Here is a 141,838-nt window from a genome sequence, read left to right as displayed (position 1 = left end):
TTTAATAACAGAGTGCGGATTTCTTTGTTGTTCGTTTTTATTTATTTATTTTTGGTTCAATTGGGTCTTCGTTGCTGTGCTCAGGCTCTCTCCAGTTGCGGCAAGCAGGGGCTACTCTTCGTTGCGCTGTGTGAGCTTCTCATTGTGGTGGCTTCTCTTGTTGCGGAGCACGGGCTCTAGGCACGTGGGCTTCAGTAGTTGTGGCACGTGGGCTCAGTAGTTTTGGTTCACCAGCTCTAGAGCACAGGCTTAATAGTTGTGGCACACTGGCTTAGTTGCTCCGCGGCATGTGGGATCTTCCCGGACCAGGGCTCGAACCCATGTCCCCTGCATTGGCAGGCAGATTCTTAACCACTGCGCCACCAGGGAAGTCCTCTACTGTTATTTTTTAAATGAATTAATAAATAATTTTTAAATTCTCAGCTTTAATTTCTAATCTGGTAAAATCAATTGATGTAACACATAAACAAAAGCTCGTTAAGAGTCCTCAATTTTTAACAGTCCTGAGAACTGCTGGTTTAAACCCAATCAGGATTCACCCTCTGGGATCCAAGGGTTGTCCATCCTTCCCAGAGGCACATGGCTGCCTTGATGTGAAGGGGGCCTGAAAACCCTCGAGGTTCCCTGAGGAAGGAGGAGTGAATGTGGGTAAGTGACCACTTGGTCTGCTACAGTGGCTGCAGAGTGAATGATGACCTGTACCAGGGACTCCTGAGACACCTCTGGCCAGCAGGGCTGCATTAAGGCCAGTACATGCTGTGGCAGACGGTTGGAGTGAGAGACAGGGGACCTTTCTCCTGTAGAACAAGAAGGCTTTGTGAGGCACGAGGCATCTGCTCTGCAGTGCTGCATGACCTCTTCTGTGAATGGGCAACCCCCTGGCTGTGGAGGCCCTTCTCTATGGAGTGTAACTATGTATTTTGACTTTCCATACAACACCCCCTCAATCCCATCTTTTCACCATATTTGCAAAGTGAAAAGCCGCAGCCAACAATTTAGTTCTCCTGCCTAAACATACAATCCTATCACTTACCCATTCAAAATTCTGAAAAATCCAGTGTGTACAGAATAAAGCCCAAATTTTTACCATGCACTTAAAAGATTTCCACATTGTGGCCCCAGACCATCTTTCCAGACTTTCAGAATAAGTTTAACCTAGTGGTTAAGAGCATGCACTTAGGAGCCAGGCTGTCAGGGTTCAAGACCCAGGCCTACCAACCACTTACCAACCGAGTGCCCTGAGTGCTATGCCGGTGAATGTTTAACAACTGGCTCTCGGGGTGGGCTTGACACCCTGATTTGTGGCATTTGCCAGTTTCCATGGTGTTAATACTTCCACTATGGCCAGTTTCAAACTACCAATATGACATCACTAAACTTAGAGTTGGGAAGACATGCTTATAATTTGCTCTCAAGAGCCAGTGCAAGCCGGCTCCAGCACCCCTCTGGACCTTGGTAAGTTACCTTCTCACTCTGAGACGGCTTCCCCATCTGTACAATGGGGATAATGAGTGCCCAGCTATGGCGTTGTTGTAAGCATGAAATTGGATGGGGTAATGTTTCTCAATCATTAGCATGCATCAGTACCATCTAGAGGGCTTGTTAAAACACAGATTGCTGGGTCCCGCTCCCAGAGTTTTTGATTCCATGAGTCTGAGTGGGGCTCAAGAATTTTCATTTCTAACAAATTCCCAGGTGATAACATTTTGAGAACTACTAGTTTGGTGCCTATAAAAGACTGAACCCAGTCCTAGCACAGAGATGCCCAAGCACAGAATTAGCTCTCCTTTGTCTGATGCATCCCCACGCATCCCCCATCATAGCCACACCAGGCCTCCCATCTTTCCCTGAACCCACAGTACACTTTCCAATCTCTGTACATTTGCTTCCTCCTTTTCCCTGCACCTAAATGTCATTCTCTCTGCACCACTAACCTTTCCCGTTGAAATCTTAATTCAGCTTAAATACCCCCTCCCTGCTAAAGCCTTCCCTGAATCTTCTACTTAGAAATAATTGTTCCTAACCTGTCCTCTCTCAAATTTGCAGTTGCTCTTATTCTTCTCATCAAAGTTTGCCTCAAACTGGAATGACTGCCTCGATACCATCTCTCTTACTCAAGTGTAAGTACCTGGTGTGCAAAATACTGTCACATCCATCCCTGTCACCCTAGCCCAGCACCTCATATATAGAAGGAAACTCCAATCGCCTCTCAGTGGACAAGCCTCTTGCTAGCAAAGGAAGGTGTCCTGTTCACGGATATATGACCCATCCCCAAATTACAGGCTTCCTCATGTTCAGCAGAGTTTTGCTAAGGGAGCTCCCAGGCACCCTCTGGGGTTGAATGAATGATACATACATAGAAAATGTAGCAAACATAAAAATATTCTTAAGTCAAGGGAAAACAGGAAGTTCTGTAAGAAATGAAAATATATGACAGTATTCTACATGGCTGGGCTGTGAAGCACATTTACACTCTCATAGTAATGCTCTTACTGATTTGTCCAAAATTATGATTTAACTCTACCAGGAGGATGATGGGGACAGAAAATGTGCACAATTTGGGAGATGGTGGTGAAAGAGAGCTAAATCTTCATTTCCAACACAATGAGAAGTCAATAGATAATGCCTAGAACCTAAAAACCAAGAAGTATTACTATGTTCATATTACTTAAGGATATAGAGATGAATTCCAAATGAAAAAGATAAAAGAATTGAAGTGGTTGCCTCCAGGGAGCAGAAAACAAAGAGAGGCAGGGTCTGATTTGAGAGGTAGAGTAATAAGCCTTAAAGTATAATTGACTCTTTAAGCTGTATTCACACACAGACACACACATACATCTGTGAAAAAACAAAAACTAAATGTTTTTTAAAGTGACAAAGAGGAACCTATGACACAGCTATAATAAGCAAAACGGTGTGGCACTGTCATAAAGATGGAATGGACTAGAGACCCCAGAAATAAGCCCTTGAATATATATATGGTCAAATGATTTTCAACAAGAGTGCCATGCAGTGGAGGCCATTCAATGAAAACAGGACAGTCGCTTCAACAAATGGTACTAGGAAAGCTGGACATCCACATGCAAAAGAATGAATTTTGGACAGTTTGTAACTGGCTTTGAACAGAAGGATAACGGCACCTAGGACCCAGCTTGGGGAATGTCTACATTTAATGGCTTGTGAGAAAAGAATGAGTCTACAAAGAAGACTGAGGAGGAGTGAGCAGAGAGGTAGAAGGAAGTCAGGAGAGAGCAGGGAGGGGGGGACCTGAAGAAGGGAGGGGTCATCTGTGCCTCCTGCTGTTGACAGGTCAGGAGGTCAGTCAAACAGAGAGTAAAAAATCCAACAGATTTGGTTACATGGGAGTTCAAAGGTAACATCAGCCAAAGCTGTTTCAGTAGACTGATGGAGGTGAAAGCCAGTGGTTGAAAATACAAAAGAGAGAAGGGATCACCAATGGGAGGTCCTGAGAAGATAGTGGGGTTGGGGGATGCATGGGGTCTCTGAGGTGAGCTGGAGGGCAGGCCTCAGAGAGGGGGAAGGAGGTTCCACTATGGCAACAGGAAGGTTGGAGGAAGAATGAGTGAGGACACTGCTGGTTTGGAAGTTGCAGAATCTTAATCTACAGCTTCAATTTTCTCTATAAAATACAGGATGGGTGCAGGAGTGTAGGGGGCTGGCAAAAGAGTTACTGAAATGATAGGTTGAGTAAGAGAGAAGGAGAGGGTGAAGACTAGAAGAAAGGCGAGATCCCACTGAGGATGTAGCAGGATGTGGCCAGAAGGAGAAGCCATTGTGGTAGGAAAGCAGGATGCTTGGATTGGGGGTTTGTGGGGATAACAAGCCCAAGATGAGAATCAGGGCTGAGTCGTGAGGTGGGACAGGAGAAGCCTAAAGAATGAACCTAAAGCCCCTAGACCAACCAGCTCTCCTGAGTCACTGCCCTGCTCTGCCACTAATCACCAATCCGTGGTATCATGGCAGCGTGCAAAGGACTGAAAACACAGAGCCAAACAAAGCCTATGCCCTTTGCAGCCTGTTCCCCAGCCTGAGGGAGTATGTTTTGCACCCAAAAGGTGATCTTAGGGTGGACACTGGAAGAGCATCAGTTATAGCTGAAATAGAAATTTAAAGGAAGTGGGGTGAGGGACTTCCCTGGTGGTCCAGTGGTAAAGAATCCGCCTTCCAATGCAGGGGACGCGGGTTCGATCCCTGGTCAGGGAACTAAGATCCCACATGCCACGGGGCAACTAGGCCAGTGCGCCACAACTACAGAGCCCACATGCCCTGGAGCCCGCACACCACAACTAGAGAGAAGCCCTCGAGCCACAACGAAAGATCCTGCATGCCGCAAGGAAGATCCCACATGTCGCAACTAAGACCCAACACAGCCAAAAATAAATAAAATACTTTTAAAAAAAATAAAGTGGGGTGATACCCCTATAATTTTAATCAAAAACAAAATAGACTGTGCCATATTTCATCCAGGGAGGCATGTCGACTAAGGTGGGCTCCAGACCCCCCAACTCTGCCTCACCTCTCTCAATGGTGTTGTCCTTTTAGATAGAGCAGCTGCTCTCACACTTAGCAGTGTGTTGGAATCACCTGGGGAACTTTACAGATACTGTAACCCCCGATCCCACCTACAGAGATCCTGGCTGAGTTGCTCTGGGATAGAGCCTGGGCTTCAGGAGCTTTCAAAGTTCTCCAGGTGATACTCGTGTACAACCAGGGCTGAGAACCACTGCTTCTGACCAATTTCAGAGCTAAAGCAGCTGTACCCCAGCGCCCAGGCTACCTCCACTTCCAGGGCAACAGCCAGTTGCTGGAGTTTCTGGACCATCCTATGGAACAGCAAACAGGCTCCCCTCTCCTTACAGAACTGCAGGGCTCTAGCCCAGACCAGAAAGAAAACCATGTAAAGCTGAGCTTGGTTAATGCCTCCAGGGCCTGGATGCCCTGTCTATTGAGCTGGGTTTGCACATTTTGAGCAATCAGGCTGGACAACGTGCCCAGAAGCACTGATCAGGTGAAGGAGCGGGGGAAGAAAGGCCAAATGGCTTCAGGTCTGGTGTGAAATTGGGCAAGAGGGACAGTCAACCCTACTAGAAGAAGCGACCCAGACGGCAAACAAACAGGGCAGTGTGGACCGAGACCAAGTTATGTGGACAGCTCAGCAGTCACAGAATCCACCAGACCCAACAGAGCTGCCTTCTCTCAGCACCTCCAGAGACCAAAACTTTCCACTAGGGACAGAGCACTTGGAGACAGCGTGACGTAGCCGTCCCAAGACAAAGCCAGAAAGTTCACAAGTGTAGGGAACATGACATGCAGTCTTAACCTCAAGAAGGAATTCACGCTCAGACTCTAACCAGCACGGGGGTATAGCTAGGCCTCGTGGGGGTCTTTGCAGGACAAAGAGTGGCTCCCTGTATCCCCAAACTGCAGCATCCACAGTGGCACCCAGGACCACCAGATTCACCCACTCTTCCCACAAGGCTCTGTCGGACCCATCTGCACACAAGGGGCTGCACTGGCCTGTTTGCTTGTTCAAACAAACCTTGTTCACTGAGGCACCTCAGAGCCCAGCAGAAGAGCCAGTCGTTATGTGTCTAAGGAACACATGAATGAAAAGGAGAGGATGTATCCATTGTTCTTAAACAAAGAATCAATAGCTCTTAGTTGGGGAAGTTTTCTTCTGGGGGCTTACTCTAGACGTGCTAAATTAGGCCCTTTGAAGGTGGAGCCCTGGCATTGGGTGATTATCATTTCTATTCCTGATTAGGAACCAATGCCCTATGACCCAAGGGTCTCATACTTTAGCCAGTACAAGAATCACCAAAGGTGCTCGGTAAAAATGCAGATTTGAACCACAAACCATTTGGGAAAAGAAATCTAAAAAGTAATATCATCAAGTAGCTTCAAAAACACATGATCCGTCCATGGATGAATGGGTAAACAACCTACAAGCTGATTTTCAACAAAAGGGCCAAAGTAATTCAACAGGGATAAACTAGTCTTTTCAACAAATGGTGCTGAAAAATCTGAATATCTGTAAGAAAAACAGTTAATCTTAGCTGTTACCTCACATCACACAAAAAATAACTCCAGATGTATCACAGACCTAAACATAAAAGTTAAAACTATAAAACTTCTGGAAGAAAACAGGAGAATATCTTTCTGACCTTGGTAGGCAAAGATTTCTTAGGTGGGACGCAAAAAACACTAACTATACAGGGAAAAAACTGGAAATCTGAACTTTATCAAAATTAAAGACTTCCACTCTTTGAAATTCACTGTCAAAGAAATGAAAAGGAAAGCCACAGACTGGGAGAAAATATTTGCAATGTTTATATTCAACAAAGGACTTGTAAAGTTCAGTAAGAACTCTTAAAGTTCACTAAGAAATTAAACAACACCTCCTACACACACAATGGGCAAAAGATTTGCACAGGCATTTCAGAAAAATATACAAATGACCAATAAGCACACCAAAAAATGCTTATTTGAGGAGATGCAAATTGAAACCACAGTGAAGTACCTCTATACATTCATTTAAATAACTAAAATTTAAAAGACTGATGTACTAAAATTGGAATGATACAGAGATTAGCACAGCCCCTGTGAAAGGATGGCATGCAAGTTTGGGAAGCGTTCCATATTTTTTGACCATAACATTTGTGAAATAACATTTGAAGAATTATGTTGGTTTTTAACACAAAATTTAAGAAAATAAAAATGAAAGATCTCAAGTCTACAATTTTACATTCACTAAATATCTACACTTTACACTAAATATCATTTGGTTCATATTTAGATATTTCTATAGCTAAAACTACTAGTATTTTCAATCTTCCGGCAATATTAAAGTATCACCTTTGTACATCACTTATCATGAACTTTTTAACTTTTTTTTTTTTGGAAAAAAAGAAGCATTTTTTTAACAAGTAAGTGTTTTTCGGAATTTATGTGTGTACTACATATATTCAGTATATTTATTATATATAGTACATATATATTTATTAAAATAACCTATAACTAACTCTAGAATAAATATGTATATTTATTATAGATTATATATAATATATAGATCATAACTTTTTAATTAAAGTTGAATTATATATTTTTATTTATTACATATACAAATATAATAAATAAAAGACTGACAAAATCAAGCGTTGGTGGGAACGTGAAGTAACTGGAACTCTTGTACATTGTTCATGGGAATCCAAAATAGTACAACCACTTTGGGAAAGAACTTGATAGTTTCCTATTAAGTTAAACATATACTTATAGTCTAACCCAACAATTCCACCCCTTGATATTTACCCAAGAGAAATAAAATACATGTATACACACATACACACACACACACAGAAACTTGTTCATAACAGCTTTATTCATAATACTCTGAATCTAGAAACAATTCAAATATTCATCAATAGGTAAAATGAATAAACAAATTGTGGAATATCCATACAGTGAAATACTACTAGAAATAAGAAAAATGAACTATGAACACAAATATCATGGAGGAATATTAAAATCAAACTGAACAAAAGAAATCAGACACAAAAAATTGCGTACTACATGCATTAATTTCCTAGAGCTGCTGTGAAAAATTACCACAACCTTGGTGGCTTAAAACAACAGAAATTTATTCTCTCAGAGTTCTGAATGCCAGAAGACTGAAATCGAGATGTCGGCATGGCTGCACTCCCTTCGGAGGCTCTGGGAGAGATTCCATTCCTTGCTTCTTCCAGCTTCTGGTGGCTGCCAGTATTCCTTGGCTTATGGCCACATCACTCTAATCTTTGCCTCCATCTTCACACTGATTTCCCCCAGGGTGTGTGTGGTATTCAATCTCTCTCTACTTCTCTCTTATAAAAACATTTGTGATGGCACTTAGGACCCACCCAGATAATCCAGAAATATTTCCTCATCTCAAAATCATTAACTTAATCCCATCTGCAGAGGCACTTTTTCCAAATAAGGTAACATTTATAGGTTCCAAGGATTAGGATGCATCTTTGGGACTACCATTCAACCTACCACATCACAAGTTTCCATTTATATGAAATTCTGGAACAAATCTCTAGAAACAAATAGAAGTGGTCATCTGGAGCCAAGTGGGGTAGTTGATTGACTGCAAAGGAGCAAAAGAGAACTTTCTGGTGTGAAATAAATGCTCTATATCATGATGGAAATGATGGTTACATGACTGTGTAAATTTACCAAAACTCATCAAACTTTATTACAATGGGTACATTTTGTTATGCATAAATTATGCTTCATTAACATTACTTTTTTTTTGATGTGGACCATTTTTAAAGTCTTCATTGAATTTATTACAATACTGCTTCTGTTTTGTGTTTTGGTTTTTTGGCCACGAGGCATGTGGGATCTTAGCTCCCTGACCAGGGATCGAACCTGCCCTCCCTGCACTGGAAGGCAAAGTCTTAACCACTAGACAACGAGGGAAGTCCCAACAGTAATTTTAAAAGAAAGCAAAAAAGTGAAGATTTGGGGGGTCAACCTCGGAAAGTCAGATTTGGCAAGTCTGGGGTGAATTCTAAACAAACAGCCCAAGTACCTGGAAGGCAGGTGGTCCTGGCTCGTCCCTGGAGAAGCAGCACTCTGGAAGATGGGGAAAGGACCCACCACGTCCTGCTGCCTTCCCCTTGGCTTCTCAGATACCTGAGAGCCAGGTGCTGAGCTGGGAGTCCCCTGCGGTGGGGTCCTGTCCACAGAGAGATCAGGCTGTTGGGAGAGACAGCCGTAACTAACTCAAGTACAAGGCACCTATGACAAGAACTGACAGATATAGAATCATAGAAGAAGGTATATTTTGACCCTAGATTATGGTAGAACTCTCTAGATGGGGTAGCATTTGAGCTGGGCCCTGACAATGGGGCACGGTTTTTACATGCAGAAATATCAGTGCCAGTTTCCTCTTGCTCAGAACCCCTTAGTGTGTCCTGAGTCTTCTTGGCCCCTTCCCCATTTGAGTCAAGCTTACTCAAGGTGGCCTCTCCAGGCATTCTATTCTGCCTCTTGTCTTTTGCCCACGCTATGCCATGTGCCAGTCATGCCAGTGCCTTCTCTAGATTCGTCACCAACAAAGCCCCAACAACAAGACATGACCTTCAATAAGGCCCCTGCTGTAGACAAGCTGCCTGGTTGTCCCTTCTCTTGACTCCTCCACCCCAGGTTCCAATCCACAGCTCCAGCCAGGCATTCATGTTCCCAGGGTTCTACTTCTTTGACTTGAATCATTGGTCCCTTCCTGCATCTTCTCTAGCTCTGGTTCCTCATGAAGCCTTTACCTGCCTCCAGGTGAGCCCTATCTTATATAGCGCAGGGGTGCTGTGGATGGTTAGGCCTTCTCCTATGACCTGGCTCTTGATCCCCACCTCCACTACCCAGTCCTGGCTCTTCCTAGGCCACAGTATTTCAACTCCTAGATTCTCATGGATGGACCCAGGCCAAGGTCCCATGGCTTCCCTGGACCAAAAATGAAGCAATTTGAGGCTTCTCAGGCCTTAGTCCCAGCACAAACCCTTGGATTTTGTTCTGTGTGCCTTGCCTAAGGAGACAGCTTGGAATCTCTTAGCCTATATCCTCCCCTTGTCCCAATAAGCCAGGAAGCTTCTCCCTCCTTTGCTGAGTGAGGAAGGGCAGGCTTCCTGGAGCCAGGGCCAAGCCGCGACTAGGAAAGCGGAGCCCTGTGGTTCCAGGTATGCCTCCCTGCATCCTTGCTGTCATTGCACAAGATGCTCCATTCTTTTCTTATAATCATTCCTTGTTTGTATCATTTTTAGGTGTCATCAGAGCTCCTCACTGACCAGCTGAGCAGGTAAGCCTGCAAGAGGTCCCCAAATGGGAATAGCCGGCAAGACCACAACCAACTCCAGTGATGCCTCCACCTTTTGGAGAGCCCAGTGGCCTCCAAGATCTGGTCCCAGAAGAAAAGGAAGAAAGCCATGGGGAAGGAAAGGGGCCTTCTGCAGAGCTAACAATTCTAGAGTGAAGAGGAGCCCTCACCCTGGCAAGCACACTGAACCCACCACCTTGTGTCAAAGACTTGAACACATCTTAAGTGGGGCCTCCAGGTCCCAAATGCCCAGGTAAGGAACACAAGGAGGAGGCTGCCCTCCTTTCTTTCCAGAAGAGTGGGTCTAGACCACAGGCAAATGGGCACTAAATGGGGTTCCACCAAATGTCCAAGACCCTTGTCAGAGTATGAAGGCTGTTCTGGCAACAAGGATCCAATAATGGAGCCATCCAGGCTGCACCCCCAGCCCCCCATGCATCATATCACCCTTACCTACTCTGGGAGATATTCTGACCCCTAAAGAAGGGATCCCAGGGACCAAAATAGCCATGTGGAACCCAAACCTTATTCGACCACTGAGATACTGACTAGAGACAGTAATCATGCCTTTCACAATATTCCAGCTTTTCATCCACCTGGCACATAGGATTACACTTCCTCTCCCACAGTAGCTGGATGGGACCACCTGACTAGTTCTAGCCAGTAAGTTGTAACCAGAAGTGACGTGTGCCAGTTCTGGGCTGGAGCATTTAACTACTGATATACAACATTCCAGGGCTCTCTTCCCCCCTCTGCCATGGAAACCTGCAATGTTCCAGTTGGTGGCTGCTCCATCAGCCTGACCTGGAGGATAATGACCTGGTGCAAAGCTCCCAGCTATCCACAGTGGACGTGGGCAAGAACTAAATCTTTGTTATTTCAACTCACTGAGATTTGGGGACTGTTGTTACTGAAGCATAACCCAGCCTATCCTGACTGAAACATGGGCCAAAGGCCAACCAGCACAGAACAAGTTCAATATCACTATTCCCAGTGACCCATGCCGCTTTGCTTCCCCATCATCCACTTTTAATTTGGGGTCCAAGTCAACACCTCAGTCCTAATACAATGAAAGAGTAGGGATTCCACATAATCCTGCCCAGCTTGAAGACTCCAAATCTATAATCTTCTCTGAGTCAAAGATGCCAACTCTTCCGGATTTGGTAGATTCTGGTTCAGTGTTAGAGTGAGGGTTAGGCAGCTACAGGTGGCAAACTTTAGGCTGCCAAGCAAATGCCAGAAGTCGAACCATGACATATGAACTGATGTCTGACGTCAGACTACGGAGCTCGAACACTTCTTGCCAGGTTTGACTAAAGAAAAACTAACTTTACATCTTCTGTGGTTTCATCTTGGAAAAGGAGAACTCCCATCTGTGGGTCCTGACTTGACGGCCCTGCTGGGTCATCATCTTCAGCTTCACGTCCTAATGCATCTTAGCGGTACTCCTCTTCTCCCATCAATTGTCTAACTTACTATCTCATGCGATTTGTAGCTTCTAGTCATTTTTGCTCCCCACTCTTGCCAGCTCAAGCCTCAGCCCATGGCCTTGGCCTGTCATCACCCTTCTCTCCTGTCATTTAGACTTCTCCTAACCCCACCATGCCCAGGAAATTCTCCTGGCTGATAGAGGCTGGCTCATCGGTACAGAGGCCTCACACTACACACCCTTAGAGATTTTATACCTTACACATGTTTACTGTCTTATATAGCTCTAATTTGACCCTTTCAACCAAGTGGACAGGGAGGGGGAAAGGATAAATGAATGTTTATGAGCCCCTGCAATGAGCTAGTTGCTCTCCTTCACTCACTTCTCATTCAAGCAGGATGGTGAGAGGCTAAAGGCACAATCTCTGAGACCTAATTGTCTGGCATTGAATCTCTGCTCTGCCGTTCACTAGCAAGGGGCTTGACCTCTCCGGGCCTCAGTTTCTTTTTTTTGTAAAAGAGGAATAAGTTGTGAGGACCATTAACAAACAGTAAGATTACTATGGTTACTAAATGAGTTACTAGACACAAAATGCTTAGAACAGTGCCTAACACAGAGTGCTCAACGCATGTGAGTTATTATGATTCACTTCTAGATTCTCTAAATGTGCCAGACACAGCAGATACAAAGGACAGCAAACTAGACCTACTCATTCATTCAACAAATATCAATTGGGAGGCTGCAATGCCCCACACTGAGATGGGAGCTGACGATATTTGTCCCTACCCTCCTGAAGCTCAGAGTCTGGTGAGAGAGGGCGGTGGACACTACACAAGTAAACAGCTCAAAATACACACCAGCAAGGCGTGGTCTAGCCCAAGAAGGGAAGGAATGAGATGCCATAATAGGAACTGGGGGAGGCAGAGAAGTTGGGTGGTCAGGCAAGGCCTCTCTGATATTTAAAGTACAATCTGAGGGACTTCCTTGGTGGCGCAGTAGTTAAGAACCCGCCTACCAATGCAGGGGACGTGGGTTCGAGCCCTGGTCTGGGAAGATCCCACATGCCGTGGAGCAACTAAACCATGCGCCACAACTACTGAGCCCACGCGCCACAACTACTGAGCCCACGCGCCACAACTACTGAAGCCCGCGTGCCTAGAGCCTGTGCTTGGCAACGAGAGAAGCCACTGCAATGAGAAGACCGCACACGGCAACGACGAGGAGCCCCTGCTCACCGCAACTAGAGAAAGCTCACGTGCAGCAACGAAGACCCAACGTAGCCAAAAATAAATCTATAAAAAAAAATAATAAAGTACAATCTGAAGATGAAATGGAGCCAAAACACAGAGGGGAAGAGTAAGGTGACTCGTGGGGAGATGAGGTGAGAGAGGCAGGGCCAGGTTGCTCAAGCTCTGTTGGCCGTGGTGTCCTGAATGCAACCAGAAACCACTGGATAGTTGTAAGCAGAGAAGCAGCAGGATCCCATCTGCATCTTTCTATGGGAATATTGAAATTCCTCTTTTACTAAGGAGGAAACTGAGGTTCAAAGTCACGTCGTTGGTAAACGGTACAGTTGGACCTAGAACAGTTCACATAAGGCCAATCTCATGGAACTTGCCAGTTCGCCCTACACTGCTCATTCACCCCTGTCCCATACAGAAGAACCAAGTGTACAAGGTAAGAGCTTATTACCTCTAAAAGCCCTTCACCTGCTCGTGGGGTCATGGTGCCTGCCTTGGGGGCCTGGTGACAGTTTTCACACCAGTGGCTTCTGCAAATGAGCTGCTTCCCCGCACTTCTTGCCACCACTTTTTCCATCCCCCACAGTCACCGGAGTTGACACCCAAGCCAATAACCACAGGTAAAGGTGTTTCTCCCTGGGACACAGAGTTAAACACACAACCACAGAGATGCATCTTGGGCCCAGAATGGAAGGGGCCAAGGTGCCAGGGATGACAAATCCCCCAAGAATCCAGCTCCAAGCTTCCCCGAGAGAAACCCCTTCCCAAAATAGGCAGAGGGGTCAGGAACACTCGTGCAAACAGCTGATCCACAAAACCCCACTGTGCCCACGGCTTTCCCCACCTCAGCCCCTTCTATTTTTATCAGGAGGGTGAGAGGGGGTTGCCAGGTGGGGCTACACAGCTGTTTATGTCTGAAATTTGAAAAGATGCACAGTGTACTTGGGAGAAGGCGTTTGCAGTTAAAGGAATTTCGGAGGAGAATTTCAAACCCAGCGGGGTGAATAGGGGCCTTGTGCTCTGGCTTTTGACTCTGGAAAAGCCACGTTTCCAACTATGGCATGCAGAGGGGCCAGTGATGGGGAGAAAATTTACGGGTGTGAGATTTGGACAGGCAGTGGGACCCAGCTCACCTGGGCACAGGCAACAACTGATCTGCAGACTGAGGGTACTTGGGGAGGAAGCCCTCTGCCCCTCCACTGTAATTTCTATTTATTTATCCCCCAGATATTCATAGACTTTCCTTGCCCTCTTAGTCTTCTCTGATTCACCCCACTCAATGCTAACCATTCTCTCCTCTGCCTCTGTCATTTATCTGAGTATTTACTGAGTATTAATTTTCTTATATATACATATTTGCTTGTTATGGCTTTAAGTCACTCTCATTTGTCAATTTTCTGTTTTTGAATTCAACTGTAAGTGTCCCTTTGGTAGCTGTATGGCTACTATTCCTTTGACACACACACACATACACACACACACATACACACACACACACACACACACACACACACACACACACACACACACACAACTTAGGACCTGGTCGACCATTTTACTCTGTAGGCACAATAGTGGGACTCAATGGTCCTATTCCTTCAATTGTGGAAGATGGGAGGCAAGAAAGAACAACAATTAAACGACACCACCCCCTAAGCTGAATGAATTTTACCATGTCTCTTTTCTTCATCTCTCAAAGGTTAAACTGGCTCTGACACAACTCTGTGGAGAACTTCTAGCCTGAGCTATACATGCCCTTATTAAGCCAGGGATCCTCAGGAAGGCTGGGGTGACTTCTGCAGGGCTGGACTTCTGACTTGATCTGGGACCTAAGGTGGACTTGATGCCATGGTTCCATGGTGAGATCTGGCCAGTGTATATAAGAAGGTCATAGCTGTTGATCTCATTTATTTGGGCCTAGGAGCAAGTGCCACGAAGCATCAGATTCATATTGTATTTGTGCTTATAGCTGCAAATATGCAATAGTCATTCAAAAAATGAATTTAAAAATTCATTAGCTACAAGGTCCTAAGAGCCACAAGATGCAGCTGTCATGCAATCAAACCCTAGTTTTGTCTACGGCCGATGGAAGCTCAACGCTTGATACTTGTCCACATTTCTTTTTCTCTAGAACCCCCTTACATGTATCGCTTTTCCTTGGTGCGTCAGGGTCTCTGGCATTCCTTTCCTGTTTCTGCGCATCCTTGCACTTCTCTCCAGCAGCCTCTCTTCCTCCCCCTTTTCTGCCCTTCTACTCTCTCCCTTAATTAGTTACAGTATGAAATTAAAGTATATTTTAGCATTTGTCAACTGGAATTTAATGTTCCCTGATCTTATATTAAAAGCAGACGTGTGGAATCTCAGGCCGAGCATTTCCCCAAGCCCGAGCCCCACATTCCTCTCCGCCTGCTGGCCACCTCCTTCTGGATGTCCCTCCACCTCGGAAAACCCAACTTGGCTACAGAGGGGACTCCCTGTCTTTTCTCCCCAAGACAGCTGCCCTTCCAGACTGCCCGGCTCTTGACAGGGACTCCCCATTCCCAGTCATTCAGCTTCAGAAGTTTGAGGCCATTCCTTTTTTTTTTTTTCTTTTTTTTTTTTTAAGTTCCCCATGGAGTCTTAACCACTGGACCACCAGGGAAGTCCCGAGGCCATTCTTCATTCTCGCTTCTCTCTCTCTCCCTCAAGATCCAGTGTCTCTGATTCTTCCTTTAAGATGTCCTTTCCTGTCCATTCTCACTGCCATCACCATAGTATTCATCCAACCACTCATAGATGAATTTTGCTTATCCTTCAGTGTTTTGACATGTACTATAACTTCTCAAATTAATCATAATTTGATATTCCATAAAAATCTAGATATTTGGCTTTTCAAGGAAAACAACAATAATAACTACTATTACTACTACTACTACTACTACATGACCCAGAAACATTGAGCTTGAACTCCTGAATGGCAACATTTAGTTGGAGCTGGCTAGTGGTTCTTCCTTTGGGTGGGCCACACCCTCTCCAGTTTGCCTCTGGTTTGAGTGAAAGAAGCCTGACAAAAAAGAGTACTCGGGCTTCCCTGGTGGCGTAGTGGTTGAGGGTCCGCCTGCCGATGCAGGGGACGCGGATTCATGCCCCAGTCCGGGAAGATCCCACATGCCACAGAGCGGCTGGGCCCATGAGCCGTGGCCACTGGGCTTGCGCGTCTGGAGCCTGTGCTCTGCAACAGGAAAGGCCACAGCGGTGAGAGGCCCGCGTACCGCAAAAAAAAAAAAAGAGTACTCATGTGAAGATCACATTTCTATCAAGTAAAAAATAGACAAAACTGGTCTGTCAGTGAGGTTAGAACAGTGATCTTCCTGGGGTGGGGGCCGAGGGGGGAAGCGGGCAGGAGACGGTGTACTCACTAGAACACGCACAAGGGAACCTTCTAAAGAGCTGAAAATGTTCTACATCCTGATTTGGTTGTGATTAGAGTGGTGTTTGTCGATGTAAAAAAATTACATAGAATAAAGTGCATACTTAAGATGTACTTTATTCTATGTAAATTATATATCAAAAGAAAGGGGGGGGGGAATGGTACAATGCCTAGCCTAGTACCAAGCACATAGGTGCTCAATAAATGACTGATATTGACATTTTCTTTAAGTATGAGAGCTCTGAAGCCAGGTGGCCCTGATTAGATGCCTGGTTCTACCATTTAGCAACTACATGAACTTGAGCAGCTTACTAAACTTCCCTGTCCTCAGTTTCTTCATCAGTGAAATGCAGGCAACAAGACCTCACAGGATCATTGTGAGGTTTAACAAAGCACTTAGCACAGGGCCTAGCATAGGGTAAGTACCCAGTAAATATTACTGGGAAATAAAGAAAATTCTGATGCCTGCTACAACATGGATGAACCTTAAAGACATTAGGCTAAATGAACAAGCTGTCAATAAAGGACTAATACTGTGTGATTACAGTTATACGAGGTACCTAGAGTAGTTAAACTCAGAGACAGAAAGTAGAGTGGTGGTTGCCAGGCGCTGGAAGGAGAGAGGGCATGGGGAGTTTACTATTTAATGGGTACAGAGTTTCAGTTTGTGAAGATGAAAGAGTTCTGGAGATGGAGGGTGGGGACGGATGCACAACAATGTGCATGTACTTAATACCACTGAACTAAACCCTTAAAACTGTTAAAATGATGAATTTTATGTTACTTATATTTTACCACAATAATAAATATTAAATATTATAAATAACAAATAAACAAACCAATAAATATTATCATGATGATGAGGCTGCACTAGCCCATGAAGAAACTGAAATCGCATTTTTTTAAACTTGGGATTTTTGAGACCAGTCAGAGAACCCGCCAGCATTTTTAATGCCTATTTTTATGACTCTTTCAAGATTAAAATGTTAACAAGTAAATGTCCTAAGAATAAAAGATAATCTACTTAAATAAGACTTCTTCTCATATTCTGAGTTTTCTTATATATTCTGGTTTTCTCCTCTTGAAGGCATACACATTAAAAAACCAAATAGATCAGGAGAAACAACCAAAATGTCAAGATGACTATTCTCCAGCACCGTATATCAAATGAGTACCAAGTTTTGTGGTGAAAAGTCATGCCTGTGTCTTAGCAGATCATTTCCAAACTATGGAGTTGCTGTCTGTTCCTCTTATATTTCATTTCTAGCAAGCATTTGTTTGTGGGGTACCATATTTGTTCATTTTATACATATTTTGTATCTGTACTATTATGTGTAAAAATCTAGGAAAAATTTTCCAGAATGACACAATGTTTACCAGTGAAAGGAAATGAAAACATCAAGCCCAGTGTGACAAGGGCTGGGCGGTCAGTCCCCAAAGACTCTGATGGCTGGAATAAAGGGAAAAGCAGAGAAGAGCCAGCTCAGCTCAGGCCTGGTTGTAGGAGGTGCCCCATAGGATGCAGGGTGGGGAAAAGGAAAGATGGGGAGGCTTTCAGGAGCTTTGGGGCCTGGAGTTACCTAGGGAAGCATCCTTCTACACCTCTTCTTACCCCAGACCTGCTTGAAAAGTGTTTTTGTAATTGGTGACGATGATGATGAAGATGATGATGACAACTATGACGGTAGAAACCAACACGGTAACACCCCACTTCCCTCTGAGTTTGTCACTCGCACGGTGTTAAAGAAATAAAACGGCACTTTTCAAATGTTCCATTAGTTCTCAGAAGACTCCACTCCCCGGCCCAGTTCTGCAATAAGAACGCTTTTCTCTATCATGTTTCTATGGCCCTTTGCTTCCAGAAAGGATCACAGCGTTTTCTACACACATTACATATAGTATTAATCATTGCCACACTCCTATGAGGTAAGTATTTTTAGCTTCTTTTACAAACCCAGAAACCAGCATACAGAAGAGAATGCACTTATTCAGGGACATCAAACTGCAAAGAAGGGCAGCAGGGAAGAAAACTAACCACCTTGCACCTTGAGCCAGATCATTTGCTAGGTGCTGACATCCTAGCTCATTCTAATTCTCACAACAATTCCATAAGGTAGCTCCATTTTTCAGATGATAACACCAAGACCCAGGGAGCTTACAAAACTTGCCCAAGATCTCTGTGCCAGACATGGGATTCACATCCAATGCTCTCGAACGTACAGGGAACCTTCCCCTCGTCAACCCTGCTTTGTTGCTTGAGATACACAGGAAGCCCTTTCGTGGTGGTCAGCATGAAAACAGTTTGATGGTTTCAACTGTCCACAAGTTTCAATATCAACCAAAAGCATAAGCTCAAAGACTCACCAATCTTTGGTGGTGCCAGTAGGAGCAGAATGCCCAAACGGTGAGAGGGAAAGGTTGTCTTGGCTCTGCCCTGGTCAGTCCACAGCTGAGCTTGGGCATCCAATGCTGGGAATTACACATTTGAGGGGCATCCACAAACAGGAGTTTCCAGAGAGTGAGGAAGCCAGAGGAAACTCCTTTGGGAAATAGTTGAAGGACCTGAGGGCATTCTGCTGTGAGGAGAGACATAGAGGGATGATATGAAAATGCCCTTGGGCTAAATGAAGCCTGTCCTGCAGAAATTGAGACAGATGTGTTGTCCCAGAGAGCAGGCTAGACCCCTTACTCATACAGGGGTATTGAAAAGATGCTTCAGAGGAATTCTGAAAACACCTTACACTTGGACTTAGTGAGGCATTTACATGGTATCACCATGTAAGGGACAATAACATGATGATACAGTTAGATGGACTGGGAGACTGGCCATCTTCTAACAGTCAGTTTAATGGAGGGTAGAAACCAGCCTCCAAGATGCCTCTCGGCGATCCCCATGCCCTGGTATTCACACCCTTGTGTGTCCCTTCCCACACTAATACAGGGTTGGCCTTATGTGACCAATAGACTACAGTGGACATGACCATGTGTGACTTCCAAAGCTAGGACAAAAAAGCATTGTGGCTTCCCCTTGTGCTCTTGTATCACTCACTGTGATGGAAGCCAGGTGTCATGCCATGAGGCAGCTCCACCAGCAGGCCCTGTATGGGGAAGATCTGAAGCCTCCAGCCAACAGCAAACACCGACTCACCAGCCATGTGAGTAAGCCACCTTTGACCCGGATCCTCAAGCCTCGGTCTAGCCTTCAGATGATGGGCCTGCAGCGGACATCTGACTGCAACCCCATGAGACAGCCCAAGCCGGAACTGCCTGGGCGAGCTTCTCCCAAATTCCTGACCCATAGAAACCATGAGGGATAGTAAATGAGTCTTAAGCCAGTAAGTTTTGGGGTGATGTGACACACAGCCATAATTACTGGGTTATGGAGCCATGGCATCCTAGGAGGGATGTCTCCAGTGCCCTGCCCTAGAACTCAGTCCCAGGCTGAGTGAAGACCCAGAAAAAGTTGTCCTCAACCTTCTCTAAGAGCCCTTCCTAGCTCAGAGATTCTCTTGTTCTGTAATGAGTAAACCTGCTGAACAATGCCAGCACAGTGCCTCTCAAACATCAGCAGGTATAGGAAACACCTGGGGGGTCTCATTAAAATTCAGATTCTGAGTCTGGGGTGGGCATGAGTGTCTGCATTTCCAACAAGCTCCCAGCTGACTGTGCTAGTCTGTAGACTACTCTGAGCAGTGAGAGGTTAGAACCTGCCTATGACAGCAGACCAGGTCAGGCAGCCTGGAAAAGGCAGTGGGCAGCTACAAAGTATTTGAGCAGAGGAGAGATAACCAGGATCAGAAATACTACACAAGGAGTTCCCTTGTGTAGACTCCTGCATTGAATAGGGGAACGTCCATATGCCACCAAGGGCTTTCAGACACTCATGTCCTTTGATTCTCTCAACACGGTCTTTAAAGTATCCAAATGCTTTCCCATCATGCTGGGTTTTCTGCAGCCTGTAAAGGTAGGCAGTGTGGAGTCATGCCAACCTGCACTCATTCACTACCTGGGTGGCCTCTTAGTCTCAGCTTCTTAGTGTGTAAAATGGTAATAAGAGTCACCTGCCAGGCCGTGGTATCAAGCAGTGTCTGGCACACAAAAGGTGCCTATTATATGCTTCTTAGTTTCGTTACAAACTAGATGATCAATAAACATTCATTCCCTTCATTACAAAGATTAATTACCTAATTAATATTTTCCTTGAATTGAATTGTCCTTCACTAACCCCATGTGTCCTGGGATATATGTCAGATATGGCCCCATTTCACAGATGAGGGTGCGGTTTGTTCTCACCAAGAGCATCTGATGAATGAATACTGACATGAGAATTCATGACCCTCCTGTTGGAATTTTAAAGTTTTTTTTTTCTAGAAGGGTCATTTCCCCTGGTCCCGACATTAGGGCCAGTAACTAATAAGATTTCATCCCATTTCTTTGAAAGTTGCTGTTTCCACCTAAGGGGTTCTGGTCACTGTCCTGTCAGCAGTGCCCAAAGTGCTCTGCAACTTAGAGACCTGACTCGGAGAAGCCAACGGACTCAGGTAGAACACTGGTGAAGCCAGAATCGCCAACCAGTGGAACACCTTAACCCCAGCTCCCCGGACCAGCGGGTGGAGTGGGCACCACGCCCTCCCTAGGCTTCACTGTCCTGTGCAGGGAAGGGTTGGGGGCCAGCTCCAGAGAATGTGCTGGGCCAGGGCCAGTCCTGCCCCGCAGAAGAGATGGCCAGTAAAATACCCACACAATTCCAGAGGACTCACGCTGGGGAAAGTGAGGCACTCCGACTCCTTTTAGCCAAGGAAAAGCTGGGTCTGTTATCTCTGTAATGGGCAGCCCGCAAAGATCCCACTTCTTGTCTTTCTCCATTCAGTCCCTGCCCAATCAGGGGTCTAGCGGCTTCTACCACACTGACCAAGGCCACTAAATCTTAGTGTCAGTCACCAGCAGCTTCCTCCATAAGGACCCTGAAGGCCACCAGCCAGCCTGGGTCCCCCAAAGTGCTAAGGCTGAACCAGCAGCTTGTGTAGCAGCAGAGAGTATGACCTTGGGTTTGAATTCAAACCCCACCTTGACTGGTAACTCCATTACCCTCTGAGCCTCAGTTTTCACATCTTTTTTTTTTTTTCTTTGCAAGGGGAGATTAGTTGTAATATTTACGTGTATTTACCGCATTGGGCTCTTTGAGAAAATTAAATGAGACATTAATGTGTATTAAACAACCAGCTCAGAAGGTCTTCAAAATCTGTCAGTTCTTTTATTCTTTTGCGTGGAAACAAAATTAAGGAGGGTGGTCTCTGCAGCTACTGGAGAATTCCTGCTTCATTTGAGATGTCCTTGGTCTCTCCTAGATTTTGAAAACCCTCAGCGTTTGGTCTTGAGGCTCCCAGCCCCAGCACGCCTCCCAGCTGTCCCCTAACTTCCTCCCCACCGCCACCACCAGCCCCGCTCCGCACTCCCCTGCCATCTCGCCGCACCCCATCCCCAAAAACTTTCAGCCAGCTCTTCAGGAGGGTCCTTCCTAATTGTGGCCTGGGAGCAGGGGGCCACGCCCCTCCCTATCGCATCTTGAGGGGCGTCAGCTGCAGACCCCCGCGCGGGCGCCGGGGAGCCCTGTCCGGCCGCGGCGGCTGCAGAGCCGGGCCCGCAGGGGCTGCCAGTGCGGGTACAGCCCTCCCGGGCCCCTCCGACTGAGGAACGGCCGACCGCATTGCAGACGCGGGCGCTCCAGCCCTTCCCGCGCCGCCGTCCTCCGGCGGGCGCCGGGGCCGCCGGGGCCGCGCCGCGGCGGGGAGCGCTCCTCTCGCGCCCTGCGCGCCCGGCGGCTTCCCTAGCCGCGCGCCGGTCCGCGCCTCTGCCTTCCCCTCCCTTTGTCGGCCGCCCCTCGGGTCCCCCGGGGGTGGGGTTTCCCTTCGCGCTCGCCCCCTCCCGCCCCGCTCCTGGGCCTTCCCCTCCCCCGCCCGCCCCTATGTATGTGTCACCGCGCGCCGTGCCCGCCCGCCCACCTACCTTCCCGCTGCTCCAGAGGGGGCTCTCAGAGCTGAGGACGCGCGCGGCGCTGCTCAAGTCTCTCTCTCAGCACCCTCGCCGGCCGGCATCTGACACGGGTGCCAGGGGGCTCCGGGCGCCTTTCAGTGTCCCTTCCCTAGGCCGGCCGGGACTCCGCAACCCAGACGCTGCCGCTGCGGCCACCGCCCGAGGGGACCTGCGGACAGGACGCCGGCAGGAGGAGGAGTGCGCAGCGCCCTCCCAGAGCGTCTCCGCCTGTGCGCGGCGAGACCCGGGCTTCCTGGCCCCAGGAGACCCCGCTGCCTCGCCAAGTGTATGGGACTGAAGTTCTTGGAGAAGGGAGCCCAACTCTTCAAGGTAACCGTCTCCTGCCCTCCAGAGAGAGGCTCTCCCAGGGCGCCTGGCGAGTCGGGAGCGGTGCTGTGGCTGCCCCCTCTGTGCTGGAGGCTGTGCTGCCTCCGTCTCCCCCACCCCCCTGGGAGGTGTGTGCTGGGGGCCCCGACATCCACCGGCTGCGTCCGCAGTGGACTTGAGCAAACTTTCTGGCTGTTGCAGACTCAGAGTGAATGGGGCGAAGGGACACGTGAGGAGGGGCTCTTGTCTCCTGGTCCCCAGAATTAAGGGACCCACTTTTCAAGCCCCAGGGTCTGGGAGGAGCCATAGTGGACAGAGTAGCAGCTCCAGAGTCAGGAAACTGTGGGTCCAAATCCCGCTGTGCTATTTTTGAGCTGGGGGAGTTGCTTCATCTTCCTGAGCCTTGGCCTGCCCTCTGTCAGTGGGGAAGGAGGAGGCCTCTTCAGCAGCAGAGTGGCTGAGGAATAAACGAAATGACACGGCAGTGTGTCAGATACCCAGCAGGTGCCTAAGTAGAGGCTGAGAGAACCCTTTGGTCCCACTTCCTTGGCCACTGGGCACCCGGAGGGGTGCGGGAAAGCCAGGAGGAATTGGCAGAGCCTGGGACAGGGCTCCCGAGCTGCCAGCAAGGGAGACAAGAGCAGCGCTCTGAACATGCCACCAAGAAGGGGCATTTCTCAAGGAAAAGGAGGGGAGGGGAGGACACATGGCCATGGGTTGCCTTTCCATCTCTGGATCCCTCTGCAGAAGAAGCCAGTGATGGTGGAGCAGGAACCCTTTCTACCCCTGGGGTTGGGTAGGCAGTTGTCAATGCCAATGGAAGCCACATTCTAGGCTACAGCAAACTGTAGGGGTGGGAGTCATCTCCTATTGGGGGACAAGATCCAACCCAAATTTCTTCATCATTCTCCTCCTTGCAGTCATAGCGGGGTTCTGATGGGGTTTTTCTAGGGTTTCACCACTAAGGAATCCAGGTCTCTGCATTTTGATTGATGTGTAAATTCCAGTTCTGCTGGGTGGGGGGGGGGGGGGTGGCTGGCTACCAGGAGGGAAGGGAGGAAGATGCAAAGCTGAATTGGGTTAGTGTGGCATTTTGGTTCCTGGATGCTGTGGTGGGCGGGTAGCTGACAGTCTGAAACACACTCATCTCATCTCATGATAAGTGAAAGTGAACCTAGAAAGGTGTGATCATTCACTAAATGTTGTACTGTGACTTAGGGGTAGGGGTAGGACTAGAATCTAGGTTTTCTGAGGCCATAGTTGATCACGAGTACTGATTGAAGGGTCCGGAGGTCTGGGATCAAATCCTCCTCTCTCTTCCTTGTCTTCTGGGCTGCCAGAGAGAAGGGGCAAAGGGGCTTAGGAGGCTCTGTGAAGATCCATGTTGGCGTGTTGGCCTGTCAGTCACTGAGCCAGGAAGAGACTACTCAGGAATGGAAAAGCAATGGGGGAGAAAACCCAAAAGCTCGTTAGGGGTGGGAGTGTGGGGTTGGGGAGACGCTTCTAACCTGAAAGAAAAAATTACAGAACAAAAGATCTCTCCAGTTTAAGAAGTTTTGGATGGAGGAATTATCAAAAGGAAGAAAATCTCTCTCAGAGAAATGCTGCAATTCCTCAGGTTACATCAAGTTGTGTTTAAATTCGATGTATTTCTGTGCAGTTTCTAGCTAAATGCCTGGTATATTCATTCATTCATTCTCTGACATCTACTAAGCACCACCTAGGTGCCAGGCTCTGTGCTCAGTGCTGGCCCATAGCGGGTCCTCAATAAACAGAAGCTGTGATGTGACCCAAGCAAAGCTCTTAGCACAGTGCCTGCCACTGGACAAGTACTCAAAGCTGTTCGATATTATTATTATTACTGATTTTAATCTTAAGTAGAAGTTTTTCCTTCCTAGAATTTTCAGTGAAAATCATACTTAAATTGGCATTCTTCCTTTATTATTTGAAAGCCCTCTGATCAACACAAGAGCAAAGAAGCCAGAGGGGAAAACAACATATATTATTACTTGTTTGGAGGAAGTCTGTGCGCTTGAGGGGTGAGCTCCTGCGCTGTCTGGTGTGAGCCACACCTGTCCCCATGCCTTTCCTCACACCCAGGCACACATTTTGCCCCTGTCACCCTCTCACACACACACTCCTATCCCAGGCAGCCTGTACCCCCTCCTGCCAAGATGGGGCACTCTCCATCCTCACAGACCCAGAATGGCCTGTCAGACTCCCCAGTCTGAGAGGGAGTCCAAGAGAGAGCTCGCCTGCTGAGCTGGTGGGAAAGAGCCATGTGGGTGGGCAGGCAGCCTGCCGGCCAAGGCAGACCCGGGTTCAAATCCCGGCTCGGCCAACTACTAGCTACATGACTTTGTCAAGCAAGGTTTCCTTGACAAAGGAAACTCAGTTTCCTCTTCTCTAAAAAGGGGATGAAAACCTCCAATTGGGGATTTTTATGAGAATTAAAAGACCCAGTGTGGGTGTCTTGTTTGGCTCTCAGCAGGTACCACAAACCTGAATTCCTCTCCTCTAGTGGTTTCTAGGCCCCTTTGGGGTCCCAGTTCTGTCTTAGTAAAAGACCGTGTGTCCAACTTTTGGTGTGGATTTTTTTAATGATCCCTGCTAGAACCTGGTCCCCCCAAGGCCCTTCTTGTTGGATACTAGGAAGACCTCAGCTGAGCCAGGGGAAGCCCGCAGGACCCTGTTCGGAGTGTCATTTTTAGTCCGCTCCCACATGAACATCTAGAACAGGAGTGGTCCAACTGCTGGTTTTGAAACCAATTTCGTGGAGGTTTAATGAAATAGGAAAGAATAATCTCATAGTGCCTCCCGTGTCATAAAGGTAAGTATTGCTTCTGGAAACTTTTCTTTCTGATATATACTTATGCAGGTCTACATAAGTGTATATATGTTGATAATATATATGTATACACACAAATAGACACAAATTTGATATTTGTATAATGTATTTCTTACTGCGGGTTGTGATCAAAAGAATTTGGAAGACTCTGATCCTGATGATATTTCTGTCTCTGAGAAATTCCTACCTTGTGGCTCCAGCTGGCAGGCGCTGGGGCATCCTTGCTGCCCCTATAGGAACAAAACCCTTAAGTATCATGGGAGTAGAGGCAGCGAGGGATGGAAGCTGGAGGTGGGAGTGAAGGGCAAGTTCAAGGAAGAGGACAAGCCTGCTTACAAGTGGAGCAGAAGAAGGGACAGGGCTAATGGACTGCCCTGGTAAAGGGGGTCTGTGGATGGGAACACATCTTGAAATGGGAGCCGGGAGCCATCCTCTCCTGCTGTCACCAGGCTGCCTGTGGGCCATGCTTTGGGTCCTGATGGGAGCTTTACTACCACCCTCCTTCCTTAAGAAAGCCCTGTTCCAGGGGGCAAAGGTTGGGCTGTCCGTGTGGCATCTCCCCTGGGGAGGCTGCTCTCCTTCCCCTGACCTAACAGAACAGCCCCGTCCCTGTCAGGGGGTCTGGGCCCCTGGGCACGGTGGGAGCTGGAGTGGTGACTGAAGAGGATGGGTTGCTGGGGGTGGGCAAGGGTAGGGGTAGAGGGAGGGAGCGGGATTGAGGCAAAGGGAGGACCAGAGAGACGGGAATTTGTAGGGAAAACGGTAAAACGGTTCCTTTTTTAAAAAGTTGAATCCAGGGCAAGAACGGAAACGGTAGAGTTTACTTTTAAAAACTCAGAGCCTTCTTGTAAGCGGCCGAGTATGTGTGTGTGTGTGAGTGTGTGTATGTGTGTGCTGGGAGGGCGGCCCTGTGGGCTGGCCTGGGCGTGTAAGAGGCGACTTTTCTCCCTCTCAATGGCCTTACAGTGTATCCTAAAGAAGCTTTTTGTTAAACTCATGAATAGGTGGATTTGGGGTGTGTGATGCTGGGCACCGTGATTTGGATATTTGGTTACCTTTGAGGTTACATGTTTTTCCTTTTAAGACACACACCCAAAAAGGGAGCCACCTCTGCTGCATATGGTCTTGGGGCGGGGGGTGGGGGGGGGTACTTCCCGTCTCTCTGTAATTGATTTGACTTGGGGAGCAAGAGTAGGAAGGAGAAACTCAAGACTGGGCAGATCTTAATGTCCAGCCTGGGAGACAGCCCCTCTCCTCAACCCCTGGACTCTGGGCCTCTGAGGTGGAACATGGCAGTTCCCAGGCCACAGACGTCCAGGGCTTCAGGGCCAGTGAGGACCCTTATTTAAGAGATGGCAAAGGGGACCAAGGCCTAGCGAGGAAAAGGTATTGTGCTCCAGGCCAGCCCAGTACAGGTCAGTGAGGATCTGGAAGGGAACCTAGGCCTTCAGGCCCTCATCCTGAAACATACCATGCCCGTGGAAACTACTCGTTCATTCATTCATTCATTCATTCATTCTTCTTTCAGCAGCACTTGTCACATGCTAGGCACAGCACTAGGTGTGGGTAACACAGCAGTGAATAAAACAATTCACTCTTCCTGCCCTCCAGCCACTCATGGTCTAAAGGGGAAGACAGGTTATAATCAACTTGACCCTGACCCCTCATTTCTATAAAGCAGTGGTTCTCAACTGGGGAGCTGTTTTGCCCCCCAGGGAACATTTGGTCATGTCTGTAGACAATTTTTGTTGTCACGGTGGGAGAGGAGCGATACTACTGGCATCTAGTGGGTAGAGACCAGGGATGCTGCTAAACATTTACAATGCACAGGACAGTGCCTTCTCCTCAACAAGAGAGAATTATAGAGCCCCAAATGTCCCTAGTGCCAAGATTAAGAAACTCTGCTCCAGATCTTCATTTAGTCATTGGGTCAGGCCATGCCCAACTGTGTGTAACAGCAAGAAGGTAAGCTGGGGGTAGGAGGGCAAGAAGGGAGAGTTTGGCAGGCAATAAAGAGGAGACAACAAATGAAAAAAGAGCCAGGGGCACAGAGGTAAAGTAGAGAGAACTTGGACTCTGGTGGCCCAGATACAGGTTGAAATCCGAACTATGAGCACTTAGACAAGTCATCTTCTCTGAGCCTCAGTTTCTGCACCTGTGAAATTGGGCTTGTGAGACAGCTGAGAGAATTCAAGATAAAGCAAATAAAGGACTTGACACAGAGTAGACCTACAATAAAATAGCAGCTGTTATGATTATCTGAGGTTTTTAAAGGTCCCACTATGGAAAGTTACAGTATCAGCAGGTACGGACATGTGATCATGAGGTCAAAGAAGGTTGCTGTTTGGGACACGGTTGCCACAATAATGCCTTCTGCTTCTGAGGGTGCAGGGTCAACACCTCTTCACACACACAGCTCCCAGCAAGGGGTGAGAAGATGGGAGAATGGTTAGCTGCAGCAAGAAGCCCAATGTGTGCATCCTCCAGTGTGTGCAGGGGGAAGAGCACTGACTTGGAGTCACGTGAACTGGGCACTGACTGGCTGTGTGATGTGGGGAAATTGTTTCACCTCTCTGAGCCTCAGGTTCCTTATCTGTAAAATGGATATACTAAGCCCTGCCCTCATAGGTCGAGATCCAGTGAGAAATTACTGTCCAGGAAGGGGTGCCTGTGAAGCCCAAGCAGGACTCTTTTGTATCTGGTGTGCATTGTGCCCAAACCAGTGCTGGGCACAGTCTGAATGAACGAATGAACAAACCAGTGGACCACTGCACTATAAACTCCTCTCAATTCTTGACGAGGAAAGTGCCAGCAACACCCAAACAGGCATCCTCCACTTTGCCACTCTATCCCAAGAAAGCCAGAAGCCAGGACCTCTGGTTCCCGCCAGGTCAGGTTACCGCCCAGGCAGCAGCGCCCTCTAGAGGGAACTTCAGGTACAGCCTTTGAGCCATTGAGTTGTGACAGTCCCAAGAGCAGGATCCCCATGGGGGGAGGGAGGTAGGAATGGGACATCAGAACTGAGGAAGCTGCTGAATAGAGGACCAAATCAGGATCAGGAACTTGGAGACTTATCTCAGTGCAGGCACGTCATTGAATACCTCCATTTTCCTTTCTTTAAAATGGAACCATTACTCAACCACATGGAGTTGAAATCACAACAAATTAAGGCCTAACTGAAAGCCACTAGCCAAATGGGTGGATTTGGGAAATCAGCAAACTTCCCTGAGGCTTCTCAGAATCATGAAGCATTAGAGCACAGGGGGACTAAGGAGACATTTAAATCACCTGGCTCCTTCATCATGCAGGTGAAGAGACCGAGTCCCAGAGAGGGGAGGGCCTTGGACTGGGAGGGCACAGGCTGCTCTTGGCAGAGCCACGGCTTTAACCAGGCTTCTGAGGCTCCTCCCTCCACATCATATGTCACGTCCAAACCAGTAATAGCAGGTGCTAGGTCACATAAACACTGTGCCATCCCATCCAACTGTGGACACATTTTGTCCTGGGACCACCCATTGCCCACCCTTGGGCCACCTTCTGACTCTGTCCTTCCAGGGTCCTTCCTGGCCCCAGGGTTGCTTTGGGGAAGAAAACCCTTTAGAAGAGAAATGTCCAAGGCAAGGGGGGAGCCCAGACTCCCATCTCTCTCAAGAAACCTGGGCTTCCTTGTCCTGGCCACCACCCTGGGTCATATGTAGGGGTATTTTCCCCAACAAACCCTAGATCTTCCCTGACCTTCCCTCCACTACTTCCCTTCCCCATCAAGGGTGCTCCTTCCGCCTCCCGACCAAACCCCCTCACTTTGACATGCTTATTCAGATGGTTCAGGGGAACACCTGGATTTTAGGATGACTCAGGGATGTAGCAGATGTTTGCCAGTTTTACGAGGCACTGAAAAAGGGGTCTGGAAGGCTGTCACCAGAGGTAACCTCTGTCCCTAGAATCAGAAACATTTAAGGAGCTTTTGAGAAACAAGGGTTCCCAGGCCTCATGTGCCCCCAGAGATTGTTGATAGTGGGGGGCAGGTTAGTAATCTGCATTTTTCAAAATCTCCACAGGTGATTCTAATGCAGTCCTGATTCTGAACCCCTAGTTTAAAGCCCAAAACAGTTCCTCCTGTTGTGTTTGGTTCTAAGCCCCTCCCTCTAGCCCTGCCTCTCAAGGTGACTTGTCCTCCCTTCCCTGCAGACAGAACTACAGCCTCTGGCCTCACCTTTGTCCTTTAGGGGAGTGAGAAAGTGGAAGCCTGCCTCCCCTCTCCTGCCTGAGACAGGGGCCCTTCTTCCTTAACACAATTGTCCTTGACCCTGGATTAAAGTACCTTTGTCCCAAGGGGCAGAAAAAGCTAGGCCAGGGTTCCCCAAAGTAGAACATTCCTTCCAGGGATGTCAGTAGCATTGCATGTAAAAAGGATCTCATCCCTAAGGGTTAAACAGAATAAAAAGTGCCCTTTCTTGCAGGACTGCTCAATATGCTAAGGGGCATTGGAAATCTCCATCAAGTTCCTCACATTGAATGTGACCAGAGGACTCTTCTTCCCTAGAGCAGAGTGAGGGACTCAGTCTAGAGATGCTGATCTAGGCAGTCAGCCAGGTCTGATGCTGCAGCAGGAATGAGGCTGCTGCACCAGGGCCCCAGGGCCAACCCGGGACATGGGAGACCCCACCAAGTAGAGCTTAAAACCCTAAACTTCAAATGCAGTCACTGACCCAACAAGCCCTCTCCACCCCCAGGGCAAGGCTGGACCCAACCTCTCCTTTTTCACCTCCTACCTGCTACCTTCCGTTTAAAGGGTGGTCATGTTGGAAGCTCATTTTAGTTCCTTTTTTTCCCTGGATTTAAAAGAAAAATGGGGAGAGAGGTAGAACATTCAGTGTGGTTTTCCGGAGGGTGGGGCCCTGGCTCCTTGACTGAGTCCTGCATCTGAACACTTTCTCTCTCCAGACCTGACTGCCCTTGCCTCCTACCCCATCGGCTGCAGGCCTAACCCTGTGTGCTCTACTGGCTGTCCGACTCCAGGGGGCACCAGTCTCCCAGAAGTCTCAGTGAGTAGCGTCCCCAGGGGGGAATGGCAGCCCCAGAGCTGAGCAAAGAGGTGCCCTGTCTACCTACCTGTCTCTGTCTCCTGTCCTCACCACTCCATCGGTGGGCTTCACCCCCACCCAGGCCCACACAGCCCAGCCAGGGGGCTTCTCCAGCCCTTTCCTCAGCCCTTAATTCCCCTTAGGGCAACCTCATTCTGGGATTCCTACTTGCTTCCTAAGCCCAGCCTGCAGTGGCTTCTGCTGTAACTCGCTTTGGTGATGTTTTAAGAGACAGGGTCCCCCTGGTGTGAGGGAACCTGATTGCTTAGATTGTCTTCAAATCCATCCCTGAGGGAGAGGACTGCTATGTAGCCGGGTTGGGGATTGGAGTGGCTTTGTTAGTCAAGGAAGCTCCTAGCACTGACTCAGAGCCTTGGCCTCCTACTGCCCCCTCGACCCACCTCGGCCTCCATTGCTCGTCTCTCAGGAGCTCCCTCTGCCCTCTCAGTGCCTGGGAGCACCCGGGCTTTACCCACGGGGGTCAGCAAGACTCTTATATACACCAGATAAGGCTCAGGCAACTTCAATGGCTGGAAACTGGCAACTAGTCTGGACTACTCCTCAGTCACTGCAAGTACCCTGTGGGATGACCTACCCTTAGATGCAGGCAGCAATCACGCCTGCCTCAGCCCTCTGGGGATTGCAGAGGCCCTTAGAAGGCCGTAGAGATGTGGTCCTCTCACACTAAGAATAAAGCCCAATCCCCTTCTTTGGCCCAAGGCCCTCAGGAGCTGTCTCCCTGCCATCTCAGCATCCACGATTCACTCTCCCCTCATCCACCACCCTCCAGCCACTGGCCTCCCACTTCGTTCCCACCTCAGGGCCTTTGCCCACATGGTCTCCCCTGCCAGGATGCCCTTCCCACATCACTTTGCATAGCTGGTTCATTCTGGTCATTCAGGTCCAAATGTCACCTCCTTGGTGAAGCCTTTAAGTTGGCCACCCAATTTCAAGAAGTTGAACACCTCTACCCCAACGCCCCAGCAATCCTTTGTTGCATTTTCTCTGTAGCTTATCACTATCTAAAAGTTGCTGCTTGGTTGTTTTCCTTGGTGGTTGTCTGCCCCCTTCCCAGCCCCTCCAACAACAAAAGCTGCATGGGAGAGGAGCCCTGTCTGTCTTGATCATCTTCTGTCTCCAACACCTAGAAAATGCTTAGCATTCAGTAGGTGCTCAGTCAAAGTCTGCTGAGTGACTTCAATCCAGTAATTTTCAAACCATGCTCCACAAGGAGTCGGCATGGGGGCGGGTGTCTCTGACACCCCTCAGGGGCCACGGAAGTGAGTTGAGAGGGGCAGTGATTGTGAGGGTCTGTGTCAGGTTCTATGAGAACAACTCTGATTTTATGTCTTTTGAAAGCCATCGTGTGGTGCATCTTTCTCTTGTCATAGATATGAAAGCTGGGACCTAGAAAAGAGTATGTCCTGGCTAGAGGTGTGGCTGTCAGAGCTGGAACAAGGGCCCAGTCTCCCAGCTCCCAATGCTCTATCTCCAGAACATGGTGGCTGTCTAAGAACAGTCCCCACTGTCCCAGCCACCTTAGTAGCCCCATCCCACCCTGGCCAGGGCCCAGGGACTTTGCATAGTCACCTGGGCCAGCTGATGTTCTGCCATCAGCGGGACCCAGCTGAGGAGAGGAATGGCCACTCCCCTTCCAAGCTTTCCTTAGCAGTTCATGATGAATCGAATGTCTTGGGGAGCAGCTACTTCTAGAAATAAATTTACATTTTTAGGTTCTACCACCTTTGGAGCTTCAAATTCTATCATTGGGCCACCCAACATGGACCATGGGCTATCTTTCATCTCATTTCCTGTACATCTTTCAAGCTGCAGGGTCCCAGCACTACCCATGACATGGTAGGAGGTAGGCCAGGCACCGGGGAGAGCATAGAGAACAAGACGAGGTTTCCTTGGCCTCAGAGCTCAGCGTCTTCATGATTCTGAAGACCTCAGTGGGCAGCTCTTCTGCACCTTCACTGTCCACACTGAGCAACATTACCCCCGACCAGCTCTGCACCTGTCCTCTCAGGCCCCGCCCACTCTGGGCCTGCCTTGAACTCCAGCTCCACCTTGTCTTTCTTTTGTGGTGGAGAGTCCAGCACATTGTCAGCTACATTTTATTCCCAGTTCCCTTCCTGATGACATCTAGCACTTGGACTCACCAAGAAATCCATCAGGCCACTGTCTTCCAGGGGTGGAGTCAGGTCAAAGGGCTCCAGGCCCAGTTTGGCCAATTCGCCAGCAGTGTGACCTTGCCAGAGTTGATTAGTCTTGCATACCTCAGTTTCCTTATCTGCAAATTGGGTATAATGACTCTCCCCTCATAAGTTTATTGGGAAGATAAAGCAAGATAACATAGCTAAACCAAGGCACGTAGCACAGAGCAAGTGCTCTCGAAACACTCTCAAAGCTGTTCATCATGAATATCCCCGGACCCGTTCCTGGTGTCTCAGAACCTGACGTTTTGTAGCAGTGGGTTGGCTGATCATGTGACTGCCTCCTCTTGCCCAAACGGAAGTTCCTCAGTTGCTTTCCTGCCCACTTATGCTCTTAAGGTAGTCATACAAGCTTGGAGCAGGAAGGGACCTGAGGGATGCAACAAGAGCCTTATGTTCCCTGCCACCTTGAAGCTAGCACAAGTCTCCCGACACACCTGGAAACTGCAGCAAGCCTACTGTTCCATTGTAATGACCTCATCTTAACGATTATATCTGCAAAGATTCTATTTCCAGATAAGGTCACATTCACAGGTACTGGGGGTTAGAGCTTCAACATATCTTTTGGGGTGGGGGAGAGACAAAATTCAGCCTGTGGCATCCTTTATTGACTTGCTGTTATATTTTAGATCTATGCTTCATTTGTAAGATATAAAGGAAGTTCTATCAGGGAAGGCAGATTAAATAAATGATATATCTTCCAATAGGTCAGTGCGTGTAAGCTAACCAGAGACTGGTCAAGTTGAGTACAAAGGATATAAATGCCTTCCCATGACCTGAACCAAACTCTCCACGTACGCACACTTCGTGCTGCGTCAGCAGGAAGCTCTTTGTGGTAGGTCTAATTATCCCTATTTTATAGATAGTGAAACTGAGGCAAAGTTGTTAAGTGGTAGGGCCAGGACTTGCACTCATGACTCTCTGATTATAAAGTTCATGGTTTCCTGGCTATTCTGTGCACTGTGCCTCGAGAGAAGATGAATTTCCCAGACCAGACCCTGACATCTAGCATAAGAAAGAGAAGCACCAGGGCTTGTTACCCAGTCTGGGGCCTGTCCTTCAGGGGGTGTGTGTAAAGCCCTGTTTATTCCTGCACACCATGCCCTTGAACTTCATGGGGATTCCTTGGCTCAGAGTCAGGGCCACCTTCAGGAGAGGGAGCCATGAGCTGGAAAGACCTTGGGCCCAAAGTCTGTTGAACACTCACTGTGACGGAAGAAAATTCTGTTTCCCAGCAGGTTTCCAAGACTTCTAACACATAGACAACTGTCTCCCTCCTCCCTTCCTCCCTGAGACACTCCTCCCCACCTCCCCACACCAACCCTAATTGGCTGTCACCTTGGTCACTGGGGAGTCCATTGGCTTTCACCCACAAACTCCAGTTCTCCTAACGGCCTGGCAGGACTGGAGCTTATTTTCTACTGCGATTGTCCTGAATGTAGATTCTTTTTTTTTTTTTAAGAAGGACATAAGCTCAGCTTTTTATTTATTTATTTATTTTTTTGGCTGTGTTGGGTCTTCGTTTCTGTGCGAGGGCTTTCTCTAGTTGTGGCAAGTGGGGGCCACTCTTCATCGTGGTGCACAGGCCTCTCACTATCAGGGCCTCTCTTGTTGCGGAGCACAGGCTCCAGACGTGCAGGTTCAGTAGTTGTGGCTCACGGGCCTAGTTGCTCCGCGGCATGTGGGATCTTCCCATACCAGGGCTCAAACCCATGTCCTCTGCATTGGCAGGCAGATTCTCAACCACTGCCCCACCAGGGAAGCCCCTAGATTTTTTTAAAGGATATAAAATTTCATTTTATTTTTAGAAACATTTTTCCTTTAAAAAATAATAGAGAACAACATAGAAAGTTTAGGAAATAAAAATGCTCAAAATGGAAAAAATTAAAATCTACTGTAAACTCTCCCCCAACAATGACCAGAGTTAAATTTCTATTTATTTTTCTGGTCTTTTTTCTGTGAATAGGTATACATAAGTACAGAATGGAATTGCATTCTACATATTATTTTGCAACTTGATTTTTGAGCTTTATGATATAGTGTGAACATGATTCCAAGTCAGTAAACAGTTTTCCATAATTGGACTATTCTACATGCCAGGCTCTCTACTGGACACAGTAGGGAATACAAAAGGAGAAATTAAAAGTTTTCCCTGACTTTCCGGAAAGCCCACAAGCTAGGTCGGAGAAAGTGATGTGTGCTCATCATGTGATGCAGAGAGCCCTAGTTCCTTGCCCTCGTACAGCTGATTGTGCAGCTGTGAGTGAATTTTTCCATCAAGGGAAATTGGCATCAGGCTATCCTGGGTTGGAGGCTCAGCTACAGTGCAGTGGTGGTCACTGGGAGAGAGCATGCTTTAGTAAGAAACTCTGCAGGCATTCCGCTGATGGGTCTGTGTTCCCAGTGAGCCAGAGACAAGGAGCTCAAATTTGCTGCTCCCAGAGTTGGCCTCCGTTCCCTCATTTCTCTGAGTGAGAGCATTTTGAGGCACCACACGTGTATCTAGTGTTTCATGACATGTATTTCTCATACAACATGGCCCTCCTAACAAGCAATTCATCTGCTGCTCAGATAAACAAACAACAGCCCCACCCAGTAATGAAAGAAAGATGATTGTGTTCAACTCTTTAGGAGAGAATGTGGGGGGCTCCGCCATGACACCTTCCTAAGAGATTTTCAAGGTGAGTTTTGATCGTACCTGGTTTCCATCTTGTGTGTGGTTTTAGAGCCCAACCCCATGAAGGTGCAGCTCCTCTCTGGGGTATGTGAAGGCGTCCCAGGATGCTGGAGACCAGGTGGTACCCGGGAGAGCCCTGAGTATGTGAAGGCCTCCTTGGATATAAAAAACAGTCCAGAAAAACATGGAACCTGTCCAATAGAAATAGCATGCAAAGATCTCTAGATGGTTCCAGTTACGGATATATATTTGCCTCCTCAAAAGGAAAGACAGTAGTCCAGTTCATAGAGACAGAAAGTAGAATGGTGGTTGCCAGGGGCTGGGCGAGAGGGGAGGAGGGGAAATGGGAGTTGTTGTTTAATGGGTACAGAATTTCAGTTTTGCAGGATGAAAGGTGTTCTAAAGATGGATAGTGGTGATGGTTAAGAAACAGGGCTTCCCTGGCGGCGCAGTGGTTGGGAGTCCGCCTGCTGATGCAGGGGACACGGGTTCGTGCCCCGGTCTGGGAAGATCCCACATGCTGCGGAGCGGCTGGGCCGTGAGCCATGGCCGCTGAGCCTGCGCGTCCGGAGTCTGTGCTCCGCAATGGGAGAGGCCACAACAGTGAGAGGCCCGCAAAAAAAAAAAAAAAAAAAAAAAAAGAAACAATGTGAATGCACTTAATGCCACTGAACTATAAAATATATGAACTTGAGTGCTCGCTTCGGCAGCACATATACTAAAATATATGAACTTGAAAATAGTTAAGATGGTAAATGTTATGTTATGTGTATTTTATCACAGCTTTTTTAAAAAGGAGGTCAATTTGTTAAAAAGGGAAAGGTAACTTTCTTGTGAGGACAATGTTGTTGAAGAAACCCCGACTGGGAGGCAGCAGATGGCATGAATCCCTAGAAGGTGCTTTCATGAAGCTCGCTGCTCTGGCATCCTGTCGGGAGGCTGTTGGGCACCATAATCCTGACAGCCTTGCAGGGCACAGTTACACAGCCAGGAACAGCTGGCAGAGAACTGGGGACACGCCAGGGACAGCTGGAAAGGGAGGAAACGGGAACGGGGTGGGGGCAACATCATCTCATGTCGATGTTTGCACCTCTTCGCCGACTATTCTTGAACAAGTCAAGAGTCAGAGAGGTCTGTGAGGGGCTCAGAGAGCAAGCTCTCTGCCTCTCGTGAGGTCTTATTCTACAGCACCGAGGCGCCTTGGTGCTTCGAGTCAAAATGCGAAGCCTCCCCGTGTAGGAGGCACACAACTAATGTCCGTTCTTTGAATCGTGCCTTTAAGCTGAGGCCACAGATTGTCAAAGGTCTTTGGGTGATAAGAACAGACTCGTGACAGGCTGCATCCTCAGCACCTGCCCCCATCCCTGGCACGGGCATGGGAAGCAGAGAATTGGCTAGGAGCACTGGTTTTGGAGTCAGACTAATCTGGGTTTGAATTCTGGCTCGGCCACTTCTTGGCTGTGGGATTTACGGTAAGTCATTTACCCACGCTGAGCCTCGGTATCCTCCTTTCTAAAAATGGGACTAGTAACGGTGCCCCTCCCAGGATGACTGTGAGCCTTGAATGACATTATTTGTTTGTTCACGCTGCTGCTGCGCACCGTGCCCGGCCTGGGCTCAACCTTCAACAGACAGCCATTTTTAGAGGAAGTAGTTATGGTAGGTGCTCGTGGGTGAGGGAGGCCCAAGGACGGGCAAGCCCAGTGGGTGAAATCTCCCTGCAGAGGCAGACAAATGCTCTAGGAGCATGTGCTCCTGCTGTAATGGAGGAGGTGAACCTGATCACCATGGGAACTTTACAGAGCAAGGATCAGCCAGCAGAGATAGTGGGGGCTGTGATTTCCTCCTGACACACACCTTAGATCAGGTCATTCCCCAAACCCCCAAGAGCCCCCCATCACCTACAGAATAAAGCCAAAGTCATTAGCCCAATCATGGAGGCTCCTCAGAATCTGGCCCAACTTTGTTTCTAACTTTATTTGATCCTTCACCAGTTGGATCCACTCCTTTCGCCATGCCTTTGTTCATGTGGTCCCTTCCTCCTAGAATGCCCTCTCCCTACCTCCACATGCCCGGAGTGTCCTCATCTTTCAAGGCTCAGCTCAAAAACCACCTCTTCTTCAAAGCTCTCTCACGTCCTCCCAACAGGAGTGATTTCTGTATTGCAGCTTCTGGAGTCCTCTCATTGAGAGAGGCTCCCCTCTTGTATTGTAGGATTTATTCCCATATCTTATCTCCAATCTCCCACAGTGAGCCCCAGGGGTGGATTCACACTGGTCCTTCCTTAAATCCCCCTCATCACCTGCTGCAGAGTTTTCCACATGGTGGGTGTTTGACAGAGGAAACGAGAGAGGAAGGAGGGCCAAGAAGTCCTTGGAACTTTTCCAGATGAAAGGCAATTATTCCTTCCACATGAGGGCCAAAAAAAGAATGCTCGGCTCTTCAGAGCACATGCACCAAGAAGGGAAAGCAGTGTCACTGACGGACGGCTGTGGGAAGAAGAGGGCTTGTCCACTGTCTTGTCCACTCAACCCACACTGAACCACCCTGGGCAGGACAAACTAACCGGATGTAGCAGAAAGGTGCAGTTTCAGGAGGTCTCCAAGACCTCCTCTTGGTCCAGTAATTCACTAGAAGGACTCAAAGAACTCAGCAAAGCTGCTATGCTCACAAGTTAGGGTTTATTACAGCAGACGAATACAGATCAAAATCAGCAAAGGGAAGAGACACGCAGGACAGGGTCCCAGAGAGACCGGGCATGAGCATCCACATGTGCTCGCCCAGGGCATTTTGTGGACAATGCTTACTTCTCCCAGCAACAATGGGTTACAGCATGCATAGAGTGTTGCCAGCCAGGAAAGATCACTTGAGCCTGGCTGTCCAGGGTTTTCACTGGAGGTTGGTCATATAGACATGGCTGACCACCCACATGGCTGACCTTAGTCTCCAGCCCCTCCAGAGGTCAAGTTGATATCACATGACCCAAGACCCCCACCGTAAATCACACTGTTAGTATAGACTATCCAGCATGGCCCAAGGCCCCCAGCTAAATAAGGGCTTAGAGATTACCTTCTGGGAGCCAGGTCTGCAGCTCCCATTGGCTCTCAAAGAGAAGCATGACCCAAAAGGAGCTAAGTGGATGTTCTCTATGAAGTCTTCCCAGTCCTGGAATCAGGGCATGCAAACTAGAGTCAGAAGAATGAGGTTTGATTCCAAATGACTAGACCCTAGGACTAAACTCCAAGAACGTGCATCCGCCCCTAGAGTTTAAGAGGTTGGGCTAGTTGCCCCTTGTTTCCTTTCAGCTGCATCTCAGGCACCTGGCCCTCGGCTTTGTTCAGGAATTTGGCTGTAACCCCAAATGCCTGGTGGCCCTTTCTGGCAAGGACCCTTGGCTTCTAGAAACCATTACTGAAGATCATTTTTGAAACCTGGGCTCAGTTTCTACCCAGCAAGGCCACCAAGGAGTCATGCTTGGTCCCCTAGCCCCTTCCCAAACTCCTGCAGGAAGGAGCATTCTGTCCTGCCAGGTTGGTGGTCAGCGCCAAGTTGAGGGAACTCAGTTCTTGGCCCAAGATTCCTGCCCCAAGAAAGATGCTTGTGCCTGATGGAAGGTTTGGGCTGAAGGATACTCTTCCAAACTCCCAGGCCTGATATTTACACAACGTCTGAAATTAATGCAGAGAAAACCTCCAAAGTGCCCGGGCTGGAACGGAAGGCTGAGAACAGGAAGGGGCATGTCCCAAGTACCAGGTTTTTTTCCACAAAGAGAGCAGGGCAAAGCACAGTGTCCCCGGGTGAGTGAATCAGGATCCATTAATCTTGCCGTGTACCACTCTCCACTTTAAACTGATTTTACAAGGAAATTGCAACTGGGAGTGGGGAGAGGTGGGAATAACGGGGAAAGGTTGGTGGTGTTGAGCTGAATTCTTCCCTCTGGTGCCCACCCTGGTCCAGTCATAGGCTTCGGGGCCAGGTTTGGCTGCTTCCATCCCACCCTAGGAAGTTCCATCATGGCTGGCCTTCCTTCCCAGCCCTGGACTTGGCTCACTCCCGGCACCTTAGAAAAGCAGCCTTCATCAGGCTGCCAGCATGACTCTGAGTTCTGTTTTGTCCCTGGATGCTATCTCCTGGGTCACCCACCACTCCCTGCTTGGTGGTCCCTGGGCCCATCCTGACCACTCCTGGTCCTCTCTTAACAGGAGAGGAGGGTGGATGAATCTTTCCAGGGGCCATGGCATGCTCTAGGCTACCCCTGTTCGCCACATTTGGAGTTACCCTTCCTCCTAGAGCTTCCAACATATTCCAGGACTGCAGAGGCAAGAATGCTTTGAAATCACTTGCAACAGTTATGATCAGTCTTAAGCTTAACACTCCTTCCATTCCAGAACTTAATCCAGAAAGAACATTGCCCATTCATGAAGCACCATTCATTCATTTATTCAGCAAATATTTGTTGAACACCTGCTATGTGACAGGCACTGTTCCAGGCACCTGAAGTGTGTAGAGTAGTAAGCGAAGCAGACAAAAGTCCCTGCCCTCATGGAGTGTATATTCTAGGAGGGGAAACAAACAATAAACAAACAGAAAATGGCAATAATTTCTAATAATGATAATGATATAAATAAACAGTAATAGGGTGACATGATAGGGAGGCACTGGGTAGGGGTGAGGGAACAAGGTGGTCAGGGAAGGGACCTTTGAACTAAGGCTGAAATGATGAAGAGTGGCCAACTAGGGAAAGATCCAGAAAAGTGTACCAGGAAGAAGGAAGTGCAGGTACAAAAGCCCTTAGAGGGAAACAAGTTTTTATGTTGAAGAAACAGCTAGGGGCTTCCCTGGTGGCGCAGTGGTTGAGAGTCCGCCTGCCGATGCAGGGGACATGGGTTCGTGCCCCGATCCGAGAAAATCCCACATGCGCTGGGCCCGTGAGCCATGGCCGCTGAGCCTGCGCGTCCGGAGTCTGTGCTCCGCAACAGGAGAGGCCACAACAGTGAGAGGCCCGCGTACGGCAAAAAAAAAAAGAAAAAATAAGAAACAGCTAGAATGTGGCTGGGAATAGAGGTAGGATGAGGTGTGTGCAGGAGCGAGGGCATATCATGTAGGATACTTACAGGCCATGGGGACAGGCTGGACTTCATTCTAAGGACATTCGTCCTGTTCTGCCATGAAATATAGGACAAGATCCCTTTTTTTTTTTTTTTTTTGCGGTACGCGGGCCTCTCACCGTTGTGGCCTCTCCCATTGCGGAGCACAGGCTCCGGACGCACAGGCTCAGCAGCCATGGCTCACGGGTCCAGCCGCTCCGCAGCATGTGGGATCTTCCCTGGCTGGGGCACGAACCCGTGTCCCCTGCGTCGGCAGGCAGACTCTCAACCACTGCGCCACCAGGGAAGCCCAGGCCAAGATCCCTTTTGCTTTAGCTGTCCCTCCTGACCTGAGCTCAGCATCCCTGACTCATTCAAGGTTCCAGTGTGATACAAGCTCCCTTCCTCTATCTCCTCCTGCCACACCACCCGACAGGACCAGACTACTCAGGGGACGTAAAGGCTTCTGTTTGATAATTTAAAGGAAATTAGATGTTTAGAGCAATTTGTCATGGGAATCATCATTCCCTGCCTCTCCTCCTAATTGGAAATTAGCCATTTCCAGAGGCCTCATTCATGGATATTCTGGCCAGGGCTGCCAAGAGACTTCCCCAAGCTCACCCAGATAGCAAGTGATGAGTCAACGGTATGAATTCAGGTTGTATTTTTAAGGTACCCACCTTCTCCCAAACCATATTGTCTCCCTGGAAACTGAGAAGAGGCCATTTGAGGAAATTGCATGGGGTTTAAAGTAGACCCCAGAGAGAAGATGAAGAACAGAATATATCTTGTCACAATAGATCCAGGTCAGTTATTACTAGCAAGGACCTTTATTGGTGGGTGAAGGGAATCACGACAGAAAGGCCAGAGAGAGGAGAAATTGATGTTTTCTAAAGTCTTTTATGTGCTCTGTGCCCTGAACCAGGGTCTACTCCTTCCACTTTCCCATTGTGCACATCACCCACCTCCGCAGGGAGGACCTTTACCTTCAAACCTACATAGACCTTCAGCAAACCAAGGCCAGTGCTGTTTTTGTTGTGGGACCAGCATCCTCCTGGCCCCTGGTAAGGACAGGGAGTTTGGCCACAGATTGACGTTGGCAGAAATAGCTCATTGGGCTGATGTCTGAAGCTGAAATTCAGAAAGGGCTTCCTTCCCTTGAGTCGCCTCTCCCTGCAAGGAGTTGGCCAGTTCTTCTAGCTGGTGGAGGCAAGGGTCCTCACGTGGCAGGGTGGGACATTAGAAAGGTCCAGAACACCCAGATCAAGGGAGGGCTCTACTGACTTTTCTGGTGAGTTGGCTGATAGGAGGCCAATTATTCACAAGCAAGTGATGTTCATGCCTTTGCAGACACTGGCTGAGACATGGCGCGTTCAATCAAGAATGACTTGATTGGAGCTCTTTTAAAAACCAGCCCTGAAGACCCCTGGAAAGAAGTTAACAAGGGCTGCCTGCAGCCCAGCAGAGCAGAATTGGATTTGTGCAGTGGCCATCTTTTTTTGGACCCCCTCAGGCAATTTGCCTGAAGGACTTTGGAGAAGAGCTGCCATGTTGGGCTGCAGGGGCCATTCCTCCATTGGACTTCTAGGCACAGAGGGAAAGACAGGACTCGGAGCTCTGGCTGGGGACCTCCCTGCTGTTGGAAGGTCCAAGAGTAGGTCAGGACTCTCACTTGGGAATTCACCTTCTCCAGATTGGACCCTGTGTTAATCTTTGTCAAGATCCCCCCAGCCCTGCCCATATTCCAGGTGCTCTGTAGTCCTGGGCAGAGCTGGAGTAAATGTGGATTTCCCTCTGATGAACTAATTAGGGACTCATTTTACGCTCTACCAATCCCTAAAACCCTCTGGATCTGAAATTTAATGAGAACATCCCCTATCTTCCCCTTAATTTAAATATGTTTGTTGACTGAAGAGTGGAATGAATGAGTAAAACTAATGAATGTAGAGGGGCTGGGAACGTTGAGAAGAAACATGGAATTTATAGCCATAAGACATGGGTTCCAAGCCAAGTTCAGCCACTTACTATCTGTGTGACTTTTGGCAAGTTGCTTAACCTCTCTGAGCAGTCATCTCACAATCTGTAAAGTGAGGATAACAAAACCAACCTTTGAAAGGTTTTTTTAAGCATGGCGTTATGTACCATTATGATCAGAGTATAGTTCCTGGCACATAGTAAGCCCTTCATAAAGGTAGCCTTCAGATGGTCCCTGAAACCACTGTATAAGCTGATTCTGACTGTAAGATACTCACTGTTGCTGGAGGGTGGAACCGGGAGGACTGCCCTCAGTCAGTGAACACGGAGAAGCTCTGAGAGTGACAGGTCTTGTGTCACTGGATACGACCCCAACACCATTAGGATCTTACTTACAGTCCAGAATTTTACTTGAACCCACATCCTGTGCCCAGGCTTGGTGCGAATGCAGGAATGAGCCTAGGTTAACCTAGTTGGTGGGGAGGGGGTCCCATGGTTTGTTATCATTGCGGATCAAAATACCATCCTCATGGGGCATCATTTAAATTAGATCGAGGCATAAACTGTATTTGGGTGTAACTTCTTATCAAGTCAGCACGTGTTGGTTGTGGAGCTACTACATGCAGAACCCTGTCCTCGGCAACCACGGCAGGTGCTCAGTGCGTCTATGCTAGACTGAATGCCGTGATGGGTGTACATGATGCAGCTGTTCTCTTCTCCCTCCTCAGTGAGGGAGGATTCAGTTGGACAAGACTTAGGAAAGGACACAAAATTTACTGAGAGCCACACAGTGTCTCTCATTTAATCCCCACGAAAGCCCTATGCGATAGATCCTATTTGATCAGCACTTTAGAAGTAAGGAAACCGATGCTTCAAGAGGTTAAATAATTGGGCCAAGATTTTATGTTCCCATATAAGTATCAGGACTGCGAGTTAACAGCATCTCTGTGACTCCACAGCCATCTTCTCACTACACAGCCCTGCCTTCCACCCAAGCCATTCCACCCAGCCACCCAGCCACCCACACACCCCCATAAGTGCTTGGCCTGGTAGTTTAAGCCAGCGGTGGGAAAGAAGTCACAGGCTGGGATGTATTTGTTAATTAATTGGTGGTAACAACAAGGAATGACAAGAACATGGGTGGAAAGGAGATGGTTTCAGGCCAGGGTACCTGGAAGTTCCCAGGAGGCAGTGTTTGCACTGCGTTCAGAGAAGGCTATGATTAGGTCAGATGTAGAGCTGTTCTACAGATGTAGAGTCTTCTGGAAAGAACAAACTGTGTGAGCAAAAGGAAGGATGGGAAAGTGCAGGGCCAGACCCAAGCCAAGGGCACTGCTGGGAGATAAGCCCATGGCCACATTTGCAGAGATACCAGGTATGGACCTGTGTCATTTCTTGATTTCTTTATTTTTTCTCCCAATTCCACCACTTGAGCCTTGCTCCTCTCCTTAGAGCCTCCCCTAATTCCCCTGAGACTTAGGCAGGACCCCCACAACCTCACAGCTCCCCTCTTTGCATCCTGCTGCCCCTCACTTCTTCCCCAGCACATTGAGGGCACAAGGGACATCTTTCCAAGTGGGCTTGAACTTTCCCAGATAATGCTGTTCTTGGTGCAGGGGCAAGTAACAGATGATCTGGTTCTTAACCATGGGGGAGGCTGTGATGTGACTGTGAGATGTGACTCACTCTGACCCCATATCAAATGAGTCTCTCTTCTGAACTGTGTGGAGCTGGCATTTAGAATCTCAGAGAACTCCAGGGCCAATTTTCCCACTCTGCCCCATGTCAAAGATGGAAAAACTGACGCTCGGGGTCATACAGTCATTCTAGGCAGGGTCAAGGTTAGGATCCAGCGTCCAGTCACTGATGTCTGCTATCTCTGGGTATAGGTTTGTCTCCATCCGCTAGGCTATAAGCAACTCAGAGGAAAACCCTTCCTCCCCACCTCATTGTGCCCTTCTGTCTAAGCACAGTGCTGCTTGAGGCCAATCCTAGACAAAACTATGGGCTTGAAAGGTCGATCTACAGCCCCCCACCCACTGCCAGCAGCCTTTTTCAGAGGACCCACTTAATTGCCCAGAAAGCAGGAAAACATTTGCAGAATTTACTATGCTTTGGTGATGACCAAGCAAGTAACACAATAGGAATAAGGAAATCAACTATATGGAAAAAGATATAGATGGAGAGAGAATACGGAATAGGGAGAGAAAAGAAAGAGAAGGGAATACAAAAACAGTATTAGCATCCATGAAAATTACCTTCACAGTGTTCCTGGGGTGAAGCTTGCATTCTGATTCCAGTTTGCAGTTAGGAAAACTGAGGGCTTGTATATGTTCTCCTGGAATCAGTTTCCTGGCTCCCCTTTTGCACACCACCCCCCACCATGTCTATTTAGAATATGTGGAAAATTAGCAGCTGCAGTTGGGGTCACTCTGGCCAGATGTGTCCTTGGTGTGGGAGCCCTACCACTTCCCCTATGCTGGGTTTAAAACTCCAATTTCAAGTGCATACACAACCACTTGTATGCATGGATCCATGAATGGTAAGAGAAGAGGCACCACTGGGAAGTTAGCCTGCAAATAAATGATGTGCTGGAGGCTGGTGGCTACGGGAATGGCTGACCTTGGTCCTCTTGAATCTCTCCTCAGGACTTAAGTCACAGACACAGAGCTTCTTGGGTACTGACAAATCTTACTGGTCAACTAGTCTACTAAATTCCAGCATCCACCCATTCATTTAACAAGTAGGTGTCAAATACCATTTTTTGTTGTTCCCGACCCCCAACCCACTCCCCACCCGACCTGCACTGTGTGAATTAACACAGGAGGACTTTTTTTTTTTTTCAGTTAAGGCTTGATTTTAACTTTAAGGAGGTCACAGTCTGCATGATGAGGCCAAGCTAACGTATGTAAAACAATAGAGAAAAATAAGTGCCAAAGTGGCTGTACAAGCAGTCACAGTTGGGAGAGCAGAACTGAGGGGCAGGGCCTGATGAGGCTTCACGGAGGACACAGGGGCCCTGCAGGGTCAGGGAAGGGGGAGTGAATACATTCACTTAACCAGCAAACATTTGCTGAGTCCACACTAATGTGGCTGTCAGGCTGGGCCTGGATAATGACATGGAGATGACTGTGACCCCACCCTGCCCTCAGGCTGGCAAACTGGGCTTGGTTTCAGGGTCAGCTTCAGAACTCATGCAGGACAGCAAAACGAAGGACGAATAAGGCTTCATTAGAAAAGGAGAAGTGCTCATGACCCTTCTGCCGGCTGCCTTCTTTATTTAGTGTTAGTAACTTCCAGGAGTGTGCTGGTAAGCCCACTCTCAGAAAAGGAAAGAAGAAAAAGAAAAGCCCTTGTTTGTAGTGTTTCCTGATTTCCATGGTGTAAATACTCCCATCGTGACCAATTTCAAGCATTGGCTCTCCCTGGAGCCCTGGGAAGGGAAGATCCTGGGGGGGTCACACTCCTGGGCTGCACCTGGACTATGACCTTCCCAAAGTCACACACTGTCACACACTGTACTGATGCACTAGCATTAATCATTACTGCTGTGCGCATCACAAGCAAGCAATATATGTCTCTAGCTGAGATTTATTGACTGCAAAATAGTCTGCCTCAAAGGGCTGTGTCCCTCATGGGTGCTCAACAAATGTGGGCCTCCAGCCCAAGCCTCCTCCCTCAGAGGCCTGGGGTTGAAGGAGGTGACTTCTAAGGTTCTTGGGCCTCCATTTGTTCATTCATTCATTCATTCATTTGGTAGATATTTCCTAATTGCCCTCTCTCTTTGCTGGATATTCTGCTGGGGGCCAGGGAGACAGTGAGGAACAAGCAGACACAGTCGCCGCCTTGTGGAGCTCACAAACCTGGCATTAAGACAGCCAGTCCTGAGAACTCGGGACCAGAACGCTGGTCCTGGCTCCATCTCCAACTTACTGTGTGGCCTTGAGCAAATCACTTACCTCCTTTGGCCTCGGTTTCTTCACCTGTAAAATGGAAGAGTTGGACTTGATGTTCACTAAAGTCTATCCCAGCTTTGACCTTCTGTGGCTCCAGGGAGGGAGGAGAAGCCACATGAGGAACATTTGAAGGGACTAGGAATGTCTCCATAGGAGAACAGCAGATGGGAGAGCAGATTAGACCCCTGAAGATCTGGCATGAGTCCCATAAAAGAGGAGTGGCCTTGTTTAGTGTGGTCCCTGAGGGGAGAACTCATGGGTGGAAATTGTAATAGGGGTGGGTCACCTTGACTCCGTCTTGAAATATATTGAGCACAATTGGAGCTGTCCAGCCATGGGTGGGTCACCCCGTGAAGGAATGAGCACTTCCTGTTCGATTAGAGGCTGAAGACCACCTGTCCCGGCCACATAGAAAGGATTTCCGGCAGTGAGGTCATGATTGTAAAACCCCAAAGCCATCAGTTCTGAAGGAACCAAAAGCAGTCATTTGGTCCATCGTGCTATGTGGAAGAAGCAAATAGGATGCAAAAAGATTACAACTCCATGAAAAGCAAGTAGATGCCTAAGGAAAAAGACCAGAAGGAAAACTATCAAAACACGAATAATGGTTGGATTAGGATCGAGGATTATGGTGATTTATTTTCTCTAGTTTCTTATTTTCCAAAGTTTGGTAGGGTGGTGATGTTGTTTTTGAAGCAAACGCAGTTTTATTCTTTATAGAAAGTCATCTAGTCCAACCCTCATCCCAGGGCAAGAAGCCACCCTGTAACCGCTAAACGCTCTCCAGTCCCCACGTTCTGAGGGGCTCACCCGGGCCTGACGCCAGGGAGGTGGGAAGAGAGTGGCGCTGGTGGATGCCTGCTGAGTGCCAGACCCTGGGCTGGGTACCAAGCCAGAGACACAGCCCCCGCCCTCCAGAAGCAGGGCCTGCCTGGCACCTTATCCTACTCGGTCTCTGAAACAGCGGTGGAGGTGGGTCCTGTGTTATTAGAGCAGGAGGTGGCCGAGCCAGGACTGGGACCCAGGTCTGGGGGTCTCCACTGCACGTTGCTGGAATAGGAATTCAGGGCAAGCAGGCAAGCTGCCCATTCAATCCCATAATCTGATGGAATAAAGGTCAAAGGCCCAACAGGGTTGGCAACCATGGGACAGAGTCTAGCTGAAGAGGAGGTGGGTTTTCCTGTGTTCAGCTATGGGTCTCTCTCTCTCTCTCTCTCTCTCTCACACACACACACACACATGCACACACGCAGCCTCAGCTCAGGTTCAAAGCACTAGCAAGCTTATTTTCTCCCATCAAGCCTCCTAATAATTCTCTCCTAAAAAAGCCGAGTCCTTGATGATGAACCCAACCTCACACACATGGCTCCCACAGAAGCTCCACTCACACACCCCTGCCTTCACCCAGCATCCACTTCCCACTCTCCAGGCTCCTCTTTCCCTCCATTTCAGATGCCCCCTTACCCCTTCCTCAGTCCCAGCTACCCAATCCCCTCGCCACAACTAACTCTGCCTCCCATGGAGAAAGGCCTCCCTGTTGAAGGACTGGCAAAGTCCATCTCATCACATAAAGGCTCAGTGAGTCCTGGAGACACTTGGAACCCAGACAGAATGGAATTTCTCCCTATTTTCTTTACAGCTGAGAAAACACACGCAAACACAAGAGCATATTTATTGCGATATTTCTATCCCAAAGTTTGTCTTAAAAAAAAAGAAGAAGAAATAAAATTAGTTTCTCTGCCCACACTCTGCCTCCCCCATGCCCACTCCCTGCCCTTTTCATTCCTGGCCGAGGCCAGGGAGAAAAACAGAGCGGGCCCAAGCCCCACAGAGAACCATTGCCTCCCGGACAATGTCAGGCTTGTTCAGAGAGTGAGAAAAGAAGCACAACTCCGAAAACATACACAGAACTTCTCCGTGAAGGGTGTTCCTGAGGGAAGAAGAACAGGCGGCCTTGTGTCTGGACACGGTTTCCCTGAGGCTCTGGGAAGAGGGGGGCCTGCAAGTCTAGCCCCCTCCTCACAGTGGAGGAGACACCTGACCGTTTTAGCCTCCGGGGAAATATTTCTTGGCCATGACGGATCACACTGGACCTGAGAGAGCCAGAACCTGGAGCCCCAGAGATTTTTCTTTTTGAAGACAGCCTCTAAGGAGAAACATCCCTGAGGAGAAGCAAGGGGCTGCTTCTTAAGCCTTTGGGATTTCCCAGACTTCCCACTCATTTTGTGCCTCATGGCTCCATCTCTGGGGCCCCAGCAGCACCTGTACAGACGGCCCTTCATCCCTCAGGTGCCCAATGTATGTGGAATGAATGAAGGATAGCAGTGGAAAGATCACTCAAGTGACAGACTGGGGTCACCCAAGAGGGTCCCTAGAGTCCTGGGCCCTGCCCGCCCCTCCCGCACAGATTCCAGAGATGGGGACCACGGGAGGCCCTCATCCTCACATCCATCCGGCCCCAGCTGATGGTGACTGAGCCAATAGCGACGCCTGCTGGGCCATCAGACGCTGACAGAGTCAAGGTCAGGGACACTGGCCGCAGCCTCAGTTGGGCATTACTCTCAGGCTCTGAAAGCTCCCTTCTTGTCTTTAGTTCCAGGCTTCCTCCCTCCTTCCGGCGGAGCATGCAAACACTCATTAAACCAAGACTAAACGCTCACAGACTGAGAGGAGGGTAGGGAAGGTGCCAATGCAGGTCCATCCAACAGAACAGCTCAGTAAACATCCTCGGGCACGTGTCATGGGGTGCGAGTCACAGGTGTCAGCAGTGTGACTGCCCACATCCTGGCTGCACGTTAGAACCTTCTGGGGAGATTTTAAAACGTCTGAGGACCAGGCTGAAGCCCAGGTGATCTCAACGTGCAGCCAAAGCTGAGAAGCACTGCTCTGGTTGATCTCTTGGAACTTCAGATGGGTTTTCTTGGGGTCTAACTGCACTCGCCCACTTGGAGTCAGGATCCCAGTAATGCAGGGGTTGGGTTGCCCTTCAAAGATTAGTATACTTAGCATGACCGTTTTCCAGCAGATGGCAATAAGGAAAGTTTGTTTCTCTAATTCACATGAAATCATTGTTTGGGCCAGCAAGAGGGCTCCAGGGATCCTGGGCTCTCATTTCTCTCCTAAATTATTAACCTGTCCATCCCACAGAGCTCTCTGGGTGAGCATCCTTCCCCTGACTTGAACCAGGCGCCTGAATTGTGCCCCAAATCTTGGAGCATCCTCCATCCTAAAACGCACAAGATTCCTGAATTTGAAATTGGTGGCAGGTCCAGATTTCATCAGGGAGGTTGGGTAACTCATGTCACTTTTCTGGGCCTGGGGAATTGTGTTAGTCAGGGTTCTCCAGAGAGATAGAACCATTTGGATGTGTGTATACATATAGAAAGAGATTTATTCTAAGGAATTGGCTCACATGATTACTGAGGTTTTTGGCAAGCTAGAGACCCAGGAGAGCTAGGGTGTTGTTCCAGCCTGAGTCTGAAGCCTTGAGACCCAGGAAGAACCAATGTTTCAGTTCGAGTCTGAAGGCAGTTTGAAGGTCATCAGGCAGGAGAAATTATCTCTTATTCGGGGGAGGTTCAGCCGTTTTGTTTGACTCAGGCCTTCAACTGATTGGGCGAGGCTCACCCCCATTAGCTGGGCAATCTGCTCTACTCAGTCTGCCAATTTAAAAGTTAATCTCATCCTTGAGACTTCCCTCGCAGTCCAGTGGTTAAGACTTCGCCTTCCAATGCAGGGGGTGTGGGTTCAATCCCCGGTTGGGGAGCTAAGATCCCACATGCCTCACAGCCAAAAAACCAAAACATAAAAAGCAGAAGCAATATTGTAACAAATTCAGTAAAGACTAAAAAATGGTCCACATCAAAAAAAACGAAAAATCTTTTTAAAAAAATGTTAATCTCATCCCAAAACACCCTCATAAACCCACCCAGAATAACGTTTGACCAAGTCAAGCCCAGTCAAGTTGACATAAAATCAACCATTGCAGGGATCCTTTAGGATGAGCCTTTGTTGGTCAGAAGATGAGAGGTTCCCTAGAAAAGGTAGGAGGAGGTTTCCAGCCTCACACCGGTAATTAAACTGAGAAATCCGTGAAGGTTTTGTGAGGAGGGGATTCTTGGAGAAGATATCTCTCGAGTCACAGGCAGCTTCCTTACCTTTTTTTTTTTTTTCATTTTTATTGGAGTATAGTTGATTTACAATGTTGCGTTAGTTTCTGCTGTACAGCAAAGTGAATCAGTTATACGTATACATATATCCACTCTTTTTTTAGATTCTTTTCCCATATAGGTCATTACAGAGTACTGAGCAGAGTTCCCTGTGCTTATACAGTATAGCCTCCTTATCCCTATGCAATTTCAGATCCACAGGCCAGGACTTTATCACACTTGTCATGTGACACATGACCCTCAACCTCACTGTATCTGAACCTCCGAATAACTCCTCTCTTCCAGGTGAACTATGACCACTTTACTCTTCGTGTTTCTGACTCTGAGAGTCATCGCAGCAGCCATCTCAGTAGAAGTTTCAGGTGAGGACATTCCCACTCATGTCTCATCTCCCCAGCAGGCACTGAGGACTGGACCCTGGGGAGGGGGAACCGAACCTAGTCCTGCCAGTCCTGGTGCTTACTCTGGGCCATCACCCTAGAGGCCCCTCTTATCCTCCTCCAGCCCCAAAGCTCCCTAAAGAATGAGGAATCTGTAGGGCCAGTGAGATGTGTCCGCTCAGATCTGTGCTCCCTCTGGGTACCCAGAACGCCCAGAATCCCCTGTCCAGCTGGACCCAAGTCACTTCCAGGGCTGCATGGTTCGTTCCTCTGGGTCCATCCTCCCATGGAGGAACCACGCCTCCAGTCTGAGAGGTGAAGGGGTGGCTGTTTGAGTGTAGACAGGGCTGGGATGTGAGGACTGGGGTACACACAGACCCCTCAAAGTGCAGAGCTGTGGTGGGAAGAGAAGGGGCCCTGATTTCCCCTCCTCCAGCTTAGCCAACACATCTCAATGCAAAACTCTAAGGAATCCAAGAATTCTAAATTTGAATCCGGCTTTTCATTTTGAAAAGTATCACTGTCAAATAAGAAGATAGAACATGTTTTACTTAACAATCTGTTGGCTTGATTTATAGCTTTTAAATATTTAGACATATGGTCCATGGGTCTCCATCTGTACTCTTGCTCTGGGACCCCTGGCTATAACCTGGGGTGGTTTGCCCACACAGCCCACCCAGTTCACGAGGGTTGGTTGAGAGCTTTCAAAACTGTAGAGCCAGGCGCCGCTGTCACTTCCAGCTGTCCCCAGACAACCACCACCACTAAAACCACACTGTGTCACGTGCTAGGGTTGAGTATCAGAGGGAGGTTTCTGTGAAGGGCCTGGTGGTGACCGGCCAGGACATCAAAAGGTTAGAGTTCACCCCAAACATTCCTGGCTCCCCTTTCCCTGCCTTGTTATGTATCTGCCACCCACAAATACCTGAAACATTTTTATTTTCAACCTCTAGGTTCCTGGAAAAAAAAGATTCAATAAGTGTATGAATCTCCATGAAAGGTGCTATTTTTTCAAAGGCACCTTCTTGCCAATTCCAGGAAGATCTTTGACTTCTAACAGGATTTGGCAGACACGCTGCATCTTCTCCATCAATGCTCTCCATGTGTTTTTGTGGAGTCTAATCATATCCCACCCCACCCCAGTCTGACCCTTTGCAGACTTAAATGTCCGATCCTCTCTGATGCTTCTCCAGCTAGGCTCCTGATCCCCCAACAGCAGAAGGGAATGATTCATCCTTCTGCAAGGTCAGGATGGAGCCTGAAGCAGACCTCCTTATAGCAGGCCTCGCTATACTCCTTAAGTATTTGATATTTTTATATCTTAGCTTAAAAAGTTGTATGGATATTTTTTCCTCCCTATAATAATTTTTTCTATCTCCAGATAATTTTTTGCCAATTTTTGAGTCAAGCTGTCACTCCAGGAAGATGGGTTCTGTTTATCCTATGGCTTGGCATCGCTTTGGGTACCCCAGTTTCAGAAACAGAGAGGTGGTCTCCCCTCTGAAGCTTCCCCTGCCCTCCTCTGCAGCCCTTTCTGGCTCCATAGTTCCTGTCTTGAGGCACAGAGACCAGAGGTCTTGAGAAAGCTGCTCTGGAAAGGGAATTCCATATGGCGCAGGATAGACACCAGCACACTCGTGGGACTTTGTCATTTCCAGAAGCACTGACAGGGAGGCTGGGTGGTCCGCTCTGGGCACTAACAGGTCTGTCTCCCACCCCCGTGTCTCCCGCACAGACCCTGACAACTCGCTGAGTGTCAGCATCCCTGAACCGTCCCCGCTGCGGGTCCTCCTGGGGAGCTCCCTCACCATCCCCTGCTACTTCATCGACCCCATGCACCCCGTGACCACCGCCCCCTCCACCGCCCCCCTCGCCCCAAGAATCAAGTGGAGCTGCATTTCCAAGGAGAAGGAGCTGGTGCTGCTGGTGGCGACTGAAGGGCAGGTGCGGGTTAACAGTGCCTACCGAGACAGGGTCACGCTGCCCAACTACCCGGCCATCCCCAGCGACGCCACCCTGGAAATCCAGAACCTGCGCTCCAATGACTCTGGGATCTATCGCTGCGAGGTGATGCATGGCATCGAGGACAGCAAGGCCACCGTGGAGGTCGTGGTGAAAGGTGAGAGCCTCCTCCCACAGGGGCCCTGCTTCACCTGCAGGAATGGCATCCTCTCTCGGGCCAGGCTGTCTGGCTTTCAAATCCCGGCTCCTCCCCCTGACGGTTTGCATCTCATAACACAGAGCTGGTAACATCACTCTCTCTGGAATTTAAATGAATTAAATTCTTCAGGGCCACAGTCGCATGAAAATGACAGTCTATTCTTCCCATCAATCCTGTGATTCGGTTGCCTTGTGATCATCCCCATTTTACAGACAAGCAAACTGAGGTTAAGTGACTTGCCTGAATGAAGTTTCCCTGGAAGTGAGCCAGAGCAGTCTCCTGACTCTCTACCCAGGTGTCTTTTCCCTCCTCCATCTCCAGTTCCAGAAGCCAAAGAAAGGGATGAGGACACCTTGGTTCCCTTGCTCTCGATGGACCAGGGAATATGGTTGTCCTTGGTTGGCTCTAGGACTTCAGTCAGCACCAGATTTTTTCCGCTGGGTGACTCTGCCAAAGACGGTCCACTCCTGCCTGTGCCTTAAACAGGATTCCCACTAGGATGCCCCTGGGCTGAGGGTGCATGGAGCTCTAAGTGTCTCTTTCTGCAAAGCAAATATAGGGACCTGGAATGACAAGAAAAAATTATAGGGAGGCAGATTTTAGTTCAAGTCAAAGAACTTTCTGATTATCAGAATTATCACAGGTTTCCAAAAAGATGCCTTGTGAGGTAGTGAGCTCCCCATTACCGGAGGTGTTCCAGGAAAGGCAGAAGGACCACATGCAAATGTGGAGACAGGAGCCACCCATCAGCTAGGGGCCCGACCAGATGTCTCTACATCCCCTTGACTCCTGCCCTAATTCTGCAAGGGCCTGGGTGGCGGGAGGCTGTGCCTGACCTGCTCTCTTGCCGTCTCGTGTCTTGCAGGCATCGTGTTCCATTACAGAGCCATCTCCACACGCTACACCCTGGACTTCGACAGGGCGCAGCGAGCCTGCCTGCAGAACAGCGCCATCATCGCCACGCCCGAGCAGCTGCAGGCCGCCTATGAGGACGGCTTCCACCAGTGCGACGCCGGCTGGCTGGCAGACCAGACTGTCAGGTGAGCCCCAGGCTACCATAGGAGTAGGGTGGGTGATGGGCTGGAACGTTGAACAGTACTGAGCTGGTGCCGGCCAGACACAGAGCCCAACCTCAGTTGGGGCTGAAGGGATGCCTTGACCAGTTCTAGGTCAGGCCCCGATGACCTGTCCCAAATCCTTGGTCTTCTGTCCTGCGGTGGAGTGAGTGGCCACTAGCAACTTTGCGCTACACGAGCATTTTCTCCATGCAAATTACACATGATTATTTTTCCTACTCATTTTTCCCTTTGCCATGATTTCTTCACTTATATCTTTTTAAAACTTTGTTGTTTATACATTTTTGTAAACCACTTTACATTCAGTTTGTCTTTAATAAGGCAAGGCATATGTAAATTAAGCCTCTTGATGCATTTTTCCCTGAGCACAGCTGCTGAGGAATAGGTTGCGCAGCAGGACAGTCAGAGCCCTGCCTTCAAGGGACTGCAATTGTGTGATCAAGCCTGTAAAAGCAAGATGAGACAATTCTTTGGGGATGGATCAGAGCTCTGAATGCAAAAGCCAGAGCCACAAAGCCACAAGAAGAAAACAAAGGGAAATACCTTTGTAATCTTGGGGTAGGCAAAAGATCTTAGGACACAAAACCCATTAGCCATTTTTTTTTAAAGCAAGATAAGACAACAGCCTAGCATAGTGCAAGAGCCCACACCTCAGCCTCAGAAAGAGCTGGGCTCAAATCCCAACTCTGACACTTGGAAGCTGTGTGACCGGGAACAAATTGCTTAACATCTCTGGGCCCCAGTTTCTTCCAGTTTAAAATAGAGTTGTAATAGCACCTTATTTGGTTGATGTGAGACTCAAATGTTACAGAGCAAGGGTCAGCAAACTACGGCTCATGGGCCAAATCCAACCCACCCCTTGTTTCTGTAAACAAAGTTTTATGGGAACACAGCCACTCCTGTTATTTTGTCTGTGGTTGCTTCATTCACACTACAATGGCAAGGTCACAATGAAGGCCCTATGGCCTGTAAGACCTAAAATATTTACTATGTGCCCTTTTACAGAAAAGATTTGCAAGCTCCTGATAGAACATGTTTGGTACCAATAAATATTCAGTAAAGGGGTCCGCCTTTAATCACCAGTAACGGTGAAAACATATCTTAATAAAGCTGGGGAAAAAGCTGTAGAAACAAGTAGCCCACAGATCTAGGCAGATCTCAGCAAACACATCAGTAAGTCACCGTTTCCTCCCACAAGGGAGGAGGATACAAGGGCACGGGCCACTGGCCCCCTCCATCCCCTGACTGTCACATCCCTACTTTGGGTTCCTGGTAGGTACCCCATCCACACTCCAAGGGAAGCCTGCTATGGGGACAAGGATGAGTTTCCCGGTGTAAGAACCTACGGCATCCGTGACACCAATGAAACCTATGACGTGTACTGCTTCGCAGAGGAGATGGAGGGTGAGGCCACCCCCCCCCCCCGACCTCCCAAGAGCCGGCTCCCCAGTCCCTTCATCCTGCTGACCCTCAGGATCACAGGGGCCTCCTCCTGGGCAGGGCATTGACCCAGGACATCACACCCTCAACACCCCCTTCCTCCCCGCCCCTGCCCCGCCCCCCTCCCTGGCCCCCAGCCTCATCATGCCCAGCGTGGGTGGGGGAGGGAAGAGTTAAGGAAGGGAGGGTCTGGCCCCCTCACTCTCCACATTGGGGGAGGGCCTCAGTGGCCCGAGGTACCTGCAGACTGGGCCATCACTGGGCCCAAGAATATTTATAGCTGGTCTCTCACCTGTGACTGTTCCTCCCAGCCAGGACCCCCGCTGCTTGACCAGCCCATCGCTGTCCCAAGCTCCACTGCACAATTAAAGCCCAGCTCAGCCTTGTCACCCTCACAAAGGACCCCCTCCCACCCAGGCCACTCCAGGGAGAGCCTATCAGAAATGTCATTCCCAGGAGAGCTGGCCTCCCAGCCACCCTCTCTCAGCTTTTGTGCTGCCAGCCCCCAGCCCTATCCAGGCCACCCCAATGGGCTAGTTCTGGAGAGCACCAGGGGCAGCGAGAAGGAACCTATAGTCTTCCTCTTGTTTGTAAGGGGAGTTAGGTTTGGTCACAGTCAGAGCTGAGCAAGTTACCCAGGCAAGTGGATGACACCCCTTCCCCCATCAGCACTCATTCACACATTTTGACATTGCAAACTCTGCACCTCCACCCCTACCCCGAGATCACGGCTGCGCCCAGGCAGGAGAAGGGCTGACAACCTGGCCCACTGTGAGGCAGGGAACGTCCCCAGCTTCCTCACCACCGTGACCCCTTTCCTCATTCTCACCCCAGGGCCCAAGCTGGTAGATTAAGTAACGAATATTTGTGTTCCCACTTTGGGCTAATTAAAGACACTGATTAGGGCCAACCAGAGCTGCCACTGAGCAGGGACAGACAGAACAACCCCCGGGAGCGATGCCCACCACCCTATCCCTCCCTGCAGCACAACCTTGTTAGGTTTTCAAAAACAGTAAAAAGAGCCCACAGGCCCCCACCATTGACCTTATGGACACTTTGGGGCCTAGAGACCCCAATTTGGGAAACACTGCTATTAGGGTCAAAGTCTGATGCCTGCTTTTCCCATCAGAATGTGGAATTGTAAAAAGGAGTGCTCCAGCAACTTCCCTGGTGGCCCAGTGGTTAAGACTCTGCACTCCAATGCAGGAGCTGTGGGTTCGGTCCCCGGTCAGGGAACTAGATCCCACATGCCTCAACAAAGATCCCATGTGCCGCAACTAAACCTGACGCAGCCGAATAAATAAATATTTTTTTAAAAATCAGTTTAAAAAAAGGATTGTTCCAGTGGGCAATGCTTGACTCATAGGAGAGATGCCCCGGTGGTAGGAAGTTCCATAGAAAAGTGTGGGCGAAGATGCTTTCCGGCAGGAGTTTCCTCCCGGGCCTCACATTTGCTCTGCCCTTTCCTCACTTCTTTGTCTTTTTGGCAGCTTCTTTATTGGTCCCTGTTTTAGGAAACTGACATCACCCCACCCAAAAGCCCATAGGAAGTGGAGGGCAGGATCTGAAATACAGACATGTGGGACCAGGGCTTTGAGAAGTTAGAGGCCAAACCCCAAGGAACCACATGGATCTCCCTGGGGACACGGGGCAGGCGTGGGAGGGAGCGCCTCACCCTGCCGGATGTGTCTTTCGCAGGCGAGGTCTTTTATGCAACATCCCCGGAGAAGTTCACCTTCCAGGAGGCAGCCAATGAGTGCCGGCGACTGGGCGCCCGGCTGGCCACCACGGGCCAGCTCTACCTGGCCTGGCAGAGTGGCATGGACATGTGCAGCGCCGGCTGGCTGGCCGACCGCAGCGTGCGCTACCCCATCTCCAAGGCCCGGCCCAACTGCGGGGGCAACCTCTTGGGCGTGAGGACTGTCTACCTGCACGCCAACCAGACGGGATACCCCGACCCCTCATCCCGCTACGACGCCATCTGCTACACAGGTGGGCTTGGGCTGGAGGCCGGAAAGGGGATCGTGCCACCGAAATTCGGGCCCAGAGGATGAGATCTTAGAGTGGGAGGCTGGTGTCTACCCCCTCCAAAGGACCACTGGGTACCTGAACCCCTTGTCTTAGCACCCCCTATTTTCACGGGTTCCTAGGGGAGCTAAGGTAGAAGCACTGAAGACTGCAGCGTACCCAGCCTTAAAACTAAAACTAAACTAAAACTTTAAAAAATGTTTTTATCTTATATTTTACACAGTCTAGGTTATACTTACAATTAAGTGCTAATTATTGGAGGGGAAAAAAAACAATGAATAATTGGGAGTTGAGTAAATTTTATGACAAAACTGGTGCTAGCGCAACAACATAGCTTATTTCATGTTTAACTTCCACAGCCTGATCTTACATGAAGAGGGTTACTTGTGCAAAAATAATTAGAATTTCCCCCAAAACTTCTCTTAACCTTTCAATATTCCTACCACCCTGTTTGAAGTTCTAGCCTCCTCATGGTTGCTCTCTTTGTTAATTACTAAATGGCTTGTTTCTGCCAGACCCCCGTTTGTTCATGACTGAGGCAGGCAGTTCTCTCATGGCACCTTCATCAACTTCATGAGCCCCTGCATCCTTGGGAAGATTTTTCCATTTCTCTTTGTAGCGGATTTACATTGTCCGGTTGGCTAGTTATAACATCAGATGGTCAACAGATACTCACAAGATAGGTAAGGAGACAACTGGCTGGCATTAATCAGGAAGGGATGTTGGAACAAGATGGTTTTACAAGCAGTGAGCTGATTGGTCAGTCTTGTGCTCTGGTGACTGCATTCTCTTACAGTCTGGAAATCGTGGGCACCCCTATAATAAATACTCACATCGTTGAGGACCACTGCAATGGGCCTAGCCAGGTACCAGGCACACAGTAGGTGCTTTCCTTCCTTAGCAGAGGAGGAGGCAATCCGTTGCTCACCTCCCCCAAGCCAGCCCCAGGCTGAGCACTAATGCCTGTCTTTAACCCCCGGCCCCAGGTGAAGACTTTGTGGACATCCCAGAAGATTTCTTCGGGGTGGGTGGTGAGGAGGACATCACCATCCAGACGGTGACCTGGCCTGATGTGGAGCTGCCTTTGCCACGAAACATCACCGAGGGTGAAGCCCGAGGCAGCGTGATCCTCACAGTGAAACCCGTCTTTGACATCACCCCTACCGCCCTGGAGCCCGAGGAGCCCCTCACTTTTGCCCCCGAAGTAGGGGCCACCGCCTTCTCTGAGGCCGAGAACAGGACTGGAGAGGCTACCCGGCCCTGGGCCTTTCCCGAGGAGTCCACACCTGGCCTGGGCGCTCCGACGGCCTTCACCAGCGAGGACCTCGTTGTGCAGGTGACCGCAGCCCCAGGTGCAACCGAGGTCCCTGGGCAGCCACGACTGCCAGGGGGTAAGTGCCCACCCCTCAGGGGGGCTGCATCGAGGGTAGGTGGAAAGAGCTTGGCCTGGGGGTCTTCTATACCTTTAGCTTAACCTGGGACGTGGGACAAGCCTCCCTCCTCTCAGACTTGACTCTCCTCATTTGTGAAACAAGGGGGATGGGCCAGACCAGTGATACCCACGCTCTTTTGTGTGTCTATGGCTCTTTTGCCACAAAGCATTTCCTTCCAATGAAGTCATAGGTGGTATATATCAACAGGTAGAGGTGAAGTGTGATGGAGAATGGGGGCTCTTTTTCCCAGGGGCCCTCCTAGCCCCATCAGGCACTTCCATAGAATAGAACCGCTTGAGGTCGGCTGCACTGGGTGACCCCTGGGCCTCTCACAGCACTGACCCTCCAGGACAGGGGTCAGCAAACTGGCCCGTGGACCAAATCCAGCCCATCCTCTGTTTTTATATGGCCCATGAACTAAGAGTTAAGAAACTTTTTAAATACTTGAGGGGGAAAGTCAAAAGAAGAAGAATATTTTGTGACATATAATGAAAATTATATAAAATTCAAACTTTAATGTCTACAAATAAAGTTTGATTGGAAAAAAAACCACACCCATTTGGTAACATGTTGTCTGTGGCCATTTAGGGCTATCATGGTAGGATTAAATAGTTGTGCAGAAACCATTTAGCCCACGAAGCCTAAAATGTGTTCTGTCTGGCCCTTTCCAGAAAACGTTTGCCACCCCAGTTCTGGGATGATGGTGTTTCAGGTGCTTAATAAGTGTCTGGATTATTGGAATGTCACATCACATAAAGCCCAGCTGGTCCCCAGACTCAAGTCCATGATCAGGAAGAACGTAGTGGGGTGGCCTCCTTAAGGACCTTGGTGGTGTCCCCTCCTGGAGGAGGGGCAAATGGACACTGCCATCCACCATCACACCCACGATACCACCAAGTGAGATTTCAGCCTGAATTGCCCAGATTAATACAGTATGTTGAGAAGGAAGAATTGTTTAGAAGTTTTGGAGTAACACCAACCGTAGCTGAGTCCCAGGGTTGGCCCAGGGCTGGAGAGACCCTCACTGTCTCCACGTGGCCACCACATGGGAAGGTGCCAATGGACACATGAACAGCTAACCCAGAACAGGACAAGAACAGGGGCAGACTCAGATTGGGGATCCACAGCTGTGACATAAACTGGCCAGTCACCCAGGGTAGTGTCAAAAGCAAATGTGTGTCCAGCTGAATGCAATGGGGGAGGCAGAGTAAGTAGGGGCTCCAGGATAAGCTGTGTGGAGCCCAGACCCTTTGGGAATCTGGCAAAAGCTATGAGCTCACTCACCAGAAATACACCCGGTGCACCCACACAAACTCTTGCGGCCACTTTCAGGAGGACCACCCATCCCCTGAACCCTGGACCCTGGGCCAAGTGGAAGAAATGCAGTGGTTGTTTGATTTCTTCCTTATCCTTCTCTATATTTTCCAAATGCTCTGTAATGATTGTTTATTCTTTCCACAATAAGAGAAAATGCATTTGTTTTCAAGAGTAATAGGAAAAATGAGCAGCCCAGGAATAGGGAGTCCAGAAAGGAGGGCTGGGAAGACTTACGGCAGAAGAGTCCTAGAAGGCTCTCTCAAGGAGGTGGCTTTCAGGAGTGGTTTGAACAAGCAGAGAGGACTAGCTTGACTAGGAATCAGATCGGGAGTAGGAAAGGAAGGAGGGGGTGAAGGGAGGTCATTCCTCAAGGAGCCAGGGCTCCCTCCATACCTGCAGAGCCTTGAGAACCAGGCACCATGGTCACTGGCATTGTGGCACCTGGTCCATGCCTTGAGCCTGACCTGTTTCTCCTTCTCTCCCTCTCCTCCCCACCCAGGAGTTGTGTTCCACTACCGCCCGGGCTCCTCCCGCTACTCGCTGACCTTTGAGGAGGCCCAGCAGGCCTGCCTGCGCACCGGGGCCGTCATCGCCTCGCCCGAACAGCTCCAGGCCGCCTATGAAGCAGGCTACGAGCAGTGTGACGCTGGCTGGCTGCAGGACCAGACCGTCAGGTGACAGACTAGCTGGGTTCCCCTCTTAACCCAAACCCAACCATGAGAGGTCAGGCTTGGGGAGCCAGAGTGGGCACCCACCACACTGCATGCCCATTAATTAGTGGTTTCTGGCTAATCCCTTAATTTCTCCCTCAGAATCAAGGCATATTCTGAGACAGTGGGGATGGGCCTCAGGTGACATTAACTCCTTGGCCATTTCACCTCAAGAGACATAGAGAGAGCTCCTTGTCAAGCCCCGCAGTCTTCCCCAGCTTGGCCCTTCCATGCCGTGGGCTTTCTTCTGAAGCCAGGAATCCCCCAGCGGCCCCCAGACCCTTCCCCCAGCCACACAGGGAATGTGCTGACTGAGAAGTTCCTTCCTGGTTTGAATCCCACTGGACAGCAGAAGACACACCCTGCCCAAGTCCCCAAGTGACCTGCCATCCACACTCTGAGGCCCTGCATCCCCAGGCCCCGGAACAGGCCTTCATCTGCCCTTCCCATCCTCCTCTGCAGATACCCCATTGTGAGCCCACGGACCCCATGTGTGGGTGACAAGGACAGCAGCCCGGGGGTCCGGACCTATGGCGTGCGACCACCATCAGAAACCTACGATGTCTACTGCTACGTGGACAGACTCGATGGTACAGACCACGTTCTCACATTTTGGTCTCTAGACAGGCAGGGGGCTGATGGGGTGACACAGAGAAGAGGGAATTACCATCCACCTAATCCCATTCCCACCTGGGCGGGGAGCAGGGGAAGGATCCTGTTTAAGAAAGAAGGGCTTCCCAGCCGGTCTCTCAGGTCAGGCCCCTCCTCTCCCTCCCAGATGGTTCATGTGGATTCCCCAGCATTGCGGGGGAGCGCTGGTTTCTTGAAAAAGCAATAAGTTCTAAGGATAAATGAATTAATTTACTTATACCAAAAAGTATTACATACACCTTCTGCCTCATGGAGAATCCCAATGCCTATGAACAAATCAAAGGCTCTGACAAGTCCTGCAGCAAAAAATATCTCTTTAACTCTGCTTAACCAAGCATCGCCCAAGCTTAGTTAAACACAGACCCTTGGGGCTTCCCTGGTGGCACAGTGGTTGAGAGTCTGCTTGCCGATGCAGGGGACACGGGTTCGTGCCCCGGTCCAGGAGGATCCCACATGCTGCGCAACGGCTGGGCCCGTGAGCCATGGCCGCTGAGCCTGCGCGGCCGGAGCCTGTGCTCCGCGACGGGAGGGGCCACAACAGTGAGAGGCCCGTGTACCACAAAAAAACAAAAAACACAGACCTTTTGTTTGGTCTTATTTCATTTATTTTCATTTCAATTAAAATCACCAAATTACCATTCCAGTGAACCCAATTTTGGAAATGCTCGTATTCAGGAAAGATCTCAACATTGCCACTCACTTGTTTTGGGAACTGGACAAGTTACTTAACCTCCTAGGCCTCAGTTTCCTCATCTATAAAATGTGGTTGATTTATGCTTATGTCAGAGACTTTTTTGAGTATTAAATAAGACGTGTATGAAAAGTGCCTGGTATAAGCAGGTTTTCAGTAAATGTGAACTTCCTTCCCCCAAATCAGACAGAGACCCGGGTATTGTTCTGGGTATTGGGACCCCAAACCCCAACAGCGGCTACAGGCCCCACCTCCTGCCCTCGATGAGCTCACAGGGTGGGGATGACAGCGGGGCGGGTGGGTTGGCAGGTCCACAGCATTCAGTGCTCAGTGACTAAGTGCTGTGGTTAGGGGGAGCACGGGGTGCCCAAGGGAGTTCTTCTCTTAGCCAGAGGAGGGGGTGTCTAAGTGTGACTGGAGAATCCAGAAAGGCGGGAAGGTTCTTCCCATGGTGAGACACCAACTCATCTTACTTCAGCTGCCCTGACCCTGGGTGAGCAGAGGCTGCTCTGGCCGTGAGGGTGGAGGGTCACACCTGCCATCTGCCTCTGCCCCCAGGGGAGGTGTTCTTCGCCACAAGCCCGGAGCAGTTCACCTTCCAGGAAGCACAGGAGTTCTGTGAAACCCAAAACGCCACACTGGCCACCACGGGCCAGCTCTATGCTGCCTGGAGCCAGGGCCTGGACAAGTGCTACGCTGGCTGGCTATCTGACGGCAGCCTCCGCTACCCCATCGTCACCCCAAGGCCTGCCTGCGGTGGGGACAAGCCAGGTGTGAGAACCGTCTATCTCTACCCCAACCAGACAGGCCTCCTGGACCCGCTGTCCCGGCACCACGCCTTCTGCTTCCGAGGTATGTGCCTTCACCTCTCCTCCGGCACCCCTTCTGTCTGGGGTGGTGACTCCCCCGGCTCATCCCCCCTGACCTCCGTCCATCCATCACAGCAAAGAGGAAAAAGGCAGTTTTTCTGGGCAGGGGAAGCTCTGGAGCTAGCATGACCCTAGACTTTGACCCCAAGGCAAGCACATCCTTCTAAAATGCTCCCAGAGACACACAGAGAGAAATGAGTAAGAACTTGGGCTCTAAGATCAGGCAGACCCGAATTTTAATCATGGCTCTGCTGCTTAGTAGCTATGTGACCTTGTGCAAGTCACTTAACCTCTCTGTTCCTCTGCTTCATCTATAAAATAGTGATACAATAGTTTCTACCTCAAAGGGTTGCTGGAAGGATTAACAAGGGTAGTGCACACAGTATGCTTGGCATAGTGCCTAGGACATAGTAAGTGCTCAATAAATGTTACCTTTATTATTATAAGTAAATAACACACACACATATATATTCATATACTGTTTTAATTTGTACACCTTTGTCAAATTTTCACCTTCTAAATATTTCTGTGATGAGTTTAGTCAAATTATTATTCTTCACCAAGCACCAAAAATTCACATTTTAAATTGACCCATGCTGGGTACTCGATGCCATGTTACCAGCGTTCTGAGAGTGACGTCATCAAACAACTCAGTGGGCATGGCCAGGGCATGGCCAAGGCCTTGCTGGGTTCTGATTGGATGAGTTCTCACAAGGTCCATGGGTCTAGATGCACTGCCTAGAATGTAGATTGTGGTAATGGCTTGTGCCATATTTTACATATTATACATCAAAACTCAGTATAGTTGTAACTGCCCATGAATCTGTAATTATTTCAAAATAAAGTTAATTTTAAAAAAACCCTGAGAACCCCAAAGTTTCCCAGACTTTCAGGTCCCCTATTAAAACCTAATTCAAAGAAAGTTCAGTCCCACTCTGCCAGCCTAAGAAAGCCAGTCCCCTCCCAGAGGATTTGATGAGGATCTTGCCCCAGTACCCTTCTCCCTGCTCTGGGAATTAGAAGCCAAGCCAGTTAGCCTCCCAGTAAATTCCTCCCATGCATCTCCACCATCCATGCCCAACCCTCTGTAAACTCAGCATCTTATATAACTGCCAAGAAGTTTGGCTTCCTTCCCAATCGAGCCCGCTAAACCAGAACAATTACCCCCAGTCAATGAATCCTGCCTTCAGCCATCAGTGCCAGGATGGCTTCATGCATTTTAAATAGCACTCTCCTGATTTTGATCCAGACACACTTGGAATATAATTTCTGTCCCCAAGAAAAGCAGCATCATTGCAGTACTTGAGAGCAGAGAGTCTGGCACCGGATACTTGGGTCCAAAGACTAGATCTATCACTTAGAAGCCACTGACACTGGACAAGTCACTTACCTCTGTGCCTTAGTTTCCCTATCTGTAAATGAGATAATAGTATCTGTTTCACATGGCCATTGTGGGATAAAATGATTTTATATGCATAACACCTTTAAACAACGCCTGGCAGGTATAATAGATTCTGTAGAAGAGGTGCCCCAGACCTCTCTGAAATAAAGTGCCGATGGTGTGTGCACATCGATATAGCTGATGCAAATGGCTCTTATTAATTGAGGACAAGAGCCATCCTACTGGACTGGGTGGGGTGGTGGGAGGCCAAGGACCAGTAAGGTTTGTGCACTGGCCTGGCCCACCTCAGGATCCCCTAGTTGCCCTCAAGAAGGGCCAGTCTGGATTGGGTCACTGGTAAGAAGGAACCCTCACCACCCACGTGCCCTTTAGGCATCCCAGCGGCGCCCTCTCCAGGAGAAGAGGAGGGTAGGACACCCACAGAGCGCCCTGAGGTGGAAGCCTGGATCACTACTGAAGTGGGGCCCAGCGTGGCTGCTGTCCCTGTTGGGGAGGAGACGACTGCAATCCCAGACTTCACCACTGAGCCAGAAAACCAGACGGAATGGGAGCCCGCCTACACGCCAGCGGGCACTTCCCCACTGCCAGGTCTGTGTGGCTCGGGCTCCGGGCCACGTCCCGATGCGTCACATGCCTGGCAGCCTAGGGTGTGCCCCGGTGGGGGGAGGGCAGGGTGGTCTCCCCCTGGGACTTGTGCTCTGTTTCCCCAGCCCTTACACTAGCTAAGTGTGCCGCTGTGGGCAACTTCGGCCACCTCAGCGGGCCTCTAGGACAAACCCCAAGGGAGAGAAAGGGCAGCTTTGTTCATAAAACACACCTCTTTCCCTCTCTCTCTGTCTCTCTCTTTCTCTCTCTCTGTCTCTCTCTCTCTCCGCACTGTCTTCCAGCTACACACCCCCAAATGCCCAGCACTGTGTCAATCAGAGGGCTCTCACTCTGTGCTCCTGCATTTACACCCCTACTCTCTAACCTCTTAAAAACTCTCTTGCAGGGGGAGCTCCAGTAGAGGGGAAAGGGCCTGGGAAGGGGTGGCTGTGGGCAGTCTGACTGTGACCTGTCTCCTTGCCCCACTTCTCCTTCCGTGTCCCTCTTCTGGGCCAGGCGTCCCCAGTCAGAACTTGCTGAGCAACATCTGTTATGATTAAATCAGATGGGATTTGATGGGATGAAATCGGAAGACCCCCAAACCCTATTGGAAAAAGTGTTTTCTAGCCATAAGATTTGGGAAATCCTGGCTTACAGGAAGATACAGATTTCCCCCACTGCAGACCTTCTCAGAGCCTTGGATATGCTAATATGCACTGTAAGGCAGAGGGGGGCAATGTATTCAGTGTGTGCCAAATGAATCTGATCAGAGGGTCTTTTTTTATCATGGAGCATTTTCATTTTTTTTAATTAATTAATTTATTTATATATTTATTTATTTAGGCTGCATTGGGTCTTCGTTGCTGCACGTGGCCTTTCTCTAGTTGTGGCGAATGGGGGCTGCTCTTTGTTGCAGTGTGTGGTCTTCTCAGGGCTTCTCATTGCAGTGGCTTCTCTTGTTGCAGAGCACGGGCTCTAGGTGCACGGGCTTCAGTAGTTGTGGCTCGTGGGCTCTAGAGCGCAGGCTCAGTAGTTGTGGTGCACGGGCTTAGTTGCTATGCAGCGTGTGGGATCTGCCCGGACCAGGGCTCGAACCCGTGTCCCCTACATTGGCAGGTAGATTCTTAATCACTGTGCCACCAGGGAAGCCCCTTCACGGAGCATTTTTAACATGGCCCACTTTGGGTAAGGCTGAATTAGAGCAATGCACAGTAACCTGTGTGCACCTTTTAGAGTCAGCTCGCCCAGGGGTACATGCATTTGAAGAAAGGAATATATCAAAGCTTCCCACTAATTTATCCAGTCATTCAGTGCACAGTTCCCAAGCAATTTGGCCACACCAAGTAGTCCTCTGGGTGCTGGAAATGCAAAACCAGAAGGTAAAGGTGCATCAGTGGAGCAGGTGGGATTCTAACCCCAAGACCTCACCCAGCAGCCATACCTGCTTGAGGCCCTTTCCTTGACCTTCACAAGGACAAGAATAACCAAGGCCTCTCTGGCATGAGTGTGTGGCTTGGCACAGGACTCGGGCAGCCACTAACAGGAGTTATCCATGGGAGGGGACTCCAGTGGCCCCATAGAAATGTTTTCCAATATTTCTTCAGTTCCCCACCACCTCGCTGATTTGAGCCTTACCGGGGAACCATCTCTACTGCTATTAACTCTGTATCTTTCTCTTTAAATTGACCTCCTTTTGAAAAGAAATGTAGATGTATTTCAAAGAGAAACGTTATATCATATCTGTAAGTGTCTATTTTCTGATATGTGGTACATATATATATATATATATATATATATATATATATATATATATATATATATAGGGTTGGCCAAAAAGTTCATTCGGGTTTTTCCATAGCCTCTTACCGAAAAACGCAAACAAACTTTTGGCCAACCCAATACATGTATGTGTGTGTGTGTGTGTGTGTATATATCCATTTAAAATCGTCTTACATGTCACCACTGCTATATCGAACTCCCCACCCCCCCTCCAGGATTCTCCTTTAAGTGAGAGTAGGCTGTAAACCTGCCCACTGGGACCCAGTACCCTCTGTGCTCATGTTCTCTGCCTGGGAAATTAGCCCAAAAATACATGCAAGGTATAATCCCAGCTAGTTATTTTTAAATGCCAAAGGAAACAAGACAGAAAGAAAATAATGTAACCATGATTATTTAGGATGGTGGGGTTTTCTTTTCTGTTCTTTTCTTTTTTTTCTATATTTTCCAAGTCCTCTGTAATAGGGCTCTCAGAATTGAAAAAGTTCACGTATTTTTGCAAACATCACCTGGCCCTCTCAGCCTCAGAGGGATGGGTCCGGATGAACAATTCCCACTTTCAAGGAGTATCAGCATGGTAGGGAGAGCTTATTAAAACACATAGTGTGGGCTTCCCTGGTGGCGCAGTGGTTGAGAGTCTGCCTGCCACTGCAGGGGACACGGGTTCGCGCCCCGGTCCTGGAAGATCCCACGTGCCGCGGAGCGGCTGGGCCTGTGAGCCATGGCCACTGAGCCCGCGCGTCTAGAGCCTGTGCTCCGCAACGGGAGAGGCCACAGCAGTAAGAGGCCCGCGTACCGTAAAAAAAAAAAAAAAAAAACCAACACATAGTGCCATGTCCCGCCCCAGAATTCCTAAGTCAATGGGGCTGGGGTAGGATCTGAGAATTTGCTTTTCTGCCAAGTTCCCAGGTGAAGGTTGGTGCTGATGGTCTGGAGACCACACTTTAAAAATCATGGTTTTAGATAAATGAGGTAATAATGTGGAAGTACTTGAAAGGTGACCTTGACTGTCTTCAGTGGCAGCCAGTCCCCCACATTCTGTAACTAGTGTGAATGGCGCCTCCTAGGGTCTCACAAAGCGTAGCCTGAGGGTGGCGGGGAGTTTCTGGTCCCCATCCTTCCCAAGAGGCTGTGCGAGGTTCCATTAGAAAATGTCTGGACACATCTCTGAGCTCTTGAGAGAAAAACTTTACTGTGGAAGGAATGGAGTTCAGCTTCTCTGCATGAGCTTAAAATGGGGCAGAGTTACTAAATCCACACCTCATCTTTCTTCTTCCTTTCCTCCAGGGGTCCCTCCTACATGGCTTCCCACTAGCACAGCAACAGAGGAGAGCACAGAAGGCCCTTCTGCAACGGAAGTGCCCTCAGCCTCGGAGGAGCCATTGCCCTCAGAAAAGCCGTTGCCCTCAGAAGAACCATTCCCCTCCGAGGAGCCATTCCCCTCAGAGGAACCGTTCCCCTCAGAGAAACCGTTCCCCTCAGAGGAGCTGTTCCCCTCAGAGGAGCCATCCACACTTTCAGCCCCAGTGCCCAGCAGGACTGAGCTGCCAGGCTCTGGGGAGGTATCTGGGGTGCCTGAAGTCAGTGGTGACTTCACAGGCAGTGGCGAAATTTCAGGACACCTAGACTCCAGTGGGCAGCCTTCAGGGGAAATTGCAAGTGGACTGCCCTCTGAAGACCTTGACTTCAGTGGGCTCACCTCTACAGTGGGCTCAGGCCTGCCTGTGGAAAGTGGACTGGCTTCAGGAGATGAAGATAGAATTACGTGGACCACCAGTCCTGAAGTTGACAGGTTGCCCTCTGGAGGTGAGGTCCCAGAGGGCTCTGTCTCTGGAGTAGGGGACCTCAGTGGACTTCCTTCTGTAGGTGAGGATCATCTAGAGACCTCTGCTTCTGGAGTAGGGGACCTTAGTGGACTTCCTTCTGGAAGAGAGGACCTAGAGACCTCTGTCTCTGGAGTAGAGGACCTCAGTGGACTTCCTTCTGGAGAAGGTCCAGAAACCTCTGCCTCTGGAATAGAGGATCTCAGCAGACTTCCTTCTGGAGAAGGTCCAGAAGCCTCTGCCTCTGGAGTAGAGGACCTTAGTGGACTTCCTTCTGGAGGAGAGGGTCTAGAGACCTCTGTCTCTGGAGTAGAGGACCTCAGTGGACTTCCTTCTGTAGGTGAGGATCATCTAGAGACCTCTGCTTCTGGAGTAGGGGACCTTAGTGGACTTCCTTCTGGAAGGGAAAGTCTGGAGATCTCTGCTTCTGGAGCTGAGGATCTTAGTGGGTTGACTTCTGGAAAAGAAGACTTGATTGGGTCAGCTTCTGGAGTCTTGGACCTTGGCAGAATACCTTCTGGAACTCTAGGAAGTGGGCAAGCTCCAGAAGCAGGTGGCCTTCCCTCTGGATTTAGTGGTGAGTATTCTGGGGTGGACCTTGGAAGTGGCCCATCTTCTGGCCTTCCTGACTTCAGTGGACTTCCATCTGGGTTCCCAACTGTCTCCCTAGTGGATACTACATTGGTGGAAGTGGTCACAGCCACCACTGCAGGTGAACTAGAAGGTAGGGGAACCATTGGCATCAGTGGTGCTGGAGAAACATCTGGGCTGCCCTTCAGTGAGTTGGACATTAGTGGAGGAGCAAGCAGACTCTCTTCAGGAGCTGAACTCAGTGGCCAGGCATCTGGGACTCCTGACATCAGTGGGGAAACATCTGGACTCTTTGGTGTCAGTGGACAGCCATCAGGGTTTCCTGACATTAGTGGGGGAACATCTGGACTTTTTGAGGTCAGTGGGCAGCCATCAGGGTTTTCTGGGGAAACATCTGGTGTGACTGAGCTTAGTGGACTGTCCTCCGGACAACCAGAAATCAGTGGAGAAGCTTCTGGAGTTCTTTCTGGCATTGGTCCACCATTTGGCATAACCGACATGAGTGGAGAAACGTCCGGGATCCCTGATCTCAGTGGGCAGCCATCAGGGTTACCAGGGTTCAGTGGGACAACATCCGGAATCCCTGACCTGGTTTCCAGTACCGTGAGTGGCAGTGGTGAATCTTCTGGCATTACATTCGTGGACACCAGTTTGGTTGAAGTGACCCCAGCTACATTTAAAGAAGAAGAAGGTTTAGGGTCCGTGGAACTCAGTGGCCTCCCTTCAGGAGAGGCAGATCTCTCAGGCACATCTGGGATAGTGGATGTCAGTGGACTCTCTTCTGGAGTAATTGACTCCAGTGGGTTTACACCCCAGCCTCCAGAATTCAGTGGCCTGCCAAGCAGAGTAGCTGAGGTCAGTGGAGAGTCCTCTGGAGCTGAGAGTGGGAGCAGCCAGCCCTCCGGAGCATATGACGGCCGTGGACTTCCATCTGGTTTCTCCACTGTCTCTCTTGTAGACAGAACTTTGGTGGAATCTGTAACCCAGGTTCCCACAGCCCAAGAAGCAGGAGAAGGGCCTTCGGGCATTTTGGAACTTAGTGGTGCCCCGTCTGGAGCACCAGACATGTCTGGAGACCATTCAGGACTTTTGGACCTAAGTGGACTTCAGTCTGGACTGGTAGAGCCCAGTGGAGAGCCATCAAGTACTCCATATTTTAGTGGGGACTTTTCTGGCACCACTGATGTAAGCGGAGAATCCTCTGCACCCACGAGCACCAGTGGGGAGGCCTCAGGACTTCCAGAAGTTACTTTAATCATTTCTGAGTTCGTGGAGGGTGTTACTGAGCCAACTGTTTCCCAGGAACTGGGCCAAAGACCCCCTGTAACATACACCCCCCAGCGTTTTGAGTCCAGTGGAGAAACCTCTGCATCTGGGGATGCACCAAGGTTCCCCGGGTCTGGGGTAGAAGCATCATCAGTCCCAGAATCTAGCAGCGAGACGTCTGCCTATCCTGAGGCTGAGGTGGGAGCATCTGCTGTCCCCGAGGCCAGCGGAGGCACTTCCAGGTCCCCTGATCTGAGTGGAACCACCTCCACCTTCCATGAAGCTGATCTGGAGGGAGCCTCAGGCCTGGGAGTGACAGGTAGCACCTCAGCCTTTCAGGAAGGCCCCAGGGAGGGCTCGGCTGCCCCGGAAGTGAGCGGAGAGTCAACCACCACCTATGATGTGGGCACAGAGGCATCAGGCTCACCTTCGGCCACTCCCATGGCTTCTGGAGACAGGACTGAAATCAGCAGAGACCTGTCTGGTCACACCTCGGGGTTGGATGTTGTCATCAGCACCACCATCCTGGAATCCAAGTGGACTCAGCAGACCCAGAGCCCTGCAGAGGCGCATCTAGAAATGGAGTCCTCAAGCCCCGAGCACTCAGGAGAAGAGACCCAAACAGCCAAAACACCCACCTCCGCAACTGATGCTTCCATCCCAAACTCTCCAGGAGGGACAGATGAATCAGAGGCAACCATGGCAGGTATTGTTGGGATTATTTTCCTTTAAATGGGTTTGGGTAGTTCAGACTGTAGCCGTGTAGGTTCAAGTTCTGAGCACAGATGAGCTGTGCAGCCTCAAGAAAGTTTCTTAACCTCTCTGAGCGTCATCTGTAGAACGGGAATAGTACCAAGAAAGATTAAGCAAGATATAAATATGTAGAGAACAAGCATCATACTTTGCACACAGTGCACACTTGTAGATTCGTGATTATTATTGTTACAGTGGAGTTACATGACACAAACATTTATATGTGAATTCAACTGTCTGTACTTGGCACGGGAAGCACTATTTAGATAGTGCTGGAAATTCTGCTTATGCCCGTTTCCCATGAAGTGAGTGTGAGATGAGAGAATGAATCTGCTGATGATATTTATGCCCCAGTATTTGCTTTGTGCAGGGTGAAAACCTGCACAGTTCAAGGAACTATGAAGTGTCATTTTGGCTGTGTCCTGCCTTTAGACCCTGCCTCCCCACCCTCACCCTGTGCAGGTGAATCCTCTGCACTATAGTGATGGCCTCACCTTGACACAAACCTGGCACTGGACACCAGAGGCTGATGATTTTCCTTTGCTTTTTGCGTTGGGATCACTTGCCTCCCCCTGTGCTGAGAGACCTTCCCCAGTCAGAGAGCCCCCCAACCACTCCCAGATGCTGGGACTCAGGAGGGACAGGGTCGTCAGAAGCGTGTTGACCCAGAACCAGCCTTGTGGGCTTCTGGGGCCTCAGGCCCCACCCTCGAGGTCGTAGAGGCTGTGCTGTACCCCAGGCATCTACATTCTTGGTGCTCAGCCTCTCCCCGGGGGTTGCAGACCCCACCACCTGTGCCAAGGAGCCCTGCGGTGCAGGGACCTGCCAGGAGACAGAGGGACACATCATATGCCTGTGTCCCCCTGGCCACACTGGCAAGCACTGAGACATAGGTAAGAGCCTCATCGGCCATGGGGGGTGCAGGCAGAGGGGTTGGGAGGAGGCAACCAAGGTCAGTTGGGGCTCAGGCTTCTCACACCGGGAAGGAGAGTACACAGTGATGTGCTGGGTAGCAGGCACAGGGTAAACACGGCACGTCTTTCTAGAGTGTCCGGTCTACATGGCGGTTTAGGAGAAAAAGTCAAGTAATTAAACTGAGAAATAGTTCGGGTTTTTTTGTCAAGCCAATAATTGTTTTATGAGTAGAATGCAAAACGTGCTGGAATTTTGAAGATAAAACTTGAGACTTCAAAGAAATGTTGAGCTAGGGTGTGTGTTGAGGAGACCCCGTCATGCCCCACAGCTCCTGGGAGGGAATCTCCATGGAGGCTGTCTTGCATCATGCAGAGTGGAGCCCTCCGGGAAAGACCCTATGGTCCCCTCCATGCTTGCGTCTGGGCGGGGTTTGGGTCCCCTTCTGGCCCTGAAGGAGATGACACAGACAGAGCTTGTCACTCCCAGCTCCAGGGTTCATGGCTGCAGGTCAGCTGTGACCCAGCAGTGCCCCACCCCTGGGCACCCACCACCCTGGGACCCCTGTTTGCCCAAGCAGCTTGTGGGATGAGTGAGGAGTCTGGGGGATCCTCTGATTGAAGGTGGCCCTGAAAACAAGATGATTAGAATCTACCTGTCGCTCCCTGAGCACCCTGAGGCCTGTGGCCATGAGGACATCTCAGCTCATGAACATCACCACCCTTGAGAAAAGAAACTCCCGGTCCCCTCCAAGCTCAGATTCTTGGGTTAGCTCTCTGCGCTGCTCCCAGGCCCTTAGCCCCGCCCTGTCTGAAGTCAGGCATCAGAGACCCAAGGCCTTCCCTAAAAGGGCTTCATACCTAGGACACATGCAAAATACCTTTACATCATACACAAAGAAGCATTCTGTATTTATAGACATTAATATATATGCAAAATAACACCTCATAATACATTATATACTCATAATATAAAGATGCTGTATCCTTGGCACTTAGACAGGAAATATATATGTTTATATAAACAGGCACTAAGGTGAATACCTATTCACTCTCTCCTGATTTGGGGTCAGCCTGTGCCCACGTGTGGGGGGCCGTGACTGAGAACACTATGGGCCTCCGTGGCCAGAGAAGGTAGGCTCTCCTAGGAAGGTCCTGGCCTTTCTACCGAGGGGACAGTGTTTCCACTGAGCCATAGTGACCCCAGGGGCTATAGACATACCCCTCTGTCATCCACCCCCAAGGGGAAGGCAGAGCACTGCCTCTGTCCTGGGAGAGCCCGCCCCTGATGAAAACTTGGGGAGACCTTGTGCGCTTTCCAGCACACAAAGTCTTCAGTCGGCAGTGGGAGTGGCTCTGTCTGTCCCGTGAGCAGTGCCCCTGGAGGGCATCGTGCCAGGTGTGCAGACACGTCCCCCCCTGGGTCTGGGTGTGCAGATGGAGAGCAGCAGGGGGCCCATCTTGGGTGAAGTGCTGTGGAGCTCAGCTCTGTCAGCCAGCTCATCCTGGGTCAGGGAGGAACAGACTCAGAGCCCGACAGGACTTCCGGGGTGGGGACAGCCGCCAGGACCAGAACCCCTTTGCCCTCTTTTGGTATCTTTTGACACCTCTCTCCATTCTTAACAACTGCTTCCCCAATCTGATGCTTGAAGCAAAAATGTGACGCTGGTATCAGAAGTCACACAGCAAGACTCATGTCCTGGCACCTCTGAAATTAGAAGTAGGTGACAATGGCCCTTAACTAATCTGCTATAAGGACAGCTTTTCTCTAATGGTGTATATTTCCAAAGGGCTTTCTTTCCCACAATTTCTTCCTAGGCAGCTCTGAGAGCTTGGTAATCATCCCCATTTGAAACTGCAGCACAGAGAGGTTAAGTGATTTGCTTAACTTCACTGAGCAAATTCAATCAAGAATTGAGGTGTTCGCTGTTTAACACACTCGGTTAAATAAGAAGCCTTCTCTTGAACATAACAACCGGTTGTCGGTCTTAAAGAGCTAGAAGCCAGACTTCAGGGGAACCAGAATGAAGAATAGCTGTAGAATTGGAGTTGGTCCAACTAGACACTCACAGACAAGCCCTCACTACCTCATTTGTAAATAGGGTCAAAGGTAGCGGTTCTCAGCTTCAAAAAAATTCTGATGCCTGGGTCCCACCCCTGCAGATTCTGATTGGAGTGTTTCTGTGGCCTTGGCACTGGGTCTCATCCCCGCAGATTCTGATTGGAATGGTCCTGTGGCCTTGGCACTGGGGTTTTTTTTTTTGTTTTTTGTTTTGGGGTTTTTATTTGCGGTATGCGGGCCTCTCACTGTTATTGCCTCTCCCGTTGCGGAGCACAGGCTCCGGACGCGCAAGCTCAGCGGCCATGGCTCACGGGCCCAGCCGCTCCGCGGCATGTGGGATCTTCCCAGACTGGGGCACGAACCCACGTCCCCTGCATCGGTAGGCGGACTCTCAACCACTGCGCCACCAGGGAAGCCCAGCACTGGGGTTTTTTAAACTCCCAAGTGACTCCAGTGTGCAGTCAGAGCTGAGAAACACTGCTATGAGGATTAAGACCATCTGTGTACATCTGACCAGTTCCCCTTCCCCATCTCTCAAGCCACTGATTACAAAAAGCTTTGTCATCTCTAAAGGGCAAGTGGTAAGAGTCATCCACATGCAAAATCTGGGGTCTCATTGTCCATGACTCTACCCGTGGGATCCCAAGTCGCTCCTGTTCAATTCAGGCTCACGATCTGGTGCTTCCAAAAGGACTGCAGAAAGTGTCCAGTATCCACAGATCACCCACCTGTCATCTGGCTCTAGAACTGAGAACCACAGGTTGTTAAAAGCGTATAGATCAGTGTAATCTTGTTTAGTCAGCGTTCCACAAATAAGTTCTTGATAAATTATTAATCTCTACTCTTTACATCAAAATAAATATGTTTAATGAATACTTAGATTCTTTAGCAATTAAAAGCAGGACTGGGGACTTTCCTGGCGGTCCAGTGGTTAAGACTCTGCGCTTCCCACTGCAGGGGGTGCGGGTTTGGTCTCTGGTCAGGAAACTAAGATTCTGCATGCCTAGCAACGTGGCCAAAAAAGAAAAGCAGGACTATCCTATTCGGATCCACTTAAAAAGCAGAAGCATCCTCCCCACCTCCATTGCTAATACAGTATTTCCTGTGGGGATTAGATTTCTGATTCTGAGGCTTCAATCCTGGCTACTCCTTAGAATCAGAATAGCTGGGCCCCGCCCTGAGCTATTCTGATTCACTTGGTCGGGGGGGGCGGGGGGGGGGGGGCGGGCGGGGCGGGGACGGGGACTCTGGTGCTGGTGGTAATTCTTACTAATCTAAAGATTAACTACCACAGTGATTCTAATGGGCAGCTAAATTTGAGAAATCAGATCTCACATCCAATTTCCCAGGAATCACTGGCATTGCCTGGATTTCTCTAAACTCCTTGGTTAGAAGGGCATGAAATTAAAATTTAATCAGCCTCTTTTCTGTTTAACTGACATCTTTTACTTTGTGGACTTGGGGTTCTGATCTATGACCTGACCCTGTCTCTCCCCTGAGTGGGGTGATGTTTGAATTCCAGTGACACCTTATCCCTGGGAGGTGGGGGGAAGTGCTTTCCAAGCAAGTGAAAATACAGGGTTACAAGTGAAAATACAAATTACACCTTCTTGACTTAACCAAGAAGTCCATGGGCAGATTTTAGCAGGCAACTAATTGAATTTAGCAGGATATTAAAGTTACATTCAAGATCAAACTTTAAAAATATAAACAACTTGATAGTATAAGTAACTATAACATACTTTTAATCTAATCATGTTTGTTTTTAAAGCAAATTGGAACTGATAAATATGCTCTTGTAATCCTTCTGTCGATTGTGATACACCAGAAAGTGAGTGTACGTATTCAATTCTGTTCATCCTGATTAATCCTAGGTCTTTGCAGGGTGCAGAGCATCTGTTGAGCTAAGAAATTGTCTCTGTGCTTCTTGAGGAGATTTTCCCCCATCCTTGTCCAGGAAAGTCATGTCCAGGGTCAGTACATACAGCTGCACAGGTTGTACACAGAACAACTTGAGGGGTACCATTCATACCATGCTATTTACGAGTGGCAACCCCTTTGGTTGGGTATCACTTGAGTAAAAGCGCCTGCTGTCACTTCATTCAACCTTTTCTATGAACAAAATAAACTCTAACTTGGAAATCCTGGGCTCTGACCCAGGCAACAGCTGGACAAGACCCCTTCAGGGTGGAGACCTGTGGTCTCCAACTCAGAACCCTCACCTTTACCAGGGTTCTCAGTTATTTTCTCCCTTAAGTTAGAGATATCACTAGAGGGCCTTGTTCAGGAACAAACCATCCCGTTTGGTTAGAGTAGAGAGAAGAGGACTCAAAGTCCCTGCTTAGTGATGACCGGTGAGCCCTTGGCTGGCGCAGCAGAAATGGTAATGAGATGCTGAGATCCAGGAGTCCAGTGTCTCTCTCTCTCTCTCCATGTGGAACAGAGGCCCAGCTTTCATCCTCATGGTCTAATTCTCTCCTCCATCTTCTCCAGTCTGTCTCCCTCACTTACCAGCATGGGCAGGTCACTTCATTTGTTTTCTTATCTCTAAAATGGCCCAGCGACGTCCATGCCATAGGGCCGCTGGGAGGATAAGTGTGTGTGAGACATAGTGTCTGGCTCAGAGAAGATTTGGGGGAGATATTGGCTCCTTCTCTTTCCTCTCTTCTTTCATACAGTCTGCCCATTGCCCAAAGCCCTTCCTGTCCTCCATCTGCTGTCACCTTGTCTGGGGTACCCAAAGTACAGCAGGGCCCAGCCCAACTCTTCTCATGGTTCCAGAAGACAAGCAATGTTCCAATTGCCTTCACAGAATGAGGTGGGCAAATCAGGGCCAGAGTGGCTCTTCCAGCCAATGGAAGGGGAGAGGATGCACCACAAGCCTGAGAAGGCCCCACGCAGGATGCTCAGCCCTCTCCCTACTGTTGAAGGCCTCTCTAAGCTGCTCCAGAGCCACTCACAGGCTCTCTGGTCTTCAGGATTATGGCCCTTCCTTTCCTCCTCATCTGCGAATCCAGGGCCCTGCATAAAACAGCTTCTGAGCCCGGGAACCTGGTTCCTTGTGTTTCAGTCCCTGCAGCCTTCTCAGATCCTGTGCCCTGGCCAAACACCAAAGGAAAACTGTCCTAGTCCTCAGGCCGCCTTGTGGGGGCGAGTGATGTGAAATAAGCTTCTGGGACCACTGGAAGCTACCTGGCCTGACCTCCCTTGGGGCCTCCGCCCTCCCGCCCTCTCCCGCATGGGTTGGCCAGAGGCCCCAGGGTTGATGTCTGGCTCTTCTCCCCACGGGCCACTCCTGTCCCCTGCTCTGTACAACTGCTTTAGCGCCTACATTTGCTTAATACCCCCTTGCCCAGTGCTTCCCATCTTCCATAATGACGCTAATGGATGAAAGACAACAGTAGCTTTTCTGAAGCAGGAGAACCTCCCCCAGCTTCCGCCCACCGGCCTGACCTATTGCTGCTACTGCTGCTGCTGGGAATCCTGGTGCATGCTGGGAATCCAAGTGCATGCTGGGATTTCAGTCCATTCCTCCATGCATTTTGGTTTTGCTTGGAACAGTTTCAAACTTGGAACTGTTGGTTTCTAGCCCATGGTGTACACTCCGTGAAATAAAGTCAAGAACTTCGTGGGAAGAGAGACATACCTGAGGACTTGAGATTTTCAGGCCTCCCATTGCACAAACCCAGCTGTGGTCTAGATAACATCGGCTATGCACTAGTGAAAAGGATCCAGAAGAAAGTGCTTTTATCTTCTTATCAGAGGATTGACGTTAAGATCTAGTCAGTTCTTACGAGAGGTAAGAACTAAGTCCTGGAACATATTTAGGGAGCTGCCTACATGGAGACCACCCACAGACACGCCAGGTCCTGAAGGTTGTATGAACATAGCTGTACATATCATGCTGCCCCCATAAGCCAGTGGAACCCTTTCATTCCAGAATTTTATTAATCCCCTGGGAAGAGGAGCTTCACAATACCTTTTATAATGTTCCCAGAGGAAGTAACCCAGCCGGTGTTTTTGGAGAACGAATACAAAGAGAGTAGAAGGATCCTCTAGGTCTCTGGCTTCTCTGAAAATGCAGAAAGACCAGATTAGGAGTTTCAGTTCTCACCTTGGCTAATGGATGAAAATTTGAGGTAAAGCCAATGACTTACCAATGTAAGTCCCACAAAGAAGTTGGATCACAAAGAACATCCTGGACCAGAAGAACAGACGGAAAGAAGAGTCTTCTGGGGAACAGAGACTGATGGGGACCTGACAGTATCCCAGGCTGGTGCTGGTGGGTGGCCACTTACTAAGTGCCTCACTGGCTTCAAACACTGGTCTCCCACTGGCCAGGATGCAGCCCTTCTAGAAATCATGACTCATTGGAGATGTCCATGTTATGAGGCCTTAAACTGGAAGGAGATTACATGGGGAAATATTAGGCTGGGTCTCTGTCCCTCTCCCCAAGATAACAATGTTGGCTTCATCTTTATAAGATACTGTAGAATCTAATTTACTGAAGACAAAGAAGGTGTCTGCAACCAAAAAAAAAGAAAAAAATCTAACAATTTCATGCGGATATCCCACACTGCCATTTTCTCACGATCCTATACTCCGTGAACCACTTCTAGCTTGTTTGTTCTAGTACTGCACGGCCTTGTCCTCTTTCCTTGGTTCATAACTACAGAAGAAGCTAGGAAAAGAAAGAGCTCTAACCAAGCTTCAAGAACTGGAATTCCAGTGTCCTTGCGCAGCGCCATGTTTGAGAGCCAATTCAGACCTCAAGGCCTCTTGAAATATTCACAAGAGAAGACGTCCTGGAGGAACTCCAAGCTCACTCTCACAGTAGGCATTTGCCCTCAGAAGCAGCAGATCCCTTCACCCACTGGGAAACCTGGCTCCAATGCTCCAAGCTTGCCCATCCAGAGCCACACACATCCAAGAAAACCCTTGTTGGATCTTTGGCTCAGCACTCCAAGATGGCAGCAGCAGCAGCAGCAGCAACAGTTCTTAGAAAATCCAGGGCTCTGGAGAGCAGCAGGGCTGGCCACCCATAAAGAAGCTGCAATGCAATTGTGAAGCTGGAGTTGCCGGCAGGAGTCCTAATGGTGGCCCTTGGTTTCTTGCAGACATTGACGAGTGCCTCTCAAGCCCTTGTCTGAATGGAGCCACCTGCGTGGACGCCATCGACTCTTTCACATGCTTATGCCTTCCCAGCTACCAAGGGGACCTGTGTGAGATCGGTACGACCGTCTCGGCTTCAGCTAATGTTACTAACTGCTGCACCCCCTCTTCCTCCCTCATCCTTCCCTGCTAACCACAGGTTCTAGGCCCTGTGGGGCCCCCAAGATCCATCCAGACAGCCACTTCAGGGACCACAAGTGAGAAGTCGGCCCCACTCACTCTCACTCCTTCTCTTGCTGTTCCCTGCGGAAACCCTCCTCTGGGGCACTGGCTGATCTGACTGCAGAAGAGACATGCAGGCCGGGCCAGCCTGCACTTTGGAAGGTGGGGCTCTGGGGGACCTTTCAAACACTAACCTGCTCCAGGGCTTCCAGATGCCACCAGCAAAGTTGGTGCATGCATCAGACTAAGAAGACAGGGCCAATTCCATGCATTTGTCTTGAAGGACACTATGGGTGGGAGTCATTGGTTCTTGCTCCGGATGAGAGCCCCGGATCTTCCCAGCATGGCCATGGGCATGTGTCTGCCTGCTGTATTGCCCACGGGACCTCTGTGGCCCCTCCATAGCCTTGGGAGCCACCGTGCCACACTGGTCAAGCTGCCTTCCTCTTCTTCTCTGGCAAGAGCTATGGTCTGTCTGTCTGAGAGCTCCCGTGTCACCAGCATGCTCAAGTCATGCATGCACAAGGACAGCTGCATGTCACCTTATCCTCATTGCCACCGTGACAGCTGCCACGTCAGTGCCACTCCGGTCCACGCTTCCTTGCTCCCTCCCTTGTGCAAGGCAAAAGGCTGGCCAGAGAGAACAGAGCCTCGCTGCAAGGGCTCTGAGCTTCCTCTCTTGGGCCTTGCCAACCCCTCAGTTTCTGCACCTGGGCCAGGCTCTGCCAAGGGGAGCTGTGGGCCAGGAACTTCCTGAGGCCAGACTGAGCCCACAGCCCTCTCACCTTCAGTGTTTCCTAGTCTCCCCATCTCAGGGCCACCCCGTCTCAGAAATGGGGAGGCGGAGCTTGCAGTTGCTAGTAGCAATGGTCCGTGCAGAACTGGAAGTGTTTAGGGGCTCAAAACCATTTTCAATGAACTCTCAATTTAGACATCCCAGAAACTTCCAGACAGCAACTGAAACTCCTAATCAGAGTGGGAAGGTAGTTTTGGATTGCATGTTCCTTGGAGGCACTGCCAAGGTTACAGACTGGTGGAGGAACTTCTGGAAGAAAAGACTTGGCCTGGACCCTCCTTCCCTGCAGCCTCCCATTCTCCACCTTCACCCCAAGACTCCAAGAAACTGGTGCATGGGGTCTTGTCTGGGGTGGGAGTGGAGAGTTACAAGGATTCCAGGGTGCCAGAATATTTGCCACAGGGAGAAGGGCACGGAATGTCCACGCAGACAACAGCTCTTGGGTGTCAGACTGGGAGAGGAAGTGCCCTGCTGGAGTGGAGGCCAGGCCCGCAGAGGGCTCTGCACTCTGATGGAGCAGAGAGAGGGTGCCAGAGCCCCCGAACCGGTCCCTGGGCCTGGGCGCCCAACCGAGCAGGGCTGCATCTCTTCTCCTACTCCAATCCTGAGCGCTCACCACCCCAAGGGTGCTTCAAGCCTTGGCTCTGGCCCTGCTCCTTCTTGCAGCCTTCCTGGAATTGTGTTGCTGTTTCCCCAGAGCCTCCATCCTGCATGGCCCTGGCCCCTCCCAGCACAGCTGCTGCCTCCAGCTTTGCCCACCCAACTCAGCCCTCAGGCACTCAGGTGGCCCAAAAATGGACCCCACAGTCAGCCCTGGGATGACATGTCTCTGGCCTCCTCAGGTGCTCAGCTACCTCTGAAGTCTCTCTGCCTTTTCTTTCTCTCTGCCTTTCTTTCCAAACCCTTGGGGAAGGCATTGGCAGCATCCTCCTAAGCCTTCCTGCTGCTCTGCCTCTTTCTTCAAAGGCTGCTGGCCTCAAACTCTTCTCTCTCTCTGCTCTTCCCAAGCGTCCGTCTTCCAACCCTGCCAAGCATCCACCCCTTCAGCTTAAGCATCCTTCCCTTCAGGTACTGGTCCTTTCTTCCCGGAACAGCCAGACCAGGGAGGCTGCCATACAGCCTGGGGGGTTCATGGCCCTACACTCAGCTCTGGGGCCCTAGGGACAGCCCTTCACCTGTGAGGCACCAGGGGAAGAAAGAAAAGAGGGTCTTGGAATTCCCTCTGTCCTGTACTGTGCTGGCAGGTGTTTAACAACTGACTCTCAGAGAGGAAGGAGGATCCCTGATTTGTAGCATCTGCCAATTTCTGGGGTATAACACTCTCACGAGGGCCAGTTAAAGCTACCAATGTAATGTCACTAGAGGCCGAGTTGGGGACTTCCCTGATGGTCCAGTGGTTAAGACTCCACGCTTCCACTGCAGGGGGCACGAGTTCAGTCCCTGGTCAGGGAACTAAGATCCCGCATGCCGCACAGAGCGGCCAAAAATAGTTAAATAAATAAATTAATAAAATAAAATTAAAAAATAAAGGCCGAGTTGGGAAGACACACTCCTAATGGCTTTCCCAAGCCTGAAGGGGCCAGTTCCAGCACCACCTGCCTCTGTCTGTCCCTCTAGGCTCTGCTCCAAGAGCTCCACATCAGTGCCTTCTGCTGGACTCAGAATCCATTACCAATGTAGGCTTGGGAGGAGAGAAGCCCTTCCCCTCTTCCCATCTGCCACCAAGAAATAGAATGAAAAGCCAGGGTCCCTGGGTCGTGGACCCTGAGGCAGTATCGTGTGCTCTGATAGGATAGACTTAGAGCTCTGTGTCTTCTTTGGACCCAAAGCAGACATTTCTGCTCCTCTGTCCCCACCCAAGTTTCCATTTCATGCCCCCAGCACCGCCTGCTGCTGCCCCCTTCACACACTTCCCCACAGCTCCCTCTCTCCCTGGAGCCCCTCACAGCCTCTGAGCCATGTTTTTCCCTAAGCCTCAACACCTCCTACCTTCCCATCTCTTTTTACCTGGCTGCTGAGCTCTGCCAGCCCTGCAGCGCAGACTTCAACAGGAGAAAAGCTTTGTGGGTGGGAGGCAATATCAGGAAAAGAAAGGGTCCCTGGCATTTCCCAGAGGCTCCTGGGGAGGAGGGGGCAGGGCCAGGCCTCTTGGCTTCCAACTTGAGCCCGGATCCAGTCGGGCCTCTCCCTTCCTTTGGGGAGTGACACGGAAGGCAGGGTGAACGCAGGAATCCCTGCCCTGAGACTGGCAGCAGACGCCATCCCCAGTCGGCCTCCAGGCCCTCTCCTCAAGCCCCTGACCTGTGTTGCAGACCAGAAGCTGTGTGAGAAGGGCTGGACCAAGTTCCAGGGCCACTGTTACCGCCACTTCCCCGACCGGGCGACCTGGGTGGACGCCGAGGGCCAGTGCCGGAAGCAGCAGTCACACCTGAGCAGCATCGTCACCCCTGAGGAGCAGGAATTTGTCAACAGTGAGTGCGCCGGGCCTCAGGGGCCCAAACGGATAACGGTCACGTGGGCGAAGGATCTCCCTTGACAGCAGTCAGCGGACTTGAGCCCAGTGAGGCAGCAGGGGTCGGGGGCAGGGAGGGAGGGAAGGGCATTTCCGCCGCCTGAGGGGCCAACGGCTCTGGCTGCACCCAGGACAGCCCACTGTCCATCAGAGTCAGCCCTGGATTAACCCCGAGTCTGTCACCAGTCCATGTCAGCTCAGGGAGATGGTCCAAATGCACTCCAAACATGCAGGTGCTAAGACCCTTGTCAGGACCCTGGAGGCAGGTGTCACGCTCCTAGGAGCCCACCCAGCTCCTGCCACCCCTCCATCCCCTCTGTCTCTATGAGCTCAAGTTTCTCAGACACCTTCAGGGCGCCCCATACCCATGTCCTCTCTCCAGACAATGCTCAGGACTATCAGTGGATCGGCCTGAATGACAAGACCATCGAAGGAGACTTCCGCTGGTCAGATGGACACTCCTTGGTGAGTTCTGCTGGGGGCACCCGGGATAGTTGGCGGCCCAGAGGAAATGAATAAAGACCCCCGGAGAGAGACACATTCAAATCACATGCAGACATTCACTGAGCAGCTGCTGGACTGGGAGCCCTGAGATCCGAGATTGTGTCTCGTTCTTGTCCCTTTAGAGACCAGGCCAGGGCTGCACAACTGAATAATGGCCTGAAAGGAAGGGTGAGGGATGAGGAGGGCAATGAATGAATGAAGGCAAACCACCGAGAGGGAACGTGGAAGCTTTAGAGTGGTTCCTTGCCCACAGAGGACTCGAGTCCACTCAAGGAGACAGACAGACAGATAGAAAGCAACATGGTTGCCAGCTGAACAGTACACATAGTAAATGATGGAGGTCAGCAAAGGACCCCAGGGAAGGCTCCCTGGAAGAGGCGAAGATGAACAGGGTCATGGGGGAGGGGAGCAGTTACATTAGAGGAAAGGGGACTTGTTTGTCCCTGAGTCAGGCTAGAGGGAGAAGCCTGGTATGGCAGAGTCTGGACTTGCGAGCCATATCTCTACCTCCCAGTCCTGCCCAAGCAGGCAGCCTGGGTGACCAGCCCCGTTGGCCCATATGGAAGAGGAGAGTGTTGTCAGCTCATTAACAGGGACTGTGAGTCCTGGGGGCTCTGAGTTCCTGGCAAGGACCACAGCCAGATGGTGTGAGCAGTTCTTTGGAGGGCCCGTGGGTTCCGTGGCACCTGGGACAGCCCTGACCAGACTCCCAGCAGTCTTTGCGCCCCCGCCCGGAAGGGGCTTGATGCAGAGGGAGAGCAGGGGTCCGGCCAAGCTGTACTGCGGCTGCCCCCTCCTCACCCCTTCCCCACTCCCACCCACAGCAATTTGAGAACTGGCGCCCCAACCAGCCGGACAACTTCTTTGCCACTGGGGAGGACTGCGTGGTGATGATCTGGCATGAGAAGGGCGAGTGGAATGACGTTCCCTGCAATTACCAGCTGCCCTTCACGTGTAAAAAGGGCACAGGTAAGCAGCAGCCTGGGAGGGATAAGCAGCGTGGAGAGAATCAAGACTCCAGGCTCCTGCTGTGTGACCTGGGGCGAGTCACTCGGACTTCTGGCTGTTGAGGTCACCTCACCCGCCCCACCAGCAGATTGGAGCTGACCTGGGGGGGCCACTCCCAATGCCAGCATCCCAGAGCTGATGGAAAGGGCCAGCCCACTAGGGACAGGAAGAGGGTGAAGGTCACAGGAGGACAGACCCCCTCCACACATACGGTGCCTTGGATATCAGCACAGAAAGTCACCCACAATCACACATAGGTTGGGAGCCTCCCTCTCTGGGGTTCCCAAGCCCGTCAGTCGCAGAGTCTGAGTTGTCAGCCTTGATCATCAGCTTTAAGTCTGTGGACACCTAGGTGCGGGTAGGACACTCCCCAGCTGTTCCCACTCCTGGCCGCGTTCCCCTCCCTTGCCCCCGAGGCCTCCTTTAGTTCCCACTTTCCCCTGCATCACTGTTTTCATAGAGAAGTCACAGACAGTCTGCCCGGCTCTCACCCTCTTTCCCCACCTTTCTCCCTTTTATTCCCTTACTGCTGCTCTAAATCATCGAGGAACCCAAATGTTAGAACCAGTGTTTTCCAGATTCTTAGTGCGGCATGAAAGCACCCCTTCCCCAGCAATCAGGGCTCACTGCTGGGTGTTCAGGCTCCGTGCCCCTTCCTTGGGCTCTGAGCCCATCTCCTCACAGCCAGAGGGGGCCATACTGGCTCATGACCAGCATGGGGCATCACGGGAGACCCTCTCAGAGCCCTTTCTGAAGGGTGTTTGCCCCTCAGTGGCCTGCGGAGAGCCCCCCGTGGTGGAGCACGCCAGGATCTTTGGGCAGAAGAAGGACCGATACGAGATCAATTCCCTGGTGCGGTACCAGTGCACCGAGGGCTTTGTCCAGCGCCATGTGCCCACCATCCGGTGCCAGCCCAGCGGGCACTGGGAGGACCCTCGGATCACCTGCACAGACCGTGAGCATCACCCCACACAGCGTTAGATACCGCCAACACGTCCTCCTCCCTGCCCCCTGCTGTCTGCACCGTCCATGGGCTCAATCACAGATGTCCGCTGCCCCCAGGGAGGGCTCACTTGCACTGAGAAGGTGAAGATGAAAGCAGGTGGCCCACTTTCCTTTTCAACACCAGCCCCGAAGCCCCGAAGCCCAAGGTGGTTCCAAGAAAAGTCAAAACCAGGAAGTGGGTAAAGCCTCAGGCTGCCTTCCAGAGCCCATGGTTTCTGCAGGGAGGGGAGCCAGCGGAGAAGGGTCAGGACGGGGAGAGGCTGGGTTGGCCCACTTTCTTCCCAGGGTTCACCCAGATGTTTCCATCTCCCTTTCACCCCAGCCTCTACCTACAAGCGCAGACTACAGAAGCGGAGCTCACGGCCCCTGCGGAGGAGCCGCCCCAGCACGGCCCACTGAGAGGAGCTTCCAGGATGTGCCCAGGATGCTGAGCCCAGGAGCCTTGCCAGGCTGACATCCCACAGGGATGGTGTCCTCTCCTTGTCGCTTTCTGTCATATAAGGAATTCCATTAAAGAAGGAAAAAAAATAAATCCCACATTGTGTATGCACCCCCCGACCCCCCCAAATCGCCAAACTGCATCTAATTTTCCTCCCAAATGCCAAAGCAAAGCAAACGTATTGTAACCCGTGGACTGAGTTTAGAGACGTTTCTTCAATCTCCCGTTGTGCCTTTCCAGGGACCAGCGCAGGGACAGGGGGAGAAGGGGAGGAGTTAAGTTAAATAAAGAAGGTAATTTTTTGTTTCCTGACTTTATCCAAGAGCAGTGCAATCGTTGGTTCTTTCACCTCCAGGGAGAGCTAGGGAGGAGGGAGGAAGGGGCAGAGGCCTGAGGGCATGAAAAGTGCGGAACCGCAGCTGAATGTATGGGATGAGACGGAGTCTGAGGGCTGCACCATCTGTGCGGGGGAGAAGCCTGGGGGAGACGGGGTGGCTTCCGGCCGCAGGTGAGCGGGCAGGAGAGAGCAATCGAGGGATCTTCCGAGGCGTGGGGGTCGGGTTCCTTCCGAGGGACCCTTTTCCAGAGTCGTCTCACCCAGGTCTGCCACCCCAGCAGGTATCGATCTCGATCTCTGGCAGGGCTGGGCGGGGGGCATTTCCTTCCCAGTGGGAGTGCCGCCCAACCCTCCCCCCTCCCTCCCCCACCCCCCGGGACCGTGCAGGCACCAGGGTTCCGTGCACCTATTTATATTTTTGAAAACTAAAGATTATGATAATTATAATGATAATAAAGACATTGGAAGAGATCTATTTCTTTTCTTTTCCCTTCTTTTCTTAATTTAAAGAGAAGGCGACCATGGTCCAGGGTCAACTGAAGGGGCTCTTAGGTATGGGGGCAGTGGGGACACATTTTGATCAAATGACCCCGAATTCTTGCAAATCCTGCCTGATCAGAAAGCCTGGGACAGTCACACTTGTGGTGCTTTATTTTCGCAAGTGTACCTGTGCGGATGATGGATTGTGTGTGTGTGTGTGTGGGTGTGTGTGGGTGTGTGTGTGTGTGTATGTGAGAGAGAGACAGCCAACAGGTGCTGTGTATGGATTTGCCAGTTGGCATGCTGTCAAAGAACAACTCAAGTGAGACATCTGGCCACTATCCGGAGTTTGGTCCTTTGATTTACACTGTTTGCTCACATAGGAAGAGTCGATTGGTAGAGAGAGTCCAAGAACAGAAGCAAAATCAGGATTTATAAGAGGGAAGAAAAAAATTGCAGACAGCCTAGGAACAGTGAATCTTGCTTATACATTTTTGAGGTCAAATGGTTAGCTAGCCGCTAGCACAAAGGTCCGGGCATCCTGCCCTTAAGTAGGCTGTAGGATACCAACGAAAACGATTTCGACTGTTTATGGATTTCCCTCAACAGACCTTGAGTCGAGCTGGAGTGTGCACTCCAGGCAGTGACCCTCCGCCAGCCTCCTCCTTAGAAGGCCAGGTCGGCGCCACCCTCTCATCACACTTGCTCAGCGGGCACTGATTCTGTGTTTATGAAGGTGTCTGGGTGTTGGTTAGTGTGTGCCAGTGTGAGTCTGCTAGTGTCTCTTTGGGTGTGTACGTGTGTGGTTGAGTATTTGTTGGTGAATATTTTTGTGTACCCAGGTTACCTACAGATCTGGAAAGGATCAGTGGACAAAAGCAGAGGATGCAGCAATGGTCACATAGGAGGAACGCAATAATCATGCAGTTTATTGATTAATTAACTGATTCATTGGGCACACGACTGTGTCAGTAGTTTTCAACCTTGAGTCTGCATCAGCAACGAGAGGGCTTGTGCTGGGTCCCACTCCAGAGTTTCTGACTCAGCAGGTCAGGGGTGGGGTCCAGAAATTTGCATTTCGAACACGTTCCCAGGTGAAGCTGGTGGTGCTGGCCACACTTTGAGAAGCACTGGGCTACGTGAAGGATAGAGTTACTGATTGTGGGTGACAGAGGTGTGCCTGTGCAGAGGCAAATGGTCTGGTTTCCTGAGGCTGACATGGGGGGCGGTGGGGACAGAAGGTGAGGCACAGAGAGGGCTGGTCTCCAAGATCCTCTGCAGGGCACAGCTTCCTCTGGTCCCCCGAGAGGTACCTCCCACTCTTGTGCTGTGTCCGCACAGACTCACAGCCGGGAGTGGGATGGGGGGAGAGCGAGCCAGCACCTCCAGCTGCTAGGCCAGCCCCCGAGGCAGGGTGTCCCCAGGGCAGGCAAGGCCAGACCACGGCAGCCCAAAGGTGCAGCCCATGGTATTTCCCACCCACTCCAGTGGACAGACCCAGTCGACCTTTGAAGTCTGGGACAGAATGGTCCCCCATTCCCACCAGGCAGGGAGCTGGGCCCTAAGACTGAATGAGATAAAGAGTGAGACCCAGAGCAGGGACTCGGGGTGGAGGAAGGGGTCACAGCACCATTTATTGTCCAAAAAAAGTACACACACCTGAGGGCTGCTCCCCAAATAGGGAAAAATGAGAACAAAATATGGACTATTTGGAACTAAGAAAAGGAAAAAATGGGGAGGAAAGTCTCTCTCTTCCCTGGGATGTCACACAGAAGCCCAGGGACCCACTTCCAGCCCTAGCTCCTCCGCCATGCTGATGTGGGCCAGCTGCTTGCCAAAGAAGTACGAGGGGGCAGGAGGCTGCAAGGCCCAAAGCCCAGCTCCACAGCTGCCCTGGATGCCCTCTCCTCCCTCAGGCTGAGGCGGAGGGAGGATTGCAGCCACCACGCCCTGGCATCTCATGCCACTGCCAGCTCTGGGAGCCAGCCTCCCAGGGGCAGGGAAAAGGGGCTGGACTCAGCAATGGCAGAGAGCACCCTCATGAGCCCATGAACCTCAAGTGTCCTGGAGGAGAGGGGCAGGAGGATTCATGGAGGGGGAGAGCCTTGGAGTGTCTACCTGAGTAAAGGGAAGATCTAGGATCTGTGGGATTTACAAAAAAAAATAGTATTTAAAAAAATTTTAAGTTGAAAAGTATAAAAACAAAATGAAAATTGCCCCAACCTGCAAGGGAAAATGAACTACTCAATAAATACAGCCCGTGAGGGGATGGGGTAGGTGGGAGTACAGAGCTGGAGCCCGGCGCTAGCGTGGCCGGTAGCAATAGACGCCATACTTGCGGCTGTGTGGGTCTGGGAAACCGAAGCTTCGGACCCCAGGCTCCAGGGACCCACAGTTGCGACGTGGGTGAGCCACAGGGTAGCGGGCACTGCCATCTGCCAGCCAACCAGCGTCGCAACGGTCCAGACCGTGGAACTTCCAGGCGGCAAAGAGCTGGCCCACCTTGGCGATCTGGGCACCGTCTTCCTGGCAGGCCTCCTTTGCCTCTGCCAGTGTCAGCTTCTCAGGGTGCTCCAGGTAGTACACCTGCCCTGTGGGATGTGGGGCGTGAGAGCTGCACAGTGGAGTGGGCAGCCAGAGAAGACAACAGGGCCTGGAGCAATGCCAGCCCATTCAGACCCCACCAACCAGCCCCCAAAGACCTGACAGCTCTCTGAGCCTAGGGAGATGCCAGGCTATGGGCATCAGCAGTGGATACTGTTGGGGGATAACTTCCCTCTCTGAGAGTGCCATCCTACCTGCCATGGGGCTGGGGTTCCTCCAGTCATATCGGTACACCACCCCAGCCTTCCCTAATTGCACCCTGGGTTGGTGCCCCACCTCTGCTGGACCAATCAGAGTCTCTCATTCACTCAGACATTTACTGAGCACCTACTATGTGCCAGGCAATTTTCTAAGTGCTTGGGATATGGCACGGAACCAATTTGTTTTTATTCATTTATCTTCCCATGAAATGAACTCCTTTGTGAGGACGGACTGTGTTTTATTTGTCTATGATGACCAGTGCCTAGCCTTGGCCCCAGCACATAGTGGGCACTCAGGAAATGTTTGATGAATGACTAAACCAATGATTGGTGTGAAGCAACAGCAGCAAAGCACTCAAAACTCAGCTGGGGGACTTCCCTGGTGGTCCAGTGGTTAAGACTCCACACTCGCAATGCAGGGGGCATGGGTTCAATCCCTGGTTGGGGAGCTAAGATCCTGCATGCTGCAAGGCGCGGCCAAAATAAATAAATAAAATAAAGAGCATCCCTAATGAACACCAGGAAACTTAAAAAAAAAACAAACAAAAAAAACTCAGCTGGACATGGCTTCAACATGTGCGGGTGCTCCAGACCTCCAGGTGAAGGTGCCAGCAGGGTGGGCAGAGAGGTCTGAAAGCTCCCCAGACACTGCCCTTCCACCCGCAGGCCTGTGCTCAGCCATTCCACTCACCCCTGAGGGCAGCAGCAAAGCAGAACACATCATAGCGGTGCAGGCGGCGGTGGCGTGGGCCGTAGCTGCGCACACCAGGTGCCAGGCCCACGCCACCACAGGGGTGTCGGGCCTGCGTGATGGGGTACTGCACAGAGGCGTCCTGCAGCCAGCCTGCGTTGCACCAGTCCAGGCCTTCCTCCCAGGCCCGGAACAGCTGCTCAAAGGAGGCCACCACCGCGTCCTGTTCCTCGCAGGCCCACTGGGCCTCGTGGAAGTTGAACTGGTAGCGCCCTTGGGGGTGCTGGTAAGGGAAGACCACACCTGGGGAGGGAGGAAAAAGCAGCTTGAATGGGTGGGCCGGGCCCAGCTGATTGGAGACCCAAATCTACTGGGACAGATGCTCCCCTCAACACACACACACACACACACACACACACACACACACACACATACACACACACACACAAAATCCCTCAGAAAAACTCTGTAAACCTGTCATCTCTTGTCCAATATCCAAATCTGAGGCAGAGCCTATATCTGCTTTACACCTCCCTCCCAGAGCTAGACTGGCACACAGCAGTACTCAGAAAACTATTAGCTTGTTAAGGTAATGAATTAATCAGCTAACTAATATCCCCAACTACAGAATAAGACTAAGGCCTAATTCACAGGCTGTTGCAAGAACCCCAGTGCTATGGTCTCAATGTGTTCCCCCAAAGTCAGATGTTTAAATCCTAACGCCCAATGTGATGGTATTAGAAGGTGGGGTCTTTGGGAGGTGATTAGGTCAGGAGGGTGGAGTCCTCATGAATGGGGTTAGTGCCCTTTTAAAAGAGACTCCAGAGACCACCCCCCACCCCCAGCCCCTTCCACCGTGTGAGGACGCAGCGAGAAGTCTGCAATCTAGCAGAGGGCCCTCACTTGACCATGCTGGCACTCTGATCTGGGACTTCCAGCCTCCAGAACTGCGAGAAATGAATTGCTGCTGTTGTTTATGTTGCCCACACTGCGGTATTTTATTACAGCAGCCTGAGCCAAGACACCAGTGAGGAGGTACTGCCATCTACGGGAGAGGGTGCACTGTTGGGCTCTGGCTCTCCCTGTCGGTAGCTGAGACCTCATCATCTACATTAACACTAACATTAATGTGGAAGCTTCTTAGGAGAATACAAGTTTCCATGTGGGACAGACGGAATTCGGGGGAAGAGGAGGGATGGTAAAAGGTCTTAATAAAGGGGAGGCTCAAGGTCAGGGAGGTCCTGGGCAGGGGGCTTCCCTTTCTGGTGCCAGAGGCTTATAGGTACCATAGGCTCCCTCAAAAGTCACCATTCATGTTTGAAACTTTACCATAATAAAAAAAAAATTAAACACCCTAGATCCAGTCTCTACCAAGTCAGATGAAACCTTAAGGAGAGGCGGTGTCCCTAGTGCCTCGGACTGACGTTGTTTAGAAGCAGGGCCTGGAGTCCTTAGAATCTCCTTCCTGTGGCCAGGAGCCTGGGAACATCTGGGCCCCACACCCCCAATATCACCTGGGGCAGGAAGCCAGGCCCCTGGGCAGAGCCAGGTTGAAGAGGCAGAGAGGCCTCAGGGCCTTGGCAATCAGCGCACAACCTCCATGTGTGTTTGCAGGGGGCTTATTTCATGCCTGGTTCCGTCCCAAATTCCCAGCCCTTCCAGCAGCAGGAACACGGTGAGGGCTCCCTGTTTCTCTAGGCTGCTTCTGTGGTCCCCAGACAAATGGCTCTCACAGGCTCCCTCCCATCCCCAACGTCATAGGCCACCTCTGGGCCACCATCTAAGCCACGTGGACTGGGGATGCGGCTGCTGATGGCAAAGAGCTGCACTGATTGATAGGCCCTTGACTCACATTTATCCTCATCTCCTCGAAGGAGGTAAAGGAGGAACTGCCCTTGTTCTTCATTTTACATGTGAGGGGACTGCAGCTCTGGGAGTGAAGCACTGACCCAGGGTACCACAGCTGGGATGGGATGGACATGGAGTCAGGTCACCCTTCTCTACATACCCCCCAGCTGCCTCCCTAACAGGTAGGAGATACATGAGGACACAGAGCCGCATCCTAGGGACAGAGAAGGTAGGAGTCATGTAGAGATCACAACAGGGACCCACACATAAGATCTAGTGTGTAGAGTTTGGCTGGCTTGCACAGCACTGGTTTGATTTTTTTTTTTAGTTAGATTTCACATAAAAATATAAGCTTCTCTTTTCAAATCAGAAAATCTGGCTGCACTAGGCCTGCTTCTGATGTGGCATCATCGGCTGGGCTTGAATAGAGCAGCTCCTTTCGGATGGATGAGGGCTCAGGAGTGTGCCCCAGTCCCCACCACTCCCTATCACTCACCCTGGGCTGCCTCATTTGCTTGTGTTGCCTGCCAACCCTGCTTGAATCTCAGCTCTGTCTCCATCAGCTGTGTGCCCCGCTCTTGTCCCCCTCTCTCTGAACAGGATGTGAGCAAGAGGGAGTAGAGAGTAGTGGATTCTGGAGCCTGACTGCCTGAGGTCAAACCCCTACTCGGCCATTTATGAGCTGTGTGACCTTAGGTAAGTGACTTGACCTCTCTGTGCCTCAGTTTTTTCAGCTGTACAATGGGGGTGAGAATAAGAGCAGCTTCCTCCTGAGGTTGTTCTGAGGATTAAATGTTTATCTGCAGAAAGCACAGAGGTTTGGATGCTTTCTCAGAGCCCTCTCCCTGTAGTTCCCAGGACCCAGCCCCCATTGGGGTCTCACCCCGCAGCTCCAGCTCCACCAGGCCACTTTCATCCTCCAGCCCATCAATGACCTCGCAGCGGTAGCGCCCATAGTCCTCCAGCCTCAGGTCCCGGATCTCCAGTGACACTTCACGCTCCCTCTCCTGCCACAGATGCACCCGGCCTCGGTAGTCTCCGAAGGCGCGGTGCCTCAGCCCAATAGCCACCAGCACGTCCTGCTCCGGGGCCCCATTCTCCGACAGTTTCCACCATTTGATGCGTACGGGCCGAGGAGAGACCACGGCCGGCTCGTAGTGGTAGCGGCAGGGCAGGGTCACGTTGGCCCCACGGTAGGAGAACAGGATCTCCTCAGGCGTCTCTACCACCAGCTTCACTCCATTGAAGATGCCTGGGGGGAAAGGCGGGTGCAGATGGGGACCTGCTGCAGCACATCTGTACCCCTGCAAAGGCCAACCCACCCTCACTCTCAGCTCCCGCTAGGCCCAGGAGTTCTAGATTGCAAGAATGGCTGCAGTGCTGCACCCCTCCCTGCATCCACACGCTCTGCAACGCAACTTTACATCTCCTTCCATCAGGAGGTGACTCTATGCCCCGCCCCCCTGCGACCTTGAATCCTTGCTGGCCCTGCCACTTGCTTTGACCAAATGAATATGTTGGAAGTGACGGTTCTGTGGTGCTTGCTCTGAGCCAAGTCTCCAGGAGGCCCTGCTGAGGCTACTCTTTCTCCCGGAACCTTGCCAACCACCATCAGAACAAGACTGGTGCTGGGTGAGAAAACGCAGAGAGCAGAGACAAGCCATCCCAGCCGAGGCCATCCTGGACCAACCAGCCCCCGGCTGATCTGCCTGCCAACCGCAGGCACGATCAATTAAGTGAGCACAGCCAAGACTGAAGAGATGGAGCCCAGCCCAAAATGCTGACCAAAATGGAATCATGAGCAAAATACATGGCTGTTGTCTTAAGCCACTAGGTTTGTTAGGTATAAGAAGCAAACTGGTTATAAAGCAGAAACTAACACACCATTGTAAAGCAATTATACTCCAATAAAGATGTAAAAAAAAAAAAAAGAAGCAAACTGGGGGACTTCCCTGGTGGTCCAGCAGTAAAGAATCCTCCTTCCAATGCCGGGGACACCGGTTCGATCCCTGGTCGAGCAACTAAGATCCCACATGCCGCGGGGCAACTAAGCCCGCACACCACAGCTACAGAGCCCACGTGCTCTGGAGCCCGCGCGCCACAACTAGAGAGAAAAAACCTGCACACCACAACTAGAGAGAAGCCCGTGCACTGCAAGGAAGATCCCACGTGCCACAACTAAGACCCCACGCAGCCAAAAATAAAAAAAGATAAAATAGAAAATATTTTTTTTTAAAAAAAGAAGCAAACTGGTGTAGCAGGCAGCAAGAGCACCCCCAGATGGGTGGATGGCTGGGACTCTAATCTCCCTGAGTCTCCTTGCCGAACACACTGGCCACAGGAGACCACAGCCTGCCCTTCACTCTCTGTCCACTGTCCACCACGACTCTTCCCAAACACCCGGAAACACAAGTGAGATGAGGCCAGGACTTCTAGAGATTATAGTCAGGACTCAGGGGGACAAACAAACACAGAGCCTCCTATGCACCACAAGAACCAGGTTTATGGGCTAAGGCTGGCCCATCTCTAACTTGAGCCCCTCTATAGGGGCCTCATGGTCTCAGGACCTTGGGTCTGGACTTGAGACCTTGTAGGTACACAGGGTGGGGGCAGGGGGTAGCCTCGGGGGTAAGCAGGAGACAGACAGGGAGGCTCCCTGCAAAGGAGCTCATGCGGAAAAACAGCTACACCTAACAAGGCCTCGCCTGTGTCAGGGTTTCTGTGAGGATCATACCAGGTAACATATGTAAGGCACCTAGAAGCATGCCTGACACATAGTAGGTGTGTAAAACCACTGATAAAGAGTCACCTGCCCAAAGCCACGTAGCCAGGAAGCGGCAAAATTGAGATTCAGACTCACATCTCCCTAACCCCAAACCCCCTTTCCAATGGGGAGACCTGGGGAGGTCATGTTTAAGCAGAATCTTGGAAAATTCGGCAGGATTTTGGGGAAAGTATAAAAAGCAAAAATGACTGTCCTACAGTGCACTTGGCTCCACATCTGAGGGGCCAGCAAACACGGAGTAACAGAACCACACCTCTTCTGCTCATCTTAGAAACGAGGCTGGACCACTGCACAGCTGGGAGAGGGGCTGCTGGCTTCATACCCTCGCCCCTGTCCCAGCCTGGAACCTGCACAACACAGCAGAGGCGAGGACAGGTCTTCGTCACCTGGCCAAGCCAGAAGTCGACCCAGGAGGCCACCCACCTTCGCCGTGGCCCTTGCCCGGGTTCCAGCCGTGGGGACTATTGGAGTAGTAGAAGCCGTTGTAGAAGGGCAGGCCCGAGACGCAGCACAGCGAGAGCAGCAGGCCCAGCGGCGGCAGGCCCATGGCGTCCCGCACGTGGCAGCGCCCAGGCGTCGGGGAAGGCTGGGGGCTGGGGCAAACTGGGAAGAGGAGAAAAACAAGCCAGTGAGAGAAGCCCTGAGGCGGGGGGCCGGGGACCCCTGGGTTCCAGCACCCACTCATTCACTCGATCGACAGGAAATTGTAGAGCATCTTCTGTGTGCCAGGCACCCTTCTCGAGGCCAAGGAGACAGTGGTGATGAGCTAGACAAGGTCCCTGCTCTCAGGGGACTGCACCCTGCAGGCAAGATGGGCAACAAGCAAGCCAACAAGTCCTAAACAGGAGTTAGGAGGCAGCAAAAAGACCATGGAGAAAATTAAGCAGGATGATATGACAGTATCACCATTTTTCAAACACCGGGATTGAATTGGAAAAGTTGTGAGCAGCATTTTTTAATGACAACCAAGAGACTAGATTAGACTAGAAAACATCAGGTTGCATTCATGGTTAGTGAAGATGAGTCCTGCACTGCAGAGCTTTTGTTTCAGTCCAGAAATATCTGTGGGGATGAGGTCGGGGGCGGGGGGGTCACAGTGTGAAATTATTTCTTATCCTGGGTCAAGGTAAAAAAAAAAAAAATTTAGTACCATGCTAGAGTACTTCTGGGGGGCTATTCCAGGTTCAGTGGACATGCAAATGAAATAGGCAGCTGGCCCATGGGCTGTAGTTTGTTGATTCTATTTTTTTGTATTGCATCAAAATATTATATCTTTTTAAATTTTACTTTTGGCTGCGTTGGGCCTTTGTTGCTGCGCACAGGCTTTCTCTAGTTGTGGCGAGCGGGGGCTACTCTTCGTTGCGATGTGCAGGTTTCTCATTGCAGTGGCTTCTCTTGTTGCGGAGCACAGGCTCTAGGCGTGTGGGCTTCAGTAGTTGTGACTCGTGGGCTCTAGAGCTCAGGCTCAGTAGTTGTGGTGCACAGACTGAGTTGCTCCGCAGCACGTGGGATCTTCCCGGACCAGGGCTCGAACTCGTGTCCCCTGCATTGGCAGGCGGATTCTTAACCACTGCACCACCAGGGAAGTCCCAAAATATTATTTCTTGATTATTGAGTTTTTTTGCACACACACTCCCCTCCCTTAAATTTGCATATGAAGCTAGTGCCTCACTCACCTCCCCCCATCCCTGCCCTGCTCATTGCCATTTACTGAGTACTCTCAACAATTAAAAGGCCGGGTCACACCTTGGAGGAGCCCCGTCCAGGGAAGGGGCAGAGTCATAGGCAGAAGATATCGTGTGGTGAGTACAAAGATAAGGTACAGAAAACTAGACTTGAAGACACAGGAGGTAGCCAGGTGGAAAAGGACAGCAGGGTTTGCCCAGGAGGGGGCGCAGCAAGTGCAAAGGTTCAGAGGCCAGAGAGCACGTGGAGGGCTGGGGTGTGCTGCCAGGTGTCCATTTGTGCCCCCCCCCCCCACTCCCTGGTCCATCTCTGCTCTTTTCTGCCCTGCACTGATCACTCCTCCCAGGCCCCCAGGCCCTCTGGCTTCCAGCTAGATTCAGCCAACAGGAGGCACACACAGGAGATGGGCAGGAGGGGAGAGAGGTTGTGTCTCTGCAGTACCCGTGTCCCGTCAGGATCACAACTCCGCCGGGCGGCTCCTCTCCCCAATACCACTCTCATGGCTTTGTAACACTCTTTCCTCCCCTTTCTCCTCGAGGCCAGGGGGGCACCGACTGCCATTGCTTGTCTCTGCGCCCCAACTCCCTAGCTTGTTGCCTTTACTCTCCTCTCTAAATGTCATCGCATCATGAGAATCTCTTATTGGAAACATCTAGGGTGAATTCTGCTTCCTGCCAAGGCCCTGGCTGATATAGGGGAAAGGAGGGGAGAGGGCACGGCAGGACCAGAGTCTAGATGCCCTTGTGTGTCAGACCCAGCAGCCTGTCCTTTGTCCCCAAAGCCCTAGGGTGCCAGTAATGGCTTTAAGCAGGGGAGCCACAGGATCAGACCTACATCTTAGAAACATCCCTCTGGGGGCTGAGTGGAAAGTAGGGCAGCAAGACCAGAGTTGACAGCAGGCATTTGGAAGCATGACTGTGATTATCATGCAGCAACGTGGAAAGTGCTTAGGGTATCATTTAGAATAGACAAGGCAGAACATAGACTTGCCACTCTGCTCTGATTGTAAGTGTGTGGCCCTAAGAATGCCTGTGAACAGGAACCAGAAGGGGAGGGAGCAGCAAAAGGAGAGAAAGGGAGAGGAAGGGAGGGAGGAAAAAGAAAAGAAATGCATTGGCCTGTAAGGGTGGTGGGATTGTGGGGGAAACATTCTTGTTTCCAGAACAGTTAGGAGCTCTTGCTGGAGAGGAAGGAATGGATGTGAAGGAAGTTGAGGGGTAGAATCCACTGTTCCCTTAGGCCTCTTTGCAGAGAGCCCAAGGCCCAGACTTGCCCTCTGTGCCTTGCACAACAGGAGGACACCGTGAGCCTTGCTTCTTGTCCAAGAGGAATCCGCAGGTGACACCCACAAAGCCTCTTGGTGACTTGGATCTGGGCAGCCTAAGCACAAACAACCCAATACAGAAGTTTGGACCCCTGATAATGCACTTTTCTGTTATATGTATGCTGTGCAGCTAATATGCTCACAGTTAATATGCTTGTGAGCAAAAATAATACATGCCACATGCAGGTCTTACACTGAAAACGATCTGGGATGCCTTTCCTTGGTATTCTTTCCCCCAATCTGTTGGCAGCCAGAGTAGCCACCTTAGACTCAGAGATGGAAACCACAGGCTCAATGACAGAGCCACCCCACCAGCCCTGGATCTCCCCCACCTACACTGTGTCATGAGAGAAAAAGAAAGTCCTATTGTATCTAAGCCACCACATTTGAGTCTCTTCATGAACGTAGCTTAGCCACACTTGGCCTAAAAAATAACTCCACAGGGTTGCTATGATCAGCATAAAAATATTAACAGCTGACTTTAATGAGCACTTACTATGTCACTTAATTCTCACCACAACCTCTAGAGAGGGACCTATTGGTATCCCCATTTTACAGATGGGAAAATCAAGGCACAAAAAGATTAAATAATCTGCCCAAGGTCATCCAGCTAGGAAGCAGCAAAGCCAGGATTTGAACGCACTCCAGCTCCAAAGCCTGGAACCACAATATCAAACTAGGGAAAGTGACATGTATAAAGCACATAGTCCACTGCCTGGCACACAGCAGGTCCTCGTAGGAGTTAGTTTCCTTTCCCTTCCTTGGGTTTCCATGTTTAGAATGCAAAGAAAAGTGGAATGAGGTTGGAGAGGCTGGATGTCCCAGGGTCCGCCCTGTCCCTGGGCACCCAGAGCCTCCTGGAGCAGAGGGGCTCCGCAGCCTCCGCCTGCAACGTTTCCAGCCTCTTTCCAGCACCTCATCTAGTACAGATGCTCCCCAGTGAGAAACGGCTTCCCCACGATGAGCAAATGCAGGCATTTCTGCCACAAAGTGATCTTTGTCTGCCTGGAAAAAAAACGTGTATTTTTGTAAAATCATGTATTAAAAAGTAACAAGTTTAGGGGAAAAATAAGTTTGGGGCAAACTACTCGAAACATATGCAACTTTATAACCAGAGCACTAACAAAAACAAGAGCAATTCTAAAAAAAAAAAACAAAAAAACACCAGCATCGTTAACACTCCACTGACACTGGCACCCACGTCCCATCAATCAGTCCTTTGCAGACTTCACCCACCACTGGGGCAAGTGCTTCTTTCTTCAACATGTAGGTCCTTGGGGGCATTGGATTCCAATTTTGGTAAATTCCAATGGATTTACCAAAATTAAAAATCTGCCACAGGGTGAAGTCACCTTCTTCAATGTTCTGTTTTGTTTTAACACAGAGGAAATGTCTTTGCAACTTCTTCAGCTGGTTCCAACTTTTATCAGAAAACTTTACGCTAAGTTCTGTTAAGCAGCTAAACCAGCTGTACAGGCATTCCTCCCTCACCAAATCTATTGCATCCTTGAGTTGGGATGGCAAGAGTTTGGATATTGAGAATTTGGGGGATCCAGATGGGGGGGATGCTGTGTTATTCAAATCTATTTGGTTTCTGTGTTGGACAGTGAATAGCAAGCATTTGGATAGCGAGGGACATCTGTATTAAAGAAAAGCATTTTCTGCAGGACTGGCAGCATTTATCTTAAGGAATTCATACATTGCTAAGGTTTTCTCTTTAATTGTGAGAACTCTTGTTTCAGTCACTCCAATACAGTAGCGAGCTGGAAAAAAAATCACCACCAGACCAATGCGATTCCATGTTTTACCGACATTGTTCCCCCAGGGTTCTTACCAACCATGGATGAGGTAATTCACAGTTCAGAAACATGAGCTGAGGCAGAACAGACCGTTGCACCTTCTGGTGTCTCCAGAACCAGAATTCTGCCCTCCAGAACTGCAGAGTGTAAGTCTCCGAGGCACCCTTTCCCAGCCTCAGAGACCCCGGCACACACTCACAACCTTGAGCCTGGGCACCACACTTTCTCCCTGGCTTTTAAAGGGCTTCCACATCCAACAGCTCCCTTGATCCTCCCAAGAGCTCCCCACCCCCACCCTGATCAGCAAGGAGAATTTCATTCTCCCCAATTAATCCACAAGTGAATTAAGTGAACAGAGACACCGAGGCATGAAGCAACTGTCTAAAGGTGACACAGCCTGGAGGTGGTAGAGGCAGGACTCTGTTGAACTCTTTTTAGCCAATCTCCATAACAATCTGTCATACTGAAGGGCTGCCTTCTACTTGTCAACACACTTTCATGAACATCATTGCTTATAGGCTCCACAATGTCAGAATTATCCCCATTGTACAGACCAGGAAACTGAGGTTCAGAAATGCTAGGTTGCTTGGCTAAGGTTACTCAGGTAATAGATGAAGGAGCTGGGACTTGACTGCATTCACTCAACAGATATTTATCATGCATTTACCATGTGCCAGGCATGGTTCTAGGCACTGGGATTACAAACCAGGGGTCCTTGTGGGGTTTACACTCTAGTCAGGGAGACGGACAATAAACACCATGTGGGATAATGTGATGTGAATGAACATGTGGCTCGTGACAGAAGAGGATGAAGCAGGGGGTGGGGGGGGTCCTGTCAACAGGATGGGTCAGGAAGGCCTCCCTGAGAAGCGGATGGGCAGTGAAGGCATGAGCTTTGAAAATCCCAGGGAAAAGTTTTGCAGGAAGAGGGAACAGCAAGGGCAAAAGCCTATGGCGGGAGCAGCTTGAAGGCCAGTAAGGTTGGAGCCCAGAGATAGAGAAAGGGAGGGTGGCAGGAAGTGAGGTCCAAGTAGCAGTCACGGCCCCGGGCTGTAGCCCTGAAGGGAAGTTACGGAAGAGTTTTCCACAGAGGAGTGTCATGAATCTGATTTACATTCTAAAAGGATGATTCTGGCTATCTTCCTACCTCAGTCAAGTGCATGTCCTCATCCTGGCTCTTTCTTTCCAGCTACAAACAGCCCTAGTCCTCTCCATTACTCCTCCGGTCTGAGCACCCGCCTTGGTTCACTCCCTGGCTTATTAACACAGCTGCAAATGAAGAGGTGTGATCTGGTTAACATCCCTCTGGGATGTCAACCCAGCAGTCAAGCAACCTTAGAATAGGTGTGGGGATGCCAGGAAAAACAAAATGAGTCTGAAGAAAAGATCAGCCTGTGTCCAGGAGCTACACCCTCCTTAGGAGTACTGACCCTGGGCAAGTCATTTGACTCATCTGCACAGAAGTTTCCTTGTCTCCAGAGAATACTAACAGAATACTAACAGGCTCAGGGCCTGAGGACAAGGACCACCCTGAATGTCAAGGCTAAAACACAGAACAGAGTCCTGGGTGTGAATCAGGGGTGGCAACTGCTGCCTAGTTGCTGCCCTGCCCCGGGCCAATCCCCAACCACAACCACCAAGGGGAGCGATGGACGGCCTCTGCTCCCTGAGGCTGGCTACCCCGCCATCAGGCCCTCAGGACCACCACAGAGATGTCACCAGCTGGAAGGCCCATGTTCAAGTCCAGCCCAGTCACCTTGGCAGTGAGTGGCTCCAGCTGATTTGGGGCACCCAGACTTGGGCACACAGGTCTGGGCCCAGCATTAGGGCTGGACACACCTGCATCCTGCTGTGTGACCTTGGGCAAGTTACTCAACCTCTCTGGGCCTCCACTTCCTCCCCTGTAAAAAATAATAATAGTAGCACCTCCCTATGGGCCTGTGGTGAGAATTATAAAGATGAATTTTGTTCAGCCCCTGACACACCGCAGGCGCTCAACAAATAGTAGCTAATACATATTGGCGGAAGACACAGTGACAGGCTTCAGGCTCTAGAATCAGATTGGCCACCTGGAATCAGTTCTGGTTCCACCCACTTACTAACAGTCTGTCGCCGGGCAAGTCACGGAGCCTCAGTTTCCTCATCTGTAAAGTGGTAGTCAACAATAACCTTTTTGTGAAGATTAAGGAAGAGAATGGCTACTGAGTACTTTGAACACTGCCTGGAGGGGGCAAGCACTCAAAAAATATTAGCTACGATTACTACTGTTAACAGTTTACAAAGTGAGTCTCACAAGATTTCAGTAGATTGTTCTCTCTCGTCGTCTAGAAGAGAAGCAGCCACTGTTGGGAAACTGAGGCCAAGGGAGGTGAAGACCCAAGGCTTTATCTTCGGAAAACAGGTTAGAGAAAATTCAGGTCTCCTGACGGCCCATCTCCTTGCTTTTCCTAGCACCACTTGCCTTGGGACCCCTCCACACACCCGAGTAAGCTGAACCCTGACTTGGAAGGAAGATGGAGCTCCAGCGGACCACCCCGACTACACAGCTGTGGAGTACAGGTCTCCCAGACACCAGCAGAGGGCAGCATTGCCCTCCAGGTCTGCAGCAGCCCCGGCTCCCCGAGAGGAATTTGACTTTGGTGCCCCCTGTTTGGGCAAGGCTTACAAGGGCCTTTGAAACCTGCGGTTCCCGGAAAGTGGAAGCTGGAGGTGTTTCCTACCAGCATTCCCAGCCCACTGGCCCATGCAAGGCCGCGGGAAAGGGGTCAGGGCCCCTCTCAATCACCTCCCCTTGTTGCAGAGGGCAAAGGCACTCCGCAGGTCGGCGCTGGACGCCAAGGTCCAGACCGGGTCACAGGCTGCTGTAGGCCACCCAGCGAGCTGGTGACAGAGCTGGGTCCAAGTGCCCGGAGCTGTTTCTTTCCTGTCTGCTCAAAAGCCCTAAATTCCTCCCTGAGCGATCCCATCTCCCACCCAGGGCTCTACCCTCAGCCCTCCCTGCCCCTCTGCTGTCCCTAAGACAGAAACCCCAGTGAACCCAGGCCTGAAACCTACGGGCATCCATTGCGTTTGCCCTGGGATGGCCAGAGCAGGCCGTAAGAGGCCGAGAGGCGCAGGTCCGCCTGCCCGCTGCCTCACGAGTTGTCCCCAGCCCGTGCCAGGTTTCCCGCGGCCCCCGGAAGCATCGGACAGATGCCCCGGGGCAGAGCCTGGCGGGCGTTGCGCTGTGCTGGAGGCTGCAGGACCGCGACAGGACGAGACGGGAAGGGACCCGGTGGCTCCCAGTGGGAAAGAGGGGACCCGGGTAGTGGTCTCGGAGGCCACTGGTTTCCCTCGGCATTTGCCTCCTCGCGAACAAGGGTCTATGCACAAGGGTCCCAGGCAAGTCAGCCCGCGCCCCGCGCTGCTCTCAACCCACTGGCGCCGGGGGAGCCCCCCCACCGGCGCTGGCGATCACAACCCAGCTCCGCTCTGGCCCCACGGTGCCCAGCTCACTCCTCCGGCCGGTTCCCCAACCCTGCCCCGGGAGGCGTGGGGCCTGCAGGAGACCCCAAGCGGGAAAAGAGGAACCGGCCCACAGGGGGCCCCAGGAGCCCGGCCACCTCTGAGCCACGTACCGTCCCCAGGCGGCTCCTCGACGGCTCGAGCGCTCCAGGCTGCGGGCTGACAGGGTCCGAGGAAGCAGGCGGATTTGGGGATCTTGAATGGCCAGAAAGGAAGCGGCAGCGGACAAATCCCCGCGCTCCCGGCGGGCCAGCCCCTTAAAGGAACACACGCCCCTTTCCCTCCCTCGGGCTGGGCCCAAAGGGAGGAGGTGCTACAGACTTGGGCTGTCTCCAGACTCAGCTGGAAACCACCCAACCCGCAGAGCTGCTGGCCGCGATGTGAAGGGAGTATCCAGGAGTTGAGGCTGTCACATCTGGGGGAAGGAAGTGGGGGAGGATGGAAGCGGAGCGTTTGTAGAGGGAGGGTCTCATTAGCACGCTCCGGTTTACCAAAAGCATTGGGACTAAGCAGGTGGAGCCCCTCTCCACACTGCAGGTGGACTATGGCTGCCCCCCACCTTCAGGAGAGGGAGGGCTGAGCGTTCTGTATACCCGCCTTTCCCCCTATAGAAGGCAAGGGGGCGCTGACATCCCTCCTGCCTCTGAGTTTGACCGTCAGGAAATCACCAGTCCGCCTCTTAACTCAGTGTCAGGCACGGGGATGCTGCCCCTAGTAGGCGGGGCTTGAATGAGCCCTGGGAGGGGGGGGGGGAGCACAGGATGGGGGATGGTGATCCCAGCAGCCCACAGGGGCGGTCGGAAGCCTTTCTGACTGGTCCTCCAACAGGGGTGACCCTACCTTAGAATCCTGACATCTGTCAGCACAGCCATCAAGCAGCCACCTCCCAGGATGCCTCTGTTTGGACAGGGTGTTTTCTTTCCCCTCCAGACAAACAGGAGGCCTGGCCTGGACAGCCCCTTCGTTTCCTCAGCAGCAAAGCCTAAGGAGGTCCTTCAGCCTTGGCCAAGTGGTCACTGAACCCAGAGCCTCTTCCTAAATACACCTTGACAGCGTGTGTGTGTGTGTGTGTGTGTGTGTGCGCGCGCGCGCACGCGTGCACACACACACACGCATGCATTACATACCCACAGCCAGGAGCAAATCAGAGCACAAAGAGCTGTGGTGGACAAGGCTAAATTGCACAAAGTGACTGCCAGCTTGATGAGCAAAAGGGAGCCAATGAAAGTTCCTCCATAAGGAAGAGAGACCAGTCTGTGCACTGGATGCAGGATGGATTGGAGGGGGAAATAAATAGGACACGAGTTCCAATCAGGAAAGTTGCAAGCTTTTCTAACAACAATGACCAAAGTTTTTGAGGCCTCTGATGGGCCAGGCTTTACATCAGTGCTTATGTACATTCTCTCCATCAGTCTCAAGGCCATGGAGTCAGTTCTATTATTTCCACCTTACAGATAGAGATTTAAGGAAATTGCCCAAGGTCACTCAGAGCCAAGATTTGAACCCAGGTTCTCCAACTTGAGGCCTTGCACTCCCAATCACTCCACTATATTTAAACCAGGAACGGAAAGCAATCTAGACTCCTGGGAGAGGCGGGTCAACAGATGCCAGTGCTGACAGCCACACGTGTAGGGAGCGGGATGGACAGCAGAGGTCAGTTTTGTAACAGCTAAGCAAGTTTAATGTCCCAGCCAGTGGCAGGGCTGGCCAGCAGGTGGAATCTCAGAGCTGGCTCTCGGGACTGCAGTCAGGAATAAAAAAGTAAATTTGTGGAGGTGATAGTGAACACTGTGGAAGTGGAGGGGGCTGCTCAGGGAGAGAAGCCAAAGACAGAAGGGGTCAGGAGGGAGGGGGCCCAGGTCCAGGGTCCCAGGAAGGGGACTTTCAGAAGGCTGTGGCCAACACATCCAAGGCTGCAAAGATGAGCAGGAAGAAGGGACTGAGAGGTGGCTTAGGCAATTCCATAGTCACCTTGGATCTCCTGGTCCAGGTGGGGGGCTTGTGACACCAGCCCACCCAGCCAACCAGCCAATGAGACTGGCCCACAGAAAATATTCAACGCCACAAAGAGGGACAAATTGACAGATGGGAGTGATGCTTGGTTTCCCCTTCTGCAAGTGGGACTCCTGCATTCTAACAAGGCTCGACTGCAGTTACTTATTGAGGAGGCATCCAAGAGTTCCCAGGAGAGGCCTGAACAGGTTGGGTGGTAGGAAATGCTCCCAGGAGGGAGTCCTAAAGCCAGCAACCACCCAGAAAGACTGACTTCAAACCCAACCCATGCAACTCCACAGAGGAGAGCTCTGAGACAGGAAGGAGTGAGCCAATAGACCCCCAGGGGTGGGGAGCCCCACAAACCCAGTTCATTCAGAGACCACAGCCTGGGCCCTTTATTCCATCCCTGCCCAGCCAAGAAGCCCTGGCAACAGGAGCTTTTGTGGGGGGGGGGGTGGAGCCACTTCCAGACTAATATCTCTGATGAACTTCCAACAAAGCCACACCCTCCCTTTGGCAGCCACATGGCCAGATCTGCTGCCTAGAGGTGCCTATGTGTACAAAGGCATGGCTCCCAAAGTCTGTTCTGGAAAATCCATCTTGTGTCCCAAGGCACTGAATACTAGGGTGGTTTCATATGCCGTTTCCCAGCTAGTCAGTCCCTCTTTTATCTGCAAGCCCCACTTCCAGATCACTGGCCTGCACTGCCTCCCACTGGCCACCTCCTGATGGCCCCTGCATGGTGTGAGGCGGTGGGGGGAGAGGGGTACCCCTGGAGCTCTCCTCCCAGCCCTGGAGTGGAGTTGCCAGTGGCCTCTCAGGAACCAGTGTGCTGGGCCAGGAACGCCCCACCCACTTGGCAGAGCCCTGGCCCCTCCCATCCCACGCTGTACCCCATCCTGGGGCTCCTGCAGCTCTGAAAGCAGCCCAGGTTCACTGAGTTTCTAATAGTTTCTCCAGCCCACCGCTCCAGTTGCAGAGAAAATGGCAATTGCCGCAGGGGAAAACCAGCAGCCTCTGCCTGTCTTCCTGGCGTGGGAAGGGAGCAAAGGCATTTGTGAAGACAGCCTCTGCATAGGCCCCGCCCCAGGCACTCACCTGGCAGCAGCGATGGCCCTGGGGCTGCATGGGTCTGGAGGAAGAGAATTGAGGGGAAGAGTCCTGGCCCCTCCAGTGGGACCCCCCCCCCCAGTAGTCTCCTCCCTCTCTATAGTCGGGCAGGTGACACAAGAATGCTGGGACTCGGGGAGGACTCAGGGTGGGGACACCAGCCCAAGTCAAAGCCCATTTTGACGGAGCAACGATGAACCACAGCGAGAGTTCAGGGGGTGATATAAATATATTTTGAAAGCTGCCTGTGTACTCAGGGGTGAAGAACCAGCACAGAGGGCCGCCCAGGCCCAGCCACTTCCTCCCCCATTTCTCCACAGACCCACCCCACCCGCTTCTGTCTCCCTCTAGGCTAGGAGGAGGGTCAAGAGGGGTGTCCAGGGAGATGAGGGGGAAGTGTCGGGGGGCTAGGTGGAAGCAGCAGAGTGGCAGCATCATGCCCCAGGGCTGAGGGGCAGGAGACCAGCACTCTCCAGCTTGGGGCCTCAGGGCCTATTCCTCCAGGGTCTTGGGAATGGGGGGTGTGGGAGAGGCGCTACGGAGGACCCACGCGCCCTACTTCGCCCTTCCCTGTCTATCCCAGACCTACTCAACTCCCACCGTGCCTAAGAAAATGGGATGGCGTGAGGGGTAGGCACCACGGGCACGTGGGAGGGGGAGGGAGGGAGGGAGGGAGAGACGACTGAAACCCCCGCCCCCAGGTCAGCTACAATCAGGAGGACGGGTGGAAAAGGCAGCAGGTCCCCAGAAGGCCAGGAGAACCAGGAAAGGGGCAGGTGCCCCCACGGCCCTTGCGGTCACTGCAGCTGGGCCTACCACTAACAGCCCAGCAGCTCCACGCGAAGGGTGATGCGGTTGTGCCAGGCCACAGGCAGGATGCGCACAAAGCGAGCCAGGAAAGGCGCCTCAAACATGTTCTTCTTGTGGGAATTATTGTCCATGTTGCCAGGGAAGATCTAGAGACACAGAGGGGGTCAGGAGGGCCCCAGAGCCAGTCTTCCTCCCCTTAGGGCCCCGGATCCCACTCGCAGGGCATCCCTGGAGTGGGGAGGGAAGGACAGCTGAACACACACTCACCTTGCTTTCCACGGCCCCCTGGTCCCTGTACTCAGTCCAGTTCACACCATCGTCACCATAGGCCACCTTGTAGGCTGCCACATATTGGATGTGGCCAAAGTCTCGTGCCCCCTGGGTGATGATGCCAGTCACTCGCTTCTGAGAGCCCAGGTCAATCTACAGGAAAAAAAAAAAAAAATCCACCCCATCTTCTTTGCTTGGACCATCTCCAGTAAGGTGGGAAAAGGCAGACACACTGGGGCATACAATCTAGTCTTGGAAAAACTACTTCACTTGGCAGAGCCTCAGTTTTCCATCTATAAAATGGGCATAAATAATTCCACTTACTTTGTCAGACACTGTTAAGCACTTTGATGCAATGAAGCTCAGATTTCAGAGCCTGGGCTCCAGCCAACTCACTGCCAACCCCTCATAGGATAGGAACAGGGACAGGGGAGGCCATAGCCTACAGGGACATGAACTGCTCCTGAGGCCCCTGCAGGGCTGTCCACAGCCTGACATTGGTCCTGAGGACTCCAAAGGCAGGCAGCTCCTCACAGAACCCAGCCCCACAGGCTAATGTGCTTGTTGGGGCCCAGAGATGCCCCTCCTGCCCCCCAGTTCCCTGCCCATCCCAGGGAGCCTGCCAGCTGCCCCTGGGCAGGCAGTGCGAAGACCCAGGCTGCAAACCCAACTCACTGCCAACAAGCGGGTGAGCCCCAGGCAAATCCTCACCCTGCTGGGACCCAGTTTCCTCATCTATAAAATGAGTGGATGCTCTGGTTTTCCATGACTCTCCTGTGCTTCCCAATTTCAGTGAAATCCAAGGGCTGTCACATGGTGTGTTCTCAGACAGCGAGTTAGAGAGCATCCTCTGAGTGCAGGCAGAGAAATCCTGAGGTGTCCCTCCTCCATCCTGCCCTGCTGTACGTGGGCTCAGCCTTATCACTCTGTGGCAGCCAATGGAGGTGGCCCTACCCCTACACACACACACACACACACACACACACACACACACACACACACACACTCACCACCTGGGGCTGGGGGCCTTGGTGGAAGCAGCACTGAGCTCCCCCACCATCCCCCGCTCTGGAGTTACAGAATCAGGAGAAAGGTGGGGATGTGAGAGGAAGAAGGAGCAAAGCCGAACACAAACAAGGCCGTGCAGAAACTCCCTCTTGGGGAGCAGAAGCCTGGGTTGGGCCAGGGTCATAGATCCAACAGCCCCACCCAAACCCACCCAACGCCAGTCTACCCCAGCCCTGCACCCCAGGGGGAGCCTGACCCACCTGAAGCCACTCAGAGGCACTGTTGGTCTGGGCGGTCCAGGCGTTGAACTTGCCCTGATTATCCAGCCGCGCATAGGAGGGATACCAGCTAAAGGCACTGAGGCCCCAGGTTTTGTAGAAGCTGGAGGCTGTGATCTGCTTGCTGGGGATGGTGTTGTTCTTCAGGCCTAGGGGTTCGGCGCATCCTGCCAACAAGGGGTGAGCTGTCACCCAGATCTGGGGTCCACAGCCTCCCAGGGGTGTGAGCGTGAGGTGGTGAAGGGGAAAGAACTCTGTGGCTCCTGACCGACCTCTGGCATCCTCTTAGACAACAGACGGAAGATCCTTCCACTTTTAGGGCCAACCATTCTATTTGCTTACTGACAGCCCCACCCACTCCTCAGCTCAGCTCCCACCCAGCGCCCCTCACTTGCTCTGCACAGATCACCCACCGCTCTTCTCCCTCTGCACCACGGTAGGCCCTGATCCACCACCTCCACCCTCCTTCAAGGCCTGACTCATGGGACACCTCCTCCAAGAAGCCTGCCCTGACCACCTCACTTGGGTGGGACTTCTCCCTTCTCTGGACTCACAGCACTTCCTCTCTGTCACTCCTACAGTACAGCTGCTATTCACACCGCTGAGTCCTGGGATAACCGTCAAGAGTGCTAATAACAATCATCTCACTGACTCAGTGCTGACTTCAGTCATTTAATCTACCACACAAAAACCGGAACGAAGAGGATATTAGTAACCCCATTCCACAGATGAGAAAACTGAGGCTGAGAGACATTAAGCATTGTGCCCAAGTCTCACACACACACACACACACACTCCTAATCACCATGTCACACTGTGACACTATCTCCACCATTCCTGCACCAACCCAGAGCCGTGAAGGCCTGCCTGGTGGTGACCCGGCGATGAGCAGGACAATATTCCTGCCCTCTAGCAGGTGGAAGCAGAAAAGTCAGAATTCCTGGGGCTCAGGAACAACCCTGTATCCCTGCCCCACAGCCCCTCCCAGAGGGCCTTCACACATTGACTACCTGGCATGCTGTCAGAGAGGCCTGGGAGGGCTACCTGAGAAGCTGGCCTTGGTTTCACTCAGGCCTGCTCCAAACACTCAGGAATGTGCTGGCTGTTCTGCACCTGCAGGTGGCCAGAACAGTTGGGAACGGGCAGGAGATAAAACTCCCAAAAGAACGATGGGCGTGTCTCACACGTGGCAGAATCACCACTGTACAACTGCCTGTCCCTTTGCAAAGTCAGGAGTGGGAGAGTGGGCTTGGAAAGTCATGGCTCCATCTGGGAGCTGACTATAGAACCCAGTGCTTTACCTCACTGTCTCCCCACACGCTCACTCCCCTGCCAGTAAAGACATGTGCCTCCAGAGTGTGCTGATGCCGACCAATCGTACCATCTCCTCGTGACGGTGGTGCACCAGGTAACCTCTACCCTGCTCCCACAAAGAGAGGCTGCTGGGCTGGGAGGTGGCTCATCCCACGGCTCCAGACCTGGAGGGCCATGAGACCGGCCCAAGGCTGGAACACTCTGCAGAGGACACCAAGGCATCATCTGCCCACGGTGGACCCTTCTACAGATCATCTGCTTCCAGCAGTTCATGCCCCCATCACTTATGGCATGTCAGACAGCCTTCCACATAAAATGCCCTGGGCAGGGTGCCAAGCCGAGAGCAGGACTGTCAGCTCCACCACTCGCTATGCAACCCTGGGAAGTCCCTCCCCTCTCTGGTCCTCAGACTCCCCATCCATAAAATGAGGTACCAGAGCAGTGCTTCTCACAGATCACCTGGGGACCTTGTTAATATGAGGATTCTGTCTCAGAAAGTCAAGGGTGGGGCTGGGAGTTTGCATTTCTACAAGCTCCCAGGTGATGCTCATCCTCCTGGTCCATGGAGCTCACTTTAGTAGAAGGCTCTAATCTGCCCAATCCATTGACTCCACCACCCTGATCCAAGCCACCTTATCTTCCCACATGTCTCTCCCCTCACTCACAGTGGCCCTCTGCCCCCATTCTCCCTATACAGCCTAAGGGAGCTTTTCTAGACCCAACTCTAACCGTGTCCTATTAGCACTCCCTCCACAATGGCTGCCCCTTGTTCTCAGGATAAAGACCTGAATCCTTAAAATGGTCTACGTGGCCCCTGCCTGGTCCGTCTCTGCCTACCTCTCCAGCCTCATCACCCACCAAGCTACCCCTCATTCTCTAGGCTCCAGCTCCATTGGCCTCCCTTCTATCCTTCACATGCCCCAGGGCCTTCGCATGTGTCAGTTCCTTGCCTGGGATGCCCTTTCCAAGTTCTTCACGCGGCTTGATCTCCATCATTCAAGCCTCTACTCAAACGCCATCCAACACAGCAGTCCCCATGCCGTTCCCTCTCTTCACCCCAAGTCACCCTCATCACATCTCCCTCTAATGTTTCCTTCATAGTTCTTGCTGCTATCTGACCTTTCTTTTATTTGATCCTGGTTTCACATCAGCCTCCCTCATTAGAATGCAATTTCCATGAGGTCAGGGATCTCACCAATATTGCTCCCTAGAGCCAGGCACTCAGAAGGAGCTTAATAAATATCTTAATAAATGTCTATCTACTGAGTTAAATAACTAATCAATTCACCAAGGACACCTTGCCCGCTGGTGAAGAGGAATCCTGGTGCAGGGCATGCCCAGAAATGCCCAGACCTCAGCCCCACGCATGTGCACACAGGCACACACCAACACTCTCTCCAGGTGACCGGAATGCCTACAAGGGAAAGGAGATGGTCCAGTCCTTGAGGGAAGCAGACAGAAAAACTTCACTTCCTCGGCTTGCCAGACTCACCCTCTCTTGGCCTTGGAGGTAACCGGCTGTGACAGGCCTAGGCTGGAAATTAGCCAAAGGATTCAGACTATGACAGTGAGTAGTGAGGGACTCCAGGGAGAGGATCCCAGGGTGGGGGGGCCCCAGACCTGTCTATGTCCTTTACCAATCGCCTGAATTTCCTTTTAGCAAAAGGCAGTCTTTAACTCCCCACTTAAAACAGTTAGGCTTGGGGGACTTCCCTGGTGGTCCAGTAGTTAAGACTCCATGCTCCCCATGCAGGGGGCCTGAGTTCGATCCCTGGTCGGGGAACTAGATACCACATGCATGCTGCAACTAAGGATCCCGCATGCCGCAACTAAGACCTGGTGCAGCCAAAATAAATAAATATTTTTAAAAAAAAGAACAGTTAGGCTCAAAAAGCAGTGACCCTGGGAGCAAGAATATGCTGGCTCAAGTACATACTTAAAAAAAAAGACTAAACCCAGACAGTCACTGAACTGAGCTCTGAGTGGTATTGGGCAGTAACTAAAACGGGATAACAGAAAGAGGTGCCACAGTGGGTGGAAGGGGGAGCAGAGGGTGGGTCTTGGGTTAAGATGAGAAAGACAGAGAGCACCTCTGCTCTGCAGCTCTGCCTAGTGAGCCCTACAGTTCTGCCGGTGGCCAGCAGGTGGCACTGTGGCTGCAAAAAGAGGGAAATATCCAGGCCTCAGAGAAGGCAAGGCTGAGCTGAGCTGGGCAGAGACAAGGCCCTCAGCCCAACCTCTGCACCCTGACCTCTCCAGTGGTTAGATTTTTTATGACTCAGCAGAAACCTATCCCCTTCTGGCCCCCCATCCCTCCATCTGAGAATCTCTCCGGAAAGAGCAACAAGAATCACCATCCCCGGGCTTCCCTGGTGGCGCAGTGGTTGAGAGTCCGCCTGCCGATGCAGGGGACATGGGTTCCTGCCCCGGTCCAGGAGGATCCCACATGCCGCGGAGCGGCTGGGCCCGTGAGCCATGGCCGCTGAGCCTGCGCGTCCAGAACCCATGCCGCGCAACGAGAGAGGCCGCAACAGTGAGAGGCCCGCGTACCCCAAAAAAAAAAAAAAAAAAAGAATCACCATCCCCAGGGGACTTCCCTGGAGGTCCAGTGGTTAAGACTTCACCTTCCAATGCAGGGGGTGCAGGTTCGAACCCTGGTCAGGGAGCTAAGATCCCATATGCCTCTCAGCCAAAAAACCAAAACATAAAACAGAAGCAATATAGTAACAAAATCAATAAAGACTTTAAAAATTGTCCTCATCAAAAAAAAAGCACCATCTCCAGCCCTATGACCCTAGAAGTCCCCATGTTTCTCTTGAATGCAGGCTACAGGTTTGGGGGAAGGAACAGTGGATGGGTAGGTGTCAGAAGCCCAGGAATTCAGACCAACTTTTAATACCTACCAGCTGTGTGCCCCTGATAAACAATTTATCTGGGCCTCATTTTCCTCATTCATTCATTCACTCACTCATCCATCAATATTTACTGAGTGCCTATGAGCCAGGCTCTGTTCTAGGCACTGGGAATGCAGCAGTGAACAAAACAAACTCCTTGCCCTCGTGGAACTGACATCTGCAAAACAGAACGAATGCTACATGTTCTAGAAGCTCAAGGAACCAATCAGAGTTAAGTGAAAATATTTTGAAAATTGAAGTGGTGTCTTTTTTCCTCTACCAACCAGCAAAGAGCAAACACCTGGGCAGGACTGCTGATGGCCAGATGATCCCTCTTGTGGCCATCTCCTGTGACAGCCCAAGTTCCTGGGCCTTGCTGCCACCCTACTCAGCTCAGCTTGGCTGAGAAAAGAGGGGGCAGGGAAAGCCATCTCCGAGGATTACAGAGCCTCCAGCACTCACCATTCAACTCACAGCCAAGGAGCTCAAAGCGAAGGGTGCAGCCCCGGTGGCAGATCACGGGCACCAGTCTCACATACTGCACCTCCAGAGGGGTTTCAAACAGGTTGACCTTCAGGCCGCTGTTGTCCACATTACCCATAAATATCTAGGAGAGAAGAGGCAGACTGGAGGAGTGGGTCAGTGTGGGCAGTCCCACTTCCTGGGGTGGTCTCCCCCTCCTCTTTGGGCCCGGAGGCAGAGGTGGGCTTAGCAGAGCCAGAAGGGGCTCAGCCCTTCCTCTGGCCACCTCACAGCCCTCAACACAGATTCCCTTTTTCAGATCTTCCTTGGTCACCATGGGGCCTGGGCATAAAGCCCCGTCTTTCGCACAGGGCCACCTATGATCTATAGGGTGCCTCTGTGCAAATTAGGAAAAGGTACTCCTTTCTCAAAAGACGTTTTTATAACCATTTTCCCACAGATAGAAGCACACAAACATGACGTGAATGGTGCTGACTTAGTAATGACACCAGTATACAACCTGTATGACTGTACATGGTATCCCTGACGGCTCTGAATGCATCCCATATCCACCACTACCGCCACCCTCAACGAGTCACTGAACCTTTCTGAGTCTCACTATTCTTATCTATAAAGTGGGGCTATTACTTTTAACCACAGAGCACAGGCACAATCTGGGTTTCCCAAATTCTTCAAACCAAGATACACCTCATGGCCAATCACCCAGGGCACTCTCACCTCATTGGGGGCCCTCAAACGGCGCTGGAGCCCCAGGGGTTGCTGACCACAGCCCTTCTTTAGGGCTCACGACAAACCTCACCTTATCTCCTGACTCCCCTGCGCCCTGGATGAACTGGAACTTGCGCCCATTGGTGCTGTAGGCCACCTTGAAAGTCTTCAGGTACTCGGCACTGCCTGCACGGCTAGCACCCTGCGTCACCACACCCGTCACCCGCATCTTCCGCATCAGGTTCACCTGGACCAGGACAGGAAGGACAGAACCCCTATCTCCCAGGTTCTTTTCACCGCCATCACTCCCCCAGCCCAGAAGGAGAACAACCCAAGCAGGACAAATAAGCGCGGCTTTCTCATCTGGCCCTCTCCAGGCTTTGGGCCCAGTGCTCAGGGAAGCACACAAGGACAAGCTTCCAGAGGCCTCGTACAGTGCAAAGAGCCCCTCTACAGCCTAGCGTTCACTCCCCCTCATCCTGCCCACGCACTCCAGGTCCCCCAAAGCTGCCCTCTACTTAAAGCTACTTCACCCGTGGGAACCTGCTACCACGCTACCTGGATCCCGGTTATGAATCCTCCCGGGGTGACCCCCAAATGCAGGTGCACTCATCCCATCTTCTTCATTCCCATCACGCTACGCACCCCTGAGCCGTCCCTTCCATACCTGGATCCAGGGGCTTCTGTCGTAGTTGCTGGATGTCCATGCGTTGACAATGCCCGTGAGGTGCAGGCGGGCCAGATACGGGGCCCAGCGCTGCAAACCCATGAAACCCAAGTGCATGGACGAGGCAGAGATCTGGGAGTCGGCGATAGCGCCCGTCTCCATGCCCAGCGGCGAGATGCAGACTGAGGGGGGAGGGGGCAGTCAGAGGGCCACCCGAGCATGCGGGGCCCAGAGGACACAAGAACAAGACAGTGTGGCCTCTGCCGGGGACCCAGAGCAGAGACCATGAAGGGACAATGAAGGGCAAGGAGATACCAAGACAAGGTGCACAGTGAGGAAGAGAGGGGCCGGGCAGAGTCACTGGGGGTTGGGACCCTGGGCTGCCAGAAGGTTCTAGGGCAGGCCGGCACTCATGGTACTGCCATGACTGGCAGCTGGTGTCCCTCACCAGGCTGCAGGAGGTGGTCTCGTTCTTACAGGATATGGAGCAGCAATTATTCGAGGGGGGGGTGGGCTGCTGAGTGAATAGCAGCGTGGCCTCCTCTTCCTTCGTGCCCCCGCCCCATCAGGAGGACCGCCACACCCAGCCCGGTCCCTGGTTCCCCCAGGAGGATGGCTGCGGAAGAAGCGACGCCTCAGACAGCAGTGAACATTACTCGTACTGCACATAAAGCAAGAAGCACATCTGCCTGGAGGTTTCTAGAATCCCACTGGCAGGAGTTTTCTGGATGGGGTGTGAGTGCCATTCTGTTTTCCCTCATACCCTTTGCCCCTTCTAGCTACTGGTCCTGACCCAGCCATCTGGGAAGCTGCCCCTGGCCAAGCGATGTGGTCCTTGGGGGCCGAGCCTGTGTGCCTGGGGCTCAGCTCCCAAGCAGAGAACCCGGGACAGATCCACTCTCATTCCAAAATCCCAGGCTCACACCAAGCTCGGTGTCTGACATTCTCGCAGGGAGAGTGAGGCACGAGGGAGGCCATACACCCGAGATCAGAGCCGGCCACTGGCTGAGCAGAGACCTGAAGCCAGGTCTGCTCTGCTCTGTCCTCACAGCCCCCATGCCCACACCCAGAGGGCCCCAAACGTGCATTCTTTGGGCCTGTGGGGTCCTGGTGGGCTCCAAGGAAACACACCATGTAACAGATAAGGAGGGGCTGCAAAGGTCTCTCTGGGGGTGTTCCTCCAGCTTTGTGGTCGCCTCCTGCCTTCTGCCCCAGGTGCTGGACAGACCCCAGGCCAAGAAGCAGAAGGAGGCTAGATGAGTAATCCCCACTCAGGCACACCCAGGGTTACCTGGGCTAACCCAGCAGCGTAATTAGTGGGCCCACCTGGCCCCACCCAGGGCTCTGTCAGCTTTGGCGACCCCGCCCCCCCACATTCCTCCACCCAATATCTCAGACACATCGGCCTCAGCCCAGGGCCCAGGGCCCAGGCCCTCGGGGCTGTCTCCTCTAACATGAAGGGCGACACAGGCACTTCATCTGCTCTCCCCAGGAGTCAGCTCCCACCGGGCTGGCCCTGCCCTCCCTCCTCCTCCCAGAGCCCAGCCCCACGTCTGCCTACAGCAGGAGCACCTGCCCCCTGCCCACAGGGCTCAGTGACAGAGCCACCGGACTGCAGACGTCTGGCACCGCCACCCCTACTCCCCCTACCCCTGCACCTAGACATGACCTCGCCGCCCCACAGCAAGTGAGGAAGAGTCCTGGGTTGTGGGAGGGACCCCAGCCAGGCCAGGAGGGAGATGGCGTGCACAGACAATGCTGGCCAGGTCTGCCGGGTACCCGCCCAGCACCGGTCTGTGGCCACGTGGATGACCAACCAGGCCAGGCGGGTCAGCCCCTCTGCACACGCAGGGCCTCTGAGCGCCTGACCGTGAGGGGATGACCCAGCCTGCCCAGGCCTCTCCCTCTTCCCAGAGCTCTGTGATGAAGCCAGAGATCAGACCTGGGCCAGAACTGTCAAACCCTGAGGCTCAAACCTTAACTAACCTCCTGGGCCCCAAAAGATTAAGAATCTGTTGGTTTTCCCCTCTTGGTAGAAAAATGTCAAGACTTTACCCTAATGCTGTGTGTCTGATTCATGGTGACATAAAATAACACTCCCACGACCTCTGGGGTTACCACCAGCCCTCACTCCCCTGCAGAGACATTAGGCCTGGCCTGTAGTCCCAGGAGAGAGGGCCAGGCAGGAAGAAGCCTGGGGAGGGACAACAGGGTCCCCCGCCCCTCCCCCACACACCACCCCGGCCTAACTGAGGCTCTGTCCACTTCCTCAATGCACCCTGACCCAGGAATAAGGCCAGCACACTGCCTGGGCTGCCAGGACTGTGGCTCAGGGTCTGCCCCCTGGAACAGGCACCCCCAGATACTCACCAATCTCACAGTGGATGCCTGTGTAGCCATGAGGGCACTCGCAGATGTACTGGGTGAAGACATCCCCTCGGTGGAAGTCGTCAATCACCTGGCATTCGGCATCATTGTGGCAGGGATTTGGGAAACAGGGACCTGGGGAGAGGGAGGCAGGTGAGATGGGCAGGTGATCAGGAAGGAGCTGGGGACAGGCAGAAGCGCCAAGCCCAAAAGGACCCTCCGCCCAAACTTGGCCCACTGCCCGCTTCCCCCAACCATCTCGTCCCTCCCCCCTCCCAATCTGCCCGATGGGGCCTGGGCCAGCCTGGAGCCAAGAAGGGTCACGGGTAGGTGAGTCAGCCCAAGTGAAGGAAGCACCCAGCTTTCCAAGTGGCCTGGGAGCTTCCAGGAAAAAGCTGGCGGGCAACAGGAGGGGTGCTGGGGACCAGTGTCCACTTCAGGAGGAGCTCAGCCCAGCAGCCTGGGCTGCAACTGGGAGCCAGTGGGAAGTGGCAGGTATGTCCCAGGGCGGGTACCTCTCTCAGTCTCATTGCATATGAGGCCCGTGAAGCCTTCAGGGCAGAGGCAGTGGAAGGGGGGTTTTCTGTCCTGGTCCAACAAGCAGGTCCCACCATGCAGGCACTGGCTGGAGTCACAGAAGTCACCTGCAATAACAGTTCTGAGTCAGGAACAAGTCGTTCATTGAGTAAATATCTGGGGGGCCAACTACCATGTACGTCCTGGGCCCCTGAGACAGAGAAATCAGATGCAGTCTAGGCCTCAAGAAGCCAGAGGAAAGCGGCAGACAAGTCACCACATAATGAAGAGGGGCCATGAGCTCTGACGGAAGCCTGCATGAGGGGCCAGCGGAGGATGGTTTCTGCCAGGGAGCAGGAAGTTTCAGAGGTGGGGACATTTGAGCTAGTTTAAAAGTCAGAGAGGGAGGGACTTCCCTGGCAGTCCAGTGGTTAAGACTCTGTGCTTCCAATGCAGGAGGCACAGGTTCGATCCCTGGTCAGGGAACTAAGATCCCACATGCCCTGTGGCATGGCCAAAAAAAAAAAAAAAAAAAAAGTCAGAGTGGGAGGGTGTCAGGCTGGGGAATGAGGAAAGAACTTTCTTCAGAAAAGCAGAAGCACAGAGGACATGGTATGCTGGAGAACAGTAAGACATCGCTGAAAAGGGAGACTGGCAGGGACTCTTAAGAATGACAAGTTTAGACTTTTCAACCTGCAGAACAAGGGCTCTTAACCTTCCTTTAGTCTCCCCATCATTGTCCACCAGGAAAAAACTGTCAGAGATTCTCAAGCATGAGGTGGGAGTGGGGAAGCCATTTCTTAGTTGGGGATGGAGAATGTCAAGCAAAGGCCATCTGCAGAGATGTGGATGCGCTGCCCAGGGTGGGGAGGCATCCTGTAGCTACACAAAGATCCCTCTGGCTCTGTGTGGAAACAGGACGGGAGCAGGTGAGGTAGGAAACCAGGAGAGCATCAGGGAGGCTGTCACAGGCCTCCTGGTAAGGCAGGAAGTCAGGCGAAGGGGTGAGGAAGAAGGACAGATTTGAGAAAAACTGGACAACGAGTAGAGGTGGGAAGAGGGCTAGAGAGGACATCACAGCTTCCGGCTGGGGCCCTGGCTGACAGATGTGCACTGTTAGCCTGTCCCCAATCCCTTGACTCGAGTGAACTTCAGCCCACTAGGTCAGCCAGGCCTGCAGAGCACCTTCTAGCTGACCTTAGCATCCCAGAAGGGCTGCCTCAGACCCCACACCCAAACCCGTCATTTGGGGTAAAACATGAGACATCTTTTTTCCTCACTGCAGAGTCAAGCCATCCCAGGCTGGAGGCCCTCCTGAGATCCCAAAGCTCCAGAGACCAGGGCGGGGGCTCCAAGGAAGGGAACACTGTTAGTGAGCAATGGAGGCCTCAGAGCTCCACCTCAGCGTGGGCCTCGGGAGCTTAAGGAGGCTCCCAATGAGCTATTAGTCACTGGCTTTAAATAGCAGGTTAATCCCCTCCCTGACCTGACAGGCTGGTGGGCACTGCCACGGCAGAGGCTTGAGAATGGCCAGAGCCCTGGGCTCCCGACCAGGCAAGGTCCAACTCCCCTCCCTCCCCCTCCCAAAGTGCCCTCTCCCTGTACTGCTCCAGGGCAAAGCAGGTGAGTGGGCAAAAGGGAAAGGGAAAGGTCTCCCCTATCTGGCAGGCCCTTGACTGACTCACCTGTGCACTGCAGCTGTGGTACTTCCCCCTTCCCACAAAGCCAGGTCACCCTCCACAAAACCGCCTTTCGAATTTCAGTGTCCTACCCTCTTTGGGAGATTTCCCCAGGGACATTTTGCCAGGGCTTAGGCTCTGGGGCCAGAGAGGAGTGGCAAGGGACTTTTAAGACCCAGCCAGCTCTCCATGTCTCAGGGGAGCTTGGAGAGGCCTTAGGCTTCCACTCCAAGCCTGGGGGTCAGACTGGCACCGGATGGCACAGCCAGGGCTCATCTGGGACCCACCCACCCACCCCCAACTTGCTTCAGCCAATCTTATTTCTATGAGAAAATGATGGAGGGGGTGCCTGAAGAGTCTTTGCCATCTCCCCCCACCCCGTGGGCACCCTTTCCTCAGCCCACTGTGAAGCGAATAGGGCATCCCCATGACCACCCTGCTGGAGGCCCAGCTGCCAGCACGATGCATCCTAGGCGGGGGAGGAGGACCAAGGAAGATAAACCAGCAGCCCAAGGCCGCAGGGGGAGGGGTGTAGTCAGGAGCCGCCACCTCAGGAGAAAGCCCTTTTCCAAGTCCCTCCCCAGGCTCCTTGCCCCCTCTTGGGTCCCAGCTGGAGGTCCTTCCATTCCACCGACTCCCCAGCCCTTCGCTTATCTGACCAGACACCTACTTTGAAGCAGAGGATAAAATTCCAGTGAACTGACCAGCCGCCAGGGCTGGGAAGGGAGTTACCAGGGAAAGTTGGCTGGAGAAGACTTATCAATACAAGAGTCCTAGAAACTTCCTGGTGGAAGGAGCGCGCGAGTCAGACACAGTTCAATGGCCTCATTTTACAGATGGGAAAAGAGAGGCCCGACACAGCGGATTCCTTTGTTCTGTGTAAGCCACATCCCTGGGGGAGGCTGGGCTGTCACCCAGTGTCCCGAGTCCCCGCCCAGCGCTCAAGCCTCTATCACCGGCCAAAAGCCCTCCGGCGCGGAGACAGCAGGAGAGGCCGAGAGCATCCCCGCCTCCCTCCCGGGCGCAGCCGGAGAGGTCGCCCCTCCGCTTGGCGCCGGCTCTTTGACCAAGTTTGTAAACAGTGGAAGTAGAGGGAGGGCGCGGCGGCGAACTTCCGAGCGGCGCGGAGAGGAGGGGCGAGGGCGAGAGGGCGGCGCGATCGACTCACCGGAGAAGGCGAAGAGTCCCGAGGCGCAGAGGAGCGCGCCGCAGAGCGCGGCCAGCACACGGGGGCACGGCATGGTGTGGAGATGCGGGCCCGAGACCCGGCGCTCGGGCTGTTCAGACCCGGCGGTTCTCACTCCTTCTCCTGGACGGGAATAAATCAGGCAGCGCAGCACCTCCCACTGGGCCACGTGCTCCGCCCAGGCCCGCCAGAGGCGGACTTGGGGCGGGGCTCCGCGGCTGGGAGGGGATGCGGGGGGAACCGAGGGCTCCGCGGCCACCCACTCCAGCTCCGGCCACGCCCGGCATCCCGCGTGGTGTTGGTGGTGACCAGGCCCTGAGTCCTGAGTCGACTGGGCTAGAAAGGGCTCAGAAGGAATTGTTTGTTCTTTGCTTTTTGATTTTTTAACTGTTGGCTTCAGAAAATATGCTAAACCTTATTCATAATAAGAAAAATGCAAATTACGAGTACCATGTTTCAGTTATCAGATTGGCAAGTATCAAATTATTAGCGCACTGTTAGTGCGAGGCTACGGGAACAGGCTCAAGGGAGAAAATGTAAACTGGTTCAAGTTATCAAGAGAGCTGTGTGGTAGTATCTATGAAAACGACAAATGCTGAGACAGTAAGACCTAGCAATTCCACTTACAGGAATTCACTCTACCAAAACTGACACGTATAAAATGACATACACAACGATATCATAGTATATCATAGCGGCATCCTTTGAAATGGTAAGAGACTAAAAAAAAAAAAGGAATCAGCATAATTTTTCTGTAAAGGGCCACATAGAAAATACTTGAGGATTTTCAGGCCATAAAGTCTCTGGGGCAACTATTCACCTCGGCCCTTGTAGCAGGAAAGCACCTCAATATTCCAGGAAATGAGCATAGCAGTTGCTCAAGGGGAAGGTAAGCAGGGTGTCAGGGTGGGAAGAGACTTGCTTGTCATGGTTGACTCTTTCCTAAATGATTCTTTTTTATCGTGTGCAGGTATTACATATTTACAAAAAATAATAATTTTAATAATAGTGTTCTAGTCAGACTAGACAAAGGAAAAAAAAAAAAAAGAGCAGCCAGATATCCCCCCTACCAGGTATGTTGATACCTAAGTTGGGACTAGAGTCAGACATAACTACTGGCAGGAGGCCCTTCTTAAAACTATTCAGAAGGAAAATCACTACCTATGATCAACTCAATAGCCACAGAAAACGCATTTGGTAAAAAACCCCTTCATGATAAAACAATCAACAAACCAGGAGTAAAAGGGAGCTTTCTCACCTGATATAGAATATCTATGAAAAACTCACAACTAATATCATGCTTAATGGTGAAAGACTGAATGTTTCCCCTACAATCAGCAACAAGATAAAGAGATCTGCTCTCACCCCTTCTATTCAACACTGCAATGAACGTTCTAGCCAGGACAATTAGGCAAGAACTAGAAATAAAAGACATCGAGGTTGGAAAGGAAGAAGTAACACTATCTCTGTCTGTATTCACAGATGACACACTCATATATAGAAAAATCTAAAGAATCCACACACCAAAAAAAAAAAAAGTCTATTAAAACCAATAAATGAGTTGAGCGAGGTCACAGGATACAAGGTTAGTGTACAAAAATCTTGTGTAGTTTTTACACGGGAAATGAACAATACAAAAATGTGATTAGAGTTCAGTGGGATGGTATCTCCTTGGCCTGAATACTTTCTTACCCAGTACTAGATAATTTCAGGTCTTAGTTAGTGCTGCAAAGACAACACAACAATATGATGTGATTTGAATAAGGAGGAGGAAAGGGGGACATGTTTAAACAGGGTGGCCCAGAAAGGCCTCTTTAAAAAGGTAATTTTCACACTGACCCTGAATAAGAAGCCAGCCTTAGAAGGATCTGAGGAAGCAAAAGCTCTGAGAAAGGAACAGAACAGAGAGCTCAGAAATTGACCACAATATATACACCGACATGGTCAACTGAATTTTGACAAAGGTGCCATGGCAATACAATGGAAAAAGGATGGTTCTTTCAATTAATGGTACTGGAAGAATCATATGCCAAAAACATAATAAAAACAAAGTTAAACTTCACATCTTATACAAAATTTAACTCAAAATGGATCATAGACCTAACTCCAAAACAGAAAACTATAAAACTTCTAGAAGAAAGTCTGCATGACTTCTGTTTGGGTGATGAGCTTGAAATGCAATACTAAAAGCAGGATCCATGAAAGAAAAATTGATAAGTTGGACTTTATCAAAAGTAAACAGTTTGCTCTGTGAAAACACTGTTAAGAGAATTAAAGACAAGCCTCACACTAAGAAAACATTTGCAAATCACATATGTTGTAAAGAACATGTATCCAGAATAAAGAACTGTTAAAACTCAAAAATAAGAAAACGCACAATCCAGTTTTTTAAATGGGCAAAAAATCTAAACTGACAAAGGAGGTAAATGGATGGTAAATAAGCATATGAAGAGATGCTCAACGTAATTTTTCACTAAGAAAATAAAAATGCAAACAACCATTTAATACCACTGCAGACCTACTGGAATGGCTAAAATCCAACAAAACTTCATCATACCAAATGCTGACAATGATGCAGAGCAATAGGAACTCTCATTCACTGCCCATGAGGATGCAAGATGGTACAGCCATTTTGGAAGACAGTTTGGTGGTTTCTTATAAAGTTTAATATAGACTTACCATATGACCCAGGAGCAGTTACACTCTAGATGCTTACCCAAGTGAATTAAAACATATGTCAACATGAAAACCTGTACACAAATGTTTACAGCAGCTTCATTCATAGTCATCAAAAACTGGAAGCAACCAAGATGTCCTTCAATAGGTGAATTGGCAAACTGTGGTGTAACCATATGATGGAATAGTATCTGTGATAAAAAGTACTGAGATATTGATTCACACGACAACACGGGTGAATCTTAAACGCATTTTGCTAAGATAGAGAAGACAGACCAAAAAAGCTAAATGTTATATGATTTCATTCACATAACGTTCTGGGAAAAGTAAAACTATAGGGATGAAAAATGGATGAGTGGTTGCCAGGGGTTTGGGGAAGCAGGAGTGGTTAACCGCAAAAGGGAAGTATGGGGGAGTTTTTAGGTGATGGAATATTCTGTATAATACTAGGATGGTAGATACATGATGCTACCCAACTGCCAAATCCATAGACACTATAGCACAAAGAGTGAAATTTAACATATGCAAATTTTAAAAAATCAACCGGGATGCTGGGGGGCACCAGATTGTGACAAAAGAATCTAACTTTATTGCAAATGTATGACAAAACGTCAGTGCGAGTTGTTGTTATATGAGGAGAGAAGTGGAGTGGAGAGGAACTGACCTAAGTAACTTTGGAAAACAGTGTTTTGACTGGAAACTATAAGGCTAAAGACAAACGGAACTGTACATAATCCCTGAAACCTAGTCAGTAAAGTCAATAAAAGTCACTAAAATTGTTTTTCATGGGGATTCTGGTTAACACGCGCATGTATGCTGGGGCTTAAACAAGTAAGTAAATGGATGGTTGATGGTAGGAGTCAGACTTCTCACTGTTGGAGAAGGAAGTTATAGATAAGCAAGGGAGGAGGCTGGAATAATCCACATGGTACTACATTAATCAGAGATACCAGTAGGACTTCGTGTTTAACTTAACCTAGATACAGACGGGTAGGTACAGAAATTATTATAGATATGTGTGTATACAAGGGTTATAATACATATGTTTATTTCCTAGCTCTGTCTGCTGAGAGGGACTAGAAACAGTGACACCCCAGTAGCAATGAGCACCTCAGTGTTCAGACCTTGGTCTCCAATACCATTCGCCAATAAAAGAGATGAGAGTTCCTTGGAGAAATGGCTGTTTCTAGGACAGGGAGAATGTAAGATGAGCCTGGAGCATCCAGAAAGTGCTCAAATGCTCTCCAATGACAGCAGCTATGTATGCATTGGGAGACAGATTGGTGTTGTAGGCAGTGGGCTCCCTGTGACTGGAGAGATTTAAGCAAAGGGCATGTGTCAGGGGGACAGTGTTTGAGAGGCACAGTGAGGACAGGTGATCTCTGAGGTCTACGTTCTCTCAGAGATGCTGGTTTACAATTACGTATTTGTCAACACTGCCCAACTCCATCCAGGTGGAGAGGAAGGAAGAGTTTGCCTGGTCCAGCCCCTCTTCTTCTGCTCTCCAGCTTCTGTGAATGCAGGCATCACATGGGCTGGAGCAGAATAGCACAGCAGTCCCATCCTCACACTCTCCAAATGCACACCCCCTTTCCAAGACCACATGCTCAAAGCACACATCATGATCTATGAGCAAATATCTCAGCCCAGGGAATGAACAACCTCCTTTTGTTTTTAAGCCAAAGGCCAAGGGCCAGGGGCCAGCGCTGGAGAATAAATATGCTTTCAGTTTAAAAATGTAAAAGTGTTTTCTCTCTGAAACCAAATGGGTGGGCCAAATTCTGAGGTTCCTTTATGTGATTTTCCTCACTTCTGTTGGGACTTCTGTTGACCACTGTGCTCACTAATTTCCCTGGTGACTTCCTCCACCCTAACTAATTTCCCCTTCTCTGAACTCCTGAAGCTCTGACGCTCAGAGCAGCCAATGGTCTCCTGTGCACAGTTGAGTGGCGCCCTGTGATGCCTCCCCACCTGGTTTGTCTGCTCCTCTGAGACGGGCAGTTGGGTGTTTTACAGAAGATTTAGACCTGGGACCTGGATTTGAGCCCCAGCTTCCCATCTTAGCTGCCTGGTAACTCTACCAAGCTGCTAATCAGGCACATTTATTTTCTTCATTCAAAGTTTGCTTCCTTTCCTCCTTCCCAGGAGGTCAGTGGCATGAAAGGAAGTTGCCTTGCTGGTCCAGAGCAGTTCTACGAGTGAGCATCTTGTGTGGAAAAGAAATACACCCACACCGGGGTTGGGGATTTGGTCTGCAGAGCAGAAAGGACGTGGAAGAAATGCCTTGGAAAGATCTATTTTTAAAGGGCTTTGCTCAAAGCCAGCCGGACATCTGGACAACCCATCTCTTGCCTGCGTCCAGAGCAAGGCCATTTCCGGAAGAATATCAAGTCCTTTCTTGGAAATCAACCTAGGGATGGTTGGGCAGATGGTTGGCAGAGCCCCAGGTTGGGCAGGGTCAAGGGGTGGTTAGTAAAGCACAGGCCCAGGAGGGTTTGTCACAGGCTAACCTCACCCCCCCACCCCCAAGCAACACTCTCTCATCCTCCAGCTGAAAGGACCTCCCTTTAAGGGTAGGGGTTCCTTGTCTCTGACCTGTCTTCTTTCTCCTACTGCTGCCCCCTTTTCAAGTCAGCAGCCCCAGGAGAATTTGTCAGACACTCATTTTGCCATTTCTTCCAAGAAAAAGTCAACCCTCTTGTTAAAAAAAATGAGACAACAGGTCCAAAATGGAATCACTTGTGTTAAAGCCCCATTTTAGCAAACCAAGACTTAATACCTAACCCAATTGCAGTTACAACCTCCCCCAGGAATGTAATCTTTAACCAACCTGAAATTACCTGGTCAGCACTAATGAGATATTCCGTTCCCCTTAGGAGGGCAACCTTGCCTGAAACAATGCATTTTTTGCTAATAATTTCCTTTTTCTGCCCCCTCTCTGCCTTTAAAAATCTTTCCTTTTCTCCAGCTCAGCAGAGCTCCTTTCTACTTGCTACCTGGGATGCTGCCCAATTTATGAATCGTTCAATAAAGCTAATTAGATCTTTAAAATTTACTTGGTTGAGTTTTGTTATTTAACTCTCAATGAACTGAGTAGCAGACTTAAAATTTCTGATTGCTTGCTCCAAACCTACTACTCTGTAGCTCTGGCCCCAAAACCTCTTAGCACTCACCTCCCAAGTCCTAGCAGATGTCAGATGAACTTTTGTAAAGTTGCCAAGTGAAGAAGTTGGTCTACCCAGTCTTTGTCAGATTCTAAGTATGCTGCTGAGCCCAGAGGGACCCCAGCTTGGCTGTATGGGGCAACCTTCTCACCAGAGAGGGGAATTTGGACCACACCTCCTGCCCCAATCCCCGGTGTCACACGTGCTTTGCCATCAATCAACATCCTCCCTACCTAATCCCTACTGTGTTCATTCAGTCATTCAAAAATATTTATTGAGCAACTGCGAAGCCAGGTGGTGTGAGGGCCCATTCAGAACCTCAGAGTTGGTATAGAGATTATTTTAAGCTGAAGACATCTGAAACTCAGTAGATGCAGAAAGAAGCCTTCTTGGAGCTTCCCGATATGACTAAAAGCAGAAAATTTTGAGAAATGAGGATTGCCATAAATGCCCTCTTTGGGGTGGGTCTGCTCCCAGGAAGAGACCAAGAGTAAACCTACCATAAACCCCTCTCTGGAGGAGTTTTAGGGCTCTGAAGAAGACAGAAAGACCACTCACACCTTTTCAGACAATATTATCACCAACATTCTTATGTCCCCTTAGTTCTCCTAGAGAAACCTATTCCTTCCATAGAAGCCTTTTCTCCCTCTACCCTTTCCCTTGCTAAGTTAATACACAACCCCTAATTGTAACCCCCCTTTGAGTTACTCACCACTGAGCACTCCTGTGTGTAAATAAATTCTTGTTAATCTGTCTTTTGTCAGTTTAATTCACAGGCCCTCAGAAACAGATCATAAGAGGATAGAGGAAAAGTTTTTTTCCTTGTCATCAATGGTTTGTAATGAATCTTGTTTTACCCTCCAGTTCTCAACAAGACCTAGAGCTCCTAAAGCCCTTACTTAGCACTGCCAATCTCTTGATCCTAAAACATTAAATCCTTCTCAGGGGACCCTTGTGGGGGTGTGTGTGTGTGCCAGTTCCTAGCCTTGCACCCCTCCCACCCTCACTCTCCAAGTGTTTGCTAACCTCAGCTGAGGAACTCCCTGAGACACAGGCCTGGAGCCGGAATCTACTCCTTCCCCAGCATTTCCACAGGTCTAAGCTATTTGTCTTTCTAGAATTAAGATTCTAGAGTCTATTTGTCTTTCTAGAATCTAGAATACTGATTAATGCCCTGGGGACTCCTGACAGTGTGGTGGCCTTTGGCTGGGGAAGATTTGGCCCACCAAGCCCAGACCCCTTCAACGTCTCACGAGCAAGGCGACTTGCAGAAAAGCCTCTTCATTTTCCCATTAATTCAGTGCATCATTGCTGAATCAGATACTCCCAGGTTTCCAAAGGGCAAACATTCGTTCTCAGAAATAGCACCACCCAACCCTTAAGGAGGACAAAACAATGTCCCTGAGGACCCTCAGATACTGAGTTAGAACTTCACACCACCCCGCCCCCAGCCCCTTGGGCTGCCAGGATGCGAAAGCAAGCGTCCCAGCCAGAACAGACTCCTTAAAGGCTGCACTCAGCTACACACACAAAGAGCCGGCTGGAGCTCTGAAGTGACCGCTTGTAAAGGCGCAATTGCATCCTTAACGGAGGGTGGCCCTCCTCCTCCTTCGCCCCTCTATCTCGGGGGTGGAGCGGGGGGCGGGGGGGGGGTAGGGGGGAGATCGTTCTTCCGGTGATCTTTGTGTTTGGGAATGTAAAGCTGAGATGTCCTAAGGCATCCAGGAAGTTGGCAATAAAGCTCCTGAGAGCCATTTGATCCATACAGATAGATGTGAAAATCATCAGCTCTAAGGTGGCAACCCAGGATGTGAAAATGTGGACGTTCACTTGGGGGCAGATGCAGGAAGAAGGCAGAACCTGCGTGCTTTCACCTGCCCAGCTCTGCAAAGATGCTCTCCCTCACCTCAGCCCAGCTTCCCCAGATACTTGGAGAAGAAGGGGCAGGAGGAAATTAAGAGGTTTTGAGTGCCTGCTGGCCTCAAGGCAACATTAGCACACGAGAAGGCCATGGAATTCTGAGTCCTCCAAAGTGAGATGGAACCTGTGGCTCTGCCATTTTTGTGGTGGGGTAACCAGGACCAGCTACATGATGCGCGGGGTCTAGTAGCCTGCAGGAGGCCCCATCAGATTCATCAAGGTGAGAGTCAGCTGTTTAGGCAGACCTTTCGCATCACCTCTAAACTTGACTTTGCTGCCTTATTATATTTACTAAAAGAACTCTTTTCTACTAGGAGGGGAGGGACTCCTCAAATTACTAGCCACAGTTGATCCAGATTACTTATCCACCCTTGCAAAGTGACCCTGGAAAGTTACAGATGATTCACTGAATTCTCCATCCTCACGCTGAGCATTTAGTAACTGCCAGGCTGGTGCTGAGTGCCAAAGGGACATAAAGGTGACCAGAAGGGGCTCAAAGCCAAGTGGGAAAGCAAGCTTATCCAAGGCTAACAAGGCAGATGGAGACAGGGACCCCGTGACACACTCTAGCAAAGACCACGGTGGCTCTCAGAGACCGGACAAACAGCTGGAATCGCACACCGCACACTCCATGCCTGTCTCCATAAGGCCTCCCGGCTGCAGCTCTAAAGTCTTTCAACGCCAGGGATCTCAGCAGAACTCTGAGAACCCATTTCCTCTTTGAAGTAGCAAGTGGATACCCACTAGTTGCCAGACCTCCCTGATGAATGTGGAGGGAGGAGTGTCTCAAAGCCCTCCCCCTTCAGCCTTAGCACTGGCACCTGGCTCCTGTGTCCTCAGAGTGACAGTCCCCAGATGGCTTCCCCAGCACTTCCCAGAGAATTCTTGCAAACCTGCTGTCCTGCCATCCCCCCTCCCCGCACCAGAGAATCGACAGGCTCTTTCTTGCCCACACCAATCACCCTGACCATTTTCCCCACTGCTGCTACTGAAATCTCCCGCCTGCGTGACCTCAAGCTGCCACCAGCAGCCCCTTGAAGTGGGCTCGGACCACATCGGGCTGCTCAGTTGTCAGGGGGCAGGCCCTATACTCCAAACACTGGATGCCCCTCCTTGCCATCCCTCAAAGGACAGACTCACTGCTGAAGACGCCTAGGGGTATGTCTCCCTAATGCCAGTTTAAGGACTCGCTTCCCCCGGGGGCGAGTGTGGGCCCCAGGCAACACAAAGCCCTCTCCTCTCCCCACCCTCCAGCAGGCCCCCTATTTCTGCTCTTCCAGCCAAACTTCCCCCACAGAGACTCGGGCTGTGGCCTGCCCCCGTCCCCGCTTCATCTGGCCTCCCCCGCAGCCATCAGATCTCCTCATTGTGCCCATTTCACAGTTGGGAGGACAACCCAGACAGACCTCCCACCTGCTGTTTGCTTGGGCACACAGCTGCGGGTGTTTTGCTTGGAAGCCCAGGCTCTGAGGGCAAAACGAATAGATCCTGGTTTGCGACATTGGCTCTCCTGGGAAGAAACCTCATCAGAACCGTCAGCGGTGGGCAGCTCCCAGCCTCCAGCCCGGCCACCCTCCCTCAGCCAGCGAGCTTGGACGGGAGCAGGCTCCCTGGGAAGCAAGTGCACAGGAAGGAAGCCGCCTGCAGCCTCCCAGGGGACCTTTCAGACTGAGTGTTGTTGAGGAGCAGAGAGCCTGGGGGACAGCAGGTGACAGAGAGGCCACCAATGGGCCTCTTTGTAGGGAAAAGCAGAGAAACACACTTAACTACCAACGACATTTCCTCATCAGCCAGGCTAGCCAGCTCTCTCTGGCCTCCTACCCCCATGCCAACCCCAGAAGTCCGCTTGGCGCAGACCATGGGCACGGAGAGTTCCTTCCCAGCACAGCAATTAGATCCAGACATGGAGCAGATGCACATTCCCAGGGAGGCCAGGTCCCCAGGCCTTGGCAGGGATCCCCGCGGCTGCCCATCGCCGGCAAGGCCATCAAAAGGAGGTAAGGCGTGGGAGCCGGGCCCTTGGAGGGACCACCACAGGACCCGCCGAACTGCCATCAGGTCTTGGCAGGAAGAGAAAACGTTTTTGCTCTTATAGAGAGCAGAGAGAAAGGCAGCGTGGCCGGACAGGCCAACTTCTGCCAGTCTTCAGGGGGAGGAGAACAAAACCCTTTTATCTCCAGGTCCTAGAACCTTCTGCCAGGCTGGGCCACTGGTTGGTTCTTTCCCAGCTCTCTTGGCACCGGGACGTATGGCAATCAGAGCTGCCCAGGCCCATTGAGGAAAAGTCCTGAATAGGCACACCCAGGAGGCCCAGGCCAGTGGATGCTCCCTCCCAGAATCAGCACAGGCTTTGCATTCAAAGAGACCTGATTAGCCATCCAGGCTCCGTAACCCCGGGAATCTCAGGGTCCTCTCATTTAAAATAATGAGGGGAGGGTATATTGCAAAGTAAAGGAGTCGAGGTGCAGACTGCATGGCTAGTGTGACACCACTGGAGAAGGCGGGGGAGGGGACATGATATTTACACACGTTTGCTTGTGTGTGCATGAAGCGACTCTGGAAGGATAAACAAAAAGTTGCCGCCAGGAAAGGAAATTGGGTGGCTGAGGATCAGGGGAGGGAGGGAGACTTTTCAGAGTGTACTTTTGGGAACTTTAAAGTTTTGAATTGTTTCAATTACTATATATTAAAAAATAGAATTTGAATTAGAAAACAACACCCAAGGGTAGCAGTGAGTACCTCGCTGGATTGCTGTGAGGATAAAGTGAGTTAACATAAATAAAATGCCAGCAGGATGCCCAGTGCGTGACAGGAAGTGGTGTTAAGAGTGTGGGGTTTACAAAGCACACGCACGCACACACACACGCATGTGCGCTGGCTCGCACTGCTGAACAAGGAACGGTGCAGAGCAGGCACGGGTGGGACCCTGAGGTCCAGAAGGGACCTGTCCAAGGTCTCACAGCTAAAAGTGATGGATGGCAGTTCTTGGACTGGAATCCTGTTCCCAGGGGCCTTGGGAACCTTTGTAGAAACTAGAAAAACTATTAAGATCTTTGGAGACACCGGCACCAAGTAAAAGTCAGACCCTTCCATGATGACCTGGCTTTCAAGGTCGGCCTTCAGAAGAGCAAGGGGCCCAGACCCTGGCTGAACAAGGCAGGACTTTGGGCTGGGGCCTAACGGCAATGAGGTTGGATCCAGAATCTAGCCTCCTGACAGACCAGGTTCACCACAGAGGCCCATTTGCAGAGGGAACACATTTCTATCTGTGGTTTCTCCTCCCAACTCCAAGCTCGGCATCAGCTGGAGATGAACCTTTTCAAAATGCCCACACTCCCTTCCCCACTTCTCCACTGACATTGCATGCCCAGTTAGTTCTAGCCATTCAGCTGTGCCTTGGGGACATCAAGAGGTCTAAGGCACCTCTTAGAGCTTCTAGCTTAATCTGAAGATAGGTCAGGAACAAAGAGGTTAAACGCAGACTAGTATATGTTCTTGGAGTCCTGGCCCTGCCGCTTCCCAGCTATGTGGCCTCAAGTCAGATACTACACTGCATTCAGCTTCCACTTCCTTGTCTGGAAAACGGATTTGATAAAAGCAGCTGCCTGGCTTGTTTTGAGGATTAAATGAGATAATCCATAGAAGGCATGTAAACTGTCCAGAGGAAGCACCTGACCCATAGCTCTATCAGCTACTATTGTTTTGCAAGAGAGAAGGGGAGAAGAGGCATTTCAAGACAGAGAGGACCAAAGGTTGGATGAGTGGTGTAAGTCTACACTGTACAGTTGGGATTCCCAGGGGTGATCTAGCCCCATGAGGAAGTAGATCTTAAATTGAGCCTTGAAGCAGAGAAAAAAAGGAGAGGGCCTTCCACAAAGGAGGATCAGTGACAGCAAAGATATGAGTTGAGAATGAGTTTGGTGTATTCGGCTGGGGAGACCAAGGCAGCAGGCTCTGTCTTTGGGGAATTGGCCCCTCATCCTCCAGATGAGAGTACTGGGGTCTAAAGCCAGCCTCTGCAGTCCTCCCCTAGCAGCATCCAGGATGGGCCAGAGGTCACCCAGAATTCTTGCTCGCAACTCATTGGTGTCAGTTTACCTCTTCCCTTTGGGTCCAGCTGCTCAAATTCAGAGTCAGGATATTCCATTCCCACTCCTGGGCAAGACCAAGGCAATGGGTTCAGGTGGCCTGATCCTGTGCCCACTGCCCTTGCATTGACTCTACCCCACACAGGAGCATGGCTTCACAGTGGTCAGACTCTTCCCTGGTTGGGCAGTCAGTAAAACTGAGCAACATCTTTTCACAAGAATTACATGCTCCTTATCAGGACTTTAGAAAATATGGAAGCATTTTAAGAAGGAAAGAAACAATATCTTAATCCTCTAACCAAGAAGGAAACACATCATCATTAGGCCGCCTGTGTTCTTTTCATCTTTGTCCTATGGATGCAATTTTGACAAAGTTAAAAATTGTGCCCTGTGTGATAGGCAGCCTTCTAAAATGGCCCTCATTGACCCCCACCTCTGGGTGGTCACACCCTTGTGTAATCTCCTCCGCTTGAGTGTGCACTGGATCTGGTGACTTGCTTATAATGAATATAGTATGACAAAAGGGATAGAATGTCATTTTCTTTTTATTTATTTATTTATTTTACTTTGGCCGCACCACTCGGCTTGTGGGATCTCAGCTCCCCAACCAGGGATTGAACCCACACCTCGGCAGTGAAAGCATGGAGTCCTAACCACTGGACCACCAGGCAATTCCCAGAATGTCATTTTCAAGATTAGGTTATAAAGGACTGAATTGCATTTTGCTGGCATTCTCTCTCTCTGGCTCTTCTCATATGCTTGCCCTGATAGAGAGGGCCACCCAGCAAGGAACTGAGGGCAGCCTCATCCCAACAGCCTTGAGGTCCTGAATCCTGCCGACAGCCATGTGAGTGAGCTTGGAAGCAGATCCTGCCACGGTTGAGTCTTTGGATGAGACCACAGCCCTGATTGACACTTTGTAGCTTCTTAAGAAACTCAGAAGCAGAGGACACAGCTAAGCTGTGCTCAGATTCCCAACCCACACAAACTGTGGGATAATAAATGTTTGTGTTGTTTTAAGCCACAATGTTTTATAATAATGTGTTATGCCTTGATACATAACTAATAAACTACATATATAATTTTATAAATTATTTTTAAAGCCTAAACTAATGATGTAAGTATTTTCCTATGTTATCATAACTCTGTAAACATCACATCTGCTTGTTGTCCAATTCTTCATCCATGATTTGTTTAACCATTCTGCTATTGTGGAACATTTGAATTATTTTCCAGTTTTTACTCTGTAGTTGACATTTTTATGCATAAAGCATCATCCTTAAGATGATTTCTTCAGAGCAAATTACCGTAAGAAAGATTGGGTCAAAGAGTATGACACAGGGGCTTCCCTGGTGGCGCAGTGGTTGAGAGTCCGCCTGCCAATGCAGGGGACACGGGTTCGTGCCCCGGTCCGGGAAGGTCGCACATGCCGCGGAACGGCTGGGCCCGCGAGCCATGGCCGCTGAGCCTACGCATCCGGAGCCTGTGCTCAGCAACAGGAGAGGCCGCAACAGTGAGAGGCCTGCGTACCGCAAAAAAAAAAAAAAAAAAAAAAAAAGAGTATGACACAAGGACTTCCCTGACGGTCCAGTGGTTAAGACTTCATCTTCCAGTGCAGTGGGTGATGGTTCGATCTCTGGTTGGGGAGCTAAGATCCGACATACCTCATGCCCAAAAAAGAAAAATAAAACATAAAACAGAAGCAATATTGTAACAAATCCAATAAAGACTTTAAAAATGGTCCACATCAAAAAAAAATCTTAAAAACTAAAAAGAATATGATACATATCGTTTAACAAGATGAGTTCTGATAAACTCACCACCCTATCTCTTTAAGGTACAGTTTATTCTCTTTTAAACCCTGGATCTTGACAAAGTTGCCGTAAGTTCAGACTGAGACCCAAGGTTTTGGCTGGGGTTACAAGTTAAGGTCTTAGAGAAGCCATAAAACAAGAGGTTCAGGTTCAGTTGTTGTTTTGTTTTGTTTTTCAAGAGCACTTGGTACTGAAGATGACCCAAGGTCACCTTCTAGGTTCTGTTTACCACAAACTCCTGCTGTATGTCTCAGCAAACCAGTGTCTTAGGGTTCCCATCTACTGCTGTGTGACCTGGGGCAAATTACTTAACCTCTCTGTGCCTCAATGTCAGATACAAAAGTGGGGAGTAAAAATAACTTGTACATCACAGGGTTGTTGTGAGAATTAAATGATTTAAAATATGTAAAGTGCTTAGAACAGTACTGGCACATACTCGATGCACATACTGGATGCTACGTGTGTGTGTTCTCATTTGCGGGGAAGCGCAGTGTGATGGTGAAGAGTCAGGCAGAGCTGGCTTTATATTCCCCCTTTGCTGATTACAGGCTGTGTGACCTTGGGCAAATAGCCTCTTGTAGATTTAATTTCTGCATTTGCAAAGCTAACAAAGCTTTGCAACCCTTCATTTGTCAAGGTTCTGGACCTAATTTTGTATTTATTATTATATAATTGCAATTTAATTTTTTAAAGAGGGCCCCCCAAATTTATAAGCTTCAGAGCCTCACAAACCTGGATCCATGCCTAAGAAGAGCAACAAAGTAATAGCTCGCACAGCATGGGGTGGTCGTAAAGATTAACAAGGTAATGTGTTAAATGACTTAAAATCAAGTCTGACGATAGAAAGCCCTGACTGTGTGTAGCAGCTGCTTCCAATTTCCATTTGGAAATTCCTTGAATTTCAGCCTCGTCCTCCCCCAAGAACAAAGCCACCACAACTGAACACAGCTGGAGGCCGCATTTCCGGCCAGGGCCTCGTGCCTGGCCTGCCAAGGAGATGAGCAGACAAGAGTGAGGTCCCTGAATCAGCCGGCCTCGGGCGTACCAGGTCAGAACTCACCCTCTGTCCCTGGGCAGTGTGGGCTGAATGTCCTCACTGTCCCAAAGGCCCTCAAAGCAGCAGCCCCAGACCTGGGCCCTGATAGAAGAGCTCCTCGGAGCATCTCCCTGTGACCAGATGTTCCATGATGCTGGGGGACCTGACCTGAGTCCAGAGGTCGACTGAAATTCTGGGTCAATCCCTGGTTCCCTGGGAAGGGGTGTCCTCTGGGGATAGAAGCGTGGGCCACCACATCCTTTCCAAAACTGCAGAGCCCTCCCTAGTCTCAAAGTAAGGCCCGAAGGGGTCTGTGGCCCAGCACACCCTGGACTGCAGTTCACACCACCTAGCAAACAAGATCATAGCTAACCCTTATATAATAGTCGCTAACTCACCGAGCACTTGGCAAGAGTTCTGTTTTTTAAGTGTGGTATTAGTTTCCTGTGACTGCACAAATAAATAAATAAATAAATATAAATAACAAGCCACAAACTTGGTGGTTTAAAACAACAGAAATTTATTCTCTCACAGTTCTGGAAGCCAGAATGCAAAATCAAGGTGTTGGTTGGGCCACGCTCCCTCCAAAGGCTCAAGGTTGAGAGTGCATCCTCGCCTCTCCCGGCTTCTGGTGGCTCCAGGCATTCCTTGGGTTGTGGCTGCATCACTGCAAGCTCTGCCTCCATGTTCACATGGCTTTTTCCCTGTGTGTTGCTGCCTCTTCTGTCTCTTATAAGGACACTTGTTATTGGATTTAGGGCCCCTGTGGATAATCAGGGATGATCTCATCTTAAGATCCTTACCTTAAATACATCTGCAAAGACCCTTTTTCCAAATAAGGTCACATTCACAGGTTCTGGGGGTTAGGACGTGCACATGTATATTATATGTATTAAGGCTTATCAACCTCACGACAACCCTGTGAAGATGTGCTTATTTTTCTAGATGGAGAACACAGGCACAGACAGTCTAAGGAAGCTGACCCAGATGACACAGCTAGGAGGTGGTGCAGACCACATTTGAACCCAGATGTTAGCAATCACTATACTATGTTACCTCTCCTGTAGGTCCCAGGACCTCAGACACATGATCCTCCGACAGTGATTGCGGGGCAGGGACATAGTAAACCAAAGCTTGTGAAATAACCTCGCAACCCCATATACACCTAGCCATTTTTATTGAACAACTGAAGTCATATTAAAATGGACAATGTATGTAGCCATGGGCAGGGGTTCAAATAAAAGGATAAGTGTCCTTTCATTCACATTTTTTATCCAGAACAGTGCCTAGAATATAATAAGCACTAAATGCATGCTAGCTGTTACCATTATTGTTGTCCAAACTCCCAGGAGCCAGAGGCAGGCCCATGGGGGAGATAGTCTCTTACTGGCCTGTGACTGCACAAATAAATAAATAAAAATAACAAGCCACAAACTTGGTGGTTTAAAACAACAGAAATTTATGCATACTGCATACTCTGCTAGCAGTATGACCTGGCACCCCTGTCCTGAAACGTGGCTTGGTATCACTCTACATGTATTCTATGGGGAACTGACATTAAAATTAGGATTCGAACTACATATCAAAAATCAAACCAGGATTCTTCAATAAGTTAAGCCGAGAAATATCATACAATCCAGCAATCCCACTCCTAGATATATTCCCCAAAGAATGGAAAACAGGGATTCAAACAAAGACACGTACACAGATGTTCATAGCAGCACTATTCACCGTAGAGGTGGAATACAGCCCAAATGTTTATCACCTGATAAATGGATAAACAAAATGTGGTATATTCACGCAATGGAATATTATTCAGCGATAAAAGGAAGTGTAGTACTGATACACGCTGAAACATAGATGACCCTTAGAAATACTATGCTAAGTGAAAGAAGCCAGTCGCGAGTAGCCACGTATTGTATGAGTCTGTTTATATGAACTATCCAGAACAGGAAAATCCACAGAGAAAAAGAGCAGATGAGTGGTTGTCAGGGACTAGGGGACAGGGGAATGAGGAGTGGCTCCTTAAGAGATAAAATGTTTCCATTCGGAGTGAAGAAATGTTCTGGAACTAGACAGTGGTGATGGTTGCACAACATTGTGAATGTACTAACTCCTACCGAGCTGAACACCTTAAAATAGTGAATCTTATGTTATGCATATTTTACCAAAACAAACAAAAAATATCAAACCAGAATCACAATTCTGCTCCTTCAACTCAGAAGTGTAATTGGTGGCTATGCCTTTCCAAGCCTAGATGACAGGACCCTACCTTGCTTTTCTTTTTTGTAAACATCCAAATGACTTATTTTTCTTTTCTTTTTCTTTCTTTTCTTTTTTAAGAAAGTCATGGAACGAAGAACCAAAGAAGGTCAGTGTCACTCATAGTAAAACCCCTGGTGATAACACAAGACAATAATGAGGAGGTTTGAGAGCAGAAGTAAACAACAGTAAAAGGAACAATGGCTGATGGAATGTGGGAGGGGAGGACGCAGGAGAGGGGCGGCCCAACAGCGAGTCAGCCTGGAGGCTCAGCATCCCTCCACCCGCCGGCCCCTAGTGGAGGCTGGGCTCACAAGAGGGACACGCCTGGTAAACTGGTCAGGATCCAAGGGTCCCTGGAATCCCTTCCTGCACCTGTTCTCTCCCTCCCTATGGCTCCTCCTCCACTTCCAGCCTCCCTTGCTCAAGAATCCAGCCTCTTGCCATCCTAAACCAGAGCCTGCATGAAGAACCCATCTCTCCCGAAGTCAGGCATTTCACACCCAGCTCTGTCCACCCCTCCTGCTTGTGTGGTCCCTTCCAAGCATGCCCACCTGATCTCCAGCTGCACCCACACTTTCTAGACCAAAGAGATCCCCCAAAAGTAAAGATTCCAACCCAGCGATGCTGGGTGAGACACTGGGCACTGACACCTGGGCTCACATCCCCCTCTCCCTTGTGTGACCTTGATGGTGTGACCTTGGTGAGTCACATACATTTCTCTCTCAGCGCCATAAAATGGAGGAAGTGACACCACCTGGCCCACCTTACCTGAGTGCCATGAAGATGAAGTGAGTTGCTGTGTGGGAAAGTGTCTTGCAAATGAAAAGGTGTGTGACAAAGACACATTGTGGTAATAGATTCCCAGCCTGACGTGACACATCCACCTCCCGCAGTGACCTGGAAATACTCGGGGACCCTCTCCTGTACCCCGGGTGTGTCTGTACTTCCCAGGCCACGGCTCAGCGAGGCTTCCTCAGTGCCTGGTTGGACAGTGTCTGGAGCACATCCTCTGACAGCCAGCTCCATGGGACCCAGCTCCCCAACTCCTCCTGACTTCCTGCTGATACCCAGCCCCAGGACCAGAGCCACCCAAGAGGCAGCTCTCTGATGGCACAGACCCAGGCAGGGCTGAGTGTCCCCACAGAGAGAGAGAGCCGCTTCCCAAAGAAAGGGCTCAGAATTGCTGTCTTGGGACTTCCCTGGTGGCACAGTGGTTAAGAGTCCACCTGCCAATGCAGGGGGCACAAATTCAAGCCCTGGTCCAGGAAGATCCCACATGCCACGAAGTAACTAAGCCTGTGCACCACAACTACGGAGCCCGTGTGCCACAACTACTGAAGCCCTCCTGCTCTAGGGCCCGCATGCTGCAACTACTGAGCCCACGTACTGCAACTACTGGAGCCCGTGCTCTGCAACAAGAGAAGCCACCGCAATGAGAAGCCTGCGCACAGCACGCTCTAGAGTAGCTCCGCTCGCCATAACTAGAGAAAGCCTGCATACAGCCACGAAGATCCAAAGCAGCCAAAAATAAATAAAAAATATTTTTTAATTCTTAAAAAAAAAAAGAATCCCTGTCTCACACAATGCTTCAAAGAATAAAAAAAGGGGTTCTATGGTTGGAAAAGAAATTCTGCCGACCCAGGTCTAACCTTCCCCTCTTTCCCTTCCTGACCCATCAAGGAAACACACCAAAACCTGTGGAATTTGGACAACACAGTGGCTAAGGGCATAGTTGGTGGTGTTTTTTTCTTTTTTTCGGTACGCGGGCCTCTCACTGTTGTGGCCTCTCCTGTTGCAGAGCGCAGGCTCCGGACGCGCAGGCTCAGTGGCCATGGCTCACGGGCCTAGCCGCTCCGCGGCATTTGGGATCTTCCCGGACTGGGGCACGAACCCGTGTCCTCTGCATTGGCAGGCGGACTCTCAACCACTGCGCCACCAGGGAAGCCCGGTGTTGGGTTTTTTTAAGGCAATTTTCATACACACACAGTGAAGTGAATAGTAAAATTAAACCCTTTGGATATATCATCCACTTTCAACAATTATCAACATTTAAGAACCTGGGAAAGCAGGGATCTGGGAATCAAGTCGATGTTGGAATCCCAGTCTAACCACAAATTAATGCTGGGACCCAGGGCGAGTTGTTCAATCTCTCTGAGCCTGTTTCTTCATGCATTAAGTGGAACTATTACCTCACACCTAAAGGGATTGTTCCGGAGTAAATGAAATAAGGTAGCTCTAAGGCACTAGCCGAATGCTCCCCCACTCCCACTCCCAAGGTAAGCGCTCAATCAATAGTGATAATCATTGCTAGAGGTAATGTGATATAGGCTGAGTGTGGGTTCTGGAGCCTGACTGTCAGGGTTCAAATCTCAACTCTCACTGCCTTCTAGCTGTGTGACCTTAGACAAGTTCCTGACCCTCTCTGTGCCCCAGTGTTTTCATAGCAGTATCTACGTTATGGGCGTTTTGTTAGGTAAGTACATTTAGAGCATTGGGAATAGTGCTTGGCAGGTAGTAAGGGCTCAATAAAGATAGGCTTTGTTACTGTTAACACAACCTGTTGAATTTTATTTAATTTGGCATTTCCTACATTCCATTCCCACCTGTACGCATTCACCTTCTGAAGTGGAATCTCAGAGCACCAGCTTTGGGAAAGTCTGGATGAAGGAAATAGAAGTAAAGTCTCAGAGTCTCACTTCCCCCAGACCACAACATTGACACTTCTGCCATTTCCCCACCAGAAATGCCAGACCCATAGGCCCAGGAGTTAGTGTGCTGATTTGCTTGTTGGGTATGTGGGTCATAGATTATTCACAGGACATCCAAAAATGCTTTTCCATTGAGTTGACACAATCTTGAAAAGCTGGAGTCACAATCAGGAGAGGCATCACGGTGCCCTTCCCCACCACTAGGTAAACAAAAGGAGGACTCTCAGATCTTGAAGACCTCTACACTGCTGCCTGGTCCTTCACTGGGAGCCCTGTCGCCTGGAAGTCCTGGAGTGGGATCCGTGGATGAGTCCACCTTGTTATTCTTCTCTCATTGAGCAAACACAGACCCAGTACCCACTGGATGCTGGGTCCCCAGGGTGACAGGATGCAGCAGGCTCAGTTTTCCCTGGGAGACCTCAGGCTGGTCATGTACCATATCTGGGCTTTCTTTTTTCAATAGGCTGCACCCAGATGATACCCAGCGTCCCTTCCAATCTTACTTTTTATGACTATATAATTCTGCTTTTGATCTGAAATTCTATTCTAACAATCTGATTCTTTTACCAAAATAAGGGGCAGGGGTGAGGGGGAAACGATAGAGAAATCGGGGCCTGTGGCTTCCAAAGAGTGCAGTTCTCCTCTCCATCTGCGTCTGCCCATAGCACCAACTGCATCCAGATGTTTACAGCAGTCCAAACCACAGCACTTCCTGAGGTTTCAGACAGTGTGGCCAGCTCATCCTTTCTGTCCCCTCACTTTGTTTATCAGGGAAAAAAACACCCAAAAGGATCCTACCACCAGGGTCCCAGACAGACTGAACCCATAACCCCAGGGAGGGCAGTGCCCTAAGCCCAGGCCAGAGGGAAATCCCAGTAGCCCCAGGAGGGCTGGGCCTCCTTTCTGACACCCTGGCCAGAATATCAGGAACTGGAAAGAGAGCCCTCTGCCCAAGTTCTGACCCTTTCACCCAGTGCCTGTGAGTTAGGCTGGGACCTGGGACCTGGGACCCTTCGCTGCAGTGCTTGCACCTGGACAAACATCTCCTTGAGCAACAAAACACAAAGAACTATAAGGGGCTAAAAATCACAGTATACATGCACAGTTAGGGCAAATTATGAACGAGATACAGAAAGGCCAAAACCCAGCTGCCATTTGTGAGGTGCTGAGAGCAAAAGCTGGGTCCTGTGCGTGATCCCTGCACACAGCACCACAAAGAGGGTGGGCAGACCCCCTAAGCTGTCCCTCCAGCCAGACCCACTGATCCGCCTCTACCGTCACCCCATTTAAGGGACCAGCTAATCCCCCTCCCTCCAGGGAGCAAGCAAGGGTCCTGTTGCTTGTTTTCTCTCCCTCGTGCTGCAGCCAGAGTCCCAGTAAAGACTTGCCTAAATTTCTCATCTGGCTTATCAATTTCTATTGGTTAAAGAGTCCAAGGACCCGGGTCAGTAACACCTGGTTTTATTACTGTGCTCCCTCCCACGGACTCCCTGGCGTAAAACGATTTTCTTCACTGTCAGCTGTGTTGGTTAAATTATGCTGTTAAAGAGGCCAGTTGTAACTCTGAGAAGCAAGAGGACTGGGCCTGGGATACTGTGCTGTGGTTCCCATTATCTACTGCCCTCCCTTCCTGTGAAAGGATTGTTATCCCCACCATGAAGGGAAGAGGATACCTTCCCCACCACAGTGTCAGACGCGGCCTTGTGACTTAGCACCGCCCGTGAGATGGGAGTGCAAGTGGCTGATGCCACCTCCGAGCAGGGCCCTGAAGGGCCAT

General features: G+C 50.6%; 3 protein-coding genes across 3 annotated transcripts; 1 reads left to right on the top strand and 2 right to left on the bottom strand.

Moving 5' to 3' along the window:
- The first annotated feature begins 22,031 nt into the window (after positions 1-22,031).
- Positions 22,032-86,606, top strand: ACAN (aggrecan). The gene is made up of 17 exons (XM_079914545.1): positions 22,032-22,316; positions 50,610-50,686; positions 52,440-52,823; positions 53,731-53,905; positions 55,218-55,345; positions 57,080-57,373; positions 58,396-58,800; positions 60,659-60,833; positions 61,332-61,459; positions 62,770-63,063; positions 64,855-65,070; positions 68,131-71,229; positions 82,692-82,850; positions 83,274-83,356; positions 84,220-84,364; positions 85,176-85,358; positions 85,731-86,606. Exons 2-17 carry the CDS (start codon positions 50,617-50,619, stop codon positions 85,805-85,807), a joined length of 6,015 nt encoding a protein of 2,004 aa, XP_079770671.1. The 5' UTR covers positions 22,032-22,316; positions 50,610-50,616; the 3' UTR covers positions 85,808-86,606.
- A 967-nt stretch (positions 86,607-87,573) lies between these two features.
- HAPLN3 (hyaluronan and proteoglycan link protein 3) lies at positions 87,574-103,370 on the bottom strand. Its single transcript, XM_079913513.1, has 5 exons — positions 103,219-103,370; positions 95,216-95,395; positions 92,891-93,259; positions 90,160-90,462; positions 87,574-89,255 (listed from the first exon to the last, which is right to left on the bottom strand). The coding sequence occupies exons 2-5, from the start codon at positions 95,337-95,339 to the stop codon at positions 88,969-88,971; spliced, it is 1,083 nt and encodes a 360-aa protein (XP_079769639.1). The 5' UTR covers positions 95,340-95,395; positions 103,219-103,370; the 3' UTR covers positions 87,574-88,968.
- Positions 103,371-106,426: 3,056 nt separating this feature from the next.
- On the bottom strand, positions 106,427-120,550 carry MFGE8 (milk fat globule EGF and factor V/VIII domain containing). Its single transcript, XM_079910482.1, has 9 exons — positions 120,373-120,550; positions 117,525-117,653; positions 117,013-117,144; positions 114,643-114,824; positions 114,067-114,222; positions 113,247-113,391; positions 108,559-108,743; positions 107,288-107,443; positions 106,427-107,166 (listed from the first exon to the last, which is right to left on the bottom strand). Exons 1-9 carry the CDS (start codon positions 120,443-120,445, stop codon positions 107,029-107,031), a joined length of 1,296 nt encoding a protein of 431 aa, XP_079766608.1. The 5' UTR covers positions 120,446-120,550; the 3' UTR covers positions 106,427-107,028.
- Positions 120,551-141,838: the final 21,288 nt, after the last annotated feature.

Source organism: Stenella coeruleoalba, assembly GCF_951394435.1.
Source record: "Stenella coeruleoalba genome assembly, chromosome: 2".
NCBI classification, from domain to species: Eukaryota; Metazoa; Chordata; class Mammalia; order Artiodactyla; family Delphinidae; genus Stenella; species Stenella coeruleoalba.
This window is presented reverse-complemented; position numbering and strand designations above follow the sequence as displayed.

What these genes read in the sequence shown, in the direction of transcription:
- ACAN (XM_079914545.1), top strand. Translation starts at nt 50,617, where the DNA reads ATGACCACTTTACTCTTCGTGTTTCTGACTCTGAGAGTCATCGCAGCA. An exon ending in CTTCGCAGAGGAGATGGAGG is followed by an intron (nt 55,346 to 57,079) that starts GTGAGGCCACCC and finishes TGTCTTTCGCAG; the next exon opens with GCGAGGTCTTTTATGCAACA. An exon ending in CTACGTGGACAGACTCGATG is followed by an intron (nt 61,460 to 62,769) that starts GTACAGACCACG and finishes CTCTGCCCCCAG; the next exon opens with GGGAGGTGTTCTTCGCCACA.
- HAPLN3 (XM_079913513.1), bottom strand. Translation starts at nt 95,339, where the DNA reads ATGGGCCTGCCGCCGCTGGGCCTGCTGCTCTCGCTGTGCTGCGTCTCG. An exon ending in GGGCAAGGGCCACGGCGAAG is followed by an intron (nt 93,260 to 95,215) that starts GTGGGTGGCCTC and finishes CTTTCCCCCCAG; the next exon opens with GCATCTTCAATGGAGTGAAG. An exon ending in CTTTGCTGCTGCCCTCAGGG is followed by an intron (nt 89,256 to 90,159) that starts GTGAGTGGAATG and finishes CACATCCCACAG; the next exon opens with GGCAGGTGTACTACCTGGAG.
- MFGE8 (XM_079910482.1), bottom strand. Translation starts at nt 120,445, where the DNA reads ATGCCGTGCCCCCGTGTGCTGGCCGCGCTCTGCGGCGCGCTCCTCTGC. An exon ending in ATGCAATGAGACTGAGAGAG is followed by an intron (nt 117,145 to 117,524) that starts GTACCCGCCCTG and finishes CCCTCTCCCCAG; the next exon opens with GTCCCTGTTTCCCAAATCCC. An exon ending in AGGGGGCCGTGGAAAGCAAG is followed by an intron (nt 107,167 to 107,287) that starts GTGAGTGTGTGT and finishes CTGTGTCTCTAG; the next exon opens with ATCTTCCCTGGCAACATGGA.